Genomic DNA, 117,085 nt, shown 5'->3' with positions numbered 1-117,085 from the left:
CGGGAGATTTACCAAGGAGGATATGCTTCTTGGTTTTACCGCTAGGTTAGCTAGCATCGCCCATCTGAACTATTTCCTCTGACCGTGACGTCATGAGACTGCAACGGATGCCCTAATGTATAAAACCTAACTTACCCTAGGCATAGTGGCTTTTGCCACTAGGACAGCCTGACACTCCTATTCCTACAGTATTTATTATTTTAGTTATCACCACTCCAGAGAGATGGCGCCAGAGAGGCGAGAGCCGCCTTAACACCCAGGGGGGCTACTCTATATAAGCTCTAGTCCGAGCCGGCAAGGGGGCGTATATTTTTTTGGCTTCTTGACTCAACGGTCAGTCGGCAGCCGCCGGAGTAGCTCGCCAGATGTTCCATGGCAGCACTGTTCCTTATTTGTAAGGTTTATTTTTTGCCGTGGTAGTTTTCCCTGCCACTAGTTATCACAAGCCTGATCTCAACAGCAATTAAAATGGCTCTCTCCTCTCTGGTAATGTTAATTGTTAATTTTGCCACTGATTTTCGCTATGTAATAAGCATCCGTTGATAGTTTAAGATAAGCTAGTTCCTCTTTGTAATTCTTTTCGGCCCCCAAATAAAGACTTTATTTATTGAAATAAGGTAATTTTATTTCGATCGTAGCCGATTCAGTTTTCCCTTGACTGAACATCGGTTACAGAAATAAAAAATGGCGCCCGAACTGGGGCCCGAAAGGGAATGTCAATGCGCTTTTTAGGCTTAACATTCTTGCCTGTAGATTAATAATTTTTTATTGTGAAACATACTAAATATATAGTTTATTTTTAGTAAATATATACTAATAACTAACGCGAACATTGCTCGTCAATGAAGCACTTATTTTCTTTATTATTATTATTAATCATTTCTAATAACTTATCCGCAATGGCCCAATGGCGAGATACCCGGCCGCCTTCCGAACCTTCGTCACCCGACAAGGCTCTATTCGACCCAGACGATTCTCCAGACGACGCGGGTACAGACGGCCACCTTCGCTTTTCAAAGGTCTACTTCCGACCACCGCTAATAAGAGATTCTACATTACTTGCCGCTACGGGAGGAACAAAGGAGGGACTGTCCCCTAAAACAACTTTACCCTCAGCCACACCTCAACATCTGAGTACTACTGACGATCAGGCCAGGAAGCAAAGGGAAAGATCACCGACCACCCCCAGCTGGAATAACCTAATCTGGACAGCTCCTAATATCACCTATCAACAGACGGAAACACCTCTCAGCAGGCCTCGATTAGAGAAACGAAGCCCACGGGACGATTCTGGAGTTACCTTCCGGGGAGCAACACCAAGAATTACCCCACTATTCCACGAGACCGGTGCCGTGAGTACAACTCAACCATTGAACACAACGTTTACCGCTTCTCTATCATTAGGGGCTCGAGATGCCCGATTACGTTCAAATCCTTCTACGAACAGAGAGGTTCCTACGGGGGAGGACACTGGGTTAGCTACCTCCGGAGGTCGGACCTCTGGGGTAGGGGCAATCAGGACTCGCTATAGTCAATCCACTCCATATTCTTATACTTCCACTACACCGAAGTTTGTTCCAATACCCTGTCCACAATCTAGTGCGGCCCTCCATAATACCTTGGGAATGGGAGGCACTTCAATTCCTAAACCTACCCACGCTGCCCAAGTTTTACCTACTGGAGGACAAAACATTACCACTCCTACACCTACCCGCAATGATCAATTAGATAACCTAATTCAAGTAATGAACACTTATTTTTCCAATCTCGCAGGCCAACCAGGACTTTCGGCTCAAACCCCTCCTGCTAGGCGGGCTTTGCCCAATCCTTCATTTTCTTTCTCTCGGGATAAACGGGAGGTAATGGAATTTATATTTAACCTAGACATATATCAAAACATCCATAATCTAACTGACGCAGAAGTTCTGCGAATTATACCGATATGCTTACGTAACCGAGCCCTCGATTGGTATAGGCAAGACCAGTGCCAATATATTGATAGGTTAGACAGGCTTAAGAGAAAGTTCCGAGAAACCTTTTTACCACTCGTAGATGAACAAGAACTTGAAATAGAGATATTAAGAACTAAGCAAACTCATAATGAATCGGTAGTAGCTTATATTCATAAACTCCAAAGGCTTAATTTAACTTTAAGGGATCCAATTCCTGAACATAAATTAGTACATTTCTTAGTAGAGAACATGAGGTCTTCTCTCAGTGTTCATTTAACGCGAGATTTTACCACCATAGCTGACTTATTGAGGGTCGCTGAACGGGTCGAAAGAAGGGTGAAATTGGCTGCCCCAACTGCTCCCATGAATAGGCCCGTACCACCTCCCCCTATTCCAGTAAAAGAGGAAAACCCGAGAGCTGGTCCGAGTCGGCATTGGAACTTGAGGTGCCACCATTGTGGTACGCCAGGGCATATTAGGCCTAATTGTCCTGAGCTCGCGGAAAACTGAAACGCAAAGGGACGAGTAAGGGAAACTCCTTTTGCCGTAAGAGACATTCCCTTCATTATAAGACACCTATTAGTAGAAGGCATATTTCATGTGGTAGTGCAGGAAAAGGACATGTACCGTCTTTTGCACTTCCATTAACTATTCCCCAATCTCTTCAACCCTCTTTTGTTTACTTTGCCAGATTAGATGGTGGGGCTGAGGCTTCTTTTGTAGCTTTAGAAACTTATTTTAAGCTTGTCGGAACTGAAAAGACTCCCACATTTACGGATGATTGTGTTTTTATGCCTAATGGTCATTATTTCTTTACAAAAGGCAAAGTTGACTTACACTTTAAAGTGGAAGGCCTGAAATTTAGTCATACATTCCATCTAGTCCCCACTTTATATTGTGATTTCATCTTGGGGCATGACTTTTTCTTATTACATCAGGCTGTTATCGATTATCCGAACCGACACTTACGGCTTGACAATCATGAATTTCAAATGGTCGAAGCTCCTCCTTTAATTTTATCGGCTAGTGAAAAGCTAGATGTCCAACAAATTATTGCTAACGCTATTGACACTGGGACTTTATCCGCTATCCAACAGCAGCAGCTATCTGGTCTCCTAGGGAAATTTCCAAAGCTTATATCTGGGAATAATGGTAGAACTACGGTAGGCTCACATATCATAGACACCGGGGATGCCAAACCTGTACAGGCTTACTATAAAAAGTTTTCGCCCGCTCAGAAAAAGATCATTAAAGAGCATGTAGATAAATTACTAAGAGAAGGGCTTATTCAACCTTCTCGTAGCCCTTGGTCTTCCAACATACACCTAATACCTAAGAAAGAAGGGGGGTGGAGGATGTGTATTGACTTTAAGGCGGTCAACAAGGTTACCATTAAAGACCCTTATCCTCTGCCGGACATAGCAGGAACCATTCGCAATTTAGGCAAACCAACTTATATCACAACTCTTGACCTAAAATCGGGTTATTTTCAAATCCCCATGGACCCTGAGAGTCAAAGTAAAACCGCTTTCGTTTCACCTTTTGGCAAATTCGAATATAAGGTAATGCCCTTCGGAGTTTGTAATGGTCCCTCTACATTTCAGAAAATAATGGACCACATATTTCGTGATAAGGCCTCTTTTAACATCGCGGTTTACCTAGACGACCTAATGATCCTATCTAAAACGTGGGAAGAACATATGCAGGCTCTAGAGTACGTGTTTACGCAACTTAGCAATGCAGGCCTCGTTTTAAATATGGAGAAATGTTTCTTCGCCCGTAGACAGGCAATTATCTTGGGGCACATTATAGATGCAGAAGGCATCCATATTGACCCGAATAAAACCCTGGCCGTCCAGAATTTATCTAGACCTTATAACTTAAAAACCTTACAGAAGTTTTTAGGCTTCACTGGCTGGCATAGTCGATTTATCCCGAAATACGCGGAGCTAGCCGCCCCTTTATATAGATTAAAACGTAAAAACGTTAGATGGGCATGGTCCACTGAATGTGAGGTCGCTTTTAATGAATTAAAAGGGGCTATACTCGCAGCCAATAATTCACCCATGGCTCATTTCGACGATACTAAGCCTATACTCGTAACTACTGACGCTAGTAATATAGCTATTGGGGTGATGTTATCTCAGAAAGAGGACCATCACGAACGACCAATAGCATATGCATCTAGGGTACTGAACCAGACCGAGAAAAACTACTCGACCTACGATAAAGAATGTTTGGCCATATACTGGGCCATAGATAAATTTAAACAATTTTTAGAGGGTAGGCCCTTTACAGTCATATCCGACCAAAAGGCCCTTCAGTGGCTATTTAATCATAAGGAACCTCCGACCTTTCACTCGCTGGTCCGACGGTAGACACCCGGAACCACTTTTTACAACGATTTCCGAAGTTAACAGAGAACACTATAAAGCCTTTCGAACACGGATTTGTACGGGAAATTGTCTACCGCAACATAATTCAGCCAGATGGCCCAGTTTTGGACATATACTACCACGCGCCGCCGCCTTATCGAAAGAAGCTTCGATCTCGAGTCAATGCTCAAGCGTACCTTAATGAGCATTTTAATAGCTTTCCTGACCTTACATTACACTGCTTTAATTTCTCGAGGGACGATATAATTTTTACTCCTCCGTGGGAAATTTCCAGACAAGTAATGTGAAATAAATTTGTATCATTTATTATATCTTTTTTACTTTACAGACTCCGATTGCCAAACACTATGGGTTTATAAACCAGGCTGATACGATCCTGATTCCTTTAGCTGTGCTATTTCAATCACCTTACTGTTTCATCACCATGGGGGCCATACAAGGGCATGTAGAAATAGCTGTTCAGGGGCAGAACTTAACTCAATTCTCTCCTATCCTTTCCCAAGTGTGGCCACATTTTGATTGTAGAGCAAATATCACAGGCTATATTCCGAAGCTCCAAGTTACCATGGGAGACAGGCCAATGACAATTTTTGCACTGGTTTTAGCTGATTCTCAGCCATTTATCATTATTAACCGAATTGCTATCAAAACTAATGGTTTTTTTTATTGTATATGTGACGAGTGTTTGATTCATGGAGGGCTCAGCGGAAATAATCCTCATAACGTCCCCTCCGCACTGGCCTCACCTAAGGCACCATCCGAAGCTGGGACGCCTGTAGAAGATGAACTTGATTCAGTGATGGGCGCGCTGTCCCAGGACTACCCAGCTGATTTCTATGAAGCTCCCACAACAACACTGACACGCACCTGTCACAACCACCACCCGGTTTCCGGATTACCGGCTCCGCTCAGGGGTTTGCCAACACCTTCCGCTGCATTACTGCCTACCCCGAAGGACATTCCCTTTAATTCCAAGCGTTACAGTGTGCGTAGACGGGGATTAAAATGTTCTCGATGTCGCGGCCCTCATCTCCGCCGGAACTGTTCTCTCGCACCCCACCAGTAGTACTAAAATTAATAACTTGTTTTCTTTTTTGTTATTGTACTTTTTTTTTAAAGGGGGGAGGTATGCAACGGATGCCCTAATGTATAAAACCTAACTTACCCTAGGCATAGTGGCTTTTGCCACTAGGACAGCCTGACACTCCTATTCCTACAGTATTTATTATTTTAGTTATCACCACTCCAGAGAGATGGCGCCAGAGAGGCGAGAGCCGCCTTAACACCCAGGGGGGCTACTCTATATAAGCTCTAGTCCGAGCCGGCAAGGGGGCGTATATTTTTTTGGCTTCTTGACTCAACGGTCAGTCGGCAGCCGCCGGAGTAGCTCGCCAGATGTTCCATGGCAGCACTGTTCCTTATTTGTAAGGTTTATTTTTTGCCGTGGTAGTTTTCCCTGCCACTAGTTATCACAAGCCTGATCTCAACAGCAATTAAAATGGCTCTCTCCTCTCTGGTAATGTTAATTGTTAATTTTGCCACTGATTTTCGCTATGTAATAAGCATCCGTTGATAGTTTAAGATAAGCTAGTTCCTCTTTGTAATTCTTTTCGGCCCCCAAATAAAGACTTTATTTATTGAAATAAGGTAATTTTATTTCGATCGTAGCCGATTCAGTTTTCCCTTGACTGAACATCGGTTACAAGACATAGGCCAAACGTAACAGAGTCGTTCCTGATTGGCTCAATCATTGTATAGGGGAAACAGCTCCTCATTTTTGAAGGAAACCATTGGGAAAGCTAACGAACCCTTTTCCTCCCAGACTTTCTGTTTTATATCCACTTTTGATTTTACCGAATTGTTTTGCCAAATTAAAATTTTTTAATTTTTTGAAAATGGCAATTACAATCCGTAAATTTTGAAAAGCTTTTTTACGTAGAGAAAGTTTAAACTTGAGTAGTGAAAAACATTTTTGGTTGCCAAGGCAAAACGAATGGCCATTGAAACATTTCCATGTAGGAGCTTTCAAGGTACCCCCGGGTTTGAAAAAAAAATGGGGAGAAACACCTCGGGATGTCTCCTTTCAAGAAGAAACAATTTTCAACAGCGGATTCCTCGATTGACGTGCTAATTTTTTCCAACTTAAATTTTAAGGTTGTCAAACACAAAAGGGTGCGCTTGGATGACTGGTAGCGTAAAATACGGTTTTTAATTGGCTGATTCACGGTACCGACGTGCGAAATACCGTAGATGTTGGAGTAAACTCCGTCGCTGTTTTGACATTAAGCGTCGAAGAAGATATATGGAGCCAATTGCGTGCTATTTGGGAATCTGATTCGATAGGAATTTCGACTGATGGCGAACCGAACTTTGAAACTAAAGAGCATCTAAATCTTCAATACGTGCGTGGAAGATACGAAGTAACCCTTCCCTGGAACGATCGAAGGTTTGATTTGTCTGATAACTGCGCGGTGGTGGGGAGACGATTTTCCCACCTAGTGCGAAAATTTCGAGGGAATACGACAGTTTTTGAGCGTTACCACCGAGTGAAACTTGAGCAGAGAGAATCGGGAATTATTGAGGAAGCGCCAAGTACGGAATGTCCTGAAGCGCATAATGCGGTTTACTATATCCAACACAGAGCAGTAACGGGAGAAGATAGTACAACTACTAATTTGAGGATATTTACGACGCTTCTTCACACGGAAAGGACGAAGGATTTTAAAATCAATGCCTGGAAACTGGACCTTCTCTTCTACCAGAGTTGTTCGATGTTTTGATTAGATTTCGAGATAAACTTTCCAATAGGGCCCTCAAAATGTGTGAATAATGTGCCTATTTAAAGCCTGGGTCTTAAATTTTTTAGGAAAATAACCTGGTTTTTTGTAAGAAAATGAAGGTTTACTGTGTGTTTAGAGTGTTTCTCTAAACATGCCAAAGGTCATCTTGAACTCTAGTATACTTTTCCATTGTATAAAATATTTATCAATAATACATTCCAAGAAGAGACTAGAACTGGTTGGGTTCCAGATTGCCCGATTTCCCCATTTAGCTAAACAAATACAAATACAATGAACCTGGTAGGTTGATACCTGCAATTTTAGGGGGAGGGTGAGTTGGCGTGATTGTACTTGGACTATTTGAGATAAGAAGCTCAAACATTGGCCGCTATGTGTCAATAGTCAAGCTAATACAGGGTGTTAATTTGATCGGCCCAGGCGTTTTCTCAAAAACTATAGTTGCTAGAAATGTGAAATTATCAGGATATACTCTCTCGAGGAGGACCCTTTTCTTTTGGAATTTTCAGAAAAATCGTGAAATTTGTCACTGTTTTGAAATTTTTCTTTTTTGAATGATAGGTGGTAGACGAAAATTTTCAATCAACAAGTTGTAGAGCGTACTCGAAAACCTTTAATAAAATTGGTTTGTACAAAAACGGACCATTTTTCATTGAAATAATACGTCATGAAAAAAAAACAAGTTGGTACTACCCAAAAAGGTTTACCTCTCATGAAAAAGAAAGAGAAACCTATCTAATTTGAAATGCTCGTACGTTTGTAAAGATAAAAAAGGGACTGTTTTTTAAGCCAAATCATTTTAAATATTTTTTTAGAGAAAATACAATTTAAATTGTAGAATTCCGGAATTCACGCGTCTTATTTGGGGCAAGAATGTTGCAAGAAGTCCTCGAAACCGTCTAATTTATGCCAACTGAATTTCCCACGTGTTTTTTATTTTGCACTACTCTTTCGCTTAAAGTGTGGCTCCATTTTAGTATTTAAAGAGACACAGCTTCGTTTTAAAATCATTCTCTGAACGTACTCCAGTAAAATAAAAAGATTTCTCGTTTTACCTCTGAACAGCGGTCCAGGATGGTCGAATTACACTACGGATATGGTCAACGAAATACACGTGAAGTGAGTCGATTATTTCAAATGTTGTATCCTGACAGTCGTCCAAATCACCACACTATTCTCCGTGCTGTCCGGGACTTTGAAAACGAAGGCAACGTGAATCACAGATTCCGCGGACCTGGCCATGACAACATCAACATGGAAGACACAGTCATCGCCTACTTTGTCGCCTACCCTCGAGCAAGCATAAGAATGGCCTGCTGTGATTTAAACTTGTCTAAGTACTACGTTTGGAGTGTCCTTGACCGTCATAACTATCACACATTTCGTGCCTTAATGGGTCGGGGTGTGCAATAACTGGTGGCTTTACCGGGGAGTCGGGGTCCGGCTCTTGTAACCCATAATGGCTGTGGCGCACTGGGAGATGTTAGCTCTGGTCAAATGGTCCTATCTCCACCTCCGACTTCGGTCAGGTAGGGGCTGGATACTGGGCTTTGGCTCAGGCTAACGGAGAGGGTCCGTGCAAACTGGCCGCCTCGGCGGATTGAGTATCTTGCTGTGGGGCTGCGGGCCTCCGTATGTGGGCACGGCGGACCCATCTCCCGGCCTTTTGGGTTTCAGCCGGGATATCCGGTGCCAGCTGTGCCTGGTTATGCGGGCTGCTGTGTGCCCGCCGTTCCCCTCTAGGAGCTCTCTCCACCGGGCTTGACTCCCTGCCTCCATAGGTGGGGTGTCGGTTGGAGTTGCTACAGCATTCATTCTTACTCCCACTGCTGTGTGCGAAGTGGGGATTGGTCCACCCATTGCTGCACCTTCTTCTGGGTTGAGTGGCTTGCGTCAAAGGTGCGACCTTCAGTAGTGGGGTACTGCTACCCATGCTGGTTTTGTCACCTGTCCGGGCTTGGGGACGCTGGCGTAGGGCACTATGATGATAGGCCTCCGGTGGTATGGTCTCTGCTACTAGGTACACCGGACTATAAATTCTGACACACTGTCCTTGACCGTCATAACTATCACCCATTTCGTGCCACGCTCCACCAAGCACTTTACGATGGTGATCAGCGACTTCGGCTGGATTTCTGTAACTGGTTTTGTGCTATGGCCGACGGAAACGAAGATTTCCTCCGTTTGATTCTTGTGTCCGACGAGTGCTCCTTTGGGAGAGACGGCCCGTTTAACAGCCAAAATAACCACATGTGGAGTGATTAAAATCCTCACTACAATCAGGTACAATTCCGTTTAAACGTCTGGGCTGCTCTTCTGGGAGATCGCGTTATTGGGCCTTTTTTCTTCCGCGTCGACTTAATGTGCAGAACTACCTGCCTTTCTACAAAATGAAGTCGCACGCCTTTGGTTCCAGCATAACGGTGCACCTGCCCACCAAGAAAGACACGTCGTGCAGTACCTTAACAACAAGTTCCCTGGGCGATGGATAGGCAAGAACGGTCCAGTACGATGGCCTCCGAGGTCCCCAGATTTCGCTCCGTCGGAATTTTTCCTGTGGGGATTCGTCAAGGAGGAAGTGTATAAAACGCCTGTCACTAACGAAGAAGATCTACGGCAGAGAATTATCGCAGCGTTCCAATTCTTCCGTGCTTCGTTTCATAATATGCTTCATCGAGCACGGATTTGTATTGCAGCGGACGGTGGAATTATCGAACCTCATTTAAAATAAGACGCGTGAATTTGGATTTCTACTATGTAAATTATATTTTCTCTAAAAAATTATTAAAAATTATTTGGCCTAAAAAAACAGTCCTTTATCTTTACAATCATACGATCATTTCAAATTAGATAGGTTTCTTTAACTTTCTTTTTTATGAGACGTAAACCTTTTTGGGTAGTACCAACTGGTTTTTTTCATGACGTATTATTTCATTGAAAAATTGTCCGTTTTTGACCAAACCAATTTCATTAATGTTTCGAGTACGCTCTACAACTTATTGATTGAAAATTTTCGTCAAAAAAGAAAAATTTCAAAACGGTGAAAAATTTCATGATTTTTCTGAAAATTCCAAAATAAATGGGTCCTCCACGAGATAGTATATCCTGATAATTTCACATTTCTAGCAACTATAGTTTTTGAGAAAAACGCCTGGGCCGATCAAATTAAGACATCCTGTATACAGGATGTTTTGAATTGCTCTGACCGGGCATTATTTTCAGAAACTGCAAGAGATAAGAGTTGCGAAATTTTCAGGGTATTATTTCTAGTGTCGGATCGCTTTAAATCCCAAATTTTTAGAAAAATCGGAAATAGTTTCAGGTTTTTGTAAAAAATATTTTTTCACCGGTAGGTGCTAGAAAAAACGTTTAAATGAGCCCAGTTTTGCTGCGGCAATGAGTGTTTCATCGCAATTAAAATATCTTCAATAGTAATAATAATAATAATAATAGATTTATTCATTGGATCATCATATAAGTTTACAACTTCTTTACATAAGAGTCCAGTCACACATTAATTAAATTAAATTAAAATTAAGAAGAGGGAGAAATTTCCAACAAGCGTCACTAAAATCACCATAATGACGAATTAATATAAGTCAAATAATGGGTGGCGATTAGGTTTTTGAAGAGATTAATGCTCTCAACGTTTTTTAAGAGATTTGTAAGTTTGTTCCAATTTTGGGAGCCTACTATTTTAACACTGTTAGAAGTTTTTGTCCGAAATGTTTTGAGAATTTTTTCTATATAGAAGTTATCATTAGCTCCTCTCGTATTAATATTATGGGGAGGGGGGAGGAATCTATCTAAGATATATCGAGGGACTTGATTCTTTTTAATTTTATACATAAAAATTAAGAGGTTATGCCAATAGGTAAAATCAATAGAATTAATACGAGCAATATGTTTAGCTTCAGTTAATGACGAAAATTTTGGGAATCCGGCAATTAATTTCGTAGCGCTGTTTAGGACTTTCTGAAGATTAGCAAGATCAGATTTAGTCGCCGACGCATAGAAAATTATGCCATAGTCGATGATTGGTTTAATAAAAGTATTAAAAATTAGTCTAAGAGAGTCGATCGAGATATGGCTTTGGAGCGGTTTCATAAGCCAAAGCCTACTCTTGACTTTGCTGATGATATACTGTATATGTGGGTGCCAATCTAAAGATTCTTCAAAGTGTAGTCCAAGGTATTTAAAGGTTTTAGTCCTAACGATGGCACCATTACAGATGGAGGTTATAGCACTAGCAGCAGCAGCCTTTTCTCGATTAGGGGAGAAGAGCATCATTTCTGTTTTTCTTTGTTGAGGCATAAGCCTTTATTAGTCAAGGCTTGTTCAAGTGCGAATAGATCTCTTTCGGCATTAGAAATCAATGTAGTTAGGTCTGTACTGGCCGATGAGATGGCATTGTCATCTGCGTATTCATTAGCTACAGAGAACATGAGGCTCTTATGTAAATCCATAGAGTATACATTAAACAAGAGCGGACCCAGGACACTGCCCTGGGGCACAACATGTTTAACTTGACGCATTGTTGAAATATGATTATTGTGGGAGACGACCTGATGACGATCCGTAAGATATGACTGGAGCCATTTATGGACAGTGCCATCAACTCCAAGCATCCTAAGGGATTGTAATAATGGTTCGTGCTGTACGGTATCGAACGCTTTTGAGAGGTCGATGAAGATAACTAGTACATATAGTCCGTTTTCTAGCTGCTGAATGATAGTTTCAAGTAAATTAAATATTGAGGTTTGAGTCGAGTGACCAGGTCGAAAGCCAGACTGATTCCAATATAAGGCCCTATTATCTTCAAGGTATGAGCTTATATTTTTATTGGCCAGTTTTTCACAGCATATGGAGGCAGCGTCCAAGACTGAGAGAGGACGATAGCTAGCCGGGTCAGCTTTGTCTCCTTTTCTAAAAGCCGGGATAGCCTTTGCAGTCTTCCAGGCATCAGGAAAGATGCCTGTTGAGAATGACATATTGATGAGGTTTGCAATAAATTTGGAAATAATAGCAGCGAGGTTTCTTAGGATGAGCGGGGGAATGTTGTCTAGGCCACTGGCCTTATTGTGTTTTATGGACTTCAGGACTCTGAAGACCTGATCCTCCGTCACGATGTCAAAGTTAGTTAACTTCTTAGTTATAGTATAAGGTGGTAGATTATTGCTTGCATGTGAGGTTGATATCTGGGTTTTATCGATCAATTTTTCAGCGACATCTACAAAATACGCATTAAGGTAGTCCACTACGACCTGAGGATCCTCAATAGAATCATCATTTTGTTTAATTTTGGAAATAACTTGTTTTTTATGACTACCTTTAAGAAACGGAGTTATCGTCTTCCAAAAATGGCATGGTTTTTGATCTTAGAGAGATTTTCTTTGAAGTAATTTGATTTAGTATTCCGTATTAAGGTGACAACTTTATTCCTTTGCTTCTTATAGGCATCAGAAAATCTTTCACATAGCTTTGGGTTTCTGATTTTTGTCTTCAATTTGTCTCTCAAATGCATCTCATATTTAACTGCCGGTGTCAACCAGGGAGTAAGTTGTGTTGATATATGTTTATATTTATATGGGGCTTGAGAGTTAAGTTCCTTTATTATGATATTTTGGAGTATTAAGGCGCCATCATTAGGGGTATTAAACTTTGCAGCTGCTAAGGCCTCTTGGATGTTGTTAACAAAGAGGACAGGATTTAGGTTTCTATAATTTCGTACCATTTTAGTTTCTTTTATATTTTTAGGTCAGAGTTTTTTCCTTACGACACTTATGAGTTCGTGATCCGTGAAGCTAACAGCTACAACGGCTCTCTTAAGTTGGCCCACTAGTGACGTGAAATTCGATCAAACGTATACGAATTATTTGCACTAAGCTTGCACCATCTTGCACCATAAAAATTAGAGCTTGCACCGGAAGGGGGCGGTGCCCATCGATGAACTTAACTGGTGGGCCAACTTAACCCTAGCCCACCAGTATTTTCGAAAACACTTTTTAAAAACATAAAAATATTCACCGACCTTGCACCAGCTTGCACCGCCGCGGTTACAAAGTTATAGCTAATTATAACCTGGTGGGCGGACTTAATACGCAGCCCACCAGATGTCCGATCGAGGAAATAGTACGCGTTTCTATACGCACCGACCTTGCACCAGCTTGCACCATCAAAATTAGAGCTTGCACCGCCGCGGTTACAAAGTTATAGCTAAGTATAACCTGGTGGGCGGACTTAATACGCAGCCCACCAGATGTCCGATCGAGGAAATAGTACGCGTTTCTATACGCACCGACCTTGCACCAGCTTGCACCATCAAAATTAGAGCTTGCACCGCCGCGGTTACAAAGTTATAGCTAATTATAACCTGGTGGGCGGACTTAATACGCAGCCCACCAGATGTCCGATCGAGGAATTAGTACGCGTTTCTATACGCACCGACCTTGCACCAGCTTGCACCATCAAAATTAGAGCTTGCACCGCCGCGGTTACAAAGTTATGGCTAATTATAACCTGGTGGGCGGATTTAATACGCAGCCCACCAGATGTCCGATCGAGGAAATAGTACGCGTTTCTATATGCACCGACCTTGCACCAGCTTGCACCATCAAAATTAGAGCTTGCACCGCCGCGGTTACAAAGTTATAGCTAATTATAACCTGGTCGGTGGACTTAATACGCAGCCCACCAGATGTCCGATCGAGGAAATAGTACGCGTTTCTATACGCACCGACCTTGCACCAGCTTGCACCATCAAAATTAGAGCTTGCACCGCCGCGGTTACAGAGTTATAGCTAATTATAACCTGGTGGGCGGACTTAATACGCAGCCCACCAGATGTCCGATCGATGAAATAGTACGCGTTTCTATATGCACCGACCTTGCACCAGCTTGCACCATCAAAATTAGAGCTTGCACCGTCGCGGTTACAAAGTTATAGCGAAAGCAAACTAGGAAATCTAACCGATTTACTTTTGCAAGCTAAGTTGATAAATACTTGTTTCATTCTGTAACATTCACACGTACAGATAGAAATCGTTGTCAAACACCCCAAATTGTTTTCTAGATGTACGTGTGACCGTAGATTAAAGAGTTAAAATTAAACAATTTAGATTGGATCTTTTTATGATGTAGCGGTAAAGTATAACACCTTAGAAACCGAATTGATAACGTAGAAAAATAAAAAATTAGTTAGGACAACCCCCTTAAGTGTAGGAGTATCATTAGCCTATAGTAATAAATTATGAATTTATCTGTCAACTTCATATAAGCTCAATAAAAAAGCAATTGTCATATCATTGGTTTATTTTAAAATGAGTTTTAATATTAAGATATATTTCGTAAACATAATGTTCAACAACGATATACTCTAGTTATTTGACGGCTTTTTTTACCAACTAATAAAATTTTATATGTTTACAAAATATTAAATTGAGTAGTACACAGCATGTACACAGACTTCTTCTTCACTAGAGCAGTCTCTTTTCTTTTGGGCCATATCATCGTACACTTCCCATTTACCTCGGAAACCATCATCTCGACAGGAGTAGCATATGTAGTGACCCATGGAAGTATTAATGTTTTTACCTTTAAATCCAACTACGCCCCTGAGCTTCATATCTAGATCCTTAAATTTTAATGAAATTGGAATGGTTGATAATACAACGAAATAGACACCTTCGTAATCCTATCTTTCCTTGAAATTTGTCAGTTCTAATATCATGAAAGGCTTCAAATTATCAGTAGATCGGACTCTGTTGAATGAACACTTGTAGCATTTCTCTTCGCCCTGATTCAATTCTTCGTCCACCAGTTGTTGTAAGAGAGGTGCAAGGTCATTGGGTCTGCATTCGAGGGATAATATTCCCCTACGTTTTTGAATTACGGGCAGGGCGCAGCTTGCGTTTGAACAGAGGATTTCAAAAATGTATAATGGATAGTTTTCAAAAATTCTTCTCATTACTACTGGAACCGACTCTTCGCAATTAAAAAAATTTAATTTGTTGGGGAGAATTTGAAGTGGAAAAATTTCGGACAGTATTTCTCCCCTTTTTTGGTACGTTTTGGCTTTTACGGCTAAAAATTGGGATTTGCGAGAGCTCCACCATCTCTTGCTTAATTCCATCGCTATCGCAAATCGAAGTGGCTAAAACTTGCACAATTGAATCAAAAGCGCAACTGTTTGAAAAGCTGCAACTTTGCTTACGAATTTTCGTAGGGCGCAAATCTGTGCGGTTAGCGTTTTTAAGTAGGCCAATAGGCATGATTTTTTTTGGGATGTATAATCCGCGGTTGCCATTTCAGTTATAGGATTCAAATAAGAATCCCTTCTATTCTTTTTTGGAGGCAAATTTGTAATCCCCTCCAATTTTCAAGTGAGGTCATTTCTTCAGTGTGCTGCTTATTCTTGTTATGGCTTTTGAAGCATTTTAGGCAGCATCGTTCTTCACCATAGCCTTCTTCTCCTCCAGCAGAAACAGAACAAACCAAAATGGCGTGTACGGAAGCCTTTCAAAAATAAATTACTGATAAAGACGATTTTTTTGTGCATAACGTAGTTGTAAATGGGAACAAAGAAACGAAATAATCGTTCATTCATTTGAATATAAAAGTAGTATGTTCTAAAAATTATAACATTATTGGTTAAGTTCGTTTTTATTGATATTTTAGCTTAACTTAAGTTGCTATAAGCAGTGTTTCCACTCGGGTGACTTAATTTTCCCCTTTTTAGTTAACTTAAAAATTGACTTTCCCCTTTTTCAAAAGCCGTTAGCCCCCCCCCCCTATTTTCCCTCTTTTCAAAAGCCGTTTTCTCTGTAGTTTCACTCACGAATCACGCGGGAAACTAAATTTAAACGCATTAATTACCCCTTTAATTAATTGATAAATGATATAAATAAATTCTATAATTTTTCTAAAACTCCTAAATTGATTTTTTTCAACCATTACAGAGTTAACACTTGTGTTTAATATCACATTATTATATCACTTATTAAGTTATAATAGCACTTTAATGAATCGATTTTCCCCTTTTTCCCTCTAAAACCCTAGCTGTCCGTTTTCCCCCAAAAAGGGATTTTTGCCCTCCAAGTGGAAACACTGGCTATAAGTTTTTGATTTTCCCCCTTATTATTGTCCAGTTCAGAGAATTCATATTACCTTACATATCACGCATATGTGCGCACCGGAAGTTTCCACAGAACATGAAATGCAGTTGATAGTTTCAATGAGTACTTGAAAAATTTCAATTGATTTATTTACACATTCTTTGTAAAATTGTAAATAAAACCACTAAGATAGGTTATGCAAAGGCCAACTAACGAGAATTTGAAACGTACTGACAAATAAGCTTTGGCGCAACACTGGGATAGCAGTGACGTGGCGACAATTTCCCCCACCCCACTGAAAGGTCGTGCAAGAGCAAATTGCTTTCCTTTCCCCTCTTTCGCTGGAGATTTTAGGGTTCCTCGCATCTGCGGATTCTGCTTGGGCTTGTTGCGCGCCTGTGCAGGAGATGTTCGCCATTTTAAAATTTGGGGTTATAAGTACTAGGGGGAAACACTAGCTTTCGGGTCTTATGGTTTCCCTAGGTTTTTTTTAAATGATTGTTTGATTTGAGCCAGTCGATAACCTTCAGTTTTAGATACTTTAAATATGGTCACGATCTAACTAAAACCTCGAAACAGTATGACAAAGCAGGTAGTTTGTGACTTATCGTGTAACAAAGTCGCATTATGATTTTTACTGCGCGCTGCTTAGCCTATCTATTTACATATAGTTGAAAATTTCAAATACTTTTAGAAGATTCCTTTTCTAATGTTGGCATATTGGGTGACGTGAAACGACTTTGTATTTGTCCGTCATTAATTGTACATTCTAAAGAAATATAGGTGTTATAATTACATGTATCATACGAAATTAGCCCAAATATGACCAAATACCTTGAACTGTCTCATTCTCAATATTGTTTCTGACCTCTGTACAGGTTTTGCACGCATCACCGTTTTCATCATCTTGCTCCTTAAATATGTACTCAATTATTTATCTCTATTTTAGATATAAACTATCTATCAACTTACTAAATTCTTATCACAAAAAAGGCATGTGTTATTTCCTTTTGCCATTCTGGATTCAGATTCTGCTAATAAAATCGGAATGTCGTTCGTTTCTATAGAAATGCATTTTATTAAGTTTAACGTTAATAGTATTTTTTAAATATGAAATTCACCTGAAATGGAAGATGAAAGTGTCGGAGCTCTGGAAGTTGCACTTGCTGCTAGTTTCATAGTTCCTTCTATGGATTTAATGTAATCGGCGACAAATTCATCTACCCTTAGAGGGAGTTTTTTATGTCCAAAAATAATATGCTTCACGTCGTTAAAGCTTCCTTCAACAGAGGAACTGCTAGCGACAAGATTTTTGTTGTCAAAGTATGGCGTCATGATAGCAGTCCATAAAGGGATTAACCGAGATAAACGGCATAGGTCAACAACAATCTTTGGCTGGTATTGTACTCTTTGTACGCGTCTCGCTTTAAGTACGATCTCTTTATAATCTCTAAAAAAAAAAAAAAAAAAAGCAACCTCACACACATGTACTCATTGTATGCGTTTATTTTAATTAAGGCCTCTTTCATCATTTGTAAAAGGTTAATCATATATTTGTTCATAATAAATTTTCCGGCGGTCGTGGGCGGCTTTCTGCCTGTGCTTCGCCTCTCGTGTCTTCTTGCAGAGTCTGACCTCTCGGGGTCCTCTCTCTTCGCTGGTTTTGCTCTGGTGCTTTCTCTTGACTGTGGTTTTGCTAGACTTATTCTATCTTTTTTCCATTTTACACACTCTCCATTTTATACTTATCTTTAACCCCTGTTATGTACTAGATTACGATGCAGGGGTATACAAAAACACTAACGAATGTCACCTTCCTGAGGCGGTCAAAATGGCTGTCTCACTGGCCGAACGTTGTTTCGCAAAGCGCACTTTTGTCCGGGGCTGGTTGTTTTGGTGGCCGCTGTAGTGCTTAAGGCGGAGCAGCGGGGTACAAATACATATACTTATGTCACCTTCCTCGTTACTGTTGGATATTTCTGCGCGACATTGTTCCACGATAGCATAAACCCACTTATCGAAACCCTCCATATCAGTAGCATCAACAAAATCGGAATCTACTTGACTGTCAGTAGCAATTATATTATCTTCAGTTTCGCTGTTCAAGTTTTCCGATATTAATGTTTGAACCGAATGAATATCCTCTTTAACACCGGTGGATACTCTTCTGGTCAACCAATCTTTTCTTCGTTGACAGAGAGTTGGTTCCTCAGTTTCACACGTTTTCCCTTGCGTTTCACAAAGTGAAACTGTAATAACTGCTTTAAGCAAGTTTTGTAAATCGGTCAATTCAGAACATTGCAAAATCTGGCCCATAGCTCTTAAGTAAAATGCTTTCGTTCTTCTTATTTGATTTCTCAAACTCGGCCAGTCTGAAATTAGTTTGATGGTATGTGCCACGTCACATCTCACAAAACAAAACGGAAATATTGGATCTGCTTTTTTCCGACAGACTGCTGAGAGCAATGTAAGTGACATGTCCGTTACTACGGTCTTTGGCGCAATACCTCCAGTTCGCAACCATGTATTTAACCAATAGGATATTAAATCAGAGTTGTGCGTTTCAGACAACATTTGAACGACTGTGTATTGTTTATTAGTATTCTGGTCTCTGACCACCGCTTGATAAAGAAATATATGGGAGCTTTTTTCTCCGGAAGGCCATTGAATCTTTTTAACTACGCTCCCCGTAGCATCTATTTGCAATTGCGAAGCGTTCGATGAACAGTACTTTTGGTACACATGTATTTGTGATGCAGACCAAAAAAACACTTTAAATGGTCTTAAACATAGTTCTCTGATGACCCCTTTATATTGTCTCATATCCATCATGATACTCAGCGCGATCACAGGATTAGCATGTAGTTGATTTTTTTTAATGCTTCATGTTTGGCGACGCTAAGAACGTTTGTTGAAGGTAAGTCATTCGGCTCCGCTTCACCGAATTCCATAATATCATCGGCTTTAGTTCTTCTTAGGGCGCTCGGAGCTATATTTTTCTCTATCATGTCTTTTACCGCTTCAACCCTAGCCAAACCAGACAACTTCCTTTTCTTCAAAGGGTCATGTTCCATATTAAAGTTCCTACGATTCTACATCTAATTTCAACTTCATCACCCTTTTCTGGCTCGTGCTCTATGCCTCCAAAAAATTGAGCTTAACAAATTGTACAGTAGCCAACGATCTGAGAATATATTCGATCTGCAGCACTTATCGTGTTCCGTTTGTATGCCATTACACAAGGCAACTTTGTTTCTTTAATAAATTGTCGATTTATGATATTTGTCCAAACGCCTTTCTTGAAAACTAAATATTGCCTCGTTCGTTGATTTGTATTTTTCGGATCACTCCTCTGATACGTTACTACTTTTGGTGACATTTTTTGGTAATCCTCAGGAGAGATAAAGATATTAAAATACCTGGTTTCCTTGGTTGTGTTCGAAGGAGATGAATCCGAAGATGATTCTTCTTCTCTAAAGCTACTTTCTCCTTCTGATAGTGATAGATGGGTATTCGAATCGTCTAACTCATTGGTTTTTTCTTCGGTGCTTTCAACTTCGAGAAGAGCAAAAAATTTGTCATAGTTTCTATGAACATATGTGTAAAGAGCATTTTCACTCATGGAGCCTTCTAACGCGATGGAAATTCTGTTCCATATATTTTCTCTTTTCCCAATGACACGACCACCAGAAGGATGAAAAATTTCGTCTTTATGCGCTATTATTAAGTTATTAATATTCGCGACCTCCTCTGCACTCTTTTTATTAAAAACCATTTCATCCACTATTTTATTCACTAACTAATACAAACATACAAAGATTCGTGTGCTAGAAATACCACTGCACGCTGCAGCCGAGGCAACAATTCTAAAACTAAAACCAAAAATGCGAAAATCGCGTCAGCGACCGAGAGCGACGCATTTCGAAGGTCATTTGACTCATTCCATTATCGCCCAGGAAAAAGGGACGGAAGGAACCTATCTTTTATTTTTAGTGGGGTGCAACCGTTTAAAATTACAAAAACTTTAACACCAAAAATGACCAGACTCGACTTCTTTTCGATCGTCGGGGTCGGAGTCAGAGAGGGGGAAATGCCATAAAATTTAACGAGCATGTTTCATGCTTGTAGAATTGGAGGTTTCGAGGTCGAAGTTAAAAGGGTCTAAAAATAAACAATTAGTGCCCGAATAGAGAAGAGATCCCTATCTACTTTTATGCGTTTATGGCTTTCAGCTGGGTTCCCAATCTCGCTCGCTCTTCTTCGCAGCTTTTTGTTGTGGTTCATATTGTTACTAGAAAATAACACGGGCTTTCTTGGAAAATTAGTCAGTCCTAGGAGTGGCCGCGAAAAGCAAAACTAAAAAGGTGAAGTGCCAGATGCGATTTGGTCGAGTGTAAGAGCGGTGGTGTTCAGACAAGAGTTTCAGTTTAGAATTAAAAATATCGTTTGTTCTCCCAAAAAAGACTATTTATTTGACTTACAAATCCGTAACATAGACTGTTATACAGGGTGTTAACTAAATAATGGACCAGGGCGAATATCTCAAAATGTGTTTTAGCTACGATTTTGAAATTTTAGGGTGTTATAGAGCGCTCAGGGGGTCAACCAACTATGAAAATGTCAATGACCTTCAAGGTCGTTCGAAAATTAACTTGAGAACCGTAAGAGCTACGAAGTTGGTTCCAATTAGAAAAGTGTTCCCCGTCACATTTTATGGCTAACTAGCTTTGACTCGATCTGATTTGCGAAATAGGAAGTCGAGAAATGTTAGTCCAAAATCAAGAAGGTCGTTAAGTTGATAACGTGTTAAAGACGATGTTCAACTGATAACTTTAAAAGTACTCTTGTTAGAGTACTGAAATTTGTTAGACAACCTCATCGTGGTTGAGGGTCTTTAGTTTGAAAATTTCGGCTCCCAAAACGCGTCTTCCGCACGTTATCAACTTAACGACCTTCTTGTTTTTGGCCTAACATTTCTCGACTTTCTATTTCTCAAATCAGATCGAGTGAAAGTTAAGACCTTTTCACACGAGCCAACTTTTCAAATCAAACTGCTGAGTCAGCAAAAATGGATCAGTGATCCAGTTTTTTCTCGCGTACTTTTTTGGTGGATCAACTCATCGAACTTTTATTCACACGAACCAACTACATGTAGTTGACTAAACTCAACTTGACTCGATCATCTAGTTGGGTCAAAAATTTGGCTCGTGTGAAAAAGGCCTTTAGTTAGCCATAAAATGAGACGGGGAACACTTTTCTAATTGGAACCAGCTTCGTAACTCTTACGGTTCTCAAATTAAATTTCGAACGACCTTGAAGACATGGTTCAAGGTCATTGACATTTTCATAGTTGGTTGACCCCCTGAGCGCTCTATAACAACCTAAAATTTCAAAATCGTATCTAAAACACATTTTGAGATATTCGCCCTGGTCCATTTTTTAGTTAACACCCTGTATAGGGCCCTCATGCTTAGTAAAATACGTCATTTCAACTCAAAATGTGCCAAAAAATGTCATATTTAATTAGTACGAATACAGAAAAACTTATTAAAGCTTAAGATTATAAAGTGGCCGGAATAACATTCACTCAACCAGAAAATGAAATAAAAACAATTTCAACACTGAGTTTGCGGGTGAGTCTTAGGCATAGGCGGTGTAACCCTTCAGGTGCACCTTCCACCGAATACTTATTTTTTTTATTTAAGGGGTGTTATTTGCTTTTGATAATACATTTAATAAGTCCTCGAGGAATAGAAATAATAATGTTTTAATTCAGGATAAAAAAGCTGATACTCGATACAAAAGATACTATAACGCTCGAAACAAAAGAAACTATTTACATTAATTAATGAACGGGTCTTGAACATTTTTGATTGTGTGTATATAATGTACTTGTTTGGCTATTTATTAATAATTATTCTTGAGAATTCCTTAACTCCAATAAGCCAAATGTCTTAGAATTCAAAGATCTAATAAATAAGAACAATCCCGCTTGTTAAATAGTAATTAAAATTAACGTTAACTAAAATTTAAATTACTTTTGAATGCCACATAAGAATTGAATATAATTTATACAGGTCATACCCTCGCTTTATATTATAAAATTAAGTTAATTAATTAAACAGTTTTCTTAAAATAAAATATAAACTCAATCCCTGCCTTCAGCCAGGCTAAAATTAAATCCCTCGTATAATAGTGCTAATGGAAGTGTTTTTCGCTCAATGGTGCAATACACGCCTCCCCTTCCCAAAATTTGGTGCAAGGTCGGTGCGTATAGAAACGCGTACTATTTCCTCGATCGGACATCTGGTGGGCTGCGTATTAAGTTCGCCCACCAGGTTATAATTAGCTATAACTTTGTAACCGCGGCGGTGCAAGCTCTAATTTTGGTGGTGCAAGCTGGTGCAAGGTCGGTGCGTATAGAAACGCGTACTATTTCCTCGATCGGACATCTGGTGGGCTGCGTATTAAGTCCGCCCACCAGGTTATAATTAGCTATAACTTTGTAACCGCGGCGGTGGAAGCTCTAATTTTGGTGGTGCAAGCTGGTGCAAGGTCGGTGTGTATAGAAACGCGTACTATATCCTCGATCGGACATCTGGTGGGCTGCGTATTAAGTCCGCCCACCAGGTTATAATTAGCTATAACTTTGTAACCGCGGCGGTGCATGCTCTAATTTTGGTGGTGCAAGCTGGTGCAAAGTCGGTGCGTATAGAAACGCGTACTATTTCCTCGATCGTACATCTGGTGGGCTGCGTATTAAGTCCGCCCACCAGGTTATAATTAGCTATAACTTTGTAACCGCGGCGGTGCAAGCTCTAATCCAACGCCGTATCCATCCAACGCCCTTTCCATCCTATGCCGTATCCATCTCACGCTGTTGCGAGCGTTTCCATCCTACGCCGTATCCATCCAACGTCGTTTCCATCCTACGCCCTTTCCATCCTACGACGGTTCCAACCTACGCCGCTTCCAGCATATGCCATTTCCAACGTAGGACGTATCCAGCAAACGTCGTTTCCATCCAACGCCATATCCATCCAACGCCCTTTCCATCCTACGCCGTATCCATCTCACGCCGATGCGAGCGTTTCCATCCAATGCAGTTTCCATCCTACGCCTTCTCCATCCAACGTCGTTTGCATCCAACGCCCTTTACATCCTACGCCCTTTCCATCCTACGCCCTTTCCATCCTACGCCGGATCCATCCAACGTCGTTTCCATCCAACGCCCTTTCCATCCAACGCCATATCCATCCAACGCCCTTTCCATCCTACGCCGTATCCAACTCACGCTGTTGCGAGCGTTTCCATCCTACGCCGGATCCAGCCAATGCCCTTTCCATCCAACGCCGTATCCATCCAACGCCCTTTCCATCCTATGCCGTATCCACCTCACGCTGTTGCGAGCGTTTCCATCCTACGCCGTATCCATCCTACGCCGGATCCATCGAACGCCCTTTCCCGTGATTTCTCATAATTATTCGTTGATTTCTAGTGCTTTCTCATAATGTTTCGGATATTTCTGGTGATTTATCATAATTTTTCAGTGATTTCCGGTTATTATATTAAGTGGATTTATCCCGTGATTACCTACGATTTGAACACCTGATTACTTAAGTGACTATCCCCTCGACTCTTATATAGCCTTGGTAAATAACGAATCAAAGTGAGAGCTATTTGCTACGTCATTTTGGCGGATAATTTTTAAAATAAGCTTTTCAACAGGTCAATATGTTTATTTCAGATTCACTAATTATTTCGATTTATACTAATCAAAATGAGTTTTTATTAATTACTTATAACTAAAATGTAATGTAGAAAGTATTAGATTGTTGTTTTGAAATATGGCGTCTGTAACGCTTTAATACCAGGTGGCGCTAAAAAAAATAAATTATTTATTTCTTTTTATAAATATCTGTTTTCCTTTTGGTTACATGCGGTTTTATTACATATCGTAGAACAACACTTAAAACAGTCTCTGAATGGTTAGCAGCAAGAGAAGCCGGGTTCGATCCCAGCTTGTGGTGCGCTGGATGGAAATTAGGAACCACTACTACCGCGTTGAGGTTGTGATTTGTCTACCTACCGGTAAAAAGGGGTTTTCCCACGACTTCTGTGTTTTCCTTTTCTCATTAAAAGTTGTAGAGGTTTACAATTAACGTTAAGGCAGCTGTGGACTCGCGTGGCATGAAGGACTTGCTATCACCCTGCTAGGAATTGTAAATCAGCCCCCTGTTTAAAGGCATTAAAAGTCGCTCGATGATTTGGGCTTTAAGTAATGCCTTGGGTATTAACCTTTCTGATTATTATAATTATTAAATAAAATTATGTTCGTAACGTTTTTATACGATTTCTGCGAGACGGCTCCCAGAAAACGGAAATATTAAAAAAAGAGTAACACTATTCTTTCTTTCTTAATTTGCATTAATTGAGTTTTGTTACTGTTGCATAGTTATTGCTACACTAACAATTGTAAGTCTTATATTTAGCTACACGTAGCATACATTTTTTGAAGATTTCTTTATGTTTTTCTTCATTGCATGTTCGATTAGTTAATTTAGCCTCTGGGAGTACGAATTCGAAAAGTCACATAAAAGCTCAGTTATTAACTTCTTTTCATTTTTCGCCGATTGCCTCTCAGGGTGGAGTAATGGGGATATTTATATAAAATTATTATATCAATTCAGCTATGGTAGATCATTACAAGGTTCTGGGTTGTTTAATGTGAGTCATCTAAAATATGGCCCGGTCCCCTTCTAAAACTTTCCCTTTTATAAAAAGCCGAATAGTTAAAATGAAAGCAATTCCTTATTGCGTATTATGTGTTAATATTTTTATAGTTAAATGAATTTATTTAAATTAGTTTTTATTTAGCTAGACATTTTTTTTAAATTTCCTTTATTATATTTCAATGAAAATTTCTTAAATTGTAAAGTATTTTTCATCATAAAAGCTAAACATTTCTAACTCAATACGTTTACACTGTTAAGTTTCAATTTATTTTTAAGATCGTGATTGACCCCCACAGCCAAATTTACTTGAGTAATAACAGAATATATGTGGTCAATGTACCTACTACACGTTTCTGACATTAATTTTTCGAAAATTATTTAATTCATCCTTGTAATTTCATTTTGCAATAAATATTTAAATGAAGACCTACCGTTTTCAATTGGATTCAAATCCTTAAAGAAAGTAATAACAATAAACATTCGTTATTCGTCCCTTAAATATTAGAAAGTAAAAAAAATAATGAATTTTCAAAACACATTTCCAAATATAATATTTATAAAGAAAATAAACATTAATCTGAAACTCTTTATATGACCTTCATATACAAAACATTAAGTTGGAAAAACGTGTACTACGTTGAGTATACGCTTTTCCCCAACTTTTTTTCTGAAATAATTTATTTTATACATAAACCTTTAACAGTGTGACCGGTTAGAGTAATACTTACAGGGCATCCAGGAGACGTTAGCCACTGATTTCATCCATGCTGTTTCATATTTTCTACAGTTTTTTGGCTTCAATATTTTGGATCGTTATCCTTTATTTTAAAAAATGGTTAATTTTTTAATGAAATTGAATTTATAAAATGGAAAAGTTTAATCAATATTAAATTCTAATATATTCTATGAATTCTAACAAGATTTTTAGATTCTTGAATACTGATTTATTTAAACCCATTTACGGTTTAAAAAAACACTATATTGCACAGAAAAATTGTGTTCTATGGTTTGCCCTTGGCCGTATTAACTCCTGGACATGGAATGGAATTGACGATATACCACCATAACCAAGCGTCCTCCTAAAAACGTAATCCCGGTCCTATCCTGAACGGTAGAATATTTTTTAATATAATTAAAATAAATATTACCAACTTTATTGCCTTAAACAAATTTCAAATATCAAAAGAACAAAAAAAAACTTTTTAGACCAAAAACTTTATTGAATAAAATGAGAAACAAAAATACAAAAATAACATTTATTAGAACGCTCACGTAATGTACAATTTATACGTACGAGAAACTAATTTTGAGCTAGAGTTATTCAAAGGAGATCTAAGAACAAATTATTCGCCGTAAATGGCTTGACCGTGCTAAGGGTTATTTATTTTAAAACACGCGTCGTCAAGGCTACCAATAAAATAAGCAGGCATTGTTAAGACTACCAAAGGAATGAACTCACGTCGTTTGCTTATAGGACTCCTAGCTCAGTCGCGGCAAAACGATCAACGCGACGCGAAATTAGAAAAATTTCATATTTTGCACACGCTTCACTCGCTCGTGGGTGAGCTTGGATTTTGAAACGACGCATGCGTGTGCGCTTAAGATTAACTTGGGAGCTTTATGTGTGCCTTGCACGTATGCGTTGTTTCAAAAACCAAGTTCGCGCACGAGCAACGAAGCGAGTGCGAAATTTGAATGTTTTCTAATTTTGCATCGCTTGCTTTGCGTCTCATGTGTGCAGCCACCTTTAGACTTGTAACAGTTAGAGACTGTCACGTAAGAGCCACATTTAAAAAAGAAGACCACTTTACTTTATAAAAAGAACTTATTGATTAGTTTGAAGTATAAAAGAAAATAAATGAAGACTATTTATTTAGTTAGATAAAAATAGCCAGCATGTTGCTACGCCGTTTATTTGAAGTAAACTGAAAACTCTATACATACAAAACTGTTAAAGAAAACGTAAATTTTTTATATTAAGATGAGCCATATTAGTCAATCTATTTTTTAGTAGTGAACTTTGCTATTTCCAACACCCTCTCTCAAAGTACTAATAAACAAACCAAATTAAAAACTTAATTAACTACATAATTTAAACCGAGTAACGAAATAAATTTTTGAGTTTTAACTCTGTCTAAAGGTTTGGTTAACAAATCAGCTACCATCTCTTCTGTAGCGCAATATTCAAAAGCAAATAGATTACGCAAATCTTTTACAAAATGAAATCTGGTAGCTATGTGCTTCGTGTGATGAGTAGTACCTTCGTTCTGAACCATCTTCAAACAGCTTTTATTGTCTTCATAAATTGTAATTGAGACATCCGGTTGTTTTAGATCGTCCATCAGATTTCTAAGCCATAGTGCTTCCCGACACGGTTCGGCCAATGCCACATATTCTGCCTCCGTCGACGAAAGCGCCACATTTCCTTGTTTACAGCTTGCCCAATTGATTGGATATTCTATCCTTCTGATCACCGGCAAAGTCCGCGTCTGCGACTTCTTGACGTTGCAATTCGTTTTTCAAGTAACCGGTATCCATCGGCGTCTTTTCTGGTTTGGCATTTTCCATGTGAAATCGTTTAAGTATACGAGAGATATAACTGAACTGATGAATATTATAAACTCCGTCGCTGTCTCGTTCTACCTCTATACCCAAGTACAACTTGAGCTGCCCTAGGTCACAGACAGTAAACTGCTTAGCAAGAAATTGATATACGTCATTGATGAATTTGTCATCTCCGACAACAATCAAATCGTCGACGTAGACAAAAACGTAATACCAATGATCTCCAATTTTCTTCAAATATAGACAGGCGTCTGCTTGCCCTCTCTGAAACCCTTCATCTTCTAGGACCATATTGAGAGGTTCGTTGCACACACGAGTCGACTGTTTAGCCCATAAGTACTTCGGTGAAGCTTACATACAAGTTTTGCAGTTTCTTTGACAATAGTACCCGGAGGTTGCTTCATATATATTTCCTCGTCCAATTTTCCATTCAAGAAAGCGGTCTTGATATCAAAATGGTGCAATTTCTATTTCTTGTAACTCGCTAACGTAAGTAAAGTTCTAAATGCCGCCTGTTTTCCCACAGGAGCGAAAACTTCGTCATAGTCGGTGCCATATTTTTGCGGAAACCCTTGCGCCACTAGTCGGGCATTGTACCTACCCAGCAAACACAAAAGTCCCGGGGATATCCATATATGATCCGAATCTCCCTGGTAGGTCATATCCAAAAATCCCAAAAGATGATATTGTATGGATATCCATGTTTGATCCAAATATCTTACAGTTCATACATCCAAGTTTCAAAATCTAATGCATATCCCTGGGACGTCCGAATATCGGAGACTGCTTATGTCCAAAATAAAAAAAATTGGTAAGTCTCTTTAATATCCCAGGGATATTAATTTCAATTTCCGTTTCCTTATTATTAACATTCGCGTCGGAGCTTCCTAATTAATTGAAACTACTATAAAACTTCTCAAAATATGTAATAACGAGAAATACATATTTTACATACGCAGGACTACCGATATTATCTGCATAGATTAATTAAATATACAGCAATTTATTAATATTAGTCTTAAATCTATAAAAAACGAAGTAAAAAAAATTTGTAAATATTTAGAAGAATTATTATCAAAATTCCAATTAATCAAATATGATTATTTTCAAAATTAAAGTAAAAAAGTATAAAAAGTTTCAAACTTGGCGCTCAATTCTTAAGAATATTCTCCCTTTTACATTTTATCCAATTTATAATAATATTAGAAATTTAGTTTTTATTTATACTAAAATAAATATTATTCTTTAAATAATTTTAGTAATTTTAATAATTTCGAAAATTAATATTTTTATTTTATCACGGCCAACTTCAATAGCACGTGCTATAGCGGCAGCGCGTGATCGAAGTTGGCCGTGCCTCTATTTATCATCCATGCGTACTAAATTGTTTTGTTTGGTATTTGGTAACGCCAGCATGGTAACGCTTTTACTAGACGCCAAGGCCCATTTTCAACACGTAGAACACTAATAATTCTGTCGGCAGTAATACGATAAAAACTTAAATGAACTATTAATAAGAGGTAAGCAATTTTTTCATGTTCCAGTCAGTAATACAAAAGTCAATATGACTTTGATATCTTACAGTTTTCCAACCGTTCACCTAAGCCTAGGTAATTTGTCTTAAATTTTAACCAGCTTGACTTGCACTTTGCATTAAATTTGAGTTTGACGTTGCTGCTGGAGGAAAAATGGTTTAAACAAGTAAAATGTATGCCAATTTTTCTATTACTCTTAATTGTGAAAAAATAACCCCAACTAGACTTAAAATTTTATTTAGTGTAGCTGGCTTTTTCATTTTGGGGCTCGCTGCTAGTGATAAAATGGATTTACACGAGCAAAATTTTTCAATTCACTCTGATTGAGTAAATCCGTTGGTTCACATTACAGTTTGGAAGGAAGAAAAGGCAAAAAAACTTCAAGATCTAATCACAATGAAAATTATCCTTAGTATATTGGTCTAGATTTCTTCTCATTGTACATCTATTATTCACGAGCAATAATTTATTTCTAGCAGCCGTTAAACGATCAAAATGCGCTGCCAATTCTACGATTGCTGAAATTGAACTAATAATTAAAGACTGGTCACACCATTGCCTAGCAGGAAGTAAAAAAGAAAAACCTAAATAATTATAATATTTAAATAACTTTCACAATGATTTTGGAAGCAAAGAACTTTTTAAATAAAACCTTGATCAAAGGAAATTTTAAATCTTATAAGTGGTGTATTTAATAAATCTTTTGATATCTTTCGTCATCATGCCTAGCTCCAATCATAATATTAAAAATGGTTAATTTCACTTAATTCTAAATCTTATTAATTTTATTAGTTATGTTAATGTGATGATTCTTGCATTTACACCAATAATTTAGCTATATATAGCTAATAATTGGTTTTAATGCAAGAATCGTCATTTTATTTAAATTTATTTATTTATTTATAAATTATAGTCATTAATAAATTTGTATCCTTTATAAAATAAAAATATATTTATATGGATATTTAAGGAAAATTTAAAAATCCCCAAGACCTCTAACGTACATAATATGGACATAATAAATATCTATAAGATATCTTTAGAATATATATTGGATACCCCTAGGATATATTATATCCTGGTCATATCCTAAATATGTTATTTTTTGAATCCCTGAGATATCCCTACAACATCCCCTGGATATTCAATATCCAGGGGAAATTCCCTGCATCTCCAAAACCATGACATCTGGATATCTATGGAATATCCATGTGACGTAAAACCTGGATATTTGGATATCTCACAGACATCATAATGTCCAAAGGTAACGTGCCATGGATATCCAATGGAGCTATATGTGTTTGCTGGGTACTGACGTTTCCCAATGCATCGACTTTCGTTTTAAACACCCACTTACAACCTATGGCTTGATTATTTGAAGGTAAATCTGTCAAAGACCATGTTTTCATTTCTTCGAGAGCATGCAATTCTTCGGCCATTGCGGTTTCCCATTCAACACGCTTAGGACTTGAAAACACTTCTTCTAAATTACAAGGATCTTCCAGATTATTGCCTTCGTATTCCACGTTCAGGACTTGGATTAAACATTCCGGTGGTACTCCTTTATTCGAACGGTTTGAAATTCGACGTTTCTTCACGTGGGTTTCATTATTCTTGTCAGCGTCACTGTCTTGATTGGTATCAAAATTTATTTCTAGTTTATCATCGATACTACCACCAAACGGTACATAGGATCCCTCCACGTTTGTAGATTCTTCCAAAAACCTGACGTCTCTACTTACAGTTACCAGATTCGTCGACGGGTCAAAAAGTCTATAGGCTGTTGAAACTTCTTCTTATCCAAAAAGAATTAACTTCTTGGCCTTGGTATCGAGCTTGCGACGTTTCTCGTCCGGAATGTGAACGAAACAGGTGCATCCGAATTGACGAATGTGACGTAGATCAGGTGCTGTCCTATAACAATATTCGTATGGCGTCTTCACGAGAGATCTACTTGGAAGTCTATTTTGCAGATAACAGGCCGTTCTGACTGCTTCGCCCCAAAACCGATTGTGTAATTTAGCGTCTATTAGCATACTTCGTGCCATATCGGTCAAGGTTCGGTTTTCCCTTTCCGGAACCCCATTTTTTGCGGTCAGTTCCCATTCAATACCTTCAATGCGTAGAAAATCTTTAACTTCTTGATTTACATACTCGCCCCCTCGATCAGAGCGAAACTTCTTCGGCTTCTGATTGTATTTGGTCTCGCAAAGACGTACAAAATTTCTGATATGTTCCGCAAATTCACTCTTATTCTTCAAAAGTGCGACAATACAAAATCTACTATAGTCGTCGATCAGCGTCAAGATATATTTCTTACCATCTGTTGTTGCTGTCGGCATTGGACCGCAAAGGTCGGTATGTATTAGGTCTAACGTCTTCTCTGACCTGGTAATGGAAATCGGAAACGGCAGTCTGGCCATTTTCCCCGCAATACAACTTTCGCAGATTTTCAACTGATCACAGCCGGATAACTTGATTCCAGTTCCCAGTTGCTTACTGATGATAAGCTTGATAGTCACAGGATCTCGATGGCCCATACGACGATGCCATAAGTGAATACAGCCCTTCAAATCTTCTTGCTTCGCGAACATTACTTTGTTCCTCAGATTTAACTTGTAAAGCTCACCAGTAGAGGATGCTGTAGCTACGACGTGGCCTTCGTCATTGGTAATGGTGCATAAGTTTTTTGAAAACTTTACTCGCAATCCCCTTCATGAACAGCTTCCGTGCCGATATTAAACTGCCTTTTAGCTTCCGTACGTACAATACGTCGTGGACTTCGACTTCCTTTACTGAAACTTCCGCGAGGCATCGTAGTTGTCCAGATCCCTTTCCAATTACTTCCAAAGTTGTCCCGTCAGCCATGTATACCTTTTCGCGAAAAGTAGAATCCAACTTCGTGAAGAAAAACATGTCATTTGTCATATGACAAGTAGCTCAAGAGTCGACGAACCATCCATTTTCATGAGTATCGCTACTTAGTTGAAACACCGTATATTGAAATACCTTCCGTTGGATTTGACTCTTGGGATTGTTTCGCCACTTTTGCTTGCGATTGCTCTATTCCAGCTGCACCATCCTTCAGTTTATTAATTAATGACCAACAGTACTTTTTAAAGTGACCTGTTTTCCCGCATTCAAAACATGTAGGCTTCTTTCGACCTTTGGACTTTTTCTTAATGCTTGTTTTCAACACAGTTGGCTTAGAATCAAAAGAATAACCTTTACGGCAAGTCTCTTGTCGTCATTGATACTCTTCAACCTACTTCCCTTTAACCAATTCCAAGGTCAAGTCTTTCTCCGGTCTTGTTTCCCAAGCCATTATCAGTGTTTCGTAACTCTCGGGAAGACTGCACAGCAGTAGGGCTACAACCAAGTTTTCTTGTAAATCTTCGCCTAAGCCCCGCAGGCGGTCAACAATGTCCAACATCCCGTCAAGGTGTTCTTCCATGTTACCGGACTCGTCGAGTTGACTACGACACAGCCGCGTTAATAAAAAGGCCTTACTGCAAAGCATGCTCTTCTCGTGATAATTCTTTAACGCCGTCCAAACACCTTTCACCGTATCTTGCGCGTGAATTTGAATCAGCTGATTATATTCTACCCGAAGGCCAATTGTCGCTCTTGCCTTTTGATCTTTCTTTGTCCACTCGTCTGTTACAGGCGACGGTGTGGCTTTGGATATTACTGACCATGTGTCCTCCCTTATGAGAAGCATCTGCATTCGAAATTTCCGTACTTGGTAATTTGAACTGTTTAACTTATTAAACTTAACAGTAGTTCCGTCTGCCAAGTCGTCCCACCAACAGTTGAAAATGAACACGTCGTACTATTTAATACTTCTACAATATAGGCGCACTAGACCCATTACCTATTGATTAGTTAGAAGCATAAAAGAAAACAAGTTGGAAAGCCAAAATATACCTCTCCTCGGAAGAGTTTCTAATTTTCAGTGAAGTGTAAAATGTATCCGTGGTTCTGTGGTAGAATGTTCACCTGACGTGCAGGAGGGCTCGGGTTCGAATCCCGCCCAGTACTAACGCAACTTGAAAAATATTTATAATACACCCAATGACAACAAAAAACCGGCCCTTTTGGAAAAACCTTTTCCCTAATTCGAAGAAACTGCGTACGCAGCGATTACCCTTTGCCCCGAAAATGCGAACGCGTTCGCAGGCCTGACAGACACGGTGGTTGTATAACCCCTCCTAGGGTACAAAGTCCCCTCGAATAGGTAACAAGTTGGCAAGCCAAAATATACCTCTCCTCGGAAGAATGGTCCCTAGTGGTATTAATTTCTCGACACGATCCCCAAAGATATCTCCGCAATTCAGAGTTATTTACGAAAAACGTTTTCTCGGTTCAAACCCTGCCTGGTATAAAATTTTAATTTTAATTTAAATAATTGAGACGAAACAATCGAGTTTAATTTATTCAGAATATTATAAATTAAGTAGTTACAACAGCGAGTTAGACTTACTAAAACAATGCACAATTGAATTTAACCCTTTTTACACTACATGTTTATCAGTTTAATATAATACTAAGCAAATTTTAATGAAAGAAATATCTACAGATGGTATTTGTATTTTTCTCGCTTACGAAATACTTGCCGCATCTTTAACGCTCATTTTATTTCAACGCTCGTAGACTTCCAGTTGACGTTGTGACACATACCGCATGAAAAAGACCAATGCCGTCCAATTTCCAATATCATATAATGACTCGCACACCCAGGAAATCATTGACTGCGTTAGAAATCGTAGATATCCAAATATCCACACCAAATATATTTACTAGAAGCAAAAACCTTACCATCAACAAAGCACAGAGAGCCACTTGACTAACCGCCAGCTCTTAAAGCAATTAACGTTAAATTATCTCCTTTGAATTAACACAACTATATATAGGTCGTTAAGAATACCCGTAAATAAATAACAAAAAAACTAACAAAGTGGACCACCCACAGGGTCTACCCTTTAACCCTCTAATCTCGGCTGACTGCGCTAAAACAAGATTTAACCTTTAAAATTTCATTCGTAAAAAAACCAGATTAGGCCTTCATAAATTCATTAATAAAAAAAGACTTTATTACCTATTATGCTTACGATGCGTGTCTTAATTTCAGTGAACCTAAGCAGCTATCGGTGGTTCTGTGGTAGAGCGCTCGACTGCCAAGCCGAATGGCCTGGTTTCGAAACCTGGGTGGCGCATTTGTTTTTAATCAATAGAGAAAACGCTAAATTAGAATTTCTTCGATGCAATAATTTCAATTTCAATTCTATTTCAATTAAACCAAAATTTCGTACTCTATTAAATACGCTTCCGATAAAGCTGAAGGTCTAATTTTCAATAAAGCGTAACAAGTGTCGGTGGTTCTGTGGTAGAACGTCCGCCTGTCAAGCAGGAGGTCCGGGTTCAAATCCCGCCCGATGCGATCGCAAATTGATACTAAGACGAATACCGTGTACAACTGGTGGAAACCCTGCCATTGGACGTTGAGAGGTAGCATTACACTCAGCACTCGGTCCGTCCCTAAGTCATTAGGAAGAAGTTGGAAAGAAAACGCCCATACAAACACAACAGACTCAACATGCACAACCATCAGAACACAAACACAACAAACTCAACACTCACAACCTACGCATAAACATTACAAAAACTTAATACACCGAACCGTCACGACGGTGAGCGAAAAAACACATTCCAAACCAAACCGCAAAGGACAACGTTAACGCTCACCGTCAGAGATCACAAGAAACTGCGTACGCAGTGATTACACTTTGCACCGAAAATGCGAACGCGTTCGCAGGCTTGACAGACACGGTGGTTGTATAACCCCAGGGGACTTTGTCCCCTCGGAGAGGTAAAAATAGCGAGCATGCTGCTAAGCCGTTTATTTGAAGTAAACTGAAATCTATATACATCCACAACTGTTAAAGAAAACATTTATTTTTACCTCTCCGAGGGAACTTTTTACCCAAGGCACCACCTTAGTCCTAAGTCATCGAGCGACTTTTAAAGCCTTTAATTCAGGTGGCCGGGTTACAATGCGTAGGAGGGTGGTGGCAAGCCCTGCATGCCACGCGTTCGAGCCAACAGCTCCCTACACTAACTATTGCCGTTAACCTCAACAAGTTTTTGTGGAAGTGGAAACCGAAGATCTCGGGGGAAAACCCCTACAACCACCGTGTCAGTCTGTCTGTCTGTCTGTCTGTTTGTCTGTCTGTCTGTTTGTCTGTCTGTGGGTCTGTCTGTCAGGCCTGCGAACGCGTTCGCATTTTCGGGCCAAAGGGACGTACGCAGTTTCTCAAAATCTCTGCGTTCGCAGCTTCTCGAAGGGTTGGCAAAACCACCGTGTGACGGTGAGCGTTAACGGATGCATTTGCGGTTTGGTTTGGATGGTGGTTTTTCGCTCACCGTCGTGACGGTTTGGTGTATTACGTTTTTAATGTTTATGCGTAGGTTGTGAATGTGGAGTTCGTGTTATGTCAGTTGTGAGTGTTGCGTTGGTTGTGTTTGTGTTTTGATGGTTGTGCATGTTGAGTTCGTGTTATGACGGTTGTGGGTGTAGAGTTTGTGGTGTTTGTGTTATGATGGTTGTGGATGTTGAGTCTGTTGTGTTTGTACGGGCGTTTTTTCTCCAGATTCTACTTAATGACTTTGGGACGGTCCGAATGCTGAGTGTTATGCAACCTCTCACCGTCCAATGGCAGGGTTTCCACCAATTGTTAACGGTATTCTTCTTAGTATCAATTTGCTATTAATTGGCACTGGCCGGGAATCAAACCCGGGTCTGCCTCGTGCAAGAGATTTACTCTAACCACTCAGCCACCAAAGCTTGTTAAGTTACGGTGTTTTTCTAAAAAACAGCTTTGGCGAATGTCATTTACAAAGCTATAACGTTAGGTACTATAATTTATTCTACATCATTTTAAATATTTATAAATTATATTAATCTTATATTTAATTAAATATTTATAAATTATACTAATCTTAAATTTATTTAAATATTTATAAATTATATAAATCTTATATTTAATTAAATATTTATAAATTATAATAAATTTTATATTTATAAATTATAATAAATTTTATATTTATAAATTATAATAAATTTTATATTTATAAATTATAATAAATTTTATATTTATAAATTATAATAAATTTTATATTTATAAATTATAATAAATTTTACATTTATAAATTATAATAAATTTTATATTTATAAATTATAATAAATTTTATATTTATAAATTATAATAAATTTTATATTTATAAATTATAATAAATTTTATATTTATAAATTATAATAAATTTTATATTTATAAATTATAATAAATTTTATATTTATAAATTATAATAAATTTTATATTTATAAATTATAATAAATTTTATATTTATAAATTATAATAAATTTTATATTTATAAATTATAATAAATTTTATATTTATAAATTATAATAAATTTTATATTTATAAATTATAATAAATTTTATATTTATAAATTATAATTAATTTTATATTTAATTAAATATTTATAAATTATAATTAATTTTATATTTAATTAAAAATTTTAGTATTTTAATGTAAAATTTGATCGTGATCAGGAATTGAACCCGGGTCACAAAGTAATAATATAGCGCCACCGTGTGGGGAACTATCAATTAAACCGGGTAAAAAATATAATATCTTCAGTTTTTCGAACTTTAGTCAAATCTCGACGGTTAAAAAATACACAAAATGAAAGTATATAAAGCCGTTGCCGTAAATATAGAAGATCTATTCTTTCTTTGTTCTTGGCTGTCAGACGAAATACTTCAGGACGGGGTCCTGGTGTCGGTCAAAAGTTATGAGGTAACTTTGCGGTTTTAATTAGTATGACCGGTCTTTAAATTGTGTTTCGCGTTTGGAACGTGAGTGAATGGACTTAAGTGTATGAGCAGTGCGTGTTTAAGACTGAAAGCGTTAAAGTAATTGTGAACTAACTCAAGTCAGCTGTAAGATAAAATTGTTATTTTTTGAATTGGAATAACCTAATTATACCCTTGAATTATCAACTCAACCTGTGAGGCTAATTAAGTAGATTGGAAGTAATTAGTATCGAACAGCTCTCAGCTGTTAATTAAGACGGAGTTTATAGTTAGGTAGTTTGAATATAGTTAAAATTACTCGGTATAATTTATGATATTTACTTAAGTGTAAGTGTGTTTTGGTATATGTTTCAATCACGATGAACTAAGACAAATTTTGTCTTAGACACTTGAGTACCAGTTCTGTAATATTACATAGAAGTGATATATATTGTTGGGTCATTGATGAAAGTTAAATCTAGAACGTTCCATAGACTATTCTGAATAAAAATAAACATTTATAATTTTGCATAATTCTGGTTGCAATTTTATTTTCTAATCACTCGCCCACAACGTTACAGTTCTGGCAATCCCGAATAAAATTTTCGATATAACGTCGACGGGAAATTATTCTCGTAAATTTATCGCGCGGCCTTGGGGAATATTCGTTTAACAAAATTTCGATATACTATCGTTTAATTAAAATAGGCCCGATTTCGTTAAAATTATAAACCAAAAAGCGAACGGCCGTTATTATACCCTCTGTAGATATTTATTTCATTAAAATTTGCTTCGTATTATATTCAACTGATAAAAAGGGTTTAATTCAATTGTGCATTTTTATAGTACGTCTAACTCACTGTTGTAACTACTTATGATAATCTGAATAAATTAAAATTGGTCGTTACGTCTCAATTATTTTATTTATAATAAAAATTTTATCCGGGCGGGATAGAACTGGGATAACATTTTTAACAAATAACTCTAAATTGCGGAAATATATCTTAAAGGGTTATCTCTATAAATTAATACCACTAGGGACTATTCTTCCGAGGAGAGGTATATTTTGGCTTGCCAACTTGTTTTATATTCAGATAAGCCATATCAGTCAATGTATTTTTATCAGTGAACTTTGCTATTTCCAACAGAACTAGTTAATGTTTTTTCATAACATAAGCTTATATCTTCCTTTAAACCATTTTTCTCGACGTTGGAGACGCATGGAAGGTGCCAAAAAGGGCTTGGGACAGATAATTCAATGGAGGATAACCATGACGGATTACGAAAACTCTTGCCAGAAAGGTAAATTTTTATACTTATGTAGTTTTTCAAACTCTGATTTTTGACCACGCAAAACATTTTAAACAACGCTATAACTTTAATGCGTTTATAAAATGAAATAAAGTTAATCGCATCTCTCCGTTTCATTGTAAAATATTAACGATTACTGTTCGTTGGAAATTCTGATAATAGATAACCTGACGTGCTTTTCAAAGATAGTGACGAAGGAGCTACTTAAAAACATTAAGCCTACTTAAGTTTTCGAAAAATGTATGTCTTACCAAAATATTGGAAAAACAAGATAACATCAAAAGTTAGGAAGATCCAAATTGAACTTTGCGAAAAAATAAATAATATTTGAGAAATTATACTTTAATTGAAAATTTATGTATTAAATCTAATGGGGTTTAAATTTTTATATTGGAGCATAAGCAATTACATTTTCTCATGACAGGCAAGATTCATACTTTATTGATTTATATAAGGAACGCAAGAGAACAACGTATTGAATACACCAACATAAATTTTATAACTTTATTATTTTATACAAATATTTTCAAACAATTCGTATTTTTAAACGTTAGAGCAGTTCTGGAGGATTTCAGCATTTAAAGGATGGAATAAATATCGACATATTTCTGAAAATATATTTTGCTTATTTATAAAATGTCATTAATTTGAATCAAATAAAATCGCTCGACTTCGGCTTAAAAGATCTTTAACTGTTTTTGTAGTGGCTTATTTAATATTGGAAAACAGCACCGCATGGTGAAATTTGATTGATTTCCATATGATCGACCATGGGTCCTTTTGATCGACGTGCTTTTGATCGAAGATAAGGTTTCTTAATATGGACACGTTTTTTAAATGGGATCTTTTGTTTGACACAAGTGACAGCATTGGTTAATGCTCTAGGTGGCGATTATCTTGTGTTTTAAATTAATATTTGTAAATTATACAGGTATATTTAGAAAACATATCTGTTAATTATCGGATTGGGTTAGGTTTTAAGATAGTTAAAAAAATCTCTAAGTAAAATTAAAACATCAATTTGACGAGCATTTGGGCTTTAAATATAATCATATCGACCATGTGGGAACTGCTTTTCGGTTTGTCAATCAAAGCACGTAGATCAAATTACTCGTGTAGAATCATTTGTTATTTGATCAAATGAACCCAATCATCTCGTATTATGGAACTGTGTAGTTAAACGTTTTATACACTCTAATAAAAATCGATTACGATCTGGTCAAAGATTGACACCTCCAGTGGTTTGATTTAGAAGCTAAAAGCGAAATATTTGATATAGTATAATTTTAAAAAAGCGGCGCAATTTCGATCAGTTCTATATTCATTTCTGTAAAGAACGTTTTCACAAAACCGTAAAAACTGGGGTTAAATGGAAAAAATAATTTTATTAAATTTGAATAAACCTCGTTCGTTTCTTAGATTTCAAGCGAATCTTAGAATGAACCAAATGGCCCGTACAGTTTTTAATAGTAGCCTCGTGCGCAAAATTGTCTCATTGTATAAACTCAACTGACGCTCACTCCACCGACTACTTTCCGCAAGCCTCGGATGCCCTGACATTGGACATTTCGTACTCTAGAAACATCTGTCTATCAGATGTACCGAATTTTAGTTATAGAGAAGAACGAAATAGCGGATAATACGCCCTAATTAGCCTTGGCTCTTCTTTAAAATCTCAAGGCAATGAAACACATGTTTTTTAATCCCCAATTATTGTTTCAGAAATATAACTTAATTATGTGGCCTTTTTTCTGATCTGATTTCAATATCGATTCATGTCGTATTTACATTGTTTGCCCAAATGGTTGCCGGAAAATCGTATACCCAAATGGTTTCAGATAAGTCATATGCCCAATTTGTTTCAGATAAATTATATACCCAAATGTTTTCAGATAAATTATATACCCAAATGTTTTCAGATAAATTATATACACAAATGTTTTCAGATAAATCATTTGCCCAATTTTACTGGGATTTCTTTACCACTTTAGGGTTTTGAAAATTAATAGTAATACACGAACAATTTATTGTTGATAGCGGTAGCGGCACTTATACATAAACTATATACTGAAAAGAACAAGTCCACTTTGTGAATTTGACATTTATTTAAGCTAAAATGAAACGACTATTTCCGCCAGTCCATATCCTTTTGAAGTCCCCGAATGGGCTGGCGAAACTTTTCGTTTTATTTTATCTTTAATAATTGCATTATACTGAAAATGAACTTGTTCTTTTTAATCAAGTTAGTAGCCATTTATTCTCCCGCGTCAACAACGATTGCATCGAGAATAACGCTTATTTCCGATATAGCTGGAGAGAAGATAATGTTGGAAATTGTTTCTTACATTTACAATAAAGCAATTCTTTGGACCATTCGCCATTTTCTCGGCAACACACCTCTCTTTGATATTCACCATAATGGCTCTTATATCCAATTTCACAGAACATCCAACAACAATACGCAGACTGATAATTATCTTTTGAGGTGCATCTCGAATGTACAGTTTCCGAAAATCCTAACGAACGACAGTCGAAAAATCCTATAGAAAACATAAATATATATTATCTATAAAAGTCAACAATATGATCATGTGTAGATTATGTGGACCAAAGTAGTGATCCGCTCCAGAATTATTCGGAGTATAAATAGCCACTGCGTGTATAATACGAAATTGAAGACCGAAAAACATAAGACTTTCTTAATCTGGGTAAAGTGGGAATCGGGAGAAAACCCGTCGGCGAAAGTACCTCTTTCATCTCTCAAACCAAGTGTTGGGTAGGTCGGGAAATGCTGGCCAAATTGCTCTATCGATCTGCCTCTGGAACGCCGTTTGTATCACAATCGACACGATTTTGTCTAGTCAAAACAACCGTCCAATCAACAGTCGAAGAAATTTGAATCCACCAATAAGAATAACTGAAAAGTAACGAGACGATTTTTCGACACTACGCGATAACTAAGATGTAAAAATTGTTTGTTGTCATTTCTCATTTTGTCTAGTTTATTTGTAATCCAATCGTAATAGAGAACAGATAAATATTCACCAATCACTTTGAGAATTTTCCACCTAATTAATTAATAACGTTAAAGGACCAATAACTGAGTCATATGCGAAGTAGGAGGTGCACATTTTCGACTAGACAAGACTAATATTTCACTAGACATCAATTTTGTAACGACCTTTACCTAAGTGTGTCTAGTACTTTAAATCCAAAAATTCAAGCAACTATTCGCAGAATATTACACATTTCATTGGTTAAACCTAATTCCGTCCTGGTTTTCTTGTTTCCCCGCCCTTTCATTTCAACGCTGCATTTACTGGCAGATTTGAAAATTTCACTACACAAAAGTTTGAACGTAAAATAACGAGACAAAACTTGTCAAGTCAAAATTATGTCAAGTAATAATATCATCCCTAGTGACTATGTAAAACATTTTGAAACGCCTACTGTATAAAACGAGGCGTGACAGACAGTGAACTATATAATTATTTGTTCAAAGACTTAATAAAGCTTTAATATTGGTCAACTTAATTAACCAACCCCTGATTTAGGAAAATTACAATATTATCATTAAGCATTATCCGAAATACCTGCACATAATTCATTTTCGACTAGACAAAATCGAACGATCAATCGCTAACTTATCACTTTTCAATTACCTTATCGCTTTTCTAACGGACCAATGGCTAGCTTATCACTTTTTAAATCGACCAATCGTTTACTTCTTAAATAGGAAGATTTTATTTAGTTAAAATAACGGGCTGCAGCTACGGACGTTTCACCAAACAAAATGTTTCAAATACGAGACGCATTCGGTTTTTTAACTACACAAATATCGAAAAACAACGAGGTGCTTATCCACAAATACACCGATTCGAAATTATCTTCTGCGCATGCGCAAAATACACGAGCGCCATCTATAACCTATAAAGTGAAGCTATAGTACGGGAATTTGCTATTAAACATTTTTCTCTCATTTTTGCGTATTGCTCTCTAGAGTAAACGTCGACTTAATTTGACCAAGGCTTGGTTATTTAAAGAAATTAAAGTTTAGTTTAAACCTATTTTTCTATGGCGAGTATCAGTTTTACAGATTGTGTATTAGACACAAATACATGGAGGACTTCAGGTTTCAATTATATAAATAATAAATCGTGGGTTAAATGTTTAAACGGTTTCCCTCCTCGTTTTGCTGGAACTTGTGAAGATTCTTTTAGCAAATTATTCGATGTAAACAGAAAAGCTAAAGGGCTTAGGTTCTTTGAAGAAGGCTATATTCAAAAACTCTAGTACAATGACCAGCTTCTTAAAGAAAGTAATAGGGTATGTGCAATTCGTTCAAATTGCTTTCCGTCAATGAAGAAGGGCAACTACAATATTGTAATCGGATTGTCCAAGCCAGAAGGGCAAATGCTGCATAGCTACTGCGAATGTCCTGCGGGGTAAGACAATTACAACATTTCTTAAATTTGTGGACAAACATTAATCAAAATTTATCATTGCAACATTACAGGCAAATGCCATCATGCGGTTGCCACCTTCTATGCGTTAAGAGAGTACATGAGCTTCAAGGAGTTGCCTGAGGACGTAACTTGTACTGGGAGGCTCTGTAAATGGATAAACCCTGGAGGGAACAGTGTTTCATACCCCAAGTATAAAAAAAATTGTGGTCAATTTTATTGGAATACCATGGAAAGGGGTGGGCCCGGCTGAGTGAACATTCAAATGTATCCTGCCAAAACAAGGCTCATTCGAAAGGCCTCATCGACGTTGTGAAAAAATCGGGCCGGGCTTCAGGTAGTTCGAGCCACGCATGACATCCTCTCCGATATTACAATGAACGCGTGCGGAAGCTAGTGCTGTAGCATAGCCAACGCGCACCTTTGCTGGTGGGTGACCTTTTTTCAGAAGACAAATTTATTTAATAAAAAGATTTGTATTACTATAATACTACGATAAACATTTTACTGGGTGGTATTTGACAAGAGCGTATCCAGGATATTATTTAGGGTGGGATTTAAACTTTCAGTCCCATTTGAGACTTTAAAGAAAAATTAGCGGCGGCGATTGGAAAACAATCCTGTGGGGGCACGGGATATTATTTTTTACCCAAAAATGCATATATTTAAAACTTAAGCAAGGAAATGTACAGCTCTGAATTTTTATAGCAATACAAATTTGTTTTTAAAGTGTTCTTTCTTATAACTCATCCGTCAAAGAATACTTTGGTAACAAAATCTATGTCGATATCTTAAGAAAAATATCTGTGTACATGTCTAGATAATTAAGTCTTTCTTGGCCTTTTTACAAAGGTATTTTATGTAAAATAGGCTACACGACGGGACGATTCTCTGTTTGGACTAATCTATCGAAATCAATTTTACGGTTATATCATCTTAATGCTACTCGCATCTGCAATCCCAAAATTATTTCTGAAAAAAGAGTGAATTTGCACCCATATAAAGGTTCAAGTGAGATTATAAATATTTCGCTAATGGCTATTTTTCGAAGGTGGTGCCTTGGGTATTAGCTCTATTTTTATTAAAAAGAAAAGAATAAATTATTCTTTCTACTTATACTTTATCACGGAGCTATCGGTTTCCATGATGCGAGGAAAGAGCCATGTGCTTTATTTTGCCTCCCCTCCGGAAGGAGTGAAAAGAGTCTCAGATCAATGTAAGAGAATACCACCATTTCCTCTCCACCTTCTTTCTCCATAAATAAAAGAAACGAATCAATTGGATGTGCTCCTAAATTTTCAAAAAAATTATTTCTATTGCAGATGGAAATAACTGTTTGGATATTTCTCTGATTTTTAGGCCTCACTCCGCCGTTACGATACTTCTCTGATTTCTATCCTTGACTCCACCGTTAAGATGCTGCTCTGATTTCTATCCTTGACTCCACCGTTAAGATGCTGCTCTGATTTCTATCATTGACTCCACCGTTACGATACTGCTCTGATTTCTATCATTGACTCCACCGTTACGATACTGCTCTGATTTATAGCCTTGACTCTGCCGTTATGATACTTCTCTGATTTCTACCATTGACTCTACCATTACGATACTTCTCTGATTTCATTTTCATATTTATGCAATTGGTGTACAAATTTTCAAAGAGTGGTTAGCCCCTCGAAGCTTCATTACAGGATTGTCGGTCCATAACCAAAGGATCGAGAGGTTATGGAGGGAGGTAATATTTTTTTTGGAAGAAAATAATATCTTAAATAGAGACAATGAAACACATGTTTTGTGTTAATTACGCTTACCTCCCACGAATAACGGCATCGCTCGAATACTTAAGAGAGTGGTGGAACCAACCATCATTCGCTTCGGACTGAACGTTCACGCACCCTCATATAATTATTTTGGATCAAGTGCTTAAAGTATTACTTATTTTCAATATCAAGGGGGGGGGGGAATCTTCAATTATACTTTTAAGTCTCAAATGGGGCTGAAAGTTAAAATCCCAACCGAAATAGGATCCTGTATATGCCCTTGCCAAACACCTTCCAGGGATAAACAAACGAGAGCAGAGCTCCCCCCCCTAAAAATAAAATTGTGGAAAACTGGCAATTAGGGAAAAATTTATAATCTCACATTCTTTAGGCCTAAGGTGGTGCCTTGGGTATTAGCCTAGCTGATTATTATTATTATTATTATCATTATTATTATTATTATTATTATTAAATTATTTTGGGATTGCAGATGCGAGTAGCATTAAGATGATATTACTGTAAAATTGATTTCGATAGACTGGTCCAAACAGAAAATCGTCGCGTCATGTACCCTATTTTACCTAAAATACCTTCGTAAAAAGGACAAGAAAGGCTTAATTATCTAGCCATGTACAACGATATTTTTCATAAGCTATCGACTTAAGTTTTGTTATTAAAGTTTTCATTGACGGATGAGTTACAAGAAAGAACACTTTAAAAACAAATTTATATAGAAATAAAAATTCAGAGATGTACATTTTCTTGCTTAATTTTAAGTTTATGTATTTTTTGGTAAAAATAATATCCCGTGCCCCCACAGGATTGTTTTCCGATCGCTGCCGCTGATTATACTTTGAAGTCTCAAATGGGACTGAAAGTTTAAATCCCACCCTAAATAAGATCCTGGATACGCTCTTGTCAAATATCACACAGTAAAAAGGTTTATCGTAGTATTATAGTAATACAAGTCTTTTTATAAAATTAAGTTTAATGTCTTCTGAAAAAAGGTCGCCCACCAGCAAAGGTGCGCGTTGCCTATGCTACAGCGCTAGCTTCCGCACGGGCTCATTGTAATATCGGAGAGGAGGTCATGTGTGGCTCGAACTACCTGAAGCCCGACCCGATTTTTTCATAACGCCGATTTAAATGAGCCTTGTTTTGGCAGATTATATTTGAATTTTCACTCAGCCGGGCCCACCCCTTGCCATTGTAATCCAATAAAATTGACCACAAAAAATTGATTTGTAACATTATTCATTCATTCATCCATCAAATTATCCATCCATTCATCCATCCATCATAAAATGTAGAATCTTGGCAGTCCATCTAAAGTGTATGTAGTCCTTGTATAAGGAAAATAATGGAGAAGAATCAGAGTAAACTTCGAGTAACGCGAGTGTAAACTTCGAAATGAGAATTACTTTCGTCGACGTTGCGATGTAAACATAAATTCGATTCGGGGTTTCGATGTAAATATAAATGCGATTCGCGGTTTCGATGTAAAGATAAATGCGATTCGCGGTTTCGATGTAAAATAAGTTGGCAAACCAAAATTTACCTCTCCTCGGAAGAATTGTCCCTAGTGGTATTAATTTCTCGAGGCGACGTTTAAAGATATCTCCACAATTCAGAGTTATTTACTAAAAACGTAATCGCGGTTCAATCCCGCCCAGTATAAAATTTTAATTTTAATTAAAATAATTCAGACGAAACAACCGAGTTTAATTTATTCAGAATAATATAAATTTAGTAGTTACAACAGCGAGTTAGACCTACTAAAACAATGCACAATTGAATTTAACCCTATTTACAGAACAAGTTTATCAGATAAATATAATACGAAGCAAATTTTTATGAAAGAAATATCTACAGAGGTTATTTGTATTTTTATCGTATACGACATACTTGCCGCATCTTTAACGCTCATTTTAGTTCAACACTCGCCCTTTATGAAGATACCGTAAAATAGTTTTATTCGACATCTGGTAGTGGACGACTCGTAAACTTCCTGTTGACGTAGTGACACAATACCGCATAAAAAAGACCAATACCGTCCAATTTATAATATCATATCAATGACTCCATTAGGAATCGTAGATGTCCAGATATACACACCAATAAAAATTTATTAACAAGAAGCGAAAAACTTACCATTCACAAATCACAGAAAGCCACTTGACTAAATGACAGCTCGTATATCAATAGTTGACCGTAGACGGAATAGCTAGGGTTCTTTATAAATAAAACGAACTAACCCAATTGATGAACTGCATTAAACATCTTATTCAGTCGAGAAAACGTTTAAAATAAATTACGAAGTAATGACGACCCAGTTAAAAACCCAGACCAACATAAGTGTAAGAACACGATGTAAACAACTCGATATTTTCTTCATAAATGAACTATTACCCTTGAAATCTAATACGCTAAACACTTAATAGATGCAAAAAAGACTGAAAAACGAAATAAATTACCAAAAATTAACGGGTTCTTCCCTTTAACCATCTTATCTGCTGACTGCGCTAAAACAAGATTTGACCTTAATATTTTCATACGTAGAAAAATTTGACTTTAACAAGTTCACAAAAATTTAAAAAACTAAGTTCAATAAAAAATATGGTGGAGAGTGTGTAGAAATTGTTTTTGAATTCATTAAAATTTGTATAAGTTTTATTTTTTGTAACCTTGGTTCATATTTTCTGTATCCCTATATTTATTATATTTTCTTCTCATGTAACGCGTAGGCGCGAGGAATGGAAAGAGCCCAAGTCCATTTTTTGACCCCATTTCTAGCGGAGTTTCTGGTCGCAATTAGGCCGTGACTAAGTGAGGAATTGGGGGTGTCCCAAAGTCTGCGCTGCAGAAGCGCCGGGAAAGAGACCGGAGAGAGGGCTCCTCTCGCCGAGAGAAAGTTTTGGTTTCAGTTAGCGTTTTGAAGTTGAAGCGAAGAAGAGCGAGCGAACGAACAATGTAAAATAAATATTTAGCGTGAAAAACTTTAAACTATTCCCTTTTTGTTAAATTATTCAGAATTTATAGTTGTAACCATATTATTTTAATCAATATTTAATTTCAATTCACATTATGGTCTGATTAGTCTAATGTCTCAAGCACATACAGCGGGAAAAAAAGTTCATCAGATCACGATAAAATTTTACATTAAAATACTTAAATATTTAATTAAATATAAGATTAATATAATTTATAAATATTTAATTAAATATAAGATTAATATAATTTATAAATATTTAATTAAATATAAGATTAATATAATTTATAAATATTTAATTAAATATAAGATTAATATAATTTATAAATATTTAATTAAATATAAGACTAATATAATTTATAAATATTTAATTAATTATAAGACTAATATAATTTATAAATATTTAATTAAATATAAGACTAATATAATTTATAAATATTTAATTAATTATAAGATTAATATAATTTATAAATATTTAATTAAATATAAGATTAATATAATTTTTAAATATTTAATTAAATATAAGATTTATATAATTATAAATATTTAATTAAATATAAGATTAATATAATTTATAAATATTTAATTAAATATAAGATTAATATAATTTATAAATATTTAATTAAATATAAGATTAATATAATTTATAAATATTTAATTAAATATAAGACTAATATAATTTATAAATATTTAATTAAATATAAGACTAATATAATTTATAAATATTTAATTAATTATAAGATTAATATAATTTATAAATATTTAAGTAAATATAAGATTAATATAATTTTTAAATATTTAATTAAATATAAGATTAATATAATTTATAAATATTTAATTAAATATAAGATTAATATAATTTATAAATATTTAATTAAATATAAGATTCATATAATTTATAAATATTTAATTAAATATAAGATTAATATAATTTATTAATATTTAATTAAATATAAGATTAATATAATTTATAAATATTTAATTAAATATAAGATTAATATAATTTATAAATAAGTAATAAATATAAGATTAATAAAATTTATAAATATTTAATTAAATATAAGATTAATATAATTTATAAATATTTAATTAAATATAAGATTAATATAATTTATAAATATTTAATTAAATATAAGATTAATATAATTTATAAATATTTAATTAAATATAAGATTAATATAATTTATAATATTTAAAATTATGTAGAATAACGTAATAACTTCGTAAAGAACTTATAAATTTCTTAATTTGATAATTTTGTCCTGGATGGCATGCCATTAATTATCTTAAAACATTTATATAATATCCAAAGTCTGGTTCATTTGGGAAACAGCATATCCTATGTGAGGCTTCCTCGTTAATTTTTTATCAAAAACCACTCCAATTTGTTGTTTAAATATTTGTTTTTACTTTCTTATTGCCAGAATTTCCAAGGATCTCTTTATTGAATTTATCTGGGATCTCAAGATTTGGTGTTAAAAATCACGAATACCTCTTTAAGGGAAAATAAGAGAGATTTATGGTGTACACAAAAGCGTTGTATTTTCGAAGTTATTACTAAAAGTAATAAACGTATTTTCAACAATTTCAACATAAGTTTAATTTTGTTTTTAAATATCTATTCGTTGATAGTTCTACTACATCCCAAAACTTTAAATTCTTTAAAAGCAGACACTTAAACAGACGATAATTCTTATCGCTATGCAATCATTGGATGGGCGAAATGGAGACTTCGGCCATTGGTCGAGCAAAAATGGAGACTTAAACCATTGGATGTTCATTTATGTCTAGTCAAAAGCGAGTTGTGTGTACTAAAAATCCTCGATTGTGACAAAAATGGGGTGTGTAGTCTGAATTTGTGGATACGCACCTCGTTGTTTTTCGATGTTTGCGTAGTTAAAAAACCGAATGCGTCTCGTATTTTAAACAATTTGTCTGGTGAAACGTCCGTAGCTGCAGCCCGTAATTTTAACTAGATATAATCTTCCTATTTACGAAGTAAACGATTGGTCGATTTTAAAAGTGATAAGCTAGCCATCGGTCCCTTCGAAAAGCGATAAGCAAGCCATTGGGTAATTGAAAAGTGTTAAGTTAGCGATTGGTCGTTCGATTATGTCTAGTCGAAAATGAACTATGTTTAGGTATTTCGGATTAACGCTTAGTAACTGGATTTTTTTGGTAATGGTATGACCTTAAATTGACTAATAGAAAAGCTTTATTAAGTCTTTCAACGAATAATTATATAGTTCACTGTCTGTCACGCCTCGTTTTATACAGTAGGCGTTTCAAAATGTTTTACATAGTCACTATGGATGATATTATTACTAGACATAATTTTGACTTGACAAGTTTTGTCTCGTAATTTTACGTTCAAAGTTTTGTGTAGTCAAATCTGCGAGTAAATGCAGCGTTGAAATGAAAGGGCGGGGAAACAAGAAAACCAGGGCGGAATTAGGTTTAACCAATGAAATGTGTAATATTCTGCGAATAGTTGCTTGAATTTTTGGATTTAAAGTACTAGACACACTTCGGTAAATGTCGTTGCAAAATTGATGTCTAGTGAAATATTATTCTTGTCTAATCGAAAATGTGTATATATTTTGTGGTTGTAGCATCGTTGCATGGTTCCACCTTTGTACCTCCTACTTCGCATACGACTCAGTTATAGGTCCTTAAACGTTTTTAATTAATTAGGTGGAAAACTCTCAAAGTGATTGGTGAATATTTATCTGTTCTCTATTATTGATTAAAAATAAACTAGACAAAATGAGAAATGACAACACACAATTTCTACATCTCCGTTATCGCGTAGTGTAGAAAAATTGTCTCGTTACTTTTCCGTTATTCTTATTGGTGGATTCAAATTTCTTTGACCGTTTTGACTAGACAAAAATTGAAAAACGTGTCGATTGTGATACAAACGGCGTTCCATATCTGCCTAGCTATGGAGTTTGTAGTGACCATTTGTGCAGTGTACATAAACACCGAGTAAACGAACATTTGCTACCAAGAAACTTTGGAAAATTTTTATAATCGACGCCACACTAGGGTCTTATTTGTATAGGTCGTCTAAGCTACGTAAAACGTTTCCGAAACAAGGGCCTGAGGTGTGGCCTTGGGTATTAGCCTAGCTGATTATTATTTTATTATTATTTTATTATTATTTTATTATTTTATTATTATTTTATTATTATTTTATTATTAATTTATCATTATTTTATTATTATTTTATTTATATTTTATTATTATTTTATTATTATTATATTATTTTATTTTATTTTTTCGAAGTGAAAAGTTAAATATGTTTTCGCTCTGAGTTTTTCGAGTTTCCTCGCGATTTGTTTTGCAGTTTTTTGCTTAATTGTCTTAAAAGTTAGATTATTTCTGATGAACTAAGTGTCGGGCTTTCCACTGGTGTGCTCGGTTTCACCTAAAGCGTTTTCGTTCGAAAGTTATCCACTAATCTGTACAAATGCTCAAGCGACACGGTCATCAAATACGGCTTTTAGCCCCGTTTTTCAACGTGCGGGGGTCTAAACGTGATATATCGTTAAAGAGATATTTGACTCTAACGTTTGTAGTGTGTGCTTCCAGCTAGAAGGTGGTACTATCGGTTCTGCCGAGTGATTTTTGTCGCCGGATCTATCACCTTTTGATGTTTGTTTTAGGAAATTTTCGCCCCTTTTTGGTGACTTCTTGGCGTTTCTCATTATTATCCACGAATCTGTTAACATTTTATATTTTTCTGGTCCTATTTTTTATAATTTTATTGTCGATTATTTTCACGAGTATTAAATTCTACTCTTCGCGCGCTTTCTCCATTCGCTCGAGAAACGTAAGATGATTTTATTTCTCTCTTCTCTTCACCGCACGAACGTTTGAAATTGGCTTTTAAATATTATTTTTTGAATGAATTTATTATTTTAGTATTGTTCAATGTAAATACATACTATTTTTAATAGTCTCCTCGCTTAACTGATGAATTCGCGGTGGCAGGATCCCGGATTCCGTGTTTTAAATTTGATAAGCCCCTTTACGCAAATAATCAAGGCTTGTAAGTGCGGAAAGAAGATCCATTTATAATGCACAAAAATTAATGACCAAGGTGTCTTGAAATTGCACGTTCATATTTCAGTAATAAGTGGGTATGAATAATTCTAGTTATTCAAAGCAGTTCAGTTAATCAAAAACTAGAATTCGTCAGGATGAAATGTATCTATTTTTTACTACAGTGGGATACACGACGATAAAATGTAAGCGAGTTTGATAGAATTTTTAAATTGCTGTAGCATCGTTCAATCTCTTTTTTTCTTCTTCGTGTATCTCGCTTTGGCCCTAAATGGGTTAGAGTGTGCAATAACTGGTGGCTTTACCGGGGATTCGGGGTCCGGCTCCTTTAACCCATAAGGGCGGTCGCACGGGGAGATGTTAGCTCTGATAAAATGGTCCTATCTCCACCTCCGACTTCGGTCAGGTTTGGGCTGGATACTGAGCTTCGGCTCAGGCTAACGGAGAGGGTCCGTGCAAATAGGCCAGCTCGGAGGATTGGGTAGCCTGCTGTGGGGCGGCGGGCCTCTGTATGAGGGAACGGCGGTCCTGTTTCCTTGCCTTTTGGAACAACACCGCGATCTCCGGTGCCGGCTGTACCGGGTTACTTGGACTGCTGTGTGCCCGTCGTTCCCCTTTAGGAGCTCTCTTCAAAGGTTTTGACTCCTTACCTACGTAGGTAGGGTGTCGGCTGGAGTTGCTACAGCATCCACTATTACTCCCACTGCTGTGTTCGAAGTGGGAAATGGTCCACCTATTGCTGCACCTTTTGCTGGGTTGAGTGGCTTGCGTCAAAAGTGCGACCATCAGTAGTAGGGTTCTGCTACCCATGCTGGATTTGTCACCTGTCCGGGCTGGGAGGACGCTGGCGTAGGGCACTATGATGATAGACCTCCGGTGTTATGGTTTTTGTAACTAGGTACACCAGGCTTAAAATTCTGACACACTGTATCTCGCTTTATATATTAAGAGAGTACGCAAATGCTTCACTCACTATAACTAGACGCTGAGCCGTTTTAGCCATTGAATTGGGAATAGTACCGCTAGAATGACATAGTTGTGGTTTCGCGAAACGAATTCTGAAACTCCGAGTCGGCGCAGTCAGCCCTCAACTCTATCATCATACGGGTGGCGCGATCTAGAACTTTCAAGGTACATTAGTACTATTAATTCAATAGTATATTATATAGTTCCCGCCGCTAACAGCGGATGGCACCACAGATTATAATTTTAATGAAACATTTTAATTGAAATCTACCGTAACAATCCAAACTTAGACGACTTGACAATCTTTGTTTTTTACTAGGCAAATTACACTTACCCCCCCCCCGCCCCCAACGTACTCTCTTCGGTACGCCCGTGGCGACGCCCCGATCTGGAAACCACGGATGACAGCGTTTTTGTCCAAATAAAAACTGGCGATTCTACCCTACTAATTGGTAATCTATAACTTACACCCAAACTCAACTCTGATACTGCTATAACCAACCTCTCCAACCTATCTAACAAATTATCTAACACAACTGGCGATATTATTTTACTTGGAGACTTTAATGTCCCGGGCCTCAACTGGTCAACACTCGTCAACATAAAATGTAACCCCAATCTCCGTAGAAAAGCGCAAGCCGTTCTTGACTTGTGCTCTGACTGTAACCGGACACAAGTAAATGCTGTGCAAAATTCGCATAGCAACATATTGGATCTGATCTTGTAAATAACTCAATGGTAACATGGACGACAGCTAAAGCACCACAATTACCAGTTGATCGTTTCCACCCTCCGCTTCTTATCACTTACCATGGTGCTATTTATCATACCAACAGCCATGAAGTTCAACTACAAAAACGGAGATTATCATAGCCTATACTCTGATCTGTCGAGAGCTGACTGGTCTACCATAAAGGAGTCGTGTGACGTAAACGAATGTGCTGTTCTCTTGACTGAGCGGGTTCTTGAAGCAATGAACCGTTATATACCAAAAGCATCACCCAAAACCAGATATCGATATCCTTACTGGTACTCCGCAGAACTTATCAATGCCTTAAAATAGAAGAATATTTGCCATCGCAAATATAAACTGAGTGGAAAGCTAGAGGTCAAACTAATCTACGAAGCACTTGTTAACACGTGACCATAAAGAGCATGCATTTAAATTTAATGGTAAATCACTCTCTAATCCCAAGCACTTTTGGACTTACGTGAACGGGCGACTTAAATCTAAGCCTTCAGTAATATCCCTCGATATAAATTCATATATCACTTCGGATGTTGTAACGATATAGCTAAAGAGTTCTCTGAAAGACTTACTCACTTTTCCAACTGGAATAGATAATATTAAACTTTTTATAATAAAGGGATGCGCGGCGATCTTTGCTCGTATTCAACGTCACATTTTCAAATTATCACTATCTATTGGCAAGTTTCCAACACTATCGAAGCAAACGGAGGTATACCCAGTCTTTAAATCTGAATACGCTGGTGAGGTAAAAAACTATCGCCCAATTTCACTTTTATGCTGTTTCGCCAAAATATTTTACTCAGTGATGCATTCCGTAACATACGATTGGTTTAGGCAGAACTTTACCGATCGACAACCGGGCTTTCTACGGGGACGATCTGTTGAAACCAATCACGTAGCTTTTCTAAATGACGTGATGCCAACTGTGTCAAGCCAAGGTCCAGTTGATGTCGTGTCCATAGACTTATTTAAGGCATTCGACCGAGTCTCACACCCATTTCTAATGAAGAAACTTGTACATTACGGTATGGTAGGTCAGGCAGCGAAATGGTTGGAGGATTACTAAAGTGGACTTAAATTAGAAGATCCAATATAATTGAACTAACCCAATATTTAAATTTCCATATACCAAACCTATAGCACCCGTCAAAAAATAACATTTCATAAATCAAAACCTATTTCCCCCATTTTACGCATGCAAGAAACATGCAATAAGTACGATGGCCAAACATATTTTCTTGTAAATACTCATTAATACTCAAACTGTTATTGCTATAACCATATGTTCAGGGGCGTACCGAAGAGAGTACGTTTGGGGGGGGGGGGGGGGGGGTAAGTGAAATTTGCCAAGTAAAAAACAAAGTTTGTCAAGTCGTCTAAGTTTGGATTGTTACGGTAGATTTCAATTTAAATGTGTCATTAAAATTATAATCGGTGGCGCCATCCGCTGTTAGCAGCGGGAACTATATACTATACAATTGATTTAATAGTACTAATGTACCTTGAAAGTTATAGATGGCGCCACCCGTATAATGATAGAGTTGACGGCTGAGTGCGCCGACTGGAAATTTCAGAATTTGTTTCGCGAAACCACGACTACCGAACGCGCCTATGTCATTCTATCGGTACTATTCCCAATGGACGCTTCAATAAAAGATACTCGGTTTCTACTCCCCTCTCAAAATTCTTCTGGGAATGAGCTATTTCCGGTCGGTCGGTTAAACGGTTAGAATGGCTAGCCACAAAGTCATATTTAAGCCAATTGGAGACGCGTTTTTGCCCTCATGAGAATTTTGCGTCAGATAAGAAACGCGTCGGCTCACGTGTATAAGGAACATACTAATGTTAATTTTCGATAATATATTTTAAGGTAACATATATAATGTTTTTAAAACTAACGACGTAAGCACAAGAAGATAATATTATTATTATTATCATCCTCTTATGGTATAAATAATTAAAATTATATGTAATATTTTTATAATACCACGCAATTTTAAAGCTTCTCGTAGAGGCAGAGTTAATTCATTTCGTATAAAATTATCTTTTGGAAAAAGATGAAAACTCATTCCTTTAGAACTAAATATATTTCGTTTGCAGTACGGTATGCAACAAGTGTTTCCTTTTAACCAGGTAACATTTTTGGCATGTTAAGGCTTAGCAAAAAACTGAGAAAGTTTCCAGCTTTCTAATATTTCACCAAGCACTATATAAATAATAACTTATGAGTCCTGGCTGTCGGAAATATTACTTCTTGGCAATTTCTGGGAATATGTTTTATTTAAGCGCCTATTCAATGAAGCATTTGCGTACTCTCTTTATATATAAAGCGAGATACACGAAGAAGAAAAAAGAGATTGAACGATGCTACAGCAATTTAAATATCCCATCAAACCCGCTTACTATTTTCTCGTCGTGTATCCCGCTGTAGTAAAAAATACATACATTTCATCCTGACGAATACTAGTTGTTGTTTAACTGCACAGCTTTGAATAACTGGAATTATTCATACCCAAATATAACATAAACAATGCAAACACTTATTACTGAAATATTAACGTAAGAACAACCGACACTGTATCACACCATATGATCACACGTTATCTTTACCCAACGCAACTTTAGGAATATTGGGTTGTGAAATTTTCACTTTCCTAAAGAATATCACTATAATATTAACGACTTACCTAATTTACCCTAAGTAAAAAAAAACTGAAACATCTCCTATAGAAATTAAAACTATTTTTATAAATTTTATACAGATTGCCAAATTTAACGTAGAAATATTAACGAACAACCGATATTCTCGGTGTATTTTATAAGGTGCTGTAGGAAAAATTACTATTTAAAAAGCTTTTTCCACAAGGCTGAACTAAAGTTCCGACACACTAGCTGCCTAGCATAGAAATCAGGTCTTGTAAGTTATACATAAGGAGAAGCAACTACATAGAAATCTCAAACATAGTTAAAGATTTTAGGGAAGTAAATTACTGGGAAATTCTAAATGATTTGTTGCAATATCGTCTACCATCGATTTAGGAGTTTTTTAATTAACTAACATGTTTCATAATTTTCATTTTGCCAAGTCCACCTCGATTTGCCAACTCTACAAAGCTTTGGGGGGGGAGCCTCACCCTGCCCCCCAATGGTACGTCCCTGCATATGTTTTTGTACATTATTCAATCCAGTGTATAGCCAGTAACCGGGGTGGTACTGCGAACAACAGAGAGACACACGTACAAGCAAACAGACACAATGATTGTAAATCCACTCCTAAGGATCATAGTTCCTTCGGAGATGTAAAATTTTACTATACTTCTTTTAAACTATATAATAATTATTTTTTATCCAATGAAAATAATTATATAAAAAGTGCGAGTTCATATTATTTATAACATCTACCGTAAAAATAGGCTAATTTTGCTTGATATTTTCCCATTAATTGCTTTTGCTTTCCACCTACCACTAAAAATATTTCAAATCTTTATTATTTAAAAAGTTCCATTTATTAAAAACCAATACTGAATAGTATAGAAATTAATTAATTTTTAACAAATATTCTGCCCCGATAAAATTGAAAGTTTAAGGAGTGTGTTTCTTTTGTTCTTATATATCCTTAAGCGCGTGGAAAAGAGTTCAGGTATTTTTTAATTTTATACTTTCTACGATTTTAATTTTATAGGAACCCGTTTGCTATGGTTTTACTCTTAGAAAAAAAAATTCAAAACAATTTCTGATTTAAAACTGTTATTACTGGTCAGTGTTTTTTAACTTTTGTAAAAAATTATTTCATTACATGATTTTAAAACCAAATACCATTAGAAAAATTTCAGTCTACGACAAAAAAACTAGTATGAGAACAGCGGGGATTTTGTTTTCTTAAATGAAAACCACTTTGAATGGAAAGTTACCTCTTTAATATTATTGCCTTTTAAGATCTGCTTAACTGTATGAAATATTTACAATAATTTACAAACCTGACAAAGCGGTTTCGGTAACTTCATAAAAATGTGAGATGCCTTAAAATAAAAATCACGTTCGTTTACCGTTATGACTCTTTCGTAAGCCCTAGCCTTCCTGCCTAATGTGCCTTTGGGAAACACAGGCCCTGAGTAGAACCTTGATCTAGAATTAGGTTTAGACTCTTAAATCTAAAATTTACAAACCTTGTATATTTTGAATAATTCAATAGCATTGTTTACCAAATACTGTTTATACCGTTCAACTCGAAACACCGTGTAGGAATACTCTTCGCAATGACTAAGCAGCCCCATTTGAGATAAATTACGGGTCTGTTCCCAAAGATTTCTTCCAAAGGCTCAACGTGTAAACGAAAATGATTAATTATTCAATGTCAGACATGAATAAAAAGCAACGTATTTTAAGTCATTTTAAAATTCAACCGTAAGACGGAGATTAAGCTCATTTCAGAAGTTTATAACGTGATTAAAACCTTCACTAAACCAAAAAGAAAAGTACGTACTATTACAGCCAGGTAAGATTCCAGACCATTTACCGCTCTTCTGACAATCTCGTTTAACTTTCGGGCCAACCACTTGGAAACGTTCTTTTAAAGTATAGTTTACGGGACAAGAAAATTTGCAATCCCAAGGCTCGTATGGTTTTCTAGGAGTGCAATCGTTTATTCTTTGATATGATTCATCCAGTTTGCAATCAAAGTTCTCTAAAAGAAATGTATCTTAAACTAAGCTTCTGTAAATGTATCCTTATTTATGTTACTAAAATTTTTACGTAACTTGAAGGCCCACCCAAAGTGTGAAGCTACACATATCTTAAAAAGCATTTACTTTTGCATTTTAATGATTTTGCTGTCCATTTTCTACCAAAGATACAATCAACTCTAAATTCTCCTCCAGTAATATGATAACCATAATTACAGCTGAAACTGCAGTGCCAAGATGTAAAATTTGATTTTCCAAAACACGTGTCGTTTCTTCCTTCCATGTAACGTTTTGGTCGACAGGCAAATGGGTCTGGAAATGAAGCAAAATTGGTTAATTGATGCATTTGTTATGTAAATCGTATAACGTATACTTTAAAATTTCTTTAAAGGAAACCAAAGTGCAATATCTTATAAAGATCTTTAGTAATAGCATACAAAACAATTTATTTTGGTTCCAAATACAAACATACATAAGTTCCAAATATTAACGTTTGTTTGCGGTGAAAATTCTATTTTTATAATTTTAACTACAAGATTAAATATTATTTAGAAATGTATGATTAATTTTGACAATATTATGGCTTAGCTTCATACTAAGCTATAATTAATTAATTCTAACGTATAATTAAATGATGTGCCTTAAATCTAAAAAAACTTCAGCAAAGAGACGAAGGACAGGTTCCGCTCCAACTATAGACCCACGGAATTCTAAAACAATTACGAACTTAACCTCAACTCAGTCTCGTCTCAAGAATAATTAAAGGTTTCGGAAAACTTTCAGCACAAATCTTGTATTTGGCTAAATATTTCCTAATTTCATTTCAGGCTCAAAAGTGTTTGTGGTAGACTGCGCTCAAGTTTATTATTTCAGACAATATAGGAAGGTTTCGTCTCGCGATCGTGGTTTTGACTTTTTTATCAAACTTACATTTGTTATCCACTTTGCGTCAAGCCGGGGCAGCTTTAAGAAAGTAATTGCGACTAGCGTTGCTTAACTTTTCGTAAAACAATTAAGGTACGTTTGAGCGTTTATTCTGGGTGGAACATATTGAGGTTTAAAAATGGAGTCACCTACCATAAAGCACCATTTTTTTGCTCAATATTTCCTGATGCTATAGGATTATATCAAGCCAGTTTCTTTGGCTCCATTGCGCTTGTTGCATAGGTTTTTGGTGTTATCACGGGACAAGATAGAAACATTGGATTAAAAACCAATTTCAATAGAAATTATTTTGGTATAATCATCAACCTAAAGAGAAAGTATCAACCTTCTGGTAGTTAATGTATAGATTTAGATCATTGCGGGGTATGCTCGTAGTAAACGGCTCGCCCTAAGCGATAAAACGCATCTTAATTCTAAAAGGGTAACGCTATTGGCAAAATCAAATCTGACACTTTAACATGGTCTGTGGATTATAGACGATTACGCCCCAACGCCTTTCATCCTTGATGTACGATCTAATCTGGACGCAAAGCATCCGTTCAACTAAATTGTAGGGTTATTCCTGCCGCTTGACATTTCCGTTTAACGAACCAGAACTACTTGTATTTTTGTAGACGAAGTTTTATAAAGGCAATAGTGTCCAAAAAAGTTGTTCCAAACAGACTTTACGCTAGCGATATTTAGATCCGCCAGTTTTATGGTGAAGTTAATTTTGGTTGGTTCGTATCTCGGAAAGGAGGCTATTTTGGATTTACATTCATTCAACATTTATTACTCATTGGGACCCACAATCCTGTTATTTGCAGCAAATAACGAAACTTGAGTAACTTGATTTTAAAATCTAAACATTTCGTGTATACATTTGACGGCTCTACCAATTAATAGTTTTTTAAACTATTGAATATTGTTGATTTTCGATAAACATTAAAATAAAAATTCACCTTAGGGTTTGGGGAAGAGCCAGAGGTTCTTATTATATTAGTAATAGTTAAAGAGCCTAATGATAGTATATCATCCGTATTTTGTTCTAGCCAGAACTGCATGTATATATATTTCAAAATTTTCTCAGCTTTGCGGCGAGGAAAACATTGACGACGGCGTAACTACCAAATTTAATTTTCATTTAATATCCTTTTAAACGCATCTATTTGTTTAAACAGTTAATTGCACAATTCATTTTGTCGACACGATTTGTAAAATATTTTCGATGATCCTGAAGAATTAGCACCAGGTATTTCAATGGTTCTCTTCAAGTTGCGACGTGATTGAAGCCCCCTCTTAAAATGGGAAAATTCAATTATGATGGCCACTTCTCTTCTCAAGCACTACTTTTTCTTCAATTAAATCCGTCAAAAAATATAAAAACCTGCGTTTGTGCCGATTCTTTAGGTTGGCGTGTTTAGAGATTAAGAAAAGCAGTCTAGACGTCTGAAAAACGCAGGGAGTATGTTCTGGCTCATGAAATAAAATTATTTTTAAACTAATTAAGGGTGAATGAAAAGAGACTTAAAACGGTTTTAAAATTCACAATTTATTTATTTAAAAAATATAACGTTTCGAAGGAACTGTTCCTCCTTCTTCAGGGATTTTTACAAGTCTGACAGTATAATGGTAAAACTTTGGGACGAAAAAATATTTATGCGCTTTATACATATAGTGGCTACTGTTCTATAGCCGCGGAGGGTGGCCTGGTTGTTATGTATAAGAATGTCAAGGAAGGGAAGTTTGCTGTCTTGTTCAGTTTCTATGGAAAATTGAATGGCTGGATTGATTGATTATTACATTGGGCAATGCCGTCGCCAATTTCATCAAAGGTTCAAAGAACACAAAAATATAAACAACCCATACAATAATTATCCCCTTAGCGAACACCTTCGTGTTTTTGGCCATAATGCTAGGTGGGACTCAATAGACATACTAGCGCAACCAAAATTACATAAAACCCATTTTAATGTACGCGAATCCATCGAAATTTAAAAAAATAAATGTGCGCAATGTTTAAACCGTGACGATGGTCCCTTTAACTTATTCACGTTTGCTCCACTTTTAAATGTTTTTATGGTCCTCACCCTCTCCCACACAACAAACCAATTCCTCCTCTCGCAGAATCCCCCATTCCGACAATAGTAGCCTCGCGCGCGAACGAAGATATCGAGCTCGTTGCTCATATAACCCTTCGACGGTCGACTCGCCTTCGAGAAAAAACGCTCGCGGCTAAAGAACAGTAGTCACTATATGTATAAAGCGCATAAATATTTTTTCATCCCAAAGTTTTACCATTATACTGTCAGACTTGTAAAAATCCCTGAAGAAGGAGGAACAGTTCCTCCGAAACGTTAGATTTTTCAAATAAATAAATTGTGAATTTTAAAACCGTTTTAAGTCTCTTTTCATTTAGTTTTTCACAATGTGCTTCTCTTCACTTCTAATTAAGGGTGCTTTCAGTTGGACGGATTATTAGAACATTTTAGTTTTTATCTACAGGTTAAGCAAATATGTTAATTAAAAATTAACAAAACACACCATTCGTATTGCAGCAAGCATTTAACAAACATGTTTTAACTTTGTGATTAACGGTTTATCGAATCGTCATTTCATATCAAATTCTATCTTATTAGGCTTAGGCACGTTTTTTATATACAATCGTGTAGATTCTTAAACAGATCATTATTTCAGAGACAAAGTAAGCGTAAAAAAACGATTACGTGTCTCTCCACATAATAATAGTAATTGTTCAAACAAGAAGAAGGCTTATCTTATCCCCTTATCTCGTAGAAAAATAGTTTTCAAGTGCCTTTAGAAAATAGTTTAGACGTGCCAGCGGATCTTAGAATGTCATCAGAAGTTTATTTTGAAGTTATCATTGGCCTGGCGCAAAACACTTATTTGGCAGATACTTAGGCATTAAATTTTTAAACTTACTTACCAGTTAGGTTACATTTCGAGTTATTGAGCATCCAATTACCAGTCTCTAAGTTACATTCAGCAAATTTGCCACCTATCAAATGAAATCCTTTTGCGCATTGAAGCTTAAAAATATTTTTACGGGATTTTTCGACACGAACGTGAGTGTACATGTCTTTGAAATAATTTGTTCTATTTCCAAAAAACGGACTCTTCTTCAAATCTTTTCCCCATAAATTATAAGGCCTTTTTAGTATTGCATATGCAAAAAGCTCCTTCGTCTTATCCCAATAAGTGCATTTTGCTATAGGATGAACTGAAAATAATTGGCAAAATTATTATTGAATCTAAGTAAGCCTTAATAATATTATTAGTACAGAAAGAATAGGTTTTGACCCGCAACAAATTAACACAAACCTGAAAGTTTCCCACTTTATAGATTTTGGGGCGCTCTTTCACGTGATGTGGTCTCCGGTGTTCTCCCATTGGTGAAAATTCCACCATCTTGGAAAATGGCGGCCAAAATTCAGTAAAAATTTAATATCTTTCGTATGGATTATCCGATTTACATGAAAAAATACTTCCAATGTTCCTTACAATATGTCGCATCGTTTATGTTCTTAGGTATTTAGTCATATTATGCACCGGAAGTGCGTAATTATGCTTGATATGTGAGGACACTTGGAAAGAATTGTGATTTATTACTTTTTAGAAGTTACGTAAACTATCAAATTGCACTAATTCTTTTTTAGGCACAATCCCGGCAGTATGGAATTATTTATATATAATGCTAGGGTATAATTTTGTGCATTGGTCACACGTCACACTTCAACTGATCGTACTTTCTAATCAGAGCCTACACAGAAAAAAAGGTGTTTAGGTTTTTAACATCTAAACATGTTTGAAAGCTCAACATGGGTAAGAGTTGGTGTTGTTTCCTTAAACACATCTGTTTAAATAAAACGAGTTTCTCAAACAATCTTCCAAGATCTGTCAGGTAGTGTTCCAAACCGGAACAGCTGGTAAGAGGTCATGTTTAGAAATTAAACTTCGTGGTTTTTAAACACTGATGTTTAATAAGTGTATATTGCGTTACGAGTTTAATGTATATTTCGCGTTGTCTATATATTTCGTTTAATTTCGTTTTCTAGTTTTCTAATAAAAATAATATTCGTTAATCACCGTTATATTAATAGTGTGAACTACAATATGGACCAGGTTCTTCTATCATCTCATTATTTTAAGTTATTGGTAATTAAGACTAATTTAATAACACTAATGTATATAAATCAATAATTGAATATGAACTATTAAAAATTAATAAAATAACACTACTTTTGGTGTGATTTAAGGCCGTATTAACACAAATATTCTAAAATAATGGCTACTGAGATGAAAATAGAGGACAATATTAAAATGTCGACATCTCAAGAATCATTCCGGAAAAATCGTCGAAACAAGCAGTCTTTTATTGAGGACTTGTTAATCAAGTTCCGGGAACACGGATTTACAGTAAAGCAAGCGAAATAAGATGCCGATACCCTTATTGCTAACACTACAATTGAATAACCGCTTGAAGAAATTCACGAAAATATAGCGCTGATCGGAGAAGACACTGACTTACTGGTTCTGCTAATTGCTCTTTCGCGTCCCACGTTTAAAAGTAATATTTATTTCGTAAAGCCAAACCACGAAAATAAATCCGATAAAATTATTAAAATAAAAGACGTTCAAGAGAAATTAGATGATATGACTCAGATTTTACCGTTCCTTCACGCTATGACTGGCTGCGACACAACATCAGCCCTTTATCGACAAGGAAAGAAACAGGCGTTTGATATTTTAAAGAAGAACGAAGAACTTCGACAAGCCGTAAAAATATTTTTCTTGCCTAGCTCCACCCATGACGAAGTATCTAGAGTCGGTGAAATGTTTTTGTTGAGACTTTATCGAGCAAACGAAACGGATACATTGGACGGACAATGGTTCCACGCATTTACAAAAGCAACCACTGGGTCTCCTATAAGCTCAAATTTTGAGCAAGCATCACTACCACCAACTAGCGCAGCTGCGAAACAACACTCATACCGTGTCTTTCACCAAGTTCAAACTTGGCTAGGTAACAGCCTCAACGCAACAGATTGGGGTTGGAAACCGGTGGGTAGTGAACTTCGTCCCATCATAACCACTCTAGAACCAGCACCGACCGAGATTCTTCAGATGATCTCTTGTAAATGCAAAGACGTCTGCGATTTGAAATGTTAATGCCGAAACATTGGTCTAATCTGTTCCTCAATTTGTAGGTGATGCGAGGGAATATCTGGAACCAATGAACGTAATGATTTCGATACGGAACTCTTAGACGAGGATGCCGATGAATATATATTTTTCATAATATCTATTAAAAAATAGTTTGGCTTGATATGCAGTTTTATTTTATAACGTTTTCTAGAATCTTTACTAGACAATATGAAAGTAAATTGTTCCAAAAATATTTCTTAAATTAATAAGACCAAAATTGATGTCACATTTATTTTTCCCGCCATTATATAAAATGCAGGAAACTATGTAAGTGTTTCAAGAATAAAAATTCTACCTAAGACATGCTGATAACGTTATATTATGCTTATAACGTCGATAATTACCAAATTTGTGAAAGTTGTCTTAGCTTCCGGCTCAAATTAGGCACTTCCGGTGCATAATATGACTAAATACCTTAGAATATAAACGATGCGACATGTTGTAACGAACAGTTTTAGTATATTTGCATGTAAATCGGATAAGCCATACGGAAGATATTGAATTTTTACTGCTTTTTGGCCACCATTTTCTAAGATGGCGGAAATTCCACCAATGGGAGATCACTGGAGACCACACCACGTGAAAGAGCGCCCCAAAATCTATAAAGTAGGAAACTTTCAGCTTTGTTTTAATTTGTTCGGGGTTCAATTAAATTTTGAGCTAACTTTCCTGTACTATATTCTTAAGCAACCAACTTATTATTATAGGTGTCTTATGGTGATTTCCCAAGGCATGGTCTCAATATTGATTTAATCTAGGTATATTTATTGGTAGGGAAAATTTTAAATGTATTTATAGAAAAATCGGAATTTTTTTAATGTGATAGGCGTCAGAGAAAACGTTTCAATGAAAAAGTTTTATAGATAATTGTCGGATCTACAAATAAAATTTGTTCATCGAAAAATAGAACATTCAAGAGCCAGTTTTAAAATTCAAATCTTCCTGTCATATCCCTATCATGCAGTGTTTGATGGAGTGTTGGATGAAAAGGATGGAAGGGATGGTCGTCAAGATCTCTCCAAATATAAATCCCTGACAATCCTCAGTCGTTCGTAAAGGTTCAGACGTTGCTCGTCGGTAAGTAGCGAAGGAGACCAGAACGATATTTTTCATGTTGATGGAATTCCAATCTGGTCCCCGGGGCCTTGGAACGTCGGACTAACATTACCCTACATTTCGAAGTCCCAAAACAACTCGGAAGACAGTGTGGTGATTCACTAAGAAATAAATCTAGCATAAACGTGCTCTGTTTCAAAGAAAAACGAGAAATAATTAGCTTTATTACATTTCGGAATGATACTACGCACTGAGACACCCTGAATATTGTTGGTATTTGCAATGCTTAATGTAATTATTAATTAAATAATATAATATATAATATATAATAAATACTATCTAATAAATAATTTAGAATATATAATTTATTAATAATTTATTTATAATTTATAATTTTATTATATATAAAATTACGCTTTAAAATCATCCATTCATAAGTAAGTATACTCGAATCTGTGACAGAATTTAAAGCCCGGTGTACCTTGTAGCAGATACCATACCACCGGAGCCCTATTATCATAGTGCCCTACGTCAGCGTCCCCCTAGCCAGGTGACAAATGCAGCATGGGTAGTAGTACCCTACTACTGATGGTCGCACCTTTGACGCAAACCACTCAACACAGCAGAAGGTGCAGCAGCGGGTGGATCAATTCCCACTTCGCACACAGCAGTGGGTAAAAGAGTGGATGCTGTAGCAACTCCAGCCGACAACCTACCTACGTAGGTAAATAGTCATACCCTTTGGAGAGAGCTCCCAAAGGGGAACAACGGGCACACAGTGTCACGTTTCTAAATGACGCTACGTTTGTGAATACGAGAATATTCTAGATTCTTTGACATATTAATCTTCGCATAAAAAAATCTCGCGCATAAAACGTAACCGATCAGCCACCTTCACTGCAATGTAACTTAAAAGTAAAAGTTCTTATAAATAATTATAAAGTTAGACTTTGTTATGCACTGAGAGCAAAATCTGTAGTTTTTACAGAAATTCTTTACAGTTTCTAACTGTGCTGAAGTTTCACAGAATATTTCTGTAAATTAGTAAAAACCGAAAAGTCGGTTAGGCAGAAATGCAACTTACGTTTGTAAATTTTACAAAGGGGTTCGTTTTTTTTACTCTTAATAGTTAAAATTATTGAAGTTCTGTAGTTTCTACAGAGGATTTCTACAGTATCTCACAATGCTGAAATGCAACATACATTTGTAAATTTCACCAAGGGTTTCATTTGTATTATCTTAATAATTGTTCTATAAGACGTTTTAGTTTTTCTATAATAACGGTGAAAATATTTGAAATCGACTTTTCCACAATAAAATATATTTTATTGTATAACAGTCGATTTCAAATATTTTCAGTGTTAATTTTGATAGTTATAAATTATAGAATTATTTTCATCATATGTGATACACGACTTTCTTTGGAAAATATCATAGATAATTAATTATGGAACTGTTAACAGTATATTTCCAGGCCCGTAGCCAGAAAGATTTCGTTAAGGGGGCAGTGGCGTCGCCGGGGTTGTCATTTGGGGGGCATTCTGGGCCAAATATCTCTTGTATAATTTACAAGTTAGATATGATGAAATGGCGAATTATATTTTACCTTTTAGTTATGACCAATATACATGTTCTACACTGCAAATCTTTATGACACCTAAAGGGCGCTTAAAAACACCGGTTGAACACATGAAATGCCTTCATATGTCTTATATTCCTTATGTATGACTTAGATGCTATTTACATATTTACAAATGCAATACCGATGTTCAACGTGTACTCTAAATGGTCTAATCCATACTCTATGTGTCCATAGGACATCTGTTGAACATGGAACATATATGTGGCATCTAAAGGGTCGTTTAAGGAGCGCCTGTATTACACTTTAATACCAAATAACCTATGTCTTGCCCTCTTGTTGAGATAGCTGACAGCGGTTTTCAAAAAGTAACGGTTAGGTCGTATTTCACTCATAATATCGGACTTTGCCAGAAATTGCCATGCAGTTAAAATTATCATCACAACCAGTAAGTAAGTAGAATTTCATAATAATTAAGTAAATAATTAAGTAATTAAAGTTGAGTAAATATATGCATTGTATTTTTCATATAAAGAAATGGCCTAGGCTTAACTAAATACGGGAAGAGTTTAAAAAAATAGCACACCTAAAGGCTGGTTTTCATTAGGGCAAAAACGCCACGACGGTGAATGTCGACGCAAAAAATTCCCGTTAGGCCTAATACAATATTTTTGCGTCGACTCTCACCGTTTTGAAAATTTTGAAATTTTCTAAACATCCGGAAAACATTTTTCATCAGTCATGGCTTTTGAACATAGTTGAATTATGCTAGTTTAATATTAATAAAATTCAATTCCATGAAAAATAAAGAAACGTAAGTACAAGAAAGGGTACTATTTATAATATTTTAATACGAAAATAATTAATTGGTTTGATTAACCAAGGAAATTCATTGGAAATTTTATAAAATGGCCGAGGCTAAAGGAGAACACAATAAATTAAAAATATGGGGTAATTTATAGAAATTAGAGAGCAATAAATTAATAAATGCGAGGAAACATTTAAGTAGGTAAAATGAGATTAGTGTTGTTTTTTTATTTTTAACAGTTTCCCATCTAATCTTTTCTGGGTTTTCATGTATTCATGGTTGAGATCTTGTTTTTTAAAGGAAATATGTATGCAGAATTCTTTGAAAAAAGATCTTGATTTGGATTGCAGTTGCACATGGAGAATCTTCTGTAGCTTTAAACCATTTCTTGTCAATTCTTCGAGTGATGAATCTTTCCAAACGTCCTTTAATATTTGTCATGTGAGATAAAAGCTTAAAACTGGTGTCAAATACTTCATTTGTCTTCGTTACAAATTTGAAGAAACTATCAGTTGGTACGATGAGGCTGCCGAAAGAAGAATTCTTTGATGTTTTGAATGCTTTAGGGTAAGAGGGCAGATTTGTTGGGTCAACAATTAGATTGTCTTTTTTGAGTTGACTTATGCAAGAAGAGTATTGATGGTTTGAGTAGCAGCGGTGAATTAGATAGATGAATCTTCATCTCGGGTCAATCCATGTCAAATCACCCAAGGTCCCCACGCTACCCCCCTCCGATTTTAATGAAACTTTCACCATATTTAATTCCCGCATATTTGGTAAGAAAGCCAAATTTTCAGTGCTGTTTTCCATATAGCTCTAGAGATACGGGCTTTAAAATTACCTCTGGACGCGGTCATAATTTCAAACCATAAAAAAATCCAATTTTTAACGAGTTATATTTTAAGAACGGTTTTGCTCTCCAGTTTGAATTTTTTAATTTGATAAAACAGTTGGTAGAGTCCACAAAATAGCTGTCACCGATGGGGAAAAAATGAGTATTAATTTTTATACAAATTTTCAAACACGCTTGAAAAATTACGGTTTTTGCTCCACAAATTTATTTAAACCAATTCGAAATTCTGAACTGTAGATATTATATTATAAGTGATGATTTGTATTAGGTAAAACAAGATCGGGAAACACGAAAATATAACTTAAATTTATTTATCACGTCACGGTGCGGAGATCCGGCACTTTAATTATTGGCTTTTTTCGAAAATTGCAAATTTGAAGCCGTATTTAGTTGCGATTTCGGGTTTGTGATAAACTAAATTTACTTAAAATCGTAACACCACCTGAAAGGTAAGGGATCAATATACAACAAACCAAAAATTCGTTTTGTGTTTACAACGCTTTGATACTTTAAATAACTTCTCAAATAGCGGTAAAAAACTCAATATTTATGGGATGGGTGTTACTAAAAGGCTCTTGGTGAATGCGGCGTTAACGTAACTTATGGCCACTTTTTATCATTTTCCGCATGTTACATAAAAAACATAAGTATGACACTGAATGATGTAGGTTAATGACAGTCTGTCTTAAAGTGGTTGCGTAAGCCGCGTTATCGGAGGATTTGGAAAAGAATATCCACACTGCGTTAAAATTTAACACTTGCAAAGTCATTGACGAAACACTCATTATATATTTTAAAGATGAGATAATAGGAAGTGTTTATGATGTTACTTATGGTATAGGTAATAAGAAAATGTAATTAAGGTTAAAGTTGATTAAGTTTATTGTCATTCTATTCTACAACACATTTCTGGCCCATTTTTATTTTTGTGTTTTCAGTTCCTTTAGTACACATTGTCAGTCACATATGGTAGCTAGCTCACTTTTCGCTGGAAGGAGCTGCCACCTAGTAGAGGCCCTAAATGGGTTAGAGTGTGCAATAACTGGGGTCCGGCTCTTGTAACCCATAAGGGCGGTGGCGCACTGGGAAATGTTAGCTCTGATCAAACGGTCCTATCTCCACCTCCGACTTCGGTCAGGTTTGGGCTGGATACTGAGCTTTGGCTCAGGCTAGCGGAAAGGGTCCATGCACACTGGCAGCCTCGGTGGATTGGGTAGCTGTGAGCCTCCGTATGAGGGCACGGCGGTCCTGTTTCCCGGCCTTCTGGAGTCACACCGGGATCTCCGGTGCCAGCTGTGCCGGGTTACTTGGACTGCTGTGTGCTCGTCGTTCCCCTTTAGGAGCTCTCTCCAAAGGGTTTGACTCTTTACCTCCATAGGTAGGGTGTCGGCTGGAGTTGCTACAGCATCCATTCTTAATTCCACTGCTGTGTACGAAGTGGGGATTGGTCGACCCATTGCTGCACCTTCTGCTGGGTTGAGTGGCTTGCGTCAAAGGTTCGACCTTCGGTAGTAGGGTACTCCTACCCATGCTGGATTTGTCACCTGTCCGGGCTAGGGGGACGTTGGCGTAGGGCACTATGATGATAGGCCTCCGGTGGTATGGTCTCTGTTACTAGGTACACCGGGCTATAAATTCTGACACACTGCTTGTCGTGGATGGAAGTTTTAGTTTTACTTTATGTAGAAATTATTCTTGGCTTCGTTTAAATTTGTTTTTTTTTGTAACCTTGCTTTATATTTTCTGTACCCCTACACTTATTACATTTTCTACTCATGGCACACGTAAGCGCAAAAAAAAAGAAAGAGCTCGGGTCTATTTTTTACCCTCATTTCAAGGGGACGTTTCTGGTCACCATTGCACCGTGACTTAGTGAGAAATTGGGGGTGTCCCAAAGCCTGTACTGCAAAAGCACATGGAGAAAGATAGGAGAGAGGGCTCCCTTCACCGAAAGAAAGTATTGGTTTTAGTAATCGTTTTTGAAGTTGAAGCGTAGAAGCGAAGAACGAGCGAGCGTACAATGTAGAATAACTATTGAGCGCGTAAAACTTAAAACTTTATATATTCCCTTTTTGCTTAACTATTCAGTTTTTATAGTTGTAACCATTATATTTCAACCAATATCTAATCGCATAATTTATCTGTTTATTTTCCAACTCACATTATCGTCTGATAAGTCTTATGTATCAAGCGGATACAGCGGGAACAAAAGTTTATCAGAATCGCAAACAATAAAATCTGTTCGCCAAATCTTACACTTTATTCGATCGTGTTTTTTAGAAAAAATAAAACGTTTAGAGAGAATGTATAAACTAATAGAATTTTATGGGCTAATTGTTTCTACGTAAGCAGATGATTAAAGGCTTATGATTAAAAATAAATAAATTACCTACGGGTTTTAATTATTAAAATTATTTATTGAGTTTAAAGCCGCTCATGTAAAATTTGTCAACTTAGCTGAGCTTAGAAATGCAATTCTATTATGTTTTCCTTGTAATTGACAGTATAGTAAAAAAGTTGTTATAGTTTGCTTTATACTAAATCTTGGGTTTGAAAATACTCTGTGAAAAGAATTATTTTTTTGGCAGTCCAACTATCAGCCTTTGGACTACCTTTGGCTGTACTGATATTCGTCGTAGAAATAAAATTCAAAACGTATTATTCGACAACGCAGTAGACATTTTAGTAATTATTTGATCGGATTTAATTTTCTAGAACTGTAGAAATCATAGATAGTAAGTAGTTGAAACTGAAAAACTCTCTACTTACGACTACAATCCATTCCGTGTTTATCTGACCATTCTCCATTTTCAAGACAAGTAGTTTTGTTTTCTCCACCAACTTGGAAATATGGGTACTCGCATCTAAAGTGGCAATGCCATGGCTTGTTAATTCTACGTCGGACACACGACATAAATCTTCCTTTTTGTTTTGGCGGTAATGCGCAATTATGGGTCTTGGCTTAAATTAAAAATTCAAAACAAATCATCCCCGAATCATTGAAAAGTCTCTGACACTCAAATTTAAATTTTCTACATATTTCTACAACATGGTAGTAGTCAAAAACATTTAAATCAAAGAAAAATTGAACATCTTTTCTTTTAACGAAAATGAAGTAATGCGTTAAACGTCGCACTGAAAAGGTTCAAGCGAAAATAAATGTACGGAACCAAACCACCTTCCGCGCTAAGTCAGCCAAGCCAACTTAAATTATTTCATTCTAGATAATTAAATTATATCATCATAGCTACGTTGATTAAGATTAAATTTATCTTCGAAACTGCATAGACATCCTTAATAAATTTACGTCATAATATTCAAACTTAATTTAAAAACACCAATACTTCAGAAAGACGTTGTTTAAATGTGTGTACGAAATTTCTCAACTCACAATAAGAGCCCATCAAATCACACCTAGGTATCCCGTAGGATTAAACCTTTCAGAGAATTGAAAATAGTTTAAATACCAAGCTTTTAGCTTATTGGTTACATTTTTGAAAAGGTAAAATTAAAAATGGAATTTTCAAAATGGTTTTAAACCAAATTAAAAATTATGTAAATGTTCGAATTAGGACTAAAAATAACGCAAGGAATCAATTTCATAAATTGAAAATGTTCGCCCAAAAACGCATTCAAAGAAATTTTTAAATGCTTAAGGAAAACGTTGAAAAAATATTAAAATGAAAACCAATTTTGAAAGAAGAGTGAATTTCCGTCACCCTATCAGGATAAATTAACTAGTTAGCTAAAATTGTAGTATTGTTTCTGGAATAGAAAGACAAACTTTTAGAAATGGTTCAACTGAATCAATATTTGTTTGTCTTAGCAAAACTCCTAGAAAATGGTAAGGCAAAAATTACACTTGACCAACGAAAATAAAATTTATACAACAATTAATGTCGAAACTATTTAAACCAAAAAATAGAGCCATTTCAATAAGGTCCAGACACAAACTTAAAATATTAAAAGAGAAATGTGCATTTAGCAGGAACATTTTTAAAGTTTTTTAGATACTCAATTAACCTCTTAGAAGAAAGTACATGTACCAATCTAATTGTTTAGTTTTGGTTAAAGCTTTTAAAAGCCTGCATACTATCAGCAAAATTTAAATTCAAATAACACCTGAAAAGCTTGATTAAGGACGAACAAAGTGATTTTTAGGCTACAAGTCAACTAAAAGAATAAGTTTATCGTGTTATCATTAAACGATAAGTGACGGTGTTTTAAATGAGAAATCTGATCATGTCCTGATTACGTGTATACACAGATCGCTAATTTAATTAGACTTACCTTTACATTTTCCGAAGATACCTTTCCATGTTCCGTTTTTACATTTAATTTTCCGTTGTCCTTCCAAATAGTAATTATCTTTGCAAGTTGCGAAGCAACCCCGGCCAACACATTCAATATTTCCATTATCTATTGCTGGTAATCCACAATTGATACTGCCATTTTTGACTTCATTGGAAGGAAACCACAAGGCAAAATGTTTTAATTTTGGTACAGTATATGAGATGGGGCCTGTGAGTTCTAGCTCAAATAGCCGATAACCGTTTAAGTTCAAATCAGCATGGTATGGGTCCTATATGTTTGTTAATACCATTGAATTACGTTTTACATTTTGATCGAGGTATTAGTCTGTGTATCATGTGCGCTTCAAATTATTTAAAAATTATTTTTCACTTAACGGCTACGTCATTTGGTACCCCCCAAATCATTGGGTGCTGGAGTCAAAAAATTTATTTTTCTAATAAAGCTGAACCCTTGCTGTTACTGTCGCTGTCCGTCGAGTCCCCACTTGATCGCCTCTTTTTTTGGTAACAATATGAATTTCGAAGAAAATACTTTCTGTGTCGAAATATCCACTAGAAGGTTCGAAATCGAATGCTCTACATGCAGATGCGACTTTCAAATTAGTTTGGGAAGGATTTCCTGTTACATTAGTCGGGACGTCCGACAACAACCGAACTTTTCACCCTATAGCTACATGTATAGCTAGAGGGTCCTTTACGTAAAAAACTTGCAATTGCTAATTTTATTAATAGCATGCAAAAACTGGTTTCAGATTGGTCATATGAGAGACATCTGTCAAATTTAAATTAAACGTGCCTTAATCGTAAAGTAATGTTTAAAAATTCTTATCAATAAATATACACTTACTGTTTTATTTGGAGTGGACTATTTTCATTTAAATAGTGGCCACAAAAAACCGAAAAGTGGGCAGAATTCATGTCAGCCAATTTTCATTTAATTAATTGGCCTACTTTCATTTTAATAGTGGCCTATTTATATTAAATCCATTTCAAAAGAGTATGCATAGAACCACTATTAGTATATTAAAATAACGCCCACAAACTTGTACCATAAAATTTCAGATCTTAATTATTTTCCCTGCACAATTCGTTCTGTGTTTGACTTAGTAATTTACCCAAAAAATAAGGGGCCCAAGTATTTAGCTTTGCACAGGGCCCAAGAAAAGCTAGCTACGGCACGGTTTTTACGTTTTCAGGTAGGCTCTTCAGATTTCTCATTGAAAATTTTTTCCTAGCACCTTTCGGTCAAAAATTAAATTGTAAAAGTTATTCGATTGTCTTCAAATTTACAATTTGAAACGTTCCCAACGCAATTCTCATACCCTGAAAGTTTCAAGATTATATCTCCAATAGTTGTTGAGAAAATGCCTAGTCAGAGCAAAATGGGCCATCCTGTATATTAATGCTATACCTCTACACTGTGTGCACGTTTCAGCTCTGTCGGGTAAACAGGGGGCGCAACAGCCCAAATTTTAAAAAAATTGAGCAATCTTATAATTTGAGATACGATTGTTTATAATATTCCGTTTAGTTTTTTAATCTATATAACAGCTATATCTCGACACTGTGTGCACGTGTCAGCAGTGCTCTGTCAGGTAAAAAGGGTGTGCAACAACCCCTCATTTAAAAACAATTATGCAGTCGTAAAATTTTGGATCCGATTGATTTTTAAAATCCGTTTCATTTTTAATATATATTACTGCTATAACTTCTCACTGTGTGACTCGTACATGAGAGCTCTGGGCAGCTTCCATTTGTCATTTGTGTGTGTTATCAGAAGTACCAAATAAGTAAGATCAGAAGTAACAAATAAGCGTGATCAAGAGTAACAAATAAGCGTGATCAGAACTAACAATTATGTGTGAACAGAAGTAACAATTATGTGTGATCAGAAGGAAAAATTATGTATTGTTAAAAAGGGGCGCAATTCTATATGCTTAGATAATATTGTTAAATGAAATGATAAAACTTCGTTAGATTTGCATATATATTTACAATGAAAAAGGCCTAGGCCTAATGTCTTAAAAGTTTCTATCAGCTTTGCCGATCATCTTAAGGGACAATAAAAATTAGAACCGTCAAGGATTACATCAAAATAAAATTATTCGTTAATAAAAACCATGGTCGTAGAAATATTACAAAAAAACCTCATTAGAGGTCAAAAAATTAAAACAAGGTCAAATACAAACACAGTCAGATAAGGGGAAACCTAATCATTATAGGACGCCAACCAATAGGACTAATTTATTAATTGTTTTATTTTTTTTATAAATAATTTTTGTTTATTTTTCGTTTTTTATTTATTTATTATAAAATTTTTGTTTTTTTATAGATTTAAATTGAGTATGTTTAAATAAAAAAATTATTAAAGATACAATTTTACGTTATATCTTTAAAAAGGTATCCCAGATGGCGTTATAGTAATGGCCTGGGGACTCATTAAGTGCGCTATTTTTAACCATATGTTTTTTTAATTTCTACTGCTTCCCTAACCTCTCTTTTTATGCCATTGGCGGGCTGGGCTGTTAATTTTACATCTTCCCATTCTATTTCATGTTTGGAGCGAAAAACATGTTTTGAAATAGCGGAATTTTCGCAATTAGTGTTTGTTTTAGAGTTACGTTTACGGTCATTTAAACTAATTCTTAAATTTCTCTTAGTTTGATTTTTTTACAGGAACAAATAATGTAATATACACCATTCTTTTCTATTTGGTCCAATTTGTCTTACCCTTTTTTAAAACAATTTCCAACACATGATCTGGCTAGCACTATCGCAAAGAAACTAAGTCACCTAAGAAATGACATAAGCCGAACAGTTAAAAACTCTTAGGAGATGATTAATGAACAAAACAATTAAAATAGAACCCGACGATAAACTGCTATCGGTTGACATTGTCTCTCTTTTCACTAGAGTTTCGGTAGAGGGCGCATTAAAGGCATTACAAAATGCTCTTGTTAAAAAAAATACACCGATGAACATGTTTGCGAATTGCTAGACTTAGTTAGGTTTTGCGTAACCTCCACCTATTTCCAATTTGAAAACAAAATGTTTCAACAACAACATGGTTTATCCATGGGTAGTTCACTTTCACCCCTCCTTTGCAATATTTATTTCGAGGAATTTACAAATAAGCTATTTAGCAACATACAAATTGTAAAACCCAAATGTTGTATTCGCTATGTAGATGATGGTTTTATAATATGGAAAGGTGGGCTTGATCACTTTCCCTTTGACTCGAATAAACAATTTACCCACGAATTTGAAGAAAACCATATTTCTTGATATTAAAATTACAAGACTTAAAAACAATCTAAGTACCTCTGTCTATAGAAATCTGGCCACCCTATGAGCCAAGAAATTGGGGTTTTTCAAACGTAAGTTTTTTGGGCCATAAAACTATGTTCTAATAAAACCTCCCTAGATAAAGAATTAAACTATTATAAATCCATTGCTTTGGAACGAGATTTTACCCTAAATATTGTAAATAAAGCTATTAACAAACAAAAAAAAAACGTTTGCCTATCAAAAGTAAATTAGAAAAGGTAAATAATGATAACATAGAAAAATGGAAATATATAGGTATAACATATGTTAATGGAATAGCTGAAAACCTTAATAAAACTTTTAACAATTATAAAATTCAAATAGGGTGGCAACCTAGAAATAAATTGGGAAATTGTTTTAAGGTTTCCCCTTACCAGACTGTGTTTGTATTTGACCTTGATTTTAATTTTTGACCTCTAATGAGGTTTTTTGTAATATGTTTTTTATTAACGACCAATTTTCTTTTGATGTGATCATTGACGGTTCTAATTTTCATTGTCTCTTAAGATGATCGGCAAAACTGATCGAAACATTAGGCCTAGGCCTTTTTAATTGTAAATTTATATGCAAATCTAACGAAGTTTTATCATTTTATTTAACAATTTTAACAATTATGTGTAATCAAAAGTAACAAATAAGTGTGGTCAAAAGTAATAAATAAATTTAAGTACAAAACAGTGTGGCCGTTGATTTATATTGGTTATGTCACCGGCGTTGCAGGATGCTCTGTATAGATCAAACAAACTTAACACAGGATTGTGTGTATTCTGACGTTAGTTTTTAATTCTTTATTACTGCTAATTTTGATAGTTCAGTAGAAAATGGAAGAATTCTTATTTACTCATCCACCATGAACTTCAGAGAACCGTGAACGACATTTACACTTTTTGGTGTCTGAAAAAAGTACCTATATATTAACCCCCTCTAAAAATTACCAAAGATCAGAGAAGGCCAATTTTAATTTATATGTTAGAACACAAGTCCTTAGGTTTAATTTCAGAACAAAAGTGTTTCGGTTCTTATATCGGATAGTTAAATTTTTATGAAAATTAAAAAATTCAACCCTTATCCCAGAGCATTACTATTGCACTGTAAGATCAGTACCAAACAAATATTGGTTTTAATGATATATAACTTCTATCTCATAACAGAACATTACCATTTTAAATTTTTCATTTCCTGGATGTTAGGTTAGTTAGAACAAACGTCTAAAACCAGAATAATTTAGCTTTTTTCAATTTAATGAAATATCTTATCTAGAGATTAATCATCAACAATACTTACAAATTTCGTGACATCCACATACGAATTTATAGTTAGATACTTCGCAAATTGTCTTTTCTACAGATTTACATTTCATTTTATTGGAGCAATGTTCCATTTCCAGTCTAGGGCAATCAACTATTTGAAATAATAATTTCAGTTTTGGTTATGTTTTTAGAAGTAAGCTCCATAGGCAAGCAAGCCAAAGTAAAATAATAGGTTTAAAAAAATGTATTAGGAATATTAATCTTCATTATGTGTTTACTAATACTAATGAACGTTTAATGCTGAATGGTTCTACTTACCATGCACACATTTGGGCATGTCTTCAGACCAATCGCCTCCTTTGGTACAGTACATTTGTTGCACTCCTTTTAGAACAAAATAGCGGTCGCAAGTAAAATTGCACTCCTTAATGTAATCTAATTCATCATGATGGTCACACTCCACTTTTCCGTTATCCAATTCCGGAGGCTCGCACAATTCTATAGGCAGAAAGAAGAAATATTGCGTGAATAGAGTCTAACCTTTTGCGAAGGTGTAATCATCATTTGACATTCATTTTACTTAGACTTAAACTGATGCATTAACGTATACTAAGCAAACAATTTGTGATTCATACCAGCAAATCGTCGGTTGAGAAGACAAAAACCGAGCAGTATCTGAGATTCTCGTTTTGACCACTGATTGGGCCTGTATCAATTGATTAGACTCATTAAAGCGAGTAAGTAAACAATCTCATTTTAGCCTCACTGCATCAACTGTAAAATCTCCAATATTGATAAATTGTTTATGTGTGACTATAAAACAAAGTTTTCTTTCGCATATGATAGCTCAAACGTTTAGAAAAACTCTAAGGGCCTGGTGCAGAGACGTTTTGCGATTCCTGTTAATTTTAAAAGGATCGCAATTTAGCGATTCAGATTAAGCGAGCTGTTTATTTTGCCATCATCGCAATCGGCAATCCTGTTAATCGGCGACGCTTTTTATTTTTTCGAATTTTTTTAACCAAGTCACGGACCAATAGGAGAGCTCTATTTTAGACGCAACAAAATATCACGTGGTTATGTTTGGCTTGCATTTTGACGATGAAATCATGGCTCTTCTAATTAATAATTTCCTTACTCTCATTATATTATTAGGTTTTATAATTTTTATAGTTAAATCCGTTATTTTATTAAAATATATTTATATAATACAGCCACGAAAGGAAAGCAAATCAGTTTCTGAAGAATGAGAGGTTATCCAAAATCTTTTTTAAAGCCATAAGATAGTGCATGAAAATTTGTTTCTTCTGATTATATAATTTTCTTACTCTTATTATTTATTAAATTGGTTGTATTTATTACACAGTTTAATGGTTTTGTTATTTTAAAACTATATTTTTATAATATGGTTGGTACACCAAAAAAATAACGAATAAAAATAAGATTCATTACTATTATAAGCCAACATTTTCGGAAAAGAATTATCTGTTAGAAAATGAGCCTTATCATTTGGTTTTTAGGAAAATATTTATTTCAAAACTTAGCTGATAGCAATTAAAATAAATCTAGTTATAACATACATCAATAAATAAAAAAACAGCAATTTCAAGAGTGTACAAAGTTGGTAATTGTCTAAAGCAATTTCTAGCGAAATATCCTATATTGATCACACGTAAAACAATGGTCCTGCTTTTTGATATAAGTTATTGTTCTACCTAATTATCTGGCATTTACATAGTCTAGTCCAGGTATAAATTGTAATAAACGATGTAAGGGTGTAGAATTAACTGACAAACACTTTTAAGGTAATACCGAGGGGTCGGACATTTACCAAAATCCAGTACTTTTATCTAAAATCTATGGTACATTAACATTGAAATCCCAAAATCACTTCAAAATGTAATGATAAAATCGCCTATATCTCTACAAAATTCCGTACAAAATAATGGCAAGTGTCTGACCCCTCGGGCAATACATCAAATTGGCTCGGTAAGCTCTTGATGCATGCCAAATTAACTTGAATACTCCAATACATCGCAACTCCTAGTCTACCTGAGGAAAGGTTTCTTCTCGGTAGTTGAATTGGTATAAACGCTGGTTGATAGCTAAAGGTCTTTGATACACTGAATAAATTCACCATGTCATTACTGACTCATTAGTTAAAACCCACTGCATACACTACCAGCAAATAAGGATCTATATATAAACCAAGGCTTAGAATACACCCAAAGTAGTAATGTATAAGATTCCCTATTATAATTTATTCTTACCTGTAAAATTGCTAAGAGTGGCTGCATGGCTTATTTTTCGGTTTCGTAAATCATGATTGTGATTAGGCCTAGGCTCTGACAATAATTTGACAAAAACATTTTACGGAAAGCGATAATGAGCTAGAAACTCAAATTTTAATAATTTAAAAGATTCTGACCTACCGTGTTGTATTATTTATCTTATTAAAGTAGGTAAAAAGAGTTAACTTCTCAATTTATTTCCCGAGCTCTTTCCGTACCACAATCCGCCATTGTTTTAGCGAGCTTTTCGGCGGCTAGCGACTGCCGTAGACCTCTCGCAAAATAAACAGAACGTATTCCTGTTTATTTTGCGATCGCGATGTCGCTGCACACTTATTTGGCGTGAAGCTCGTTTTCCGAAACCACGCCCCCTTTCTGTTAATTTGGCGAGGAATCGCTATTTTGCGATTCTTAAAAACATCTCTGCACCGGGCCCTTAATGTTTCTTTCCTTCAAAATATTATTGTATTAAAGTTTAGTATATTAAGTACATATCCAATTCAAAACCAACTTTAGTTGAATACTATTCCCTTTTTCTATACACTGATTTAGTAGGTAAACGAAAACAGTGAAGAAAAATCAATACGAAAACTATTACTGTGATTACGGAGACTACGGGGACTACTAGTACGGGTAAAAGAGGCCCAAAACGGGCTCTCCAGCGGCAAAATTCGTCCCAACTTGCAATGTGGCCTAAGAATTCTATTTTGTTGTCTACTTTGAGGATCCGATGAGTCCGCAGCGATGCGGGGTGGACAACACAGTTTTGGGGGGGGGGCAGGGGGGGCAGGAGGGGGCAGTTGCCCCCAAAGTTTGGTTTCACTGAATTTGGCCGTGTTTGGTGTTGTTCCCGGTGGTGAATTTCACCTTAGTCGAATGCGACCAACCACATTCCCGTAGGATGAACCGTGTCCGAGTAATGGCCGAATTTGTACTGAATCACGTGCTTTTTTCTCTAATATGAAAAACAAAAGCCCAAATGCTAAATTTAGCAATCCAGTCAAGCTGGGTATCGTTTCTGTAGTACGTTTTGACGCTGAGTCGAACGAGATCGCTGGGACTAATAGTTGCGGAGTTATGACCAAAAGTACACTAAATAAAATGTTTTTTTTTTGAAATTTCATTAAATGTTGAAAAGGTATATCAACCATTTGGCCAGGACCAACCATACTTTTGGATCTTTCGTATTATTCTGTGCCAAATTGAATGAGACCAACCGCAATTCCGTAGGATAAATCGTTTCCGAGTTATAACGAAAAATGTTCTACTACTAACAACGTAAGTGCTGAATAGAATGAGACCAACGGTAGCGCCGTGGATCGAATAGATAACGAGTGATGAAGGAATATACATTAGATAATTGACATTTAATCCTTAAACAGGTTCTGTAAATGTTTTATTTTTTAATTTATTAACGATTTCAAAGTTAAATGTAATATTTATCTCTATAAATAGGGATAAATTTTTTAATCAGTCATTTGTTGGAGGTTGTTATTTTTGTATTTGAGGCCTAGACGTGTTTCTATGGCATTTTTGGTTTGAAAGAGAAGAAAATTCAAGTAGAAACGTTTAAAACGAAGATGGCGCGACTATAGAATAACAGTATGACGTCTTGCAACGTCACACATGCTTTTGGTAGTAAACATTAATCGAATACTATGATATAAAAAACTAAGAAAACACATTTACAGAACCTGTTGGAGGATTAAATGTCAATTATCTAATGTAAATTCCGTGCGGACTCATCGGATCCTCAAAGTAGACACCAAAATAGAATTTTTAGGCCACATTGCAAGTTGGGACGAATTTTGCCGGTGAGCTACCCTCTTTTACCCGTACTATACAGTTATTACGCAGGTAGAACGATAACATTACGATAATAACGATAATGGGTCGATTCCAGTGATTCTGGAAGAACTAGTGCAATTAACAAACGATTACGGTGGCTACGGAAATTTCGTTAAATTTTCCATGATAACGAGCTGATACCAGCAATAACGAAACAACTTAAGTGATTACAGAAGGACCACAAAAAATTAATGCGGAACAGTTACACTAATTACAAAACGATTATAAAGTGATTGTATGATCATATCTTAAACACGTAAACAACAATGAGTGTAAGGTGGTTATCGTGATAAATAAAGTAATAGATTAAGGACCGTGTTTAGGCCTTCGCACTGAACTTTCGTTTAAAAATGAAGCCGCAATTCAGTCTTGTTTTTTTCCATCCTTAGATACTAAAAACATGTATTTCGGTAAAATGGTTTTAAAAAAACAAACATTTCTTTTAATACCTGTACAGAACCCTTTATAATTCTTAATGTACTTCATAAATAACCTCAGCCGTTTACGATTATTGATTGAGCTGTGAAACATTTTCACTTACCTCGTGGTGCACAAAAGCAATAGCTTTTAGGTTTTTCCCCTCCTCTCAAAACACAGGATTCTTTTTCTCTAATCTTACAGGTAGACCATTCTGTTAGATTTCTTTTGCAATTTAATTTTGATAGCAATGAACATTCTGAAGCTGCAAACGGGAAATTTTCATCAAAATAATATTATTTTGCTAATTAGGGAAATTGTTAACATATTAAGTTGATCAAAACAGGTTAATTGTAGATTAACTGGAAACTACACGTATATATAATATTTCTTAATTTTTTTTCAGTTTTGCGGGATTTACTCTTTTAGGCAATCATATCGAAACGGAAAATTAAACTTTGGCTCCAATGAAAGAGAATGAGGCCTAAAATTATGACTGGACTCCATAGGTGGCGCAATATACCAAAATAGGAAATTGGAAAGATACTTTTTTATTATGGCACCTCAAATTAGTGATAAGCGCATTCCGCTCACTTTAGAAAGGGTTGGAGTGCCTAGTGCCGGCGTGAGCTTGAAATTCCAAACATTTGAAAGAAGAACAGAGCTTCCTCTTTATTTATTTTTTAATGATTAAGATTATCATCGATAATTATTTTTTTTGGTTTAAATGAGCAAATGAGTTGAGTGCCTGTAGGTGAACCTGCCTTTGAGATAAGCGCTTCACCTAATAATAGATTAAGAAGAGAAAAGCAAATTATGATTCAAAATGAAAATATTTTGATTTTCTTTGAATTATTAATTATTTTGATAATTCTACAATTTATTGGTTGCATAAATATTTAATATGACTTTGGAAGTTTAAGTGAAATCTTATCAATTTTTACTTAGCTGCGCAAATGAGAGCTCACGCATTTTCCTTTAGAGCGAAACAGAGGGAGCCACTAGCATACCGGGTTCATATGAGTGTCTTTGAAATAGACTCACATTATCTGAGCTTTGCTTCAGAAGAGTCTGATATACATATGTCATGTTAACATAAGGGGTGGGACTCGGCTTATATTCGGTATTGCCCAAAGTTTGAACGCTTTAAGGCAAAGGTCGTGGAGACCTATTGCTAGGAGTGTGTACGCTTTAAGTCAAAGGTTGATGATACCTTTAGTAAGAGCAACCAAACAGACAACCTCACTTACAGAAATACATATTAAAAAATAAATAAATTATAAACACTTGATTCGGACCATTTTGACATATTTATAATTTAATTGTACGAATTATTTATCTGACTATTGTTACGTTCTTGTTTTAAAAAGCTATCCAATATTTATATCTGATATTTAGCAAATACGATTGAACATAAATCGAATATACATATTTGTAGGTATTCTAATCGTTCTTTATTTTTACAACAAGAAAAAAATATTAGCTTTGAAAATAATCTTTTATCTTATTTGTCTTTGTAAAATTTATTGAATTAATAAAGTATTCGACAAGAGGACAAGGGTCAGGTGCTCTATTTAGAACAAAAATAGATGAAAAAATGTGTTCACTCAATAGAGTGTCCCGTTTCGAAATCAAAGCCTTGCAACGCCATTGATTTCCGCCAAGCAAAGAAAGTTAAGAAAACATGAATTTATTTATATTCGACTTAAACGTTGGTCGATATGAACAGCGGCAGCCACTTCGCTCTCCCCGCTGTTAGAGGCGCACTAACAAAATGTGAGATTCAACATAATAATAATAATAACATCATCTTTATGGCTGGATTTAAAGCCTTAAATCGTTGTTATTCGCGCGTAGTATATTTTTATACGGGTTTGATTTTTAATCAAACTACATATTTAGGTAAGTGTTCCCTTATATGATTTTATTTAAATTTGTATTTTGGTACAAAAATCTTCCTACGGGGTGATTCAAATTTTCTAATTGGCTACAGCGGACGATACGAAAAAAGCCATGTTTGGAGATGCAGTGCCTCTTGGGTTCATTTTGGATCGCGTAAAGAAATAAAACCGCCTGGCACTAGGTTTTTCTATGTAAACTTAGACCCCTTTTAGGCCCATGCTTACTCTATTAACTGCAAGCAGGGCTGCTTTATAGTCTTAATAAGCCAAGCTTCATCATTTCAAGTTTTACAAACCTTCTTTTTACCCTGATTTCTATTATGGAAAGTTAATATTTGGCCTGATTTTTTGGTTTCCTCTTTTTATAAAAACTTGTAGAGGTTTACGGTAATAGTAAGTATAGAGAGCTGTTCACTCACCAGGGGTGAATTTCTTGCGAACACCCTCTTTGAAATTGTAACCCGGCCACCTGTTAAAGGTATTTAAAGTCGCTAGATGACTTGGCCTTAAGGTGGTGCCTTGGGTTTTAGCCTAGCTGATTATTATTAATATTATTTAACTACATGCAGTACAAACGGATATATAAGACAAAACTAATTTTTGTGCGCCTATTTCCCGTTATTATAAATTGTGGTCACAACCAAATTATGAGGGCTTTTGACAATTTATATATTTCGACTAAATGAATATGCCTGCAAAAATTCCGCCTGCAAGCAATTTTTCCGAATTTTGGCGAACATTTTGATTAAAGTTGCGGGACTATTTATGCGATTAAATTAATTAGGACTCAATTCAAAATTAACTTGTTTCATTTGGACCCGCTTCGACTTTGGCTCAGTTGAACATTTACCCCAGACTCAACTTAGTATTAGCTCGAATCAATTTAAACAAGACTCAAATTTATGACGATTAAATACTCTGAATAGTTGTCACTTACACCTTCAAAGTCTTAATTTTGTGTGATGTCGGTGCTCTGGAATTAAAATGTATTTCCCTTTCTAAGCTTGCAAATGAAATTAATACACTCTATTACAATACAACGGCCAAAAGTAATAATATGGTTAAATTCCACAACCTTCAATTCAAGTTAATGAGCCGACTTCGCTAACGTGTTTTATAAAAAAGCAAAAAAAAAACTTACGCAAGCAAAATAATTGCAATTCAGAGTTCTTGAGGTATAATTTTTTAATGTTTGTTGGTATTTTCCCAATAAATATTTCACCGGCTTTCTTACAAGATAACGTACATTTTTCGTTTTCACAAACAGCTTTTGCATTTATTCTTTCTACTGTACGTCCAAGAGAACCATATGAAGTTTCTTAAATAAATAAATTATATAATAATATATTATATTATTTTATATATCATATATATTACTTTTACTAGGCTACGAAGACAATCACCAATTGGACAATAACAGCTAGTTTGAAATGATTGTTTACATAAGTAACAATCATAAGCATAAATTTTGATAGTTGTCAAGCAACTTTATTCAAAGACCAGCTAACTCAAAATAATAACTTTAATTAATATTATTTAAATTATAAAATGTAACGAAAAGAGTCTTAGACCAAGAAACAACGACTTGTTTATTAGGGTGAAATGACTGCAAATGTATTTAATTTGCAACTAAATTACAAAAAAAATATTCAGGGTAGTCAATAGTCGGCGATTGAAGCTTTATTTTACAATGTTTATAAACTTCACAGAATAATTAATATATGGACGGCAAATGCATCAAACCTTTAGTCATATTACAGCACAAAATAAGGATATAATTTTAAACTAAATGCCGTCTAGTTGCATCTTGTTCAAAAAGATGTTTTTTTACAGACAAATTTCGGTCATATTAACGGTTTTATGTTATATTCACATTGTCAGTATACGGTCATAGTAGTTTAGCTTGTTCTTATTACAGTCAAACTTTATCTACTTGCTGCTTATAAATTCAATTCAGTTAATTGCAGTTTTTGTTTCGACTGAAATATGACTGAAATACATTGCCGTTCAGTGTAGCAATACAGGTGATTCCTACTGTACTAAGCCCTTCCGCACAGTACAGAAGTTTTTTTTTCAAATAATGTTGCTTAAAATAAAAGCCTTTTACTAATGCGATTTATCCTTAAAGTAGTTTTTGGAAATGATAAATTTACTAAAATAACAACCTCCGAGTTTCACAGCACGAGCCGAATTGTGCTCATTGTAATGAAATAAGGAAATATTCTAAAAATAAAAAGTTATCTTTCTATTTTAAATAAACTTCAGGCAACTCTTCATTAGCGGTCAAAACTCTAGATGGCACATAGGAAAATTATTTTTATAAAATTAGTTTCTTTATAAAATTAAACATTTTTGAAATCTAAAATTATTTTTATACGACACCTAGCGGACAAGTTAGCCTTGTGATACTTTTTTGAGCAAATCAAGCATCGAAATCAGTTAGGAATTAGTTCCATACCTTATTAAAAAAATTTATTGCATTATGTTATCGAACAAAAACCACTGAAAAATGCACCAAATCCGCCATTTTCTTTTGGGTTTAACTTGAGAAACCGCAGGCTAAATTCAATTTCGTTTTTTAAAATTGATAGAAAACAAGTGATATTACTATAATATTTTGAAAAAACTTTTATGATTTTTGACGCAGTAGCGGCAATTGGTTTTAATTTTCAGTAAAACAATTTCTGGGAAATAGCACAAATAAAGCCAGAAATTGGGCTATTTATGAGCTAGAAACTAAAGTAGTTGGCGAAAAGTTGATTCATGAAAATTAGGAACCGTATTGTCCTTATTACGGATAAATGACCAACATTTTTCACTTATATCATTGTTAGAGAGATATATGTGAACTTGCGACGAAACTACTAAGATGTTAGACCTAATCAAAAGTAAGTTCCCGTCGGTATGTTTATATCATTTATCTTATAACCATAAAAACTTTTACAAAATTTAAATTTGCAATATAATAATTAACAATTAATGTGCCATCTAGAATTTTGGCCGCAAAAACGGGTTTATGAAACATAGTGCTTGCTCTTATCTAATTGCAGCTTAGAAATTCAATTCAGTTAATTGCAGTTTTGGTTTTCGACTGAAATATGACTGAAATACATTGCAGTTCAGTGTAGCAATACAGGTGATTCCTACTATACACACACAGTACAGAAGATTTTTTCTCAAATAATGTTGCTTAAAATAAAAGCCTTTTACTAATGCGATTTATCCTTAAAGGAGTTTTTTGAAATGATAAATTTACCAAAATAACAATCACCGATTTTCGAAGCACAAGCCGAATTGTGCTCACTGTAATCAAATAAGGAAATGTTCTAAAAATTAAAAGTTTTCTTTCTATTTTAAAAAACCTTCCTGCAACTCTTCATTAACAAAACCATAATGCATCTTATTCAGATATTCAAGAAATAAAATCTAATCGCGTTCTCATTGCTTATGTGGTCGAAGGTGGTGCCTTGGGTATTAGCTCTATTTAAAAAAAAAAAGGTTTGGAAAGTATGAAGTATGCGTTACAGAAATATTTAATGTTACGAAATTTATTCTTTAAATTAAACGAGAATCTTAAAACTAGAGAAGCCTCTACCTCCCTATACCGTCAACGTAAAACTTTTGAAACGTCTTGTTTTTTACACTAAGCAAAGAAGAAATTAACGTGGCCTAGGACTATATTTTCTGGCCACATTTCGCCTTAACAAATCGGTATCCCTCCAAATACCTCTAGTTGGAAATCGAGGCGTTTCACGATTTTGGACGAGTTAGAGGCTTCTTTTATAGGCTTCTGATTAAACGTATTTCGAAACCACTTTCTAGCACTACACGGCCCACAAGTTGTTTCCGAGCTTCAGCTTAAGAAGACATTTCTCTTATAATAGAAAAAAACATACTTTTAACCGTAAAGTTAAGAGTAAGGACATTAGTTTCGAGGTTCAATTGTGAATAAGTAAATGGTAAAGATATCAAATACAACCATAGTGCTGCGCAGATTCCAATATAATCCATTTTCATTGAAACTAAAAAAAAAATAACCTTTATTAATTTTATATTTTTACCTTACTTAACATTTAAAGCAAAATAAGAAGACACGTGGGGAAACTTATTTCCTTCCACGCGATGAATAAAGGTAGAAATAAATAGTTACACTTTAAGGATCACAGTTTAAAAACTAAATAAATCAAACACAAACAATTATCAAAGCAATTGGTTTAGAGTTAAATACGTAAAACCTTACACTGTATAATTTCAAAATTTGAAGCTAGGATTTCCTTGGCCCAAAACAGTGACGCCCCTCAGTTACTTGGTCGATGTGTGATTTTCCAAAAGTAAATTTACATTAAAATAGGATGATAAAATACGCGAAAAAGTAGATTAGTCCATAATTAAAAGGGATAATATAGCTAAATCCTAAACAAATTTGAAGAAATTAAAAAACTTACTACTAACTCGTACCCAATAGGTCTTCGAGCAAAAAACGCGAAACTCGGATCAAATAGATCTTCGAGTAATAAACTAAATTAAAATTAAATAAAATAGCCAGAAATTCCAACGGTAGACCGGTTTCGTTCTATTTGGAACTCATCAGTACCGTGCGGGAAATCTGGCTGGCGACTGTCAAATCTAAAGGAGAAACTAAGCCTAAACATTAAAAATTTCAAAACGCGTTGAATATAGCAACGGAAAGCCGAAAAGGGGGGAGTGTGGTGGAGAATAGAATATACGATAAATTAAGTTAGAAGAAACCACCTATGGACTGTGAGAAGGATGATAAAATACGCGAAAAAGTAGATTAGTCCATAATTAAATTCGTAGAAGGGGAGCTAGTGTGAAAGGAAGGGACTTCGTAGAAGGGGACGTTAAGTTGGGGTTTTTATATAGTTCCGGACAATTTGCTGCGAGTGTTGCGTTTTTGCTACAGCGTTTACTTTTCTTAAATTTTTGCCCTCTTTATAATTATGCTAGATAACTATAATAGATAGATCGATGAAACCCATTGCAACTATTATTTATTTTCCAATATCTTTCGTTATGTATTGGTTTCGTCCGCCAAAAATTTTTATTTTGGCAGGAACCGATCAAACTCATTTTTGACAACTTTTTAAATATTGGTTCTACGGCACTGACTCGCGCGTTTTTGAATTCACAGTGGTTGGTTCATATTTAGGAAGTGGAAAAATTATCCCTCTACAACCAACGGTTGAGAAGTTATCGCGTTTCCAAACGTTCCTCGAAACTAGGAAACACCTAAAATGCATCAAGCGATTATTAATAATGCAACTACGACAGCGATCCAACAACAGTTAATTAATTAAAGGCTGGTTTAAAATTGTGGTAACAATTATTTTAAAGAAATTATAACGCCAATAGCTTTTTAAAAGCTTTAGCGTATAAAAAAGGGTTAAAAATTCAGGGTTAATGAACAAAGAGCACATGTCCGTTTGAAATAAATCACAAGGCAATTGATTATATATATTTTAAAAATGGGTGGGGGAAAAACTATTTAGAACTTTAAAAACTAATAGCGGAAATAATTTTCTTAGTGGAGTATGACATTCACGAATCTTTAGAAATAGAAAAACGTAAAACCTTTAAACTCATTATAAATAAGAAAGACCAAACTCATTTTTTGTTAAAACTACTAAAAGGAATCTTAAAATATAAAACGCCTGACAGAGACATGGGATGCACGTTCAAACCAGTGGCGTAGCGAGGGTTTGTGGCGCCCTGGGCAAATCTCTTAAATGGCGCCCTTTTAGCATATAAAATCCCCAAAATGCAACGTTTTCCGTTGACAAAAAGGTCGTCAAACAGTTTTTGGCGCCCCCTAATGAGTGGCGCCCGGGGCGGATGCCCCCTGCCCCCCCCCTCGCTACGCCTCTGGTTCAAACATTAAGTTTGTCTATTTAAAAATCTTTATTGTTTATAAGTCACCCTCTTTATTTAACAATAACAGGAATTAAGGAAATGACCCATTTACTGATTAAGAAATTTGTAAGTTAACTTATAAGTGTTTAATTTTTTTATGAACGAAATTGTGTTTTTACACATTAAACACATTTCTGGGCAACTATACACGGTTTTTCAAAAGGTTATGTATAAATTTGTTATAAAGGGTCAGTTGAGAAGTATACCTTTTTTCCATTTTCCTACAATAAGTTAGAAGGGCGCCAGAGAGCATCAAAATGTGGCCAAGTAACCCCTGGAAGTAGGCTGCAACAAGGGCATAACCAAAAAGATGGGATGTGCTATTCCAGTGAAACGACAAATTTTAGAATGCGTGGAAAATAACAAAAAATAAATGAGTAAATAAGAAATGTGCAATGGATTTAACTAACCACAGAAGAACACAGGAAAATGTGTATTTTACAAGTTACAATAAATGTTCGAAGTTTCTTCTTTCAACTCTTTCACAAAGACGACAGCGTTTAAGGAAGGAATCGCGTACATGTTGAAATACTCCCGGTGTGTTACTAATCTGTTCACTTTGTTCTTCTGTGTTTAATTAAACTCATTGGAAATTTCCCATTTGTCTCAATTCTAACGCATTCCCCATGTTCAAAACCCCATTGTTAATATGATGTTTAACCACTATAAAATACATTTAGCAGCAACACAGAATCATGGAAATTTATCCGGTTACCTCACACCTAATGTGGCATAAATGTAACAGTTAAAAGGTTTACATAAAATATCCTAAGATTAAAAATTATGACTTTCCAAAATTGGCATAAAGACTTAATTGAAGACGTTTGGTTCGTTACCAAAGCTTCAACTAATCTTTAAAATTGCCACGACTCGCAAACGACTAAACCCTCCGAAAACTCTTGTCGTGGCGCACAGATAATGTACAATCCATAAAAACAAGGTGAATGACGTTGCTTTTAATAATTCGATTAATTACGCTTTGTTCGCATTGTGGATGAATGCTTTACCAAACCATAAATATTATTTGCCTATTGAAGTAAAAATATTAAATCATTGTATAATTCACGCTCGCAGTCTTTCCCAACAGCTGTAGCCTCGTCGCAACCTGGGATGCGATTTTTTATCATTTCAAAAAATGATTTTGATTGTTAATTGCCCAGAAAAACAGACACTTTTATTAAACTGTCAATTCAGCAAGAAATTTAAAATTTAAATTCATTGTTTAAAATGATAAATTACAAAATTAAAAACATTTCTTTTGGGTGAATTTTTTGAATGCTGGAAACCTTTTGCTGAGGGAAATAATGAGTAAATCTTTAAAACTTAAATTTTTTCAAAACTAACAAGTGTAAATGTCTTATTGAACCATATGCAAAAAAAGATTGCAAAAAACGAAAATTACTTGAGATATTTGGTAAATCATATTTACACAAGGAGAACGCAATATTTATTTGATTTTGTGAAATCTCGACAAAGCGGGTACTGAAATATCTGAAGGTGCGTTTCAAAATACAGAGAATTTCTCTGCGAGTTCGTAATGCCTTAATGAATCTGAATAAAATAAAACGACAACAGTTCGTGAAGAAAAATAAAAAGAAACTGACTTTATTTAAACACAAAGCCGAGGGTCTTATCTTTTTTAAAAGCACGTGCCTAATTCGAATCCTTCCCGCCAAAAGGATCGCGTGCACCAAATTCCTACTTGCTCAATCTATTTAAGCGCGTATTCAATATTCTAAATTCATTTTGGTGTACACTGATTTTGTTGCTAAGGATAATAAATGGTGAAAACTTACAAAGATACCAAGTTATATAATTACAATATAAATATGTTAAATTCTTAACGGAAACCTGCTATGGACTCTGCGAAGGAAGATAAAATACGCGAAAAAGCTGATTAGTCCATAATTAAAAGGGATAATATAGCTTATCCCAAAACAAATTTTAAGAAAATAAAAAACTAACTAATAACTCGTACCAATAGGTCTTCGAGCAAACAAGCAGACGCGAATCTCGGATCAAATAGATCGTCGAGTAATAAACTACATAAAAACCAACTAAAGTTTTTGACATTTTCACGATGCCCCGGTCGCCGCCGTTTTGGCGTATGAAACCGCGGTGCTTAAAATACCGCGTTTTTATTTCGCAGTCTCGCGATATGCTTTTGGGCCTTCTTCGTGCTAAGCCGCTTACGGAGTCTCGGACCTCGTGGTGGTTTCGCGAGAGGCTTTATACAAAGCCAACCGATATTCGCTACTTTATACCATCGATAACTACCTGTCGGGCAGCCCGCCAGCCCTGGAGGCTGATGACGCTACCACCATTTCTGGTACTTTCTCCCTCTCGGAGATAACCAGCGCCTTAAAAGGGTTAAATCGCGTTTTGGGACCCTCTCGGGCCCATTTTAATCGATGTATTTAACGGTCTTCTTACTTGTCCTAATTTTTGGGAAAAATTAACATGCTCCGTCGTCTCCCTCCTTCCGAAGACGGGAGAACTTATGAACCTCGCTAATTGGCGCACTTTTTCCCTAACAAATTCTGATTATAAGCTATACGCTAAAGTTTTGGCAAACCGTCTAAATTCTGTCATTTCGAAGTTAATTCACCCTTCCCAGACTTATTCAATTCCTGGGAGGTGTATTTATCCCTCGCTCGTGGTTTTGCTTGACCTTATTAGTCTCGCAAAGTGGAAAAATTACAAACTTGCCATTGTTAACGTTGATTTTTACAAGGCTTTCGACCGCGTTAATCACGCATACACTGCAAATTCGAAGGACACTGTTAGATCACATCCGATCACACGCGGATCCCAGATGAGTGATCAATATGTGATCTATGAGCACTGTTTCAGTGATCTATCAAAAACAAAAGTGATCCATGAGTGAACGATTTCATTTCGAGAACGTGGTTCACTAGTAGATCACTCACTAAGAATTATAGAGTAGATTTAGATCGTATCAGAGTGCGCAATGAGATCACTTGAACACACATGTATGATCTTGTTGTGGGTTTTTAATATATGTATTTTATAAAATGTTATGACATTTTAAAAATATAAATATTTTAATTATACAATTCTAACAAGATATTTTTCCGCCATTGTAAAAATCGTTCTAGTTACCTTCTGATTTCTATGGTGCCAATGGAACCTTGGAAATTCCAAGGGTATACCTATATAATTTCCTGGTGTTATGGTCTGTATCATATGTATACACACTCATGCTTGTACCTGTGAGACATTTTAAATGTACTCCTGCCTGTTTCAAAAGCGAAAACGTTTTTAGAAGGTAAATAAAATATTAATTCATTCACTTCAACTAGATGGCGCGGCGCGTTTAACTACGACCAACTTCGATCTCGAGATGACCTTGAATACCAGATTACAACTTTTACTAGTTTTCAGATAAAAGTTAAAGAATTTCGATGTTCGAATGGGTGCCGGGCACTGCTGGCATATTGTCTATGGTCCTGGACTCCTCGTTGACTCGTTTCGTAAAATTCAGTTAAATTCTCAAGAGTTTTGTCTAAGTGTCCAAGAAAGGTCTTTTTCTTGTTTCTTTGCTTTAGTTTAAAAAAGTAGTTTAAGAAAGACTAAAATCAGAATACTGGCTTAAAGTAATTAAGTAAGTTTTGGTCTCAAGATTTTGGTATTTCGAAAGATCTAAGCCTTTGCGTTGCTTGGTTTAACGTTTTTATTAACTAGATAATCTTTAAAAATTACTAATTTAGTAATGTTGGAAATGGAATTCTTTAGTATTCTAAGCCGAGATTATTTGTAAAATGGTATAATTTTACGATAAATGTAAATGCAAATAAGTGTGCTATGTGTAATTACAGAACTATTGATCCCACTGTACTTAAACAACATGTTTTAAGTTTTCACAAAAATGAGAGCACGTTTTGTGTGTCTTGTACACTTTGTCCTTACAAATCTAACAGTTACGGGGCCTTTAAGACTCATTGCAGTCGGTATCATATTGACAATGCAGTTAATTATCCACTGCAACCCATGGAGTTAGGGGGTAGGCCAGTAAGCCCAGTATCAAGTTCTGGTACTTGGGAGGAAAATGATGATTTTAGATTAGGAGATATTGACGTTCCTGAAAATAGATCAGCAGAGGACCTAAAATCTATAAATAAATCTTTGGGGAATTTTTTTCTAAAACTTGAAGCAAAGCATGGTCTAAATAAAAACACTATTAATAAGATAGCAGAGGAGATGATTAGCCTCTTGCAAGAGGTTAATACGGTATTGAGGAATGAGATTTCACGTACTCTAGAGGAAAATGTAGTTGTAGATTTTCAAAATGCCCAATATAATTCCCTTTTTGACTATAGCAGGGTCCTTAATCAAATGCATTCTGATGCTGCTCGCCAGAATTTTTTCAAGGAAAATTTCAATTTGCTTGAGGCAATGGCTGTGTTTATGGGTAGAAAGATGAAACGATCAAATGGAAGAGTTATTCCTCAAGATGTTTATGGATATTGCTAGCGATCGGCAGAGCAGATTAATTAACTGGCAAAATTTCAATTAATCATAAAAATTGCGGTTAACCGTTTATCCATGGATATTAACCATGGATAGAAACGATTTAATATGGGAAAAAGCCCAAAATAACTGATTATTTTTTGGATAAATTTTGTTTATGGATATTATCCAAACAAACGGTTAATTGTTATCCAAACGCCGACCTCTAGATATTGCGTGCCATTTTTTGATTGCTTCAAAGAATTATTGAGAACAACTGATGCTAATTTCTGGATTGAAAACACTCACGGAAGTACTAGAACGGTTTTGAAAGATTGGTGTGATGGAGAATTTTACAAAGAGCATGTTCCAGATTTACGTATGCCTTGCATTCAGGTTCTTCTGCACGTGGATGATATTAAAACAGTAAATCCGATTGATGAACATAGGAAAATCCACAAATTAACAGTTTTTTCTTACGAGTTAGGGAACATACCCCCTCAGTTTATGTCAAAACTACATGTTAAACAACTTTTAGCCATTGCCAAATCTAGTGATGTTAGAAAGTATGGAATGAAGGCCATTTTGACAGATTTCATTGCAAGTATGAACAGCCTAAAGGAAGGTTATGATATTTTAGGAAATGGTTCTAAATTTACTGGCTTTGTTATTGGTACTCCTGCAGACACACCAGCATCAAATCAGCTATGGGGGTTTAAAGAAGGAGTTACCTATTTAAGACGCTCGCTCGTTTCGGTATTCCGATTAATTTCATTAATTTTCTGAACGTGGCTTACACAGACCCTATCTTTCGCGTTCGTGGTAATAACACGCTCACCCCTGAAATTCCATTCGCGAGAGGCATTTCAGGGCTGCTTTTCGTTTTGTCTCATGAGCCGCTCTTATGCCATCTGCGCGCCGCTTTACGTAGGCCCTCTGGCCCTGGTTATTTTGACATCACTAATACCACTTTCGCTGATGACCTTAATGGTCTTTTTCGAAACGAATCAGAAATTGCCGTCATGAGTGGGTGTCTCGACGCTTTCTCCATCTCTTCCGGAGCTAAAGTTAATAGCAATAAGTCCTTTGTTCTTTGGTGTGGTGCGTGGCGTGATAACTCACACAATATCACCATTCCCTTTCCTTCCAATGTTGACGGTGGCAAGTTTCTCGGTCTCTATCTGGGAAACTCGCCCGTGTATATGAACTTCGAAATTGGCCTGAATTTACCGCGTGCCTTAGTCGAGTTCTTGGTCGCTGGCTTCATTTTAAACACCTTTGTTCCATTTCGGGACGAACGCTACTCAGTAATCAGCTCGCTTGCTCTATTCTTTGGCATCGGCTCAAAATTCTATCACGATACGAGAAGCTGTATGGTCTAGAAGGCTTTGCAGAGAAATAACCGCTGATGTATCGGTAACAACTACTGGATCAACTGGTCTAGACTTAGCTTTAATTTGGAGAACTTCAGAATACGGTGGGTTCAAATCAACTCCATGGGATTTTGCCCCTTCTCTCAGACGATTATACGTTTTAACTGTTAAGTCTTCATCTAAAATAAGCGCCAAAGCCTCTTGTGGCGAATATATACGAAGAGTATTATCGTCTTTAAATTTTGACATATTTTTTTCTGGCCTTGTAGGACTCTGAAGTGCCTCTTTTAACAGATTCGACAATTCCCTCTGTCCATCACGCGTAGCTGACAACTGGACAGCCTTCAAAACCTTCGGGAACGGTTGCTCAGACAAACTATCTGATAACACTGCAATTTGTCTTTATTGAGATCGAAGAGACATTAGTTTTCTACCAACGTCACTCGTGCTAGGTGTGGAATGAAGATCTTCGATAACTGGCATGGTTTCGCATTTCAGATAGCTGAAAAGTTTATTTAACCAATTCACATTCTTCTCCAGATATCGGGCTTTCACGCGCGAGCAACTCGCGTATTTCTTTAAAAACGCCTTTTTCATGTTCTTTATTCTTTGCACTAGCGACTTTTGTTCGGTTTCTTTCAGATTGTACAGTAAGCGAGAATTGGTGATTTCTAAACAAATGTTTAACTCCTTTGTAGAATCGTATCTCTTCAGAAACACGTCGATGATATCTCTATTCCTAACAACTTGTGACTCACTAAAAGGTTGGCAAGCATCATCATTTAATGGCTCTGTCATATCCCGGCTATAACTTCCGCTCTCGAAATCATGAGGAATTTATTCTATTGAGCACGAGGCCGTATCTTCCTATACTAACAATGAAATACGAATCTCTACAATTTAACACTTCACGAGTTTGTAGCTAATTGAAATAAAATAAACAAACTATTAATAACAACGAATTGTTTTGAAGATATTTGCCACAGATATGCGATTTGGTTCATATCTGGAAAACCGAATTTTACTAATAAGGTATCTATTATTGATTGTAAGAAATGTCAAAATTTTAAAACAAAATTCGTTTTCATACACTGATTATAAAATAAAACGTTGATAACCGTTCTAATAGCAGATAATTTCAGGTTGAACCTAAAACATTTACTTTATTTATGAGACATTTGTTATTCTTCAAATAAATCAATATTCTACTTAATGACGTATTTAATTAGCTGTCTGAGATATGCTAATTACATTCTCAACTGATCACAAATTCTATATTGAAAATATTTAACATTTAGTATAGTCTATTTATTAATATATTTTGACATCACTAGTACAACTATACCTCATTAAAGTTAAATATATTGTTTTCCAACATCTCATAAACTTTTAAAGTTAAAAATAACAAGTAATGTAATTTATTCTACTAGTCACACTCATCATAACAGATACTTTCTAGGAAGCAAAGATTTAACGTTCTAGCTTATAATCAGCCAAAGATATTCACATTTCCAACGAAATAAGAGGATCATATCGTTGACAAATAATTATTTTTTAAATATTATAATACGGACCTAAAAATGACATTAATTTCAATCGTCATATTCAGGTATTGAAAGAATACAAATCCGTGACAAGTTGAAAATGGTCTTTTCGATCTCCCCTGAATTGAGTAGACTAGTAATGATTTGTTATGTATATGCAGTCGGTACGATTAAAAGTAGCTAATTGTTAAACATAGTAGGATTTTTTCGGCTAAGTATTGTTTTGGTAGGGAAAATTAAAACAAGGTGGTCTATGACAACAGGAAAATAGCGCTGAATGGATGTTTCTTTGAAGGTAATAAAACCCCGTGTATCTTGAAAAGTCCAAGTCGTTTACTTTTCGGGTTTTTTTCAGCGTGTTCTCCGAACATTTATCTACGATATAGAATATAAATGTTCCGTAACCACCTGCAGCCTTTCGCAAAAACAACACTAGAAAAAGTGTTATTTTGGACAAAACTGGAGCTTTAAATGCATTTTACAGAAATTAAATTTGTGCTAGGCTTATCGAAATAAAAGTTTACGTCAAGCATTACCTGACACGTGTAATGCCGCAAGAAATCCTCTGAAATTCCTAACGGGGGACGTTTGACCCCCTGGTGGTTGTTACCGAAATATAAAGTATATTTTCGAATTCTGCATTTAATTTTGAATAATAATGTGTAATTTTTCATTTTATTTGTTAATATTTAATTTTGACACCAAAAAGTCGATTTAAAAACACTGTGTATTGGCAGTAATTAAGCTAAACCTGTTTAAAACTGCTTTACAACTTTTGTACCAATTCATATATAAATTTCCATCAAGATTAAAATTTGTAACAATTATTAGCTTGTGATATTTTATGAGAAAATTTTAGACCTAATGAATTAATTTATCGGAGAGTATAATGCTTGGTTTCCACTAACACGCATCATTATGTTATTTTTTTGGCGCACATAAGATATTCGGTCACACCAATTTGGATTGTCATGGTGTCACGGGCACTAGTTGACACTCGGTTGACACTTAGCTAAAAAATCCAAGGTAATGAAATGAAAGGTACGAGCAAACTAATCATTGGTAAGAATAAGAATGAAAAAGTATTAAAAAATATACACATAGAAATTGAAAATCGTTAAAAATCAATTAGCTTAGATATAGAATTTTGTCAGTATATCACCCGTTTTAGCATAGCGCATGGAAACTGACTTCAGGTACCTAGTTGACCTCTGACCTTTTCCATAATCCAAAAATCGCGCATGTTTTCGAGACGGAAATGAGTCTAGGTGGCGTAACGGCGCTAGCTTCTCTAAAAAGCCTACATGTATGATTTTGCGTCTGCTACAGACAAATTAAAAATCATACGAATGTTTTTCCTTAAATATACTTAACAAATGTAAGCAAAGGATTAACAATTTATATTAAAATTCAATTATCATTATTTATAAAATCCAATTTACGAAGAATGATGAGAAAAACTAATAGCGTCTGCTTTTGCCGCTATCTACCTAAGTTTCAATGGCGAACCAAAGGGGGCGTAGCGAAAGTTTTCATTCTGTACTCTTTGGCTTATTTTATTGAGGGCCTCGTCAAAAAAAATTACCAAATGCTCACGGTAAAAAAAATGAAATAAGTTGCCAATCCATTGAATCCAAAGGTTACCATATAATTGATATTTCTTCGACCCATGTACTATTTTTTCGCAATTGCACTATCAGGAATCATTTTTCTGAAAACCTCAGCAACACGGTCACCAAAATTACAAAACGACTGAGTCATAACAAGTTCCAGAGCCCACAAAGCTTGAGCTTTGGAAACATTTTCTTTAATTGCAAAAATATTAATTTCATTGAGGTTTGAGGGTGATTTTGTAGTTAAGTTCTCAATAGGTACAGTTACTTCAATAGTAGAAAACAAATTCCACTACCCCTGGAAAGATCAGAAAGAGACTCAGCTTGAGTTGTTTCGCCAACAGGATGAATTCTTCCTTGCGCAAAATATTTGTCTATTTTGATTTTTTCTTTTATTCCGTCTTTATTTTTTTCATATGGCTAACACTCAACTGGTGACTTTTTATTGCCTGAACGTGCACCCATGTTATTAAGGGGAAATTTCTTATGGCAGAATGCGGAGAAAACAGAGACCTTCACTGGCTTCATGTGGTTTTATCCATAATGGGCTATCTCTATGAAGTTCTTCATTTGTCCAATACTCTTAGAAATTTGCTTTCAATTTTTAATGCTAGGAAGCAAACTTGAATGCTTCAAACATATTGAGTATGCAATTTCTTAGCATGTTTTGATTTTTGCTCGTTAGGCTTTCAATTTTGTACGGTATTAATTTTACCACCCTCCAAAAAACGGGAGGGGGAGTGGGGTGAATCTGAGACAAACGGGTTTTGTTTTTAAGGAAAAAGCTTAGAAGCTAAAGGCATATTTTGACCCTTACCCCCGTTACTCTAATTTATCTCTGAACGACACGTGTAGGCAGTTAATATTTTAAACGGTAGATGTTTATCGGGACTGTAGCTGAAAGAAAGGAAAAAGACTACTTCGCATTAGTCGGCGAAATATTTGTAACGCTTGGCATTTCGGGTTGGGTTGAAACAGTGGCAAAACCGTGAACAAAGATTTACAGTTTTCAAGGTAAGATTACTCCTTTTTCCCTAAAACCACGTTACTCATTACTTAGAGCTAGAAACAACGTTACTCATTACTTGGAGCTAAAAACCACGTAACTCATTACTTAGAGCTAGAAACCACGTAACTCATTACTTGGAGCTAAAAACGACGTTACTCATTACTTAGAGCTAAAAACCACGTTACTCATTACTTAGAGCTAGAAACCACGTAACTCATTACTTGGAGCTAAAAACCACGTAACTCATTACTTGGAGCTAAAAACGACGTTACTCATTACTTGGAGCTAAAAACCACGTTACTCATTACTTGGAGCTAAAAACCACGTTACTCATTACTTGGAGCTAAAAACCACGTAACTTATTACTTAGAGCTATAAACCGCGTTACTCATTACTTAGAGCTAGAAACCACGTAACTCATTACTTGGAGCTAAAAACCACGTTACTCATTACTTAGAGCTAAAAACCACGTTACTCATTACTTGGAGCTAAAAACCACGTTACTCATTACTTGGAGCTAGAAACCACGTAACTCATTACTTAGAGCTAGAAACCACGTTACTCATTACTTGGAGCTGAAAACGACGTTACTCATTACTTAGAGCTAAAAACCACGTTACTCATTACTTAGAGCTAGAAACCACGTTACTCATTACTTGGAGCTAAAAACCACGTAACTCATTACTTGGAGCTAAAAACCACGTTACTCATTACTTGGAGCTAGAAACAACGTAATTCATTACTTGGAGCTAAAAACCACGTAACTTATTACTTAGAGCTATAAACCGCGTTACTCATTACTTAGAGCTAGAAACCACGTAACTCATTACTTGGAGCTAAAAACCACGTTACTCATTACTTAGAGCTAAAAACCACGTTACTCAGTACTTGGAGCTAAAAACCACGTTACTCATTACTTGGAGCTAAAAACCACGTTACTCATTACTTGGAGCTAAAAACCACGTTACTCATTACTTAGAGCTAGAAACCACGTAACTCATTACTTGGAGCTAAAAACCACGTTACTCATTACTTGGAGCTAAAAACCACGTTACTCATTACTTAGAGCTAGAAACAACGTAATTCATTACTTGGAGCTAAAAACCACGTTACTCATTACTTGGAGCTAAAAACCACGTTACTCATTACTTGGAGCTAAAAACCACGTTACTCATTACTTAGAGCTAGAAACCACGTTACTCATTACTTAGATCTAAGAACCACGTTACTCATTACTTAGAGCTAGAAACCACGTAACTCATTACTTGGAGCTAAAAACCACTTAACTCATTACTTAGAGCTAAAAACCACGTTACTCATTACTTGGAGCTAAAAACGACGTTACTCATTACTTAGAGCTAAAAACGACGTTACTCATTACTTAGAGCTAAAAACCACGTTACTCATTACTTGGAGCTAAAAACCACGTTACTCATTACTTAGAGCTAGAAACAACGTAATTCATTACTTGGAGCTAAAAACGACGTTACTCATTACTTAGAGCTAAAAACCACGTTACTCATTACTTGGAGCTAAAAACCACGTTACTCATTACTTAGAGCTAGAAACAACGTAATTCATTACTTGGAGCTAAAAACCACGTAACTTATTACTTAGAGCTATAAACCGCGTTACTCATTACTTAGAGCTAGAAACCACGTAACTCATTACTTGGAGCTAAAAACCACGTTACTCATTACTTAGAGCTAAAAACCACGTTACTCAGTACTTGGAGCTAAAAACCACGTTACTCATTACTTGGAGCTAAAAACCACGTTACTCATTACTTGGAGCTAAAAACCACGTTACTCATTACTTAGAGCTAGAAACCACGTAACTCATTACTACAAAATGAAGTGTTTAATACTTTTAATTATGTTGTTTTACTTTTCTATTAACAACAAATGAAGATAGCACGTATTTTGAATTAAGTAATTAACTTTTATTTTCAGATATCTTGAAGACTTTATTCCTAGATTGTTATTAACACGTAAGAAATAGCCTGCTAATATTTATATTAATAATATAAGAAAAGCATTTTTCTATATAAATTAACTTGGATGCAAGTTCCGGTCAGTTATTATTCTATTTCTAAGTCTCTCAGGTAACACTGATTAAGAGTTCAAATATCCATGCCATTAGATACGATATAGAGACATATTTATTTACCAAATCAAACAAATCTTACTTGACTACGTATTATTGTTATATATTTAACCGTTGTTAGAGACGTGGTTTGTTTTTGAGGCAGAATAAGGCTAGTAGGCGACAAGCAGAGGTTTTGCGGAATTTTGCCTTTTAGATAGATTTGATTGTTTGGTCTCTCATTTTAACTTTTAAACCTATAATTATTTTAGAATAGACCTCAATTCCATTAAATGAAAATGATGTTCACCAAAGTGTCGGATTCATGCGACGCAGTGAGGACATACGACGATGAACGACTTGCCGTGTTACTCGAAGAAGGAATCGACGTCAACGGAATTGGTCTATTATCTAATATATGGATTACAATATGGGTAACCCCCTCGTACACGGCGTCTTACTTTGGTCGATTAGATACCGCGAAACTGTTAATTTTAAAGGGTGCCGATGTGAATAAAGCGGTGGAAGACGGACAATCTGCGGTAAACGGTGCTGCGGTCAAAGGTTATTTGGAGCTGGTAAGGTGTCTGATGGAGAATGGAGCAGACGTTAACATTGCGGCCAAGGACGGAAGGCCTCCTTTGTGGGCAGCAACGCAGGAGGGCCGTTTAGCTGTGGTGAAGTTGTTCATTGAAAACGGTTGTCCGGTGGAGAGTCCCGCTTCCGAGATCACTAATTTCACGCTGTTAAGCGTGGCTGCTGAACAGGGACATTTCGATATTGCGAAGTTTCTCATTGAAAAAGGAGCTGACGTCCAAGCGCGTCTTGGGTTTAACATTTCCTCCCATTTCACGTCGCTTGCAGATGCGGACGAAAGGACATTGCTCTTCTGATATCGAAGCGGTGAATGCCGACCTAGAAACACCTGTGCATTTCGCTGTCAATCAGTGGCCCTTGGTTAAATTTTTGCTGATTTTGAAGCTCTAAACAAGGATGGTCTGACTGCCTGGGAAAAATCTGAGAAATACGGTTACATACTATCAAAAGGTCTCATTTTATCTAGGCGGCAATCGCGAAAGCCTATATTTAGCATATCAAATGGGTCCGAAGAACGTCCAAGTGGAGATTATGTCCAAGACGGAAACGCAATTTTCTATACCCCAGAAGCCGAAATGGAGGCCAAGGAATTTGAAACCGATGACAATAATCTTTTGGCGAACGTTATGGACGCCCGGAAAAGAAAAGTCAGGAAACTCTGTAAAAAGTTTCGGAACACTTCGAATTATATTTCGGAAATACAGACAGCCGTCGACAAGGGCGTAATTGACCAGAACCTTAGTCTCGAAAAGTTGAAGAGAAATTATTGAAAAAGTAGTGTGAAGTGGAACACCTTCAGAAAAGAATCGAAAAGATTCACAAAATCATGGCCAAGAGCGAAAAAATACGCCAGAGGAATTGGCTCTTAAAGTGATTGATCTTAAATTAATCAAGACGCTTCTAGACGCTCAAATTGAAGAGATGAACGGAGAACATCAAGAGGAGCTGTAACAGGAACGACAAAAGTGTAAGCGCGAATTAGAGACCCAACGTGATGTGCTGCTCATAGATGGAAATCGTCTCATCGAGAAACTGGAATCGCGCATCAAAGAACTGGAAAAAGAGAATAGAACTTATGAGCCTGGAGAGCGAATTAGAAAAGTTGGTAGTCGAGTACGAAGAAGTCCAAAATATAAGTCAGTCTTCTACTAACGTCGATGCTTCCGTGTCTGTGAAGAAAGTGATAACCTTTAAAGGTGCTTCCGGTTTGCTGGACGGTAATAAAGGGTTGTGGGTTAAATTACACGAAGCCGGAGACGCTACCACAATTAGGATTAACAATAACTACATTCAGTCTTTAGGTCCCGTCACTGGTTCGGTAGTTGGCGATGTTGAAACTATAGTGGCAAATCATAAATGCAAAATTTAACCATGGTTAGTTTAAACTAGTAAATAGTAAGTAATATACTATAGAGACAGATACTTCATGGTTTAAAATAAACTTTTATTAAAAAGAATATTGGGGAAGCTTTTCGAGCCCACTCGCTCCTTTTCAACCCACATAGAAATGATTTTGCTATCTGTTTGTATTTGGATTTTTCGCCATTTCTATCTGGGTTGAAAAGGAGTGAGTGGGCTCGAAAAGCTTCCCAAATATTCTTTTTAATAAAAGTTTATTTTAAACCATGAAGTATCCGTCTCTATAGTATATTACTTACTATTTACTAGTATAGTGGCAAATATTTAGGCAGAAAACCACATATGGCCACTCCTTTCAAAAAACTATCCTCATAAAGCAATAAAATAAAATTATACGATTCAGTGCCTCAGCGGTTAAAATTTTTATTATCCACCTCCTTGTGAAATACATTTATCCTACTTCATAACGTCGTCTGCCCCGTCGTCTTCACTTTCTTAAGCTTAAGGGAAATCAGCATAAAAAGAACGCAGGTGCTAGGATAAATTCTATGGCTCTATCCGCTGGAATAGACTTTACTTTCCATACGCTTTTGGCGAGTGTACTAGCTGACTCTTTGTATTTGAACTAGGGTTGTCGAATCGAGAACCGACTGAGTGGAGCCGGAACCGAATCGATGAAGACCAATTGGAACCGGAACCGAACTGATCAAGACCAATTGGAACCGGAACCGAACCGATCAAGACCATTTGGATCCGGAACCGAACCGATCAAGACCAATTGGAACCGGAACTGAACCAAAAAATAGTAGGAACTGAACCGAGCTGCACTTAGAACAGAAATAATAGGAACTCATTTTCGTACCCTGGGCGAGCAGAATGTCGAAAACTAAAATTAAAGCTAGCTCGCACAGGCGGCGATGCTATTTTCGCTTATTATCACATATTTGGAACACGCGGCGAAATAAAAACCAATAGTTTGGACCAAACGAAATTAAGTGATTTCTAAATACGGTTTTTCCTTCCAATTGAGACAATAGACATAATAGACAACCGGGAATTTCGGTTCATTTCCGGTTCCTCCGGTTCAAAACAGAATCCATAATTTAAACCATCCTTGGAATATCCCAAACCCGGTATTTTAGGGAAATTATCTTAAATATGCTACTAATTGTTTTAGGGAGCAGTAACACTGTGTCTGTCTTGGTGAAATCTGGTGTCAAAGATTCGAAACTCAACAAAGTACTTTTCCCCCTCAATACATTATTACAAGAACAACGACGGTTTCCCAGCTATGTAGAGCCATTTCACTAAGTTTACCCCACATTTGGATTTTATTTTACTCCTATCAAGTAGTTCATAGTCTATAATTGTTCCAATTTGTATTGAAATCCCTGGGGCAATACGCGGTTGGTAACGAAGCTAATTTAAGTTGTAACGCGGTTAACTCTCATAATGTTAGTTCTATCACTGAGATAACTTTAAAACCAGTTCAAAATAGTGCCGTACCGTTAGTTTTGTTGGTTGAAGCCGATGGGACATTCAGTCGAAGGCCTTGCTAAAATCCATATCGACTGTATCTTCCTGACCTTTATCCTCTACACTGGATACTTTATCTCCACAAATGTGATTAACTAACTAATTATAATTTTTTTGATTGGCCGCGCCTAGTAATTGATATGTGATAGAAAATATGTATCAAATAAGATGTGAAGAAACAAATTCGGATTTGCTATTTCAAATTTGATTTCAAGAAAAATTTTAATAAAATGGTATGACAGTGTACTGAACCCTCTTTCACAATGACTTTTTCATATCCACAAATGTTATGATAGATAATTGTGAAAGTCGTCCGATACTTTCGCGAATATTTCGGATGTACCCATATCGGGGCATTCGTAATCTAGCGATAGATAAGTGTTCGTTGACCTCCGACAGCAAAAGCCATGTGGGTCTTTCGATAAGACCAGTTATTTCTGATGGTATATACTATTGATCCAAATATTTCCGATAAGGTACTAACAAAAGATATAGGTCCGTAGTTTTTAACCGTACCTTTGAAACTTTTTCTAAAAGCAGGTACTACTATATACCTACGTTTTCCATTGTTTAGGAAATTTTCCACACTTCAATGAGATATTGTAGAAATTTTCAAAGTATTGGTTTGGAAATGTCTGCAGAACCCTTTTAATTACTGCCAATGGTACGCAATCAGAGAAAAAATTCTAAAAGTTAAGTCAATGGTACGGAATCAGAGAAAAAATTGGCCAAGATCTTCGTAACTAAACAGAATCGATGTAAAACAACCGAGAATGTGGCGCAATAGAAAGAAAGCTCCCAAAAGTCAATGAAAAAGTAAGTAACCAAAATCGACTAACTCTATAAGCTCCCAGAGAAAACAGCGTTAAGAACAAAAGCTCGCGGAGAAAATAAGAGTCAACTAATGTTCAAAACATCAAATGGTGCCGAAACTAGTGACTTTGGATAGAGAGAAAAGTCGGTCATTAGAATAGGATAAAAACAACCAGCGAATAAAAAGCGTATGCTGGCAAAAAAAGCTGTTACGGATATCTACAACGGCATCGAAACGCTAGTGAAACAACAACTCTACAATGTGAACGAATTGGAAGAACTTTCGGAACTTTTAAGGAATAGAGAAACCACTTTGGATGATCTTATCCTGAGCATAAAAGAATTAGTTCCACTAAGCGAGTGTGATAAAGAAATTAAAGAAGCAGACTTGTACACAGATTTGGAAGTTTTAGGAAAGACGAGAGCCCAGAGAGCAATTAAAGAAAGAAGATCAACAAATTCACGAAGCGCGCAACAAGTTCCTGATTACACAACCTTACCCAGATTACTAACTCCAACGTTTAAAGGAGATAGAAGTAAATGGTTAGAGTTTTGGACCCAATTGAAGACCGACATACACGATAAGGGGTATCCAAAAACCGACAAATTTAATTTCCTAAAATCATACCTCGGAGGGGAGTCTGCTACGGCGATAGCGGGACTGTAACCTAGTGCCGCTAATTATGACGCGGCGATTGACATTCTAATGGATGACTACGGAGACGACAATTTGGTAGTTGATGCGCGTATCGATAATCTATTCGCTTTGTCATTTGTGAGTTCATCTGAATATCTGTTGGAATAACGAAAACTGTTTTATTCTTGTCAAGTTGAAATTAGAAATTTAGAAGGGTTAAACGTTAGCCCAAGTTTTTATGAAAAATTTCTTTGTTCGACGGTGACAAAAAGATTACCCAAAGACATCTATCTCGTATATACCAAAACACACAGCAACTTTTATCGTCATTTTTAAAAGACCAGCTACAAAGTAGGGAACGAGCGCAGTCTAAAGCGAAATCAAGCCATAAAACACGGGACGAAGAGTGGGAGAGAGAAAAGAGCCACAGAAGGTCAGATAACAGTGCAGATCAGATAACCGCAGTTACAGTTCTCGACCGTCACCATCGTCAACGTCAGCTTTACATACCAGTAGCGGCAGTCGGCGTTGTCTATTTTGCGATAGTACAGTAGAGTGTAAAAACTTTAGCGTAGAAGGGAAGAGATAATTTCTCCATAAAAATCGTCGTTGTTTACTTTTCGTTGCCTAAAAGGGGACCATTACTCTAGAGATTGTTGTTTGAAGGTCGAATGTCGAATATGCATTAAGCGCCACCATAAGGCAATATGCGAGGAACACGAAAAGCGAGAGAAACACGAGCAATTAGAAGAAAAGAATGAAGAGACGACCCCATAAACAACCCAATTAACAATGGTACCAAAGAAAAAGTAAAAAGAAAGAGCGCGGGTAATCGTGAAGCGTGGACAAAAACAAGTAGTCGCGCGTATTATGATTGATGGCGGAAGCGAACAAAACTTTTATTAGAACGGATCTTGCGAAAAGGCTAGAATTAACCGAAGAAGGCCGTGAGAAGCTAGGTTTGTTACCTTTTGGGGCTGAAACGCCAAATAGGTTAAATACCAGAAAAGTATCGTTTGAATTGGAAAGCTTATTTAGCAATAAATCAGTTAGATTAGAAGCGGTAGAATCTGCCGTCATTAGCGCCGCGACTATTAGAATTCTTAACGAAGAAATTCAGAGGTAACTAGAAAGCAGACAACTGCAAATAGCGAATGATCCGGAGCACGAATGCGCTTACTGAAAGGAAACACAATTCAGGTTGGCTCTGATATGTATTGGCAAGTTATCGAATGCGGAAAAGTAAGTAAATAGGGGCCCAATTTAGTCGCGTTGGAAAGGATATTCGGTAGGGTCATAAACGGAGCCGATATAGCAGTGAACATGGTCGTCGTTTCCGAAGGTGACAGTTGTGGGACAGTAAGCATTTTGAAAGTGGGAGTAGTTCAGGGGGAATCCGAATTCAATATCAGCGATTGATTGAAAGCATTTTGGGAATTGGAACATTTAGGGGTAAAAGTAATAGAAAATGGAGAGCACTATCCAGATGTAGAAAACTTAGCCAACAAGCTAATTAAATTTAATTAAATAATAAGTGTTAATTGTTAATTAATAATAACACTGTGTAAAATGAATAATTTCAATGTGTAATATTTTAGTTTAAGCATTTTTAGTGTATTTTAATAGAAATTGATTAATGAATTTTTCAAGTTTTGTATTTTTTTGTATTGGTAAAATTCCAATGTAAAAAAAAACCATAGGCCGTATTGTAAGCACTTTGTAGAAGGAAACGCAGCTGCGTTTTGGAAAATTCCCAAAGTCGGCCTGGTTTTCCCGAGCGCGCTGACCACCATTTTCGCCCCAAAAGGATGATTTGGGTTTCGTGAGAGAAATATACGGCAGAGTGAAAGAAGATCTGGGAGCGGATTATGTGCGGATAGTCATAGGACAACAAAATGTCCCAACCATAGGGCAAAAATGAAATAGCCAATCTTTTTAAAAAACGTAAAATAAAATAGTAAACTTTAAAACTTAAAACCTTGTAGTATCATTTTAGAATATAGTTATAGTCATAGCACGTAATGCGCGATCGAGTAGTTCATAGATAGGGATTATTATTAAAAATTAATAATTATTGGCGCTTGTACATTTATAATATGAAATCGACAAATTAAAGACCACTGTGTGTACAATAAAAAGTTTTATTTAAAAACTCGACGACTAGTTTCATTCCCGTTCGGGAGCTTCCTCGGGTCTGATCGTAGCGATCACGTTACACCCAATACATACAGCCTCAGAAAAAAAAATTTCACAGGTAAAAAAAAACAAAAAATAATTACACAAGAATTGGGGTTTAAAGATAAAAGTAACAAACATAAGATTATAGGATTATGTCCACAATGCCGCAATAAGGCTACCCGGGCCATCGTCTCTATTTAAAACAATTGGCTGAAGTTTACGTTTTTTAATAATTTCCAGAGATTCTCTAATGTTTAATTTTAAATAATGATCCGTTTTACAGAGTATTTTTATATTGTCAAAATCAGGTAGGTGTATATATTGGGTGTAACGTGATCGCTACGATCAGACCCGAGGAAGCTCCCGAACGGGAATGAAACTAGTCGTCGAGTTTTTAAATAAAACTTTTTATTGTACACACAGTGGTCTTTAATTTGTCGATTTCATAGTTCATAATAGTCCCTCAACATTGAAGTATCTTTAGTATGATATTCTGAAGATTTGTGGAATGATATATGATTTAAGAAGGTTTATTCATTTCTGAAATGTTATTTTTACCAAATTTGCTAAATAATGAGAACTAAATAATAGACTATTCTTTAGTTTATTTCAATTTTCTTTGTCGTATGAACGAAAATATAAGAAGAACTGAAAATTTGGCGTAGACAATACGTTTATCTTACATTTGTGAATATTGATTAACTAAATCAATTCACTAAGAAATTCGATCACAAAATATTAACTTACGAAAAAAGCGCTGATTTGAATTGAGAGATGTTCGCTTAAAGATAACTGACGGACGTTGCAACTTGTTGAGCGACTGAACATCTTCGTATTAGGACCAGTCATTTTTATGCTCTTGAAAGATTCTTTCACGCGATGACATCAACCGTTCAATCAGAATATGACATTGCAAGAACTCTAGAAACCCATCATTTCGACAATGAATAATTGACTTCGTTATGACATGACTGAACGGAAAATTGAGTGTGAGGTTTTTTTAATTAAATTGCAGAGTTTCGAACACGCAATTGTCGCTGATGAGGATGAAGTTTAGTAAACGTACGGTGGACATCTTGAGGTTCCGTTTAAAGAAACAATGTTAGGCGAACAAGGCCTACCTTAATTTAAAAAAATTTAGTATGCTTAACAAAAACGGGTAAGAGAGAACATTTCTTCAAGACCTGTTGGATTTACATATATAAATTTATCTCGAGTGCTTTTTTCGAAAGCCTAATGTTTATGTTTTAATTTTAAACTAGTTTCTTCCTTAATGTCTTTAAGGGCGCGAAGTTAAGAAAATCAAACTCATCAGTCCTGGTTGGCAGTTTCACGGGGTAGTTTGAGGAATTCGAGCTTACTTTTCATCAAACTCATCAGTCCTGGTTGGCAGTTTCACGGGGTAGTTTGAGGAATTCGAGCTTACTTTTCATCAAACTCATCAGTCCTGGTTGGCAGTTTCACGGGGTAGTTTGAGAAATTCGAGCTTACTTTTCATCAAACTCACAAATTGAACGTATTAGACTCTGAAAGCTATGGTGAACTGGCTTAAGTTGAATCGGCGGTAAAACCATTTTAATCTGATTTGAATTAGTTTCTAAAATTAAAATAAGATTTTGTTATCTTTTTTAAAGTAGGCTTTTTTAATTTGCAGGTCTGAATAGAGGTGGTTGCGGAATATATCGCTTACGTGCCAAAGGCGAGATGACATATTCGAATCATCTCCGAACGTAAAACGTACACTTTATGGTTATTTTCCAGAACTGTATGCGGCGCTATTGAACAAATGTACGGAAGGGCACACGCGATGAAAATATTTGTGACACGCGTATCCATTTCTCGAATCGTATTATAGAAAAGGTCCCATCTTCTTTCCAAACAGCAATAAATAATCCTGAACAGATTGCGCTTTATATTCTTCAGTTTTTCAATAATTGGGATTATTAACTTAAAATCCCTTAAAGACCTAGTTAAACCAGAAGATAAATCAGGCATCTATTCAATTCCATGCAAATGAGGTAAAGAGTATATTGGTCAAACTGAAAGAAGTATTAAAAAAAGCGCAAAAGAGCACTCCGCAGACGTCAGATTACAAAGATGCGAAAAATCAGCTTTAGCCACACACGCTTTTAATTTAAATCATAAAATTAATTTTGACTGATTAAAACGTAAAAAAAAATGTAAAAATCGAATAGACTTAGATATTGCTGAAGCTTATTACGTTAAAAAAATGGGTGAAAAAATATTAAATCGCGACGAAGGACCTGGAGTAGAATTTGTTAACCTTTGGAAAAATCTATTATTCTAATTTATCCCCCCCCCGATTATTTTCTTATCTGTAAGCTTATAAAAGACTGTAAACGTTGTAAATCGGTTATTCCCCCTGATGATGGACCAATAACGCTGTCCGAAACTAGTCGGGTTATTTTTCTTTTTAAATAAACTATCTTGTGAACTTTTAAATTTAGTTGTTTTTATTATTTATTATCATACTTTTGTGCAAGTCGCTAAACAACTAATTAAATAAATTTTATATATTTTACTTCGAAAGGGGATGCGTAGATTTCAAGAAGACTATGAATTTTTAAGGGTTCTAAATTTTTTTAATAAACCCTCTCCCGTCTCATCAATAATTCATTCGCGGGAAAAATCATGTGGGAAGTGGATTAACTATGCCAGCTCTAGTCTCATTATTTTGCAATCACACGTGAACGAGTAAATTAAAAACGAATTAAATGTAGTGGCATGTTTCATACTCGAGTCTCAACGGCGCTTACACGAACTTAATTTGAATGATGTTAGTTGTTAACAGCTACCTCGTTTATCTCGACGTTGTAAATCTACGGAGGCTCTATAACGGCTTGACGAATTTCGTTTTTTTATTATACAGCAATGTCTTTCACCCTCTTCTATATAATTTAATTTTAGGCTGATTGAACGCTGCTTTTAGAGTATAATACGGCTGGTAGTTTTGCGAAAATACTAGTGTAGAAATGATTAAATGTATTTCATATACCTAAAACCATCAATGCACCAAGTTTTTCTAAAATGTCTCAAAAAAATTCAACCAAATCGGTAAGCAATCTCTTCAAACTAGAAATTTTACTATATTTCATTTGTAGATTTGGTAAAGAAAATGGACCTGCACAGCTGCTAATCGATGTAATTTATCATTTAATAAAACATTTCTAAAACTTTGTTGTATTACTTAAAACTATTAAGTAGGGTGGTTAAAAAAATTGCAAATATCGAAATGTTTTGGTGCATATGGATTTTCTTGTTCATTTTGATGAGAAAATGACCCACGAAAAATATTAAGTAAATTCATTAATATTTAGGACTGCCTCAACGAGGTAAAGTTTTACCACTATGAACTAACCCCTTTATAAGCAAAAATCAGTTATGCCACTCAAATACTTAATTTGAACGAAAAATTTAATATTTATTACTTATTTAAGTTTAAACAGTGTTTATTATAGAAATAAGTACCGGTACACATTAAAATATTTGGCAGAAAGCCCCACTAAACCAGGTCATAACTGCTGAAAATCAACAGTTAGGGCCTGGTTTTGTGGGGATTTCTGCCAATTATTTTATTGTGTACTGGTACTTATTACTATAATAAACCCTGTGTAAACGTAAGTAAAAAATAAATATTAAATATTTCGTTCAGTTAAAGTATTTCAGTGACATAATTATTTTTTGCTTATAAATGGGTTTGTTTATAATAGTACATTTCGATATTTGCATTTTTCTGAAACTCCCTAGTATTAAGGATAACTTTAATTGATTACTTTGAAACAAATGGGTTACTGGCTCTATGTAAAAATAATCTTAATTTGTTTAAAATGTAATAATTAGAATTCCAACGATGATTTCTTCTATTCTTTGGATTTTAATCTCTGCCCTCTGACCAAGTCTGCATAAGGCAAAGGAACTTGACAGAAACCAAAATTGAGGGTCTCTTCTTTGGGTTTTGGGCTCAGCCCTCCGAACGGGATTGCATAAGGCAAAGGAACATGACAGAAACCAAAATTGAGGGTCTCTTCTTTGGGTTTTGGTCTCAGCCATCCGACCGGGTCTGCATAAGCAAAGGACCATAACAGAAATCAAAATTGAGGGTCTCTTCTTTGAGTTTTGGGCTCAGCCCTCTGAACTGGTTTGCATAAGGCAAAGGAACATGACAGAAAACAAAATTGAGGGTCTCTTCTTTGGGTTTTGGGCTCAGCCCTCCGACCGGGTTTGCATAAGGCAAAGGAACATGACAGAAACCAAAATTAAGGGTCTCTTCTTTGGGTTTTGGTCTCAGCCATCTGACCGGGTCTGCATAAGCAAAGGACCATAACAGAAACCAAAATTGAGGGTCTCTTCTTTGAGTTTTGGGCTCAGCCCTCTGAACTGGTTTGCATAAGGCAAAGGAACATGACAGAAAACAAAATTGAGGGTCTCTTCTTTGGGTTTTGGGCTCAGCCCTCCGACCGGGTTTGCATAAGGCAAAGCAGCATGACAGAAACCAAAATTGAGGGTCTCTTCTTTGGGTTTTGGGCTCAGCCCTCCGAACGGGTTTGCATAAGGTAAAAGAACATAACAGTAACCAAAATTGAGGGTCTCTTCTTTGGGTTATGGGCTCAGCCCTCCGACCGGGTTTGCATAAGCAAAGGAACATGACAGAAACCAAAATTGAGGGTCTCTTCTTTGGGGTGTGGGCTCAGCCTTCCGAGCGGGTTTGCATATGGCAAACGGCCACGATAGAAACCGAAATTGTGGGTCTCTTCTTTGGGTTTTGGGCTCAGCCCTCCGAACGGGTTTGCATAAGGCAAAAGAACATGACAGTAACCAAAATTGAGGGTCTCTTCTTTGGGTTTTGGGCTCAGCCTTCCGACCGGGTTTGCAAAGGCAAAGGAACATGAAAGAAACCAAAATAGAGGGTCTCTTCTTTGGGTTTTGGGTTCAGCCCTCCGACCGGGTTTGCATAAGGCAAAAGAACATGACAGAAACCAAAATTGAGGGTCTCTTCTTTGGGTTTTGGGCTCAGCCCTCCGGCCGGGTTTGCATACATGGCAAACGGCCATGATAGAAAAAGAAATTGAGGGTCTCTTTTTTGGGTTTTGGGCTCAGCCCTTCGACCGGGTTTGCATAAGGCAAAGGAAGATGACAGAAACCAAAATTGAGGGTCTCTTTTTTGGGATATGGTCTCAGCCCTCCGACCGGGTTTGCAAATGGCAAACGGCCATGAAATAAACCGAAATTGAGGCTCTACTTTGGGTTTTGGGCTCAGCCCTCCGACAGGGTCTGCATAAAGCAAAGGAACATGGCAAAATCAAAAATTGAGGATCTCTTCTTTGGGTTTTGGGCTCAGCCCTCCGACCGGGTTTGCATAAGGCAAAGGAACATGACAGGAACCAAAATTAAGGGTCTCTTCCTTGGGTTTTGGCGCTCAGCCCTCCGACAGGGTCTGCATAAAGCAAAGGAACATGTCAAAATCAAAAATTGAGGATCTCTTCTTTGGGTTTTGGGCTCAGCCCTCCGACAAGGTTTGCATATGGCAAATGGCCATGGTAGAAACCGAAATTTAGGGTCTCTACTTTGGGTTTTGGCGCTGAGCCCTCCAACTGGGTTTGCATAAAGCAAAGGAACCTGACAGAAACCAAAATTGGGGGTCTCTTCTTTGGGTTTTGGGCTCAGCCCTCCGACCGGGTTTGCATAAGGCAAAGGAAGATGACAGAAACCAAAATTGAGGGTCTCTTTTTTGGGTTTTGGGCTCAGCCCTCCGACCGGGTTTGCAAAGGCAAAGGAACATGAAATAAACCAAAATTGAGGGTCTCTACTTGGGGTTTTGGGCTCAGCCCTCCGACCGGGTCTGCATAAAGCAAAGGACCATGACTAAAAACAAAATTGAGGGTCTCTTTTTTGGGTTTTGGGCTCAGCACTCCGAACGGGTTTGCATAAGGCAAAAGAACATGACAGTAACCAAAATTGAGGGTCTCTTCTTTGGGTTTTGGGCTCAGCCTTCCGACCGGGTTTGCAAAGGCAAAGGAACATGAAATAAACCAAAATTGAGAGTCTCTTCATTGGGTCTTGGGCTCAGCACTCCGAACGGGTTTGCATAAGGCAAAGGAACATGAAAGAAACCAAAATTGAGGGTCTCTTCTTTGGGTTTTGGGCTCAGCCCTCCGAACGGGTTTGCATAAGGTAAAAGAACATAACAGTAACCAAAATTGAGGGTCTCTTCTTTGGGTTATGGGCTCAGCCCTCCGACCGGGTTTGCATAAGCAAAGGAACATGACAGAAACCAAAATTGAGGGTCTCTTCTTTGGGGTGTGGGCTCAGCCTTCCGAGCGGGTTTGCATATGGCAAACGGCCACGATAGAAACCGAAATTGTGGGTCTCTTCTTTGGGTTTTGGGCTCAGCCCTCCGAACGGGTTTGCATAAGGCAAAAGAACATGACAGTAACCAAAATTGAGGGTCTCTTCTTTGGGTTTTGGGCTCAGCCTTCCGACCGGGTTTGCAAAGGCAAAGGAACATGAAAGAAACCAAAATAGAGGGTCTCTTCTTTGGGTTTTGGGTTCAGCCCTCCGACCGGGTTTGCATAAGGCAAAAGAACATGACAGAAACCAAAATTGAGGGTCTCTTCTTTGGGTTTTGGGCTCAGCCCTCCGGCCGGGTTTGCATACATGGCAAACGGCCATGATAGAAAAAGAAATTGAGGGTCTCTTTTTTGGGTTTTGGGCTCAGCCCTTCGACCGGGTTTGCATAAGGCAAAGGAAGATGACAGAAACCAAAATTGAGGGTCTCTTTTTTGGGATATGGTCTCAGCCCTCCGACCGGGTTTGCAAATGGCAAACGGCCATGAAATAAAACGAAATTGAGGCTCTACTTTGGGTTTTGGGCTCAGCCCTCCGACAGGGTCTGCATAAAGCAAAGGAACATGGCAAAATCAAAAATTGAGGATCTCTTCTTTGGGTTTTGGGCTCAGCCCTCCGACCGGGTTTGCATAAGGCAAAGGAACATGACAGGAACCAAAATTAAGGGTCTCTTCCTTGGGTTTTGGCGCCCAGCCCTCCGACAGGGTCTGCATAAAGCAAAGGAACCTGACAGAAACCAAAATTGGGGGTCTCTTCTTTGGGTTTTGGGCTCAGCCCTCCGACCGGGTTTGCATAAGGCAAAGGAAGATGACAGAAACCAAAATTGAGGGTCTCTTTTTTGGGTTTTGGGCTCAGCCCTCCGACCGGGTTTGCAAAGGCAAAGGAACATGAAATAAACCAAAATTGAGGGTCTCTACTTGGGGTTTTGGGCTCAGCCCTCCGACCGGGTCTGCATAAAGCAAAGGACCATGACTAAAAACAAAATTGAGGGTCTCTTTTTTGGGTTTTGGGCTCAGCACTCCGAACGGGTTTGCATAAGGCAAAAGAACATGACAGTAACCAAAATTGAGGGTCTCTTCTTTGGGTTTTGGGCTCAGCCTTCCGACCGGGTTTGCAAAGGCAAAGGAACATGAAATAAACCAAAATTGAGAGTCTCTTCATTGGGTCTTGGGCTCAGCACTCCGAACGGGTTTGCATAAGGCAAAGGAACATGAAAGAAACCAAAATTGAGGGTCTCTTCTTTGGGTTTTGGGTTCAGCCCTCCGACCGGGTTTGCATAAGGCAAAAGAACATGACAGAAACCAAAATTGAGGGTCTCTTCTTTGGGTTTTGGGCTCAGCCCTCCGGCCGGGTTTGCATATGGCAAACGGCCATGATAGAAAAAGAAATTGAGGGTCTCTACTTGGGGTTTTGGCGCTGAGCCCTCCAACTGGGTTTGCATAAAGCAAAGGAACCTGACAGAAACCAAAATTGGGGGTCTCTTCTTTGGGTTTTGGGCTCAGCCCTCCGACCGGGTTTGCATAAGGCAAAGGAAGATGACAGAAACCAAAATTGAGGGTCTCTTTTTTGGGTTTTGGGCTCAGCCCTCCGACCGGGTTTGCAAAGGCAAAGGAACATGAAATAAACCAAAATTGAGGGTCTCTACTTGGGGTTTTGGGCTCAGCCCTCCGACCGGGTCTGCATAAAGCAAAGGACCATGACTAAAAACAAAATTGAGGATCTCTTTTTTGGGTTTTGGGCTCAGCACTCCGAACGGGTTTGCATAAGGCAAAAGAACATGACAGTAACCAAAATTGAGGGTCTCTTCTTTGGGTTTTGGGCTCAGCCTTCCGACCGGGTTTG

General features: G+C 36.2%; 3 protein-coding genes across 6 annotated transcripts; 1 reads left to right on the top strand and 2 right to left on the bottom strand.

Annotated features, from left to right (window-relative positions):
* Positions 1–15,432: 15,432 nt before the first annotated feature.
* On the bottom strand, positions 15,433–17,456 carry LOC149930873 (uncharacterized). The gene is made up of 6 exons (XM_090159489.1): positions 17,381–17,456; positions 17,232–17,320; positions 17,094–17,172; positions 16,948–17,028; positions 16,312–16,385; positions 15,433–15,660 (listed from the first exon to the last, which is right to left on the bottom strand). The coding sequence occupies exons 1-6, from the start codon at positions 17,436–17,438 to the stop codon at positions 15,466–15,468; spliced, it is 576 nt and encodes a 191-aa protein (XP_090015615.1). The 5' UTR covers positions 17,439–17,456; the 3' UTR covers positions 15,433–15,465.
* A 20,708-nt stretch (positions 17,457–38,164) lies between these two features.
* Positions 38,165–64,235, top strand: LOC149930872 (uncharacterized). Of its 3 annotated transcripts, none has more exons than XR_016473762.1 (2): positions 38,165–38,251; positions 64,092–64,235. XR_016473762.1 is itself a non-coding variant. In XM_090158362.1 (2 exons), the coding sequence occupies exons 1-2, from the start codon at positions 63,538–63,540 to the stop codon at positions 64,148–64,150; spliced, it is 540 nt and encodes a 179-aa protein (XP_090014488.1). In that variant the 5' UTR covers positions 63,090–63,537; the 3' UTR covers positions 64,151–64,235. The 3 variants fall into 3 exon arrangements, 1 of the variants encoding a protein (XP_090014488.1); XR_016473763.1 differs by lacking the exon at positions 64,092–64,235 and adding an exon at positions 38,815–38,929; XM_090158362.1 differs by lacking the exon at positions 38,165–38,251 and adding an exon at positions 63,090–64,018.
* LOC149930871 (P-selectin-like) lies at positions 38,750–88,077 on the bottom strand. Of its 2 annotated transcripts, none has more exons than XM_090158360.1 (13): positions 87,973–88,077; positions 87,629–87,754; positions 84,874–85,050; positions 81,956–82,096; positions 77,594–77,773; positions 77,310–77,426; positions 72,676–72,843; positions 71,155–71,346; positions 61,811–62,104; positions 58,066–58,251; positions 57,741–57,941; positions 40,606–40,800; positions 38,750–38,868 (listed from the first exon to the last, which is right to left on the bottom strand). In XM_090158360.1, coding segments are annotated over exons 2-13 (1,974 nt in total). In that variant the 5' UTR covers positions 87,750–87,754; positions 87,973–88,077; the 3' UTR covers positions 38,750–38,866. The 2 variants fall into 2 exon arrangements, with proteins under 2 accessions (XP_090014486.1, XP_090014487.1); XM_090158361.1 differs by having other exon boundaries at positions 61,811–61,882.
* Between the last annotated feature and the right edge of the window lie 29,008 nt (positions 88,078–117,085).

The sequence above is a fragment of the Leiobunum rupestre genome, chromosome 9, assembly GCF_980474605.1.
Source record: "Leiobunum rupestre chromosome 9, qqLeiRupe1.1.hap1, whole genome shotgun sequence".
NCBI classification, from domain to species: Eukaryota; Metazoa; Arthropoda; class Arachnida; order Opiliones; family Sclerosomatidae; genus Leiobunum; species Leiobunum rupestre.
This window is presented reverse-complemented; position numbering and strand designations above follow the sequence as displayed.

Bases quoted from the DNA above. Each gene is read 5' to 3' on its own strand.
- LOC149930873 (XM_090159489.1), bottom strand. From the start codon at position 17,438: ATGAAACTAGCAGCAAGTGCAACTTCCAGAGCTCCGACACTTTCATCT. The intron at 17,173-17,231 runs GTAAGTTGATAG...TACATATTTAAG, and splicing joins TTTTTTGTGATAAGAATTTA to GAGCAAGATGATGAAAACGG. The intron at 16,386-16,947 runs GTATTTGAAATT...AAATTTTTCAAG, and splicing joins AGAAAAGGAATCTTCTAAAA to TACTCATTGAAACTATCAAC.
- LOC149930871 (XM_090158360.1), bottom strand. From the start codon at position 87,749: ATGAAAATGGATTATATTGGAATCTGCGCAGCACTATGGTTGTATTTG. The intron at 58,252-61,810 runs GTAAGTAAGTTT...CTTCATTTCCAG, and splicing joins CTCGAAATGTAACCTAACTG to ACCCATTTGCCTGTCGACCA. The intron at 40,801-57,740 runs GTACGTACTTTT...TGTTTTCTATAG, and splicing joins AATCTTACCTGGCTGTAATA to GATTTTTCGACTGTCGTTCG.
- LOC149930872 (XM_090158362.1), top strand. From the start codon at position 63,538: ATGACTCAGATTTTACCGTTCCTTCACGCTATGACTGGCTGCGACACA. The intron at 64,019-64,091 runs GTAAATGCAAAG...CTCAATTTGTAG, and splicing joins GATTCTTCAGATGATCTCTT to GTGATGCGAGGGAATATCTG.